At 43.2% G+C, this 144,179-nt stretch overlaps 1 protein-coding gene and 1 long non-coding RNA gene across 5 annotated transcripts in view; both read left to right on the top strand.

The window, feature by feature from the left end:
* The first annotated feature begins 36,501 nt into the window (after positions 1–36,501).
* PGM2L1 (phosphoglucomutase 2 like 1) lies at positions 36,502–130,711 on the top strand. Of its 3 annotated transcripts, XM_038403971.2 has the most exons (15): positions 36,503–36,862; positions 46,183–46,234; positions 73,590–73,757; positions 96,060–96,166; positions 103,011–103,095; positions 105,028–105,111; positions 108,596–108,789; positions 109,398–109,587; positions 109,766–109,863; positions 110,601–110,781; positions 114,687–114,780; positions 118,109–118,238; positions 120,842–121,031; positions 121,585–121,718; positions 124,786–130,711. In XM_038403971.2, the coding sequence occupies exons 1-15, from the start codon at positions 36,777–36,779 to the stop codon at positions 124,886–124,888; spliced, it is 1,896 nt and encodes a 631-aa protein (XP_038259899.1). In that variant the 5' UTR covers positions 36,503–36,776; the 3' UTR covers positions 124,889–130,711. The 3 variants fall into 3 exon arrangements, with proteins under 3 accessions (XP_038259910.1, XP_038259899.1, XP_038259935.1); XM_038403982.2 differs by lacking the exon at positions 46,183–46,234 and having other exon boundaries at positions 36,502–36,862; XM_038404007.2 differs by lacking the exon at positions 46,183–46,234 and having other exon boundaries at positions 36,554–36,724.
* A 7,467-nt stretch (positions 130,712–138,178) lies between these two features.
* The window catches only part of LOC119862543, an 8,090-nt gene continuing 2,089 nt past the window's right edge, over positions 138,179–144,179 (top strand). The window contains exons 1-2 of one of the 2 annotated variants that reach the window (XR_005295408.2): positions 138,179–140,892; positions 141,375–141,550. This is a non-coding gene — a long non-coding RNA (uncharacterized LOC119862543). Of the gene's footprint in view, positions 141,551–144,179 lie in introns of both variants that reach the window. The other variant, XR_005295335.2, reaches the window with a different exon arrangement.

Genomic DNA, 144,179 nt, shown 5'->3' with positions numbered 1-144,179 from the left:
TCTTTATGAGCATTTGTTGTCTTCACTGTTGTAGCCGTGTCGGTCCCAGGATATTAGAGACACAAGGCGGGTGAGGTAATATCTTTTATTGGACCAACTTCTGGTGGTGAGAGAGACCAGCTTTTGAGCTACACAGAGCTCTTCTGTCTCTGTCTGAAGAAAAGAGCTCTGCGTGGCTCAAAAGTTTCTCTTTCACTCACAGAAGTTGGTCCAACTTAAAAAAAAAAATGACCTCACCCATCTTGCTTGTTTATGAGCATGTCATTTCTAGCCATGAGTAAGGGAAGGAGCTATAATTCTTGGGTAAGCCATTCACAATAGAGATGGGCGATCGAGGGACAGGAAGTAGTCTGGAGCTGTGCAATACCGTATTGTACTGACACCGATGTAGAATGGTCATTAGTGCCAGGATGTGATTACCTCTGCAATCCTGGAGGGGCTGTTGCGAACCACAGTGGGGCTCCAAGCAGCGAGAAATTCCTTGTTCCTCTGTTCAGTGCATTCCACATTCTTTCTGTCCAACTGTGCAACTGAAATACTCATTAATAACACTCTTAACTTTCCATTCTGCTTCCTGGCTTCTGCTCTCGTCCCTCTTTACTGGACAAAGCCCTTTGTTTGGCCCTGATCTGGCAAAGCATTTAAGCACTTACGTTATTCTAAGGAGATGAATAATCCCAGGGACTTCCATGGGACTACTCGCCTGATGGAAGTTACAGATGTGCATAAATGCTGGGCTGGATCACAGCCTTGACCCACACCCCCAGAGAAAAATCAGTCACTTTCCTGCCACTATACGCAGAGTAAAGTGGATCTATCCAGTGGTGACTGGAATCTAGCTGAAACACTTCAGTGGCATAGAAGTGGATTAACCCAGTCATGAATCAAGCCCCAAATTTGGATCCAGATTTCCAACAGCCGCCAAAGTTCTGGGGTGTTCAGGGTACTGGCATCTCTAATTGGACTGATGGCATTCAATCCCCTATGATCGTGCCCTACTGACCGTTCCCATTCCCACTGATGCAATGAACTTTACCAGTCTCAGTTTGCGATAACATGTGTTGCCATTCTCTGTATTTCCTCCCCTCCCCCTTTCCTTTCTTTGAAAGTCAGGGCTAGATTTACAAGATAACTGTCAGATGCTTGTTTCTAGAGCCACAGAAAAAGCAGTGCTCTGTTCAAAGGAATGTAAGGAATAAATATTGAGCCAGATGCTCTACTCCTTACTCAGGCACTGTCCTGAATGGGAGCTTTGCCTGAGGAAAGCCTCTAGGATTTAGCTCCCGGAAGGGGGGTTCAGATGCTCATCATCTCTAGTGCTTCTCTTACTCTTTTGGCACCACGCAATAGAGATGAGGTGATGAACACCTTCTGCTGTCTTTGAGTTGACTGCCTTGACAGGATCACCACAGCGGATACCCAGCACTGCAACCAGGTGTTCAAGCCTGGTGAATGGAGATGCTTCCTAATTCGTACAAAAAAGGAGAGGAGGAATCCATTAATACCGCAGATAAAGCGGGCTGTGTCTCCTAGGCAAGGAATGGGGTGTGATCCTCAGCTCTCCCTCTTCAGAAGAGGCTTGGGAGCCAGAAGAAGAATATAGGGCTCGATCCTGCACCACAGACATCCACTGGAGTTTTGCCACAGACTTCAGTGGGAGCAAGATCAGGATCATAATGATCTGTAATGGCTGAGGTGGACTGGAATGGAGAGGCCTCTTCCCCCAGCTCCACAAGAGGAAAGTATCATATGGGACTAGGATGAGGAATGGAGGCAAACAGGTAACCAGCTGGGGATGAAAAGTCTTCCCCAAAATACTGCAATATAAATGAGCAGGAAGGAAGAAGCATGGTGCCCTTGAACTCTCTCTGATCGAGACCAAATCGGGCAGCTGTCTTCAAGCAGGGAAGAGTTACTGAAACAGTTCATTCAGTCTCTAGGATTTGAAATCTTTTTTTTCTTTGAAATTGATTTGATCCAACAAAAGAAAAACCAGTTTTTCCTGTGCCCCTTGTTAGCTGCCTTTCCTGCATTGGAAAGAGGTGGCCTATTCCCCCAGGGCACTGGATTTATTTTCCAAGTGTATCCGACACCAACCCATCTCGGTCAGGATGATGGAGGAGCAACGAGATTGGTTTTTCCTCTGCCTGTTAGGGAGCATTGCATTGTGGAGTGCATCAACATGCTTCTAAGCAGGAAGTTTCTCTGGCGTGGGAAACTGCCCTGTAGGTCTAGTTTGCAATCAGGTCACTAGAAGTCAAGAGTTACTCACATCCAGTTTGACACTCATGGCCATGAAGTTTAGGAGCAGTATGCTGCTCCATACAGCCCTCTCCCGCAGGCAATCTTCCCTGGACTGCATCCAGGAGTCCATGAGTTGCAGGAAAAACAAGAGGTTAAAAATAACAGGAAAAAATGGTGTATACACGTGATCCCCAAAAGCTTAATCTTTATTCTGGCTGAATCATCTCACTCTTACAGATACAGGCTGCCTCTGCTTTGTGCAGACTCCAAACACACACTGCTTTCATGCAAAGAGAAGAATTCCAAGTGCATTTCTCTCTAAGGGCCCAGTCACGCACCCGCTGAAGTCAGTGAAAGTTTTGACATTGATCTAGGGATGGATCCAATGCCCATTGAAGTCAACAGAAAGACCCCCATTTGATTTCAATGAACATTGGATCGAGCCCTTAGTGGGTGCAGGATTGGGTCCTGTGTAAGGAAGGGAAGGGCCAAGTCTTCTCTGGACAAGCCAAACAATCCAGCATTTCATTCAGTAAAATAAGAGCAGCTGGAGGAAAACTTCTATTCTTTCATGATTGCAGACTTTGGGCCAGCCCTCATGCTCAGCGGCAGTCTTGGTTCCCATTGCAGTCTCTCACCCTGGGACAGCTGGAGCTGGGAGTTCTGTGGAGGCTGGGTGCCAGCCCTCAGGGGGGACTAGAGTCCTAGCAGTGACCCATCCAATTGCGTCAGGAGTGGGCAATGATAGGCAGTAAAGGGAATAACGTCCTCATTTGGAAAGGCCACTGTGATGTAAGGGCCACCAGGAGACAGGAGAGAAACTGAGGGTAACAATGGAGGAGATTGTCAGACCTCACAGATGGAAATAGAAGACTCCCCCCATGCTACATGAATCTTGTCACATATGCCCTAAATAGCAGAACAGAGGGTTCCACCCAGGAGAACCCTGTGGAGATGGGGCACCGCTTTCCCTCACAAGCTCTTAACAAGATTTTTCCTGTACCTTTTCCCTACCTTCCCATCCTCCAACCTGCATCTCCAGATCCTGTTTACCTGCAAGATCCTCTCTAGCTCAGACAGAACTGGATTTTCTAAAATCAGACTCTGGAGCATCTCATTGAGGGTCTGCAATGTTCCAATGAAGACAGCCTGAAAGGAGCGGGAACCATCCTACTCAGTGCCACAGAGCTGGGGACTATACAAATAAATTCTCTTATGGGTTTGAGGCAGGAATCACAGGGTCAAATTCTTTGGCCTGTATTATACAAGAAATCAGGCTAGATGATCTAATGGTTCTTTTCTGGCTTCCAAGTCATAGACAAATAGAATGTATGGTTCAGACCTTGTCTTAGGACAATGCCTATAAAAATAAGAGCAGATCCTCAGTGAGTGCGTATTGACATAGCTCCATTAGCTGGCGTGAAGCTATGCTGATTCATACCAGCTAAGGGTCTGGCCCATACTTCTTGTACACAATGGTTGCTTAAATAATCAGCTACTTCACTTATTTAATAATGTGGGTGCCATGAGAACAAAAGAAACCATATGTAGATTTGTTCTGGGCAGTGAATCCTTCAGGAATCTGGAGAAAACTAGCCTCACGTTTCAACTGATATTGGCCTGACATGATTCAAAGCTGTGCTCTTGATGATCACCCAGAAAGCCAGATGCATCATGATATCCCTGCAGTAGCCTCATTTCCATTATAAACCAAAGGAAACTGATAAAGACATTTGTAGTATAAATGACCCTTTTCTTATAATCTTCCAAATCCCCCTCAAACCTGATGTAATTCATTCATCAATGCCTCCCTTGGGAAGATAACATGCAGCAAAGCCATTATCAGAAAGTAAGGAAAATCTTCTAGCAAAAGAAAGTCCTACATTGAAGTGAGGTTTTTTTTTTTTTTTTAACATTAATAAATATATCGCCTTGTCTTTGCCCTTTACTCTCTAGGTCTTAGATACTATTCGCTCCAATGGTTTGGTTTCAGAGAGCGTATATGAGGGTGCAGGATGTGAGGCCAATTAAGTGTTCTAAATTCTATTGACTTTGGTAGTGAATTTGGTCCAGTGTCTGTAATTTCTCTCCCCTCAACTTTAGGGCCATATGTAGCTTTTCAGAATTAAAGTGCAGACACTCAAAGCTTTAGCAGCTCAGACAGTACGGGTCAGATGTTTAAAGGTTTGCCACCATGTTTACACCCACAATTTGTAGGCACAGCTTTGCTCCTACTGTTCTTTTCACCGGTCAAGTTGATCACTTAGATGCCAAAGTACTGGATTTACTTGTGAAATCGGGTATTTCAGGTGCCCACGTGAGCTAAGGTATAATTGCAGGTCAAAAGTAGGAATCAAAGTTACGTTCGGACTGAAAATGTGGCTGTATCGAGTGCAGCCTGACTTCAACTTTATTCAGCCCCTTCATGCAAGAGGAACTAGCTGTGGGACGTGATTGTTGTGCCATGCACCAGAAATACCTGGTCAATGATCAGACAATAGCAAAACCCCATTTCTGGGGCAAGTACTAAGTATGTTTTCCTCATTCAACATGCCGCATTTTAGCTTCACCACCCAGATTGGGATCCCGAGTAGTTCCCTAGTTAATTGAAAATGGATGGATCGCTTTCATAATTGGGAATGTGGCATCTACTTGCTGTATGCATGGGATGAATGACCAGGGCCATGTCACCAGGGCTAAAGTCCCCAACTGATACTCCACAATGTCATTCCACGAGAAATTTCGCCGACAGTGTAGTCACATCACCAATATGGGCTCAAAGTAGGTAACAGGAAGCCATTCTTGAGTTACCTTTGTGTACTGGGCACTTGTAGCCCTGATTACTCCTTGTGCCTGCAGTGTCGTTAGAAGTGGCAGGGAAAACATGCTCTTGAGGAATGGTCTCAGCAGGACTCTTCTCTGGTGGGAGCCCATGGCCTTCACCACATGCTTTTTGCTGGTAAAAGGAAGAAGCCTGGATTGGACTTTGAGGTGCTGAAGTGTAACGGAGACATCAGATGGTGAGGACATGAACTGAGGGTTATGCTGAAGGAGCATGATGCTAAGAGACACCTGGACTATACAAGAGAACAAGACCATGCGAACAGTAACAATGTAGAAGAGTAAGACCCTGGCAAAGAGTAACAGGATACAGGAAAAGCATGGGAGGGCAGGAACAGGTGACCTAAAAGAGTAAAGGAAATGACTCAGCTGACACCTCCCGAAAGAAAATCATCTCAAAATGTCTACAGGAGCTCTTGGCTTTGATACACATGTGGAGTAAAGAGGATTACAATGTTACTGGGCAGAAAATCATCAGTCAGCTATGCAGTAGCCCCCCAGCTCTTCCCCCCCAAAGAGTCCTCAGTATCTAAAGAGAAAAAGGAACAAGGTGAGAGACTGCTATTGGCAACTCTGGTCCCACCAAGCATGGAGTGAGAAGCCAGGTGTAAGGGCTGGGCTGTTAAATGAGAAATCACATTACCTCAGGTTGATAATGGTGGCCATGGCCTGGAGACGTATGGTGCTGGAGAGAGAATCCCGGGGTTCGTTCTTAATCATCTCCTGTAAGTCACAAAGGGGGCAAACATAGTAAATGAGACTCAAGTGCTCCCAGGGTCAGTCCTACTCCCTCACACATTCATTGAGGAGGTTATACAAAGCCCTTGCATCACAGCTAACTCTGGAGACCTCAAATAAGGCTAAATTAGCCACAGGCTTCTCCAGAGTCTCCAATAAATCACCAGCTACAAGAACATCAGACATTCCAAAAGTAACAAGGAGCCCAGCCAAAATCCAGGATCTTCCTTTCTGATTGAGGAGCTCTCAGATCATGAAGCTGCTCAGCCAGTGTTTGGTGTCCAAAGGGATCTCGTCTGTTTCTACCCAACCACAAATTCACTCACTTATTTCCTCATCCATCTCTGTCCAGTCATCTCCTACTTCCCACCAACTAGCATTCTCTCTGTCCATTCACACTAATAATTCTAGTCAATCAGCATTAACCTCAATTTTACCCACTGAAATAATTGCTTCAGTGTGTACAACAAACTTCTTTACAACTCTCCAGATTCCATGGATCCTAGCATGGATTTAGCAACTAAGTATTCTCCACAGTTCATCAATCTTTTCCAACCAACAACAAGGACCCTGTGTATATTTACTCCCCACTATGGCTCCCGCAGTGTCTGATGCAAAGTTGTGAATAAAGTCAGGCATGTTATGCCAGTCAATACTCTTGCTGAGAACAGACAAGAGTCTTAAACTTTTTTTTTTCATGACATCCTAAACCAAAATGAGAAATATATATCAGGGTGAAAAGGATTTAGATAGAGAACATCATTGGATAGAATATTATACATTCATTCAAAACCCCTCCACACGGAACATCTGATAGATGAATTAACGAGGTTGTAGAGCAATTAATAGTCTTTCCCTTAAAATCAGTTTCCTGCATAGGTAGGATCAGAAATTGAGGTGAGTTGAGGATGATGATGATGTATCTGGGCAGCACCTACAATATACTAAGCTCCGTCTGCAAACAAAGGAAGACACATAGGCCCAGCTCCCAAGAATTGACAGTCTAAGAAGAGTTCTGATGGCTTCCAGCAGAATGAGGGATTGTGTAGGATCTGACAAGTGTGAGCTACTTGTTCAGAGAAGGGTTGGATCAAGGAGAGCAAGTAGAACAGCAATGGGACTGCATGTGGAAGATTCCACACAGGGCCTGTTTTCTGTAGGACAAGTAGCCAGATGTAGTGTGACCATGTGCATAAGAGACAAAGCTGGACTCATTTCTTTTGTCAGTGAAGGCCTAAGAGAGGAGCAGTCACAAGGTGGTGGGAAATCCCTGCAAATAAGGATACCACAGAAAAATGGGGCATGAGATCCACACAGTGTTTGTGGGATGTATCTGGAGAAGGCATCTAATATGCATAATAGGAGAAAAGCATCCAGAAGCTGGATTGTCTGGAGTAAGTGAAGAAGAAAGGATGAGTGCTGTAGGCAAAGGGTTTGAAGAGAAGTCAGACCCTATGCAACAAACGTTCTGGGATGTCCCAGGCTGGGTCAGGTGGGAAGGGCAGTGTGAGGTGACATGAGTTTACAGATTAGATGGAGAAGGTTTATACCTCTGTTACTATTGAAGTAGTCAATGGTGTTTTTCCATGACTCCAGCAAGAGCATGGTTCCCTCCATAGCACAGTCATGCTGCTCACATCCACTTTCATCCGCCTCCCAAATAGTCTCCATGCGTGAAATATCTGGGACTAATAAGAAAGAAGGAACCACAGAAAGGAAATTACTGTCATTGCTGGTTAAAGGGGAACGAACGCACCCTGAGGTGTCACTCATGGACAGTTTATTTAAACCAAAGAAAGGACATAGTCAGTCTGTCTGTCTTGGGGTTGTATACTGCTGCCCATCATCATAGTATCTGAGGCTCCTTCTAGCCAAAATCGATGAGCAATAGCGAAGTTCCTAGGAGAAAGCCTGGTGTCACTGCCATGTCTCCCTTTTTGGGGTAAGATATCTCTGCTCTGGATAGGGTTATCTTTTGTTTTGATTCCCACTGTTTATTTTGGGTAGGGATAGACATCTAGATCCTGCTTGATCAGGGGAGAATTGAAGGACACTGATGTTGGTAAAATAAGCTACTGACTTCAAAACAAGAGAGATTGGTGTGATCAAAATCAGAATCAAATCTGGGATTCCTTTTTTTAAAAAAAAAAAAAGACGAGAGACTCAGAATGAGACTCCTTTGCACTTCTATGGAGTTTTTCAGCGGAGGATCTCCAAATGACTTCTAAAGGTGGGCAAGTGTTACCGCCATTTTTATGGTTGGAGAAACCATGGCACAGGGAGGTGAAGTGACTGGCTCAAACAGCAGGTCACTGGCAAAGCTGGGAATAGAAGATAGTTCTCCTGACTCCAGTCACCTCCTCTACCCCCTTTATCTCTTAGATAAATGTTATTGATTTTCATTACACAATAAATATCTTGCGCTCTCTGATTGGACATGAATGAGCACAGACTTGAAGAAATACCAGGACTCACTGTGTTGTATAGGGCCAACCAAATAATAGTCCAAATGTCCACTAGCATGAACATCAGCCAGCCAAATATGGCTGAATAGGACTGGCTGATGCTCTATCAATTAGGATTCAGTTCACATATCCTGCTATGCTGCTGATGGCTGTAAAGCAGGATGGGAAAGCAGCTAGGATGTCATGATGGGTGTAACCGCCAGGATAATATCCTCCCAAGGGAAGTGTTGGAAGCCCCATTGCTTAAGTCTGTGGTTTTCACCATTTTCAGGCTGGCCACTTATTCAAAGGCAAAGATTTTTCACCTTTGCACTCACTATAAGAGATAGAAATGTGTCATTGCTAACAACGATAACCCTACAGAATTCATCTGCACGTGTGTTTTGAGAGGTTGGCCAAGAATCTTTGACCTTGAAGGGTAAGGGTGTGCAGGGAGTGGGGGAGCAAGATTATTTTTGCTTTAGGTTAGAATACATTAGGACTCTCATTCCATCCCAGTCAGTCATCTCTAGTGTTGTATTGTTCTGCCTGCTCTAAGCAATGCCTTCACTACAAGAATAAGAAAGAGAAGGGGGAGCAGCATGTCGTGGAGAGAAATAGAAGCTGCCCTTTCTCTTCCAGCAGCCAAAGATTCCCAGAGGAATACAGGCTCTGGGGGAGTCATCACCTCCACCTGTGCTGGAGAGCCTTAGATAGACAGGGGTCTGACAGTCACCCGGTTCTAGTGTTTATGGCAAGGCTTGTAAGTATTGTGTTCATACTGGAGACAGAGGGACCTTATGGAGATCCAGCATTTACCAAACTGGTCCGGATTCAAGAACCCTGTCTCCTGTCATTCCAGTCTCTAGGAGATTCCGGGATGATTAGTACTGGGATTGATTGCTGCTAGCTCATTATTTATTTGCCAAGTCCCAGCAGTGATCTCTGCCCCGTGCAGAACAGAGGGCTGCCCTCGAGCTGCGTGCAGTCTCAGCCAAGGAAGAGTGCTGTCCACCCACTAACAAGCTGTGTGGGCACAAGCATATAGCTGCTATACAGGGTGGACACCATCGATTTTGTTCTCCCCTCCTCCATGTTTTCCTTTAGTGGGTTTTTTCTTCCCCCCCCCCCCCATTCTCTGCACCTTGTCCTCAGTTTCCCCTAAGTAGAACACAAACCCAAGAGCCTTTGGGATCACTGCAAATCTTTGAGCACAGGGGGTTGAGATTGAGTTTACCTCCCTTCTTTCCCACCCCTTAGCGCTTCCTCCGAATGGGGCCCTTCCTTTTACCTGTAGTGACAGTTCGGAGATGCCTTGCCTTGCCTCTTTTCGCATTTTGGCAGATTCGCTTTCGATGCCTCAGGATGGGCCCACTCTGGTTAGGAATGACCTTGGCTGGGCCATCCTGAGTGTCTTCTTGAGCCAGCTCTGGCTCCCACTGGAATGTTCCTCTCCTCCCATAGTGGACATATCTTCCTTCTCCTCCCCTGGCAAGCTGTGCCCGTCCATTCTGCAACAAGTCAGGAAGGGTGGCCAGTTGTGTTTCAGTTGATCTTATTGTCCGCGGAACAACTTCCAGTCTGAAGCCAGTGAGAATGTGTGCGTCATCCTCCAGCTACAGATAGCAGAGCTCGAGAACTGGGGCCCAGATCCCCAAAGGTCTGGAGTTTCCTAACTTCCATGGAAATCAATGGCAGTTAGGAGCCTAAATACCTCTGAGGATATGGGCCTGGGACCCTGCACCTACTGCTAATCCCCCAACCAAGTGTGAGTTCCAGCTCGCATAGACATATTTGCACTGGCTTGCTAAAATAGCACTGTAGCAAGGATAGCATGGGCAGTGGTGAGAGGGGCTAGCCACCCAGAGTACAACCCCACCTGGACCCTATGGGTACATACTTCAGCTGCTAGCCCAAGCCCCTGCCTGTGCTGTTGCAGCCACGCTGCTATTTAACGCACTAGCTAGTGCAGGGATGTCTCCTTGAGCTTGAAATCGCACCCTACTTGGTCCTGCCTCAGCGCAGGGGCCTGGGCTAGGTGACTTCTTCAGGAGCTGTCCAGTCCAATAGTTCTGTGATTTTACAACAAGATACGAAGCAGCTGGGGCTAGATTAAAGGTTCGTGCCAGAACCTCAATTGAGAATTGCCTTACATTTTTAGCATGTAAATGCTCAACTGTGATGAATCTAGTTCTTTAAAATACAGAAATAAATCCTTGACTCAAATTGTATATTAGTAAAGGTTTGGGGTTTTCTTTTGGAACTTTGTTGTTTTAATAAAGTCAATAAATATACTCAAAACTATGCAAAGGATAAGCAGTGTGGTCTAATGGTTTGAGTATGGGACTGGAAACCAGAAACAGATTTCTCATCCTGGCTTTGCTACTCACTCACAGTGTGATGTTGGGCAACTCACTTCCCTGCCCTGTGCCTCAGTTTCCCTATGTACAAAAAAGGGATGATACTGACCCTCCTGTGCCTCCCAGGGATGAGGAAGGTTACTTAGGTAATCTTTGTAAAGAGAAAAAAGGTGACAAAACTAATCTGACACAATGACCGCACCAAGAGTGGAATTATAAAGCACCTAAATATCCAAAAAATTATATATGTATCACAATATTTGCCAACCCAAAATTCAGTTATGGTGCCTCTAAAAAAACAAAACCCCTATTGAGCACTGTCCATTGCATACGCGTTTCATATGAATAATACATTAGTTGAGTCAGATCTGCAGCTGCTGTAACTCAGAATACTTCACTGAAGTCAATGGAGCTGTCGATTTACAGCAGCTGAAGTTCTGGCTGTCACAGAGTGTGGGGGAGTCCGGAGCCTGCACCTCTCTTCCTGGGATTCACTGTGACTCTCAGCCAGCCAGTAAAATGGAAGGTTTATTGGACAATAGGAACACAGTCTAAAACAGAACAGGAACACTATAACTAAAACAGGTATAACCAGGACCCCCCGCTCAAGTCCTTCGGGGGGAGCAGGGAGCTTAGACCCCGGCCCTGGGGTTCCCTGCATTCCACCACCCAGTACCAAACTGAAACTAAAACCCCCCTCAACAGGCTCTCTCCTGCAGCCTTTTGTCCACATTCCCAGGGCAGAGGTGTTACCTCCCCTTCCCTGTCCTGGGTCAGGTTACAGGCTCTCAGGTATCCCATCTGCAGGGAGTGAAACTCCCCCGCCACATTCCCAGGTCAACACTCCCCCCTCCCTGCTGTGTCACACTGGTCCATAAAACCTAACACATTTTAAGCCTCAAGTTTACTTGCTTTAGAAGTTGGGACTCTTAACTAATTTAAAAACCATTGGTTTCTTCCAACACTTGAGCTATGAACAAAGATGGAGAAAGAAGTCCACAAAGCTAAGATTCCAGGCTTGATGGTCATCAATCAATAGCATAATATAGTTCTTAGTGTAGTGGGCAACACAAAGTTTAGCTGTATTCAAAATATCACATTGTGCGCCAATGTTACTTAAATCCTCTGTCAAAGATTTAAATCTTAATCTACATGCTTGTGCTCCACGGGAGACAGCAGGAAAAATTACAGCTCTTCACATTCATTGCAAAATTTCATTGCCTTCCCCAAGGCTCTGGGTTTAAGTGGGATGTAAGAGGTACATGACTCTTTACTGACCCTCAGCACAGGGTCAAATTGCATCCCTAAAAGAATTAAAGAGCATGTATATGTATCTCCCCATTCCTTCCTAATGCTGGAAAATTTTAAACATTGAAATGGACAGTGTGAAACCAAAATGATCTGCCATAGTGGGAAAGGAAATGTTATTCTTCATCCAAGATGGGGAATTATGGAGAATCAACTTGGAGGCAGATTTTAAGGGTCATGTCTCTAGCCCAATTGCTACCTCTCATGCCAGCTGTGAGGGTGAGGCCACTGAATGGGGATCAGCTTCCCTAAATCTCCAGGAACTGAAGTGGAAATCCCCTACTGTCCATTCTGCACCTGGAGGAAATAATGCCACAGCAAAGAGCCTCTCCTTTCCACACTCTGCTGAAGAGACAGCAGGAGCCATCCTTTTAGTGTGCCTACATCTGGGCCTGATCCAAGCCCATTGAAGTTAGTGGGAGACTACCCTGACGGTGTCCTCTGGGGTCTATGCGTATGGAGCTCGTCTACACCCTCAGATGAATGGTGGCCTGGATCAGATCCCACTTCCTTTCATTCCACACGTCAGGGACAAGGGCACTGAGTGAGATCCTAGAACAGGGTCACAGAAAGGGATCAGCGGAAGAGACTCCCAGAGGGGACAAGACTTTCTAGGTATCTCGGTGATCTCTGGAAATCCCTGCTGGGTTAACAAAATGTAACCTTAACATGCAGCCTTATCAGCTCTGCATATACCTTATCTGCCACGATTTTCACAGCTGAACTAAAGAATTGACTGGTTTCAGAGTAGCAGCCGTGTTAGTCTGTATTCGCAAAAAGAAAAGGAGTACTTGTGGCACCTTAGAGACTAACAAATTTATTAGAGCATAAGCTTTGCATCCGATGAAGTGAGCTGTAGCTCACGAAAGCTTATGCTCTAATAAATTTGTTAGTCTCTAAGGTGCCACAAGTATTCCTTTTCTTTTTAAAGAATTGACTGTGAGAGAGAGAGGTAGGGCACAAGTAGCCCCTGATCAGACAGCTGGATTCCCTCTTGAAACCTGCTGCCTATTCATTTCATTTGTTGTCCCCTAGTTCTTGTGTTATGACAAGGAGTAAATAACATTTCCTTATCTACTTTCTCTTCACTGGTCATGATTTTATAAACCTCAATCGTATCTCCCCTTAGCCATCTATTTTCCAAGCTGAAAAATCCCAGTCTTATTAATCTCTCCTCATATGGAAGCCATTCCAGACCCCTAATCATTTTTGTTGCCTTTTTCTGAATCTTTTCCGATTCCAATATATCTTTTTTGAGATGGGGTGACCACATCTGCACACAGTATTCAAGATGTGGGCATACCATGGATTTATATAGAGGCAACATGATATTTTCTATCCTATTATCTATCCCTTTCTTAATAATTCCCAGCATTCTGTTTGCTTTTTTGACTGCCACTGCACACTGAGTGGATATTTTCAGAGAACTATCCACAATGACTCCAAGATCTCTTTCTTGAGTGGTAACAGCTAAATTAGACCCCATCATTTTGTATGTATAGTTGGGATTATGTTTTCCAATGTGCATTACTTTGCATTTATCAACATTAAATTTCATCTGCCATTTTGTTGTCCAGTCACCCAGTTTTGGGAGATCCTTTTGTACTCTTCGCAGTCTGCTTGGGTGGTAACTATCTTTAGTAATTTTGTATCATCTGCAAACTTTGTCACCTCACTGTTTACCCCTTTTTCCAGATCATTTGTGAATATGTTGAATAGGACTGGGCCCAGTACAGATCACTGGGGACACAACTATTTACCCCTCTCCATTCTGAAAACTGACTATTTATTCCTACCCTTTGTTTTCTACCTTTTTAACCAGTTACCAATCCGTGAGAGCACCTTCCCTCTTATACCATGGCAGCTTACTTTGCATAAGAGCCTTTGGTGAGGGACGTTGTCAAAGGCTTTCTGAAAATCTAAGTACACTAGATCCACTGGATCCCCTTGGTCAACATGCTTGTTGACCCCCTCAAAGAATTCTAGTAGATTGGTGAGGCATGATTTCCCTTTACTAAAACCGTGTTGACTCTTCCTCAACAAATTATGTTCATCTATATGTCTGACAATATTGTTCTTTATTATAGTTTCAACCAGTTTTTCTGGTACTGAACTCAGGCTTACTGGCCACTAATTGCCGGGATCACCTCTGGAGCCTTTTTTAAAAAGTGGGGTCCATTAGCTATCCTCCAGTGATCTGGTACAGAAGATGATTTAAATGATAGGTTGCAGACTACAGTTAGTAGTTCTGCAATTTCACATTTGAATTCCTTTAGAACTCTTGGGTGAATCCCATCTGGTCCTGGTGACTTATTACTGTTTAGTTTATCAATTTGTTCCAAAACTTCCTCTAATGATACCTCAATCTGGGACAGTTCCTCAGATTTGTCACCTAAAAAGAATGGCTCAGGTTTGGGAATCTCCCTCACATCCTCAGCTGTGAAGACCGATGCAAAGAATTCTTTTAGTTTCTCCGCAATCACCTTATCGTCCTTCAGTGCTCCTTTAGCACCTCAATTGTACAGTGGCCCCACTGGTTGTTTAGCAGCCTTCCTGCTTCTGATGTACTTAAAAATTTCTTTGCTATTACTTTTTGAGTCTTTGGCTAACTGTTCCTCAAATTCTTTTTTGGCCTTCTTAATTGTATTTTTATACGTCATTTGCCAGCATTTATGCTCCTTTCTATTTTCCTCTCTAGGATTTAACTTCCACTTTTTAAAGGATGCGTTTTTGCCTCTTACTGCTTCTTTTACTTTGTTTTATAGCCATGGTGGCTCTTTTTTGGTTCTGTTTTTTGGTTCTCTTAGTATGTTTTTAATTAGGGTTATACATTTAAGTTGAGCCTCTATTATGGTGTCTTTACAAAGTTTTCATGCAGCTTGCAGGGATTTCACTTTTGGCTGTCGTATCATACTTTCTATTTAAGCAAAAGATACCACATACCACAAACTGGAGGCCAATGTTAAGTGCATTGTCACTTGTTAACCCTGAAGTTGGACACAAGTTCTGACCAAGACCAGCAAATGCTCACTATCTTTCTGCAAGAAACTCAATGGATTGGTTAGACTCATGTGGTGCAACAGTGAAAGACTCAGCAGCTGAAAAAGTGAAGAACTCTCTCATCACATTCAAAAAATGTGCATACATGGCTGATGAATGCACCGATGCAAATGGGCATCGAGTATTAAGTCATTGCGTGTATTATCTTGATGTCAGGGGTAGACCAGTAGATGCATTTCTAGATGTTCAGGTTATAGAAGACACATCAGCTGCATATGTGACAACCCATGTCTTAGAAGAGTTAAATGCTTGTAAATTGGACCCCAAGATGTCTGCTTGAGCATTTGATGTAGTTGCAAACTTCTCTGGAAAACATAGTGGAGTACAAGGTTTGCTCAGAAAAAAGTAAAGGAGTACTTGTGGCACCTTAGAGACTAACAAATTTATTAGAGCATAAGCTTTCGTGAGCTACAGCTCACTTCATCGGATGCATTTGGTGGAAAAAACAGAGGAGAGATTTATATACACACACACACACACACACAGAGAACATGAAACAATGGGTTTATCATACACACTGTAAGGAGAGTGATCACTTAAGATAAGCCATCACCAACAGCGGGGGGAGGGGGGGGAAGGAGGAAAACCTTTCATGGTGACAAGCAAGGTAGGTTTCAGAGTAGCAGCCGTGGTGTTGGAGAGCTGCCTAGTAGCCTCTTGTTCATACTCTGACCTCAAGGAATATTTCCAAGAGGCTACTAGGCAGCTCTCCAACACCACTTTCTACAAGCCATTACCCTCTGATCCCACTGAGAGTTACCAAAAGAAACTACAGCATTTGCTCAAGAAACTCCCTGAAAAAGCACAAGAACAAATCCGCACAGACACACCCCTGGAGCCCCGACCTGGGGTATTCTATCTGCTACCCAAGATCCATAAACCTGGAAATCCTGGACGCCCCATCATCTCAGGCATTGGCACCCTGACAGCAGGATTGTCTGGCTATGTAGACTCTCTCCTCAGGCCCTTCGTTACCAGCACTCCCAGCTATCTTCGAGACACCACCGATTTCCTGAGGAAACTACAGTCCATTGGTGATCTTCCTAAAAACATCATCCTAGCCACTATGGATGTAGAAGCCCTCTACACCAACATTCCACACAAAGATGGACTACAAGCCGTCAGGAACAGTATCCCCGATACTGTCACGGCTAACCTGGTGGCAGAACTTTGTGACTTTGTCCTGACCCATAACTATTTCACATTTGGTGACAATGTATACCTTCAAATCAGCGGCACTGCGATGGGTACCCGCATGGCCCCACAGTATGCCAACATTTTTATGGCTGACTTAGAACAACGCTTCCTCAGCTCTCGTCCCCTAATGCCCCTACTCTACTTGCGCTACATTGATGACATCTTCATCATCTGGACCCATGGAAAAGAAGCTCTTGAGGAATTCCACCATGATTTCAACAATTTCCATCCCACCATCAACCTCAGCCTGGACCAGTCCACACAAGAGATCCACTTCCTGGACACTACGGTGCTAATAAGCGATGGTCACATAAACACCACCCTATATCGGAAACCTACTGACCGCTATTCCTACCTACATGCCTCTAGCTTTCATCCAGATCATACCACTCGATCCATTGTCTACAGCCAAGCGCTACGATATAACCGCATTTGCTCCAACCCCTCAGACAGAGACAAACACCTACAAGATCTCTATCATGCATTCCTACAACTACAATACCCACCTGCTGAAGTGAAGAAACAGATTGACAGAGCCAGAAGAGTACCCAGAAGTCACCTACTACAGGACAGGCCCAACAAAGAAAACAACAGAACGCCACTAGCCATCACCTTCAGCCCCCAACTAAAACCTCTCCAACGCATCATCAAGGATCTACAACCTATCCTCAAGGACGAGCCATCGCTCTCACAGATCTTGGGAGACAGACCAGTCCTTGCTTACAGACAGCCCCCCAATCTGAAGCAAATACTCACCAGCAACCACACACCACACAACAGAACCACTAACCCAGGAACCTATCCTTGCAACAAAGCCCGTTGCCAACTCTGTCCACATATCTATTCAGGGGATACCATCATAGGGCCTAATCACATCAGCCACACTATCAGAGGCTCGTTCACCTGCGCATCTACCAATGTGATATATGCCATCATGTGCCAGCAATGCCCCTCTGCCATGTACATTGGCCAAACTGGACAGTCTCTACGTAAAAGAATGAATGGACACAAATCAGACGTCAAGAATTATAACATTCAAAAACCAGTTGGAGAACACTTCAATCTCTCTGGTCACTCGATCACAGACCTAAGAGTGGCTATCCTTCAACAAAAAAGCTTCAAAAACAGACTCCAACGAGAGACTGCTGAATTGGAATTAATTTGCAAACTGGATACAATTAACTTAGGCTTGAATAGAGACTGGGAATGGATGAGTCATTACACAAAGTAAAACTATTTCCCCATGGTATTTCTCCCCCCCCCCCCACCCCCCACTGTTCCTCTGATATTCTTGTTAACTGCTGGAATTAGCCTACCTGCTTGTCACCATGAAAGGTTTTCCTCCTTCCCCCCCCCCTGCTGTTGGTGATGGCTTATCTTAAGTGATCACTCTCCTTACAGTGTGTATGATAAACTCATTGTTTCATGTTCTCTGTGTGTGTGTGTATATAAATCTCTCCTCTGTTTTTTCCACCAAATGCATCCGATGAAGTGAGCTGTAGCTCACGAAAGCTTATGCTCTAATAAATTTGTTAGTCTCTAAGGTGCCACAAGTACTCCTTTTCTTTTTGCGAATACAGACTAACACGGCTGCTACTCTGAAACCTCAGAAAAAAGTGTAACCCTAATCTCTTCTATACACACTGAAGAGGGAATCTTAAGTTCACTACCCAGAAAGATAAACGGAGCAAATAATTAAGCATGTTGTATTGGGGGAGGTGGGAGAAGCAAAGCCAAGATTCCACCCATTTCCTACCCCTCTCTAGCTCCTCCCATCCACCTGCATGGGCTGGGGGGGGGGTGGAATGCCAGGTGTGCAACTCTTCTCCTTCTCCCATGCCTGCAACTGCAATGTGGAGAGGCAGCAGAGGGGAGTGGGAATGTGGCCAGGGTCTTGCTTCCCAGTACATCCCTGCATAGCCATGTAAGGGTGGGCTACAGTTTGGTCTGTAGTGATCAAATGAAACACTAAAGCTGCCCAAAGGCAGCATTTTCCAGTGGATGCAAAATTCTGTTTGCAGAGAATTTCAGGGTTCAGTTTTTGTCTTTCAGAAGCTCAGCTCCGTAGAGTACCTCTAGCTGGCACAACAAGCTGGAACGTGACACCAGGCACATCCCTGGTGCAAAAGAGCATTTCACCTTACAGTAATATCACTCTGTGCCCACAGTCTATATTGGCTGGGTTTCTCCGGCATGGCCAATGAGCTGAGCTCAACTCTTGACCAAAAACCACTAAAAAACCTCCTTGGGATAAGGGTGGTTTTATGGGAAAGCACATGCAGGAGTTAGGAGATGCAGCGTCTATTCCTGAGTCTGCCTCACATTTGCTAGGAGACCGTAGGTAAGTCACAAAGTGTTTCTGTGCCTTAGATGCCCCATCTGTGACTTAGGGATAATACTTTGCTATGTGACCTGGCTGGAGTGCTAAGTCACCAAGAGCAGGTGACTGCATTCCATGCTGTTTGTAAACCTGTTGGTGGAAGTTGCTATAGAAGTTCAAAAGAGTATTTGCATTATTCATGTATTATTTATTACCTTCCCCAGGAGCGAGGGAAGAGAGAACCCATCTCCAGGAGCAGCTCAGTCAGTACTTCTCTGAAATAATCAGATCGGCCAGTCACTTTCAATGCTTCTATGACGGGGCGCTCGACTCACCACTAGAATGGCGCCTCCTCTGGCCTTTCTGGGGATTAGCTTCACGAGGTCAATGCCCGCATGCGGTCTCTCCACCTCTCTCTGTGGGTCTCTGGCCCCTCTCTAGCTCCACAAGCTGCAGCCTCTCTTGGTGACTTAGCACTTCAGCCAGGTCACTCAGCAGTTTTCCCCTGCAAGGTACCAAAGTTCTTCCACACGAATGGTCTCAGGCAGTCTTCTCTGGCACTCCCCCGAGGGTGCTACTTTCCCCGTGGCTAGCAGGGGAACCCGGGCCTGCCCACGACTCCAGGTTCCAGTCCCGGAACCCTGCACTGGGCAACTGTGATCTGCTTTCCCTCAGACCCTGTTAATCCTCCCCTGGACTCCTTTCTACCGTTTCTGGTTCCTCCCACTGTGGGTGTAACAGCTCAAACTCCCTCCTCCCAGGGAGTAACTACAAACTACTGAACCCTCTGACCTCCAACAGACCTCCCTACTTCCAGGGACTCCTTCCCTGTATCCACTTTCTGCTGCCAACTTCCTGGCTTTATAAACCTGGTCCAGCTCCTCCTCCAGCTGGACTTTATCAGCAAATTAGGCCTCAGCACTCCTTGACTCTCCTCCAGATGTGACCTATTGGTTAATTGGCCTAATTTACCCCTTCAAGCCTTGTAGGGGGCAGACACTCTGTGACGCTCTATACCTCGGGGAACACTCTGCACCCCCATATTCATCCTTTATAATATGATTGTGTGGTATCCAGTGTAAAGTTTGTCATGTTGGGTGTCTTCGGAAGGCTCATGATGCATGGAGCATTGTTGTTATAATAATGTTATGGGTTGTAATTTCATGTGTATAGTTATGAGGCTGAAAATGTGTCCTCATCTCTTAAAAAAAGCCCAGGCAAAACTCCCCAGGCGCAGAGGCCCAGACAAAAACTCTCCAAAAGCAGAGGGGCAGTTCACACTTCATCAGGGCATGTATGGGACAAACCCAGCCCAACCTCACAGGAACAAAGGACACTGGCCTAGGCAGCAAGAAGGATCTGTTGGACTCTTGAGTGAGACACCCCACCTTCCGTTGGTCAGTTTGGGACTACGATGAGGTAATGCTCACCTGACTCTGAAGGGGGGATGTGGGGGGCAAAGCCAAGAGGGAAGAAAGAACATGATAAAAGAGAGAGACGTTTGCCATGCTCTCTCTCTCTTTCACCTCCATCTACAGACACCACCACCAAGCGACTGAAGCGCTGATCAAAGCGGAGAGCCTGGCTCACGGGCAACCAGCCAGCCTGTGGTGAGAAGCATCTAAGTTTGTAAGGGAACTGAAAGTGTTAAGATCAGCTTAGAATGCGTTTTTGCTTTTATTTCATTTGACTAGAACTGACTTATTGTGCTTTGACTTATCACTCAAAATCTATCTTTTGTAGTTAATAAATTTGTTTGTTCTACCTGAAGCAGTGCATATGGTTTGAAGTTTGTCAGAGACAAGCCTGGTACATATCAATTTCTTTGTTAAATTGACAAACTCATATAAGCTTGAAGTGTCCAGCGGGCATAACTGGACATTGCAAGACGGAGGTTCCTAGGGTTGTGTCTGAGACCGGAGATATTGGCTAGTGTCATTTGGTTGCACGATGCAAGCAGCGGCTGGCCAAAAGTGCTCATTCACATAGCTGGGAGCAGCTTACATGCCAGAGGCTGTGCACGAACAGTCCGGGAGTAGGGGTTCTCACAGTAGACCTGGGTAAGGCTGGCTCCCAGAGTTGAGGATAGGAGTGACGTAGCAGATCACTGGTCCAGATAACACCAGGGGAACGTCACACACCCCATCACAGCTTTTATAAAAACAGACATCACATAGAACTGAATAAGATCATTATTACAAAAGAAAGAGAGAAGACAAAACAGGACATCAAGCAAAGTTATTGCAATACTAGATTGTATCTTCATGTAATATTTATTATATAACAGATGCATGTGTGCTGTATGAGTGCCGCATACAAACATAAACAGCTCTATTCGTCTTTGATATAACTGGTAAGTTAATGGACTCACAGTGTTAAGCATCTCTGTATAGCTGGGTTTTCCTTGAAACTATAGAAGAGTCCCTCCACACACCTCTGGAGATATATGGCAATACAGGCAGTATATCAGAGAGGTGATTCAGGAGGGAGCTTAGTAGTGAAAATCCTAGCTGGTCTTCAGGCAGATGGTTTGGTTTTAAATCTGATCTTTCATTTTCCACCAGAAGTTTCCACCATCTGCTATAAGGAAAATTTGGCCTTAACTATGGTCTAACTGTACAACCTTCACTCACGCTAATTATCTAGCTAATGATTGGTTTTACACTGCTGCCCAACACCACAATATCTGAGTGGCTTCCATGTAAAATCAATAGCAACTGCAGAGTCCCTAGAAGACATGGAGTCTCTGGATTAGTACCTCACTACCCAGAGTCCCACTTGTTTCAACAAGACAAAATCAGTACAAAAACAAGGAGGAGTCCGGTGGCACCTTAAAGACTAACAGATTTATTTGAGCATGAGCTTTCGTGGGTAAAAAACCCACTTCTTCAGATGCATACGCATGGATGCATCTGAAGAAGTGTGTTTTTTACCCATGAAAGCTTATGCCCAAATAAATCTGTTAGTCTTCAAGGTGCCACTGGACTCCTCATTGCTTTTGTGGATACAAACTACCATGGCTACCCCTCTGATTCTTGTTTAGTACGACACTATCACTGTGAGTAAGGGCGGCACAACTGGTCTCCTTATAGCAGTTTTATTTGTCATTGGCTGAGAGCTCAGATTGTAGCTAAGTGCAATTGTTTCATATTTTTAACTCCTTGCTCAGACCCATCCTCACAGACCTCAGGTGGAGTCATGTTAATGGTCAAGATTAATATTTCTCATCAGTCATGGCCCTTGCTTCTCATCCTTCTCCCTGCCACGCACTCTTGCTGTTTTTCGGAAGTCTCCCAGGCCGATGTCCATTATCCATGATGTGCCTGCCCTCATGTTTCTTGATAATTTCTCATGTTGGCTGATACTTTGTCTTGGATAAACTGGTTATGATACCAGCTTCTCTGGCTGGCCCTTTAAATCAGCACTCCACCTCTAGAAAGCGCCAGGCACACAGATGGTGTAACAATATTAATAATATCCATTTTTCCTTTGTTGCGATGAATTCATCCCAACGTCCTGTCCTTTTATTTATTTATATAGGTTCATAAAAGGCACTCAGACTTCTGAGAGTACAAAATTTAAACATATTAGTGAAAGTAGCAAATAACAAGTCAATCCAATGTTAGTTAAAGGACTTTTCTAAAAACCTAGTAAATGTCTCAATAAAATCTGAATCCACAATAAAGATCCTTTCCTCACCATCACCATCACTTCCAGCAAATAGGTCTGCAATTAGAAAACAGATGGGGCTTGCAGTGTGCCTGGAAGGTCAACAAACTTGGGGTCTGTCAAACCGGCTGTGGGAGCATCAGCCTGTTCACCCAGTATGGGGTGGTTCTTAGTGAGGCAGCCTATTCCTGTTCACCAAGCAGAGGACTAGGAGCCACTGTGATCCATCTGCATGACCCAAGTGTTCTCCTACACATGGAGAACCCTCAAGTGGCTGGTTAAACCAGGTTTACAGCTGCTGTGTGTGGCTGGAATGGCACAACACTCAGGGCATATGGGTATGTCTGACATTACATGTCTAGTAGCCCCCTCAGTGTACCAGGCACTGTACCAACTGCTGCAAAAAAGGCATGCTCCTGCCTAAGAGATTATGACTCAGACCTTCAGATCAGTGCTGTTCCATTGAAGCTGAAGATGTGGCCCATTGTTGTTATTTTATTTCTGTTTCATATGTATTTTCCCGTGTATCATTTTCTGCTCATATCAGGGCTTTTATCATCTCCTGTCCTCACAAAGAGCCCAATTATGCCACGCTCTACTACATTTGTCACACTAATTTACTACATTAAGTGGTCAATTACTCTGCAAGAAGCCCTGAAGGGCCTGATTCAAAGCCCATTGAAGTAACTGGAAAGACTCCAAAATCATGTTGACTCTTCCCAACAAATTATGTTCATCTATGTGTCTGACAATTCTGTTCTTTACAATAGTTTTAACCAGTTTTCCCGGTACTGAACTCAGGCTTACCGGCCTCTAATTGCTGGGATCACCTCTGGAGCCCTTTTTAAAAATTGGCGTCCATTAGCTATCCTCCACTAATCTGGTAAAGAAGCTGATTTAAATGATAGGTTACAGACTACAGTTAGTAGTTCTGCAATTTCACATTTGAGTTCCTTCAGAACTCTTGGGTGAATCCCATCTGGTCCTGGTGAGTTATTGCTGTTTAATGTATCAATTTGTTCCAAAACCTCCTCTAATGATACCTCAATCTGGGACAGTTCCTCAGATTTGTCACCTGAAAAGAATGGCTCAGGTTTGGGAATCTCCCTCACATCCTCAGCTGTGAAGACCGATGCAAAGAATTAATTTAGTTTCTCCGTAATCGTCCTTATCGTCCTTGAGTGATCCTTTAGCATCTCAATCGTCCAGAGGTGCCACTGGTTGTTTAGCAAGCTTCATGCTTCTGATGTACTTAATTTTTTTTTGCTATTACTTTTTGAGTCTTTGGCTAACTGTTCTTCAATTCTTTTTTGGCCTTCCTAATTATATTTTTACACTTCACTTGCCAGAGTTTATGCTGCTTTCTATTTTCCTCACTAGGATTTAACTTCCACTTTTTAAAGGATTCCTTGTTGCCTCTCACTGCTTCTTTTACTTTGTTGTTTAGCCACTGCAGAACTTTTTTGGTTCTCTTACTATGTTTTTTAATTTGAGGTATACATTTAAGTTGAGACTCTATACTGGTGTCTTTAAAATGTTTCCATGCAGCTTGCAGTGATTTCACTTTTGGCACTGTACCTTTTAATTTCTCTTTAATTAACTTCTTCATTTTTGTGTAGTGCCCTTTTCTGAAATGAAATGCTACCATGTCGGGATGCTGTGGTGTTTTTCCCACCAAAGGGATGTTATATTTAATTATATTATGGTCATTACTACCAAGAGGTCCAGCTATATTCACCTCTTGGACCAGATCCTGTGCTCCACTTAGGACTAAATCAAGAATTGCCTCTCCTCTTCTGGGTTCCAGGACTAGCTGCTCCAAGAAGCAGTCATTTAAAGTGTCAAGAAACTTTATCTCTGCATCCAGTCCTGAGGTAACATATACCCAGTCAATATGGGATAGTTGAAATTCCCCATTATTATTGAGTTTTTAATTTTTATAGCCCCTCTAATCTCCCTGAGCATTTCAGTCACTATCACCATCCTGGTCAGGTGGGTGGTAATATATCTCTACCGCTAGATTCTTATTATTAGATCATGGGATTTCTATCCCAAAGAGATTCTATGGTACAGTTTGGTTCATTTTTTTTTTACTTCATTTGACTACGCTTTCTTTCACATATAGTGCCACACCCCAACCAGCACAACCTGTTCTGTCCTTCCAGTGTATTTTGTACCCTGGTACTACTCTGTCCTATTGATTAGCCTCATTCCACCAAGTTTCTGTAATGCTTATTATATCGCTATCCTCATACAATAGGCACTCTAGTTTGCCCATCTTATTATTTAGACTTCTAGCATTTGTACATAAGCACTTTAAAAAAATTGTCATTTTTTAGCTGTCTGCCATTACATAATGTCATTGAATGGGACTCTTTTTCATTTGAATTTTTCTCATCAGATCCTACCTGTATTTTATCATGTTCCATCCTCTCCTCCTTACTAGGACATAGAGAATCTCCACGAATAGATCCTACCCTAAGCAATGTCTCTGTCCGAACCACGTGCTCCTCCGCACCTGTCGGCTTTTCCCCAGCCCTTAAAATTAAAAAGGTCATAGAGCAGTTTTTAAACTAAGTGCCAGCAATCTGGTTCCATTTTGGTTTAGGTGGAGCCCATCCTTCCGGTATAGGCTCCCCCTTTCCCAAAAGTTTCTCCAGTTCCTAATAAATCTAAACCCCTCCTCCCTACACCATTGTCTCATCCACACATTGAGACCCTGCAGTTCTGCCTATTTAACTGGCCCTGCACATGGAACTGGAAGCATTTCAGAGAATGCTACCATGGAAGTCCTGGACTTCAATCTCTTACCTAGCAGCCTAAATTTGGCCTCCAGGACCTCTCTCTTATCCTTCCCTATGTCATTGGTACCTACTGTACCATGATCACCGACTCCTCCCCAGCACTACACATAAGTCTATAAATGCATCCGATGAAGTGAGCTGTAGCTCACGAAAGCTTATGCTCAAATAAATTTGTTAGTCTCTAAGGTGCCACAAGTACTCCTTTTCTTTTTGCGAATACAGACATGGCTGCTACTCTGAAACAAGTCTATCTAGATGTCTCGAGAGCTCTTCAACCTTCGCAGCAGGCAGGCAAGTCACCATATGGTTCTCCCGGTCATCGCAAACCCAGCTATCTATGTTCCTAATGATTGAATCCTGCATTACTATTACCTGTCTCTTCCTAATAACTGGAGTTCCCTTCCCCAGAGAGGTATCCTCAGTGCAAGAGGATACAACGACATCATCTGGAAGGAGGGTCCCAACTATGGGATTGTTTCCCTCTGCTCCAGTTGAATGTTCTCCTTCCCTGAGACTTTCATCTTCCTCAACAGCACAGAGGCTGTCAGACAGGGGGTGGGGGTGGGGGGGTGACTGTTCTACTGTGTCCTGGAAAGTCTCATCTATGTACTTCTCTGTCTCCCTTAGTTCCTCCAGTTCAGCCACTCTGGTCTCCAAAGCCTGTACATGGTCTCTGAGGGCCAGGAGCTCCTTGTGTGCTTTTACCCTATACTATACAGATTTCATGGGGGAGACCTGCATTTCTCAAACTGGGGTTCCTGTCAAAAAGGGAGTTGCGGGAGGGGGGTGTCACAAAGTTATTTTAGAGGGGTCGTGGTATTGCCACCACCCTTATTTCTGTGCTGCCTTTAGAGCTGGGTGGCCAGAGAGCAGCAGCTGTTGGGCAGGCGCCCAGCTCTGAAGGCAGTACCTCTGCTAGCAACAGCGCAGAAGTAAGGGTGGCAATACCATATATTGCCACACTTTCTTTTGAGCTGCTGCTGGCAGCAACTCTGCCTTCAGAGCTGGACTCATGGCCCGCAGCCACTACTCTCCAGCTGCCCAGCTCTGAAGGTAGCACCGCTGCCAGCAGCAATGCAAAAGTAAGAGTAGCAGTACCACAGCACCACTACAATAACCTTGCAAACCCAACCCCCCTTCCCCAACAAATCCTTTTTGGGTCAGGACCCCTACAATTACAACCCCATGAAATTTCAGATTTAAATAGCTGAAATCATGAAATTTACGATTTTTGAAATCCTAACCGTGAAATTGACCATAATGGCCTGTGAATTTGGTAGGGCCCTACCCAAATTAGGCCTTGTCTTAGTCTCTAATAGTTAGAGATTGCTTTAAACCCTGAATTGTGAAGTTTGCTATCCCCTCCAAAAATTATAAGTAATCAAGATAACTCTGGCTATTCTTCTTATCCATATAAATGTCTAATCCTTTTTTGAATCCTGTTAAATTCTTGGCTTCAATGACTTCCTGTGGCCAGGAGTTCCCCAGTCTAATTCCACAGTGTGTGCAAAACTGTTTCCTTTTATCAGCGTTAGATTTCCCATCTTTTAATGACAGGTTTCAGAGTAGCAGCCGTGTTAGTCTGTATTCGCAAAAAGAAAAGGAGTACTTGTGGCACCTTAGAGACTAACAAATTTATTAGAGCATAAGCTTTCGTGAGCTACAGCTCACTTCATCGGATGCATTTGGTGGAAAAAACAGAGGAGAGATTTATATACACACACAGAGCAGCTTACTTCATCGGATGCATTTGGTGGAAAAAACAGAGGAGAGATTTATATACACACGTTCTCTGTGCGTGTATATAAATCTCTCCTCTGTTTTTTCCACCAAATGCATCCAATGAAGTGAGCTGTAGCTCACGAAAGCTTATGCTCTAATAAATTTGTTAGTCTCCATCTTTTAATGTAATTGAATGTCCCCTTGTCCTTGTGTAATGGAGATAGGGGAAAGAAATTCCTGATCTACCTTCACTAGGCCATTCATTGTTTAATAGACTTTTATCATGCCCACCCATATTCGTCTCCTTTCTAAGGTACCAAGCCCAGTGTTTTCAATCTGTCTTCATATGAAAATTTTTCCAGGCCCTTGGTCATTCTCCTCACCCACTCTAATCTAGGACACACTCTTGCACTAATATGGTCAAGCCACATCACAGCAGGGCTGTCAAAGTATTTCTAAATGCATGATGGAAAATATAATTATAAAAACCAAGCTTTCTATGCCTGTATGTAAGTGGTGTCTCCCCCACCCCACGGTGTGTAATATTGTCAGAAGCTTGTCCATGCAATAGCCTGCACTGGGAAACCAGTGACGCTGGAAATGCCTGACAGAGCATTCCTACTGGCATCTAAAGCTGTCAAAGATACTCAGTGAAGCAGGCTTCCCCAGGGAGTCGATGCAAGGAGTGGCTACGCTGAAGCTGAGTGTGCTTTCTTAGAAGCATTTCTTGCCCCTCTTGACTTGGGCAGTGAGGTAAAGTATTTGGTTCCAAGCCATTATGCATTGCCACTATTCCAGCAGTGCGGCTTTGCTCCCTCATACACTCCTCTATGTGAATCTCTCCCCACCTGGGTGGTTTCTTTTCTCCTTTACATCATCTCCTCCAGTGACAAAAAGAGGAGCCTAGCTATGGTCCCCAGAACACTTCCCATAAATCGGGGATTGCAGAGAATCCCAGGAGGGAGTGCCGTCTGCCTCCCTACCCCGTCTGATTGCCCTGGGAGAGGGGAAGACATTGGACAACAATTCAGGTGAGGGAGGGTGTGAGGGTTATTGGTGATGACAAGGAGATGGGAGGGATTACGTGGAGAGCTAGGTTTTAAGGAGGAATTTGCAAAAGAAAAGAGACTTCTAGTCAGATGAATGCAAGGAGACTGCTCTGTGCACAGGGGCAGTCTGACAAAAGGCACACTGCCAAGAGTGAGGGGAAGGGAAAAAGTATTGTGTCACCTTTCCACGTCATTGTGCCATGGTCTGTAACAACCAGCTCTGAATCTCCACCTTGCTCTGTCTGTGCACTTCAGTCATACAACCTATGTTACCCCCCCGGCCATTCCACTTCTCGGCTTCTTCAGCAGAGACTAGGCCTCTCGCTGAACTGTGTGGTATTTGTGATGTGGACAAAACGGCCATTAAGAACTAGGTTGCTAGTAAGAGTGTGACTCATTTGTGACCTAAACTAAGTCTTCTTTCAGGTCTCCAGAGGTGAAAGGCTAGCACACTAGCCTACTGCACTATTGAACTCCCTGTAAATATTTCTAGTCCATGTATGCGGCCACTGATTAAAGCCTAGATTAAATACTCAGTCACACTAGCCTATAAATGCATTTACACTAATGGCTAGGTTTCAGAGTAGCAGCCGTGTTAGTCTGTATTTGCAAAAAGAAAAGGAGTACTTGTGGCACCTTAGAGACTAACAAATTTATTAGAGCATAAGCTTTCGTGAGCTACAGCTCACTTCATCGGATCCGATGAAGTGAGCTGTAGCTCACGAAAGCTTATGCTCTAATAAATTTGTTAGTCTTTAAGGTGCCACAAGTACTCCTTTTCTTTTTACTAATGGCTAGAGAACAGGACTAGGAGGCAGGGAGATCCTGAGTCCTAAATTCCTTTAACCTGATGAGTCAGGGTCACATTCTGTTGCTGGTAGGGTTGGAGGTCTGTACACGAGAGCAGAATGTAACTCACAGCTTCTTTTTTCTGGCAAATCACTTAACAGAAAAAGCAACAAACCCCAATTCTCCCGAGAAGAATTGGTATGAGCTGTCAGGAGACATCCTCTCTGGCAGGGTAATTACCAGTATCTAGAAAGTGGATGCAACTGACTCAGAGGCCGGGAAATCATCCCAACCCTCCTTGCAATCTGGTGGCAGAATATTAACTGGTGGATCCAAACAGGACCTCAGATAATCTGTTGGATCTGTGTATTTAGGGCCCAATCCCGCTTTCAGCAAAGTCAGTGGGTATTTTGTCATTAGCTGCAGTATGGGGGCAGGATTAGTTCTTTACTAGGCTGACATCAATAGCCCATCAGAATTAAGCTGCAGAATTCTAAAGCGGTTTCCTAATTCCTCTGCCCATTACTATAGAGTCCTTCACATTTCCCTGCCTCCTCCTTTTGTTTGCGATGCACCTTCTAGGCCTTTGCTGGTTCATTGAGACAAAGCACAGATGATCCCAAATCAGATTGGAAGCTTCATTCAGAAACTAAGTGACATCATTCCTCCCTGCAGCATGCTATTCATTTGGCTGAGATGCTGTTACAGCCTGGGTTTAAGGTTGCACTGGATTTCTGGAAATACATTACTGTTAGAGAGACAAAGAAAGGAACTGTGTTACCACAGTATCGTTACCGTGTAAACTGAGAGGCACAGAAAGAGCATGGGGCACACAGGTTAAATAAATAATGATGAGATAAAAGGAGCACTGCAGAACAAGGGCATGGATATGTACAGTACTGCTGACTCTGCTGGCATGTAATCTCTCGAGAGATGCACTGTGCTTATTTTGCATGATCTTGATTGCTAAGAAAATCTGAAGGTGGGAAGGGAAATAAATGGAAACATTATGGGAGACCAATAATGAATAGGATTTAAAGAATCTGGAATAAATGACTTGCAGAGTGATTATAATGAAAACACTGACCATACTAAAAAATAGTACCTAGTAAATTCAGGACCAGATTTTCAGTTGTAAATGTAAATCAGAGCAGCTTCACTAAAGTCAATGATGTTATCCCAATTTATACCAGATGATGTAGGGATCCAGCCCATAATAATGATTTGCGGGATTACACGAACTGATTTTGCATGTACAACTGAATTTTGACTAGTGACCATATCACTGGGTCGTTAATATGTATTACACTTATTGAAAAGTAAAATATATTTAAAAAAGTTAAAAAATGATGCATCACTATTCAGAATGTTTAGTTATAAGATACTGATACCTTTTGCCCTAATTGTAGTCCCACTGAAGTCATAATAAAATTTCCATTGAGTGAGGAACAGCAGCAGTAAGCTCTTGTTCACTAGATCATATACTTGCAAATCCTGAAGTTTACTATTTTAAACTTGTGTTAGCTTTCATTTTTCAAAGATATTATTTTCTCTGCATTTTAAAACAAACAAGTTTTTTTTGGCCTAAACAATGGTCACCTATCTCTTTACAGCTGTCATTATGCTTCACAGCATGGCCACTCCTAGCTTCATGACAACAAGGACAGACGTCACATCCTCCTATTCCAAAAATGCAAGCCGCTTGCTGCTCAAGTGGAAGGAGAAGCTTTAGAGGTGCTGAACATCCATACAAGGCCCTTTTCAGCCAGCCAGTCTCCCTTTTTATCAGAGTAGCTAGCAATAGGGTGCCTGGTACCAGTGATCCAAACCCACAGAAAGGAAGCTGTCACACACACACACTTTTTACAGTTCCTGTGGCTTTGCTCCTTTGCAATTACTGGTGAATGAGAGTAGGCATTCTGCTCTGGGACAGAGTCAATTAACCTTTACTTTCCCAACCACCAGGCAGGCTGTACATACCTTTTCACACCAATTAGTCTGTTCATGTTTGTCTCTAGTGATGTTGCTTCCTTGGCCTTTCTCAGCTAATTGTCCCATTGGACAATTGACTTTACTGTTACATTCTCCCCTTAGGGCTTGATTCAGCTCTACAAGTTTACAGTATTGACAATCTCAGACATTCAGAACCATGTGTCTGACTCCAAACATTGTAAGATTAGGTTAAAAATCATCAAATTTACAAAAATAAAAGCTGGGTTCTTTTTACTTGCCTTTTGGTTTTTGAGCATTTAGCGTTCACTTTTTCCGGCTAAAACCATGAGAGTTTGCAGCACTGGGTTAAAATGAGAGTCAGTTGCATCTCTCTAAAAAAGAAAAGGAGGACTTGGTCAGGCAGGGCATGTGGCTGAGGGGGGTAGGATTATGCTGCTTCAGTATATCTCTGCCATAGCCCCCACCAATGGAGCTTCAGCAATACAAACACTCCCTGCCCCTGCCCGTCCCCCAGTGTGGTGGGTGAGGTCAGTGGTGCAGAGAGAATTGGAATTAATTTGCAAACTGGATACAATTAACTTAGGCTTGAATAGAGACTGGGAGTGGATGGGTCATTACACAAAGTAAAACTATTTCCCCATGAAGAAAAGGAGTACTTGTGGCACCTTAGAGACTAACAAATTTATTTGAGCATAAGCTTTCGTGAGCTACAGCTCACTTCATTGGATGCATTCAGTGGAAAATACAGTGGGGAGATTTATATACACAGAGATATATGTGATATATGCCATCATGTGCCAGCAATGCCTCTCTGCCATGTACATTGGTCAAACTGGACAGTCTCTATGTAAAAGAATAAATGGACACAAATCAGACGTCAAGAATTATAACATTCAAAAACCAGTCGGAGAACACTTCAATCTCTCTGGTCACTCAATTACAGACCTAAGAGTGGCAATTCTACAAGAAAAAAACTTCAAAAACAGACTCCAATGAGAGACTCCTGAATTGGAATTAATTTGCAAACTGGATACAATTAACTTAGGCTTGAATAGAGACTGGGAGTGGATGGGTCAATACACAAAGTAAAACTATTTCCCCATGTTTATTTCCCCATCCCCCACTGTTCCTCAGATGTTCTTGTCAACTGCTGGAAATGGCCCACCTTGATTATCACTACAAAAGGTTTTCTTCCCCCCATCTCCTGCTGGTAATAGCTCAACTTAAGTGATCACTCTGGTTACAGTGTGTTTGATAATACCCATTGTTTCATGTTCTCTGTGTATATAAATCTTCCCACTGTATTTTCCACTGAATGCATCCAATGAAGTGAGCTGTAGCTCACAAAAGCTTATGCTCAAATAAATTTGTTAGTCTCTAAGGTGCCACAAGTACTCCTTTTCTTCATGAGGAAATAGTTTTACTTTGTGTAATGACCCGTCCACTCCCAGTCTCTATTCAAGCCTAAGTTAATTGTATCCAGTTTGCAAATTAATTCCAATTCTCTCTGCACCACTGACCTCACCCACCACACTGGGGGAGGGGCAGGGGGTGTTTCTATTGCTGAAGCTCCATTGGTGGGGGCTATGGCAGAGATATATTGAAGCAGCATAATCCTAGCCCCCTGAGCCACATGCCCTGCCTGACCAGCATCACCCTTTTTTGGGCAGCACTGGTCCCCTCTGATTGACCCCTCTCCCTCTTAAAGGAATAATTCTTTCAGGACTTCCAGGCTCCCTCTATTACACTTTTTGCAGGGTGCAGCATTTGCTCTGTCCTGAATGGGGTCAGTCCCTGGCTAGCGTGGAGAAGGATCAGGGGCCCTCTCTTCCCTGCTTGGGGAGGCTAATACCAATGTGATCACTAGCCTGAGGCAGCCCTTGTCCTGTTTGAGTGCAAGGACTATGATTGTGTCTGGCCCCTATGCAGGGCAAGCCAGACAGTGGGAATGCTACATCCTCTGCCTCTCTCACACATCTACACAGGGACAGATGCAATCTGGCCTTAGGTTAGCTTCTTTGCATTACTCCTCTTAACCAGCTTCAGCAATTCCTCCCCCTTTTGGTGCTATTAACCCTGACATATATCAGGCCAGTTGTCATATCCCACATTGTCTTCTTTTCTCTAGGATGAACATATAAAATCGCCTTAATCCCTTCCAAGCGCTACAGTCTGTAATCCTTTTATTTTATTGCCCTTCTTTGGAGTCCCTCCAGATGGCTTTCATCTGTTTTCTACCAACGAGCCTCAAACTGTGCACAGTACTTCACATCCAAAGCTCTCAAAAAAGAAACCATTGCTCTATTAACAATGCCAAGGGCCATATTCTAGTATCGGAGACACTTGCACGGCTCCCATGAGTTCCAAACATGACTCTAGATCCAGTGCTGCGGGTAAGTGCTGTGAGACCCAGATGTCCACAGAGCAAGTAAAAATAAATCGGAGTTTTCCTCTTCCATGGAGTCATTTTATTTATAAATGACATTCTGTTTTCCAGGTGATTGTCACATGCAGGTGTGTCACCCTAGGCTCTGTGAGCAAGGAATCAAGGGAAAGAGATGGTCTAGATTTCTGGAGTTTCCTACAGTGGTATGTTTTATTATTATTATTTATATTACTGTAGCACCTAGGAGTCCTAGTAATATACCAGGACCCCATTGTAGTACACAGAACAAAAAGACAGTCCCTGCCCCAAGGAGCTTACAGTCTAACTACAAGACAAGAGACAACAGATAGATATAAACAGATGAGGAGCACAAGAATTCAGAATGACAGACAATGTTCTCAGCACACCAGCAGCCTAACTGTTGTCAAGTTGGTTGTAGGGTGTGTGTTGTGGCTTCCCCTGGGATTTATGACTTCTGCTGACCAAAATCCTCAGGCCTGACTCTGTTGCCACAGGGTACCAACTCCCATTGCCTTGAATGAGAATTAATTGTATCCTGCAGCCAGAAAACAGGGTGTCTCAGGAAGCTGACTCAAAATCCTTGAGACTGGTCCAAACCACTGTAAAATTAGATCAACGTTTTTCATGGTATGGAGAGCTCCCTCCTATATCTTAAGCTTTTAAATAGCCTCTGTTGTTATCCTGGCACATATTATTTAACTGAAGCTGCTTGCTTCCCATTTGAGTTGTCTCCCACATTTCTTTAGTCCTGTTCCCTTCTTCTTCCACCCACACTGCATCCCTCCATTGTCTCTCCTCCCTGGTTCTCTCATTCTCTAGCCCCACCCCCCACACATGAATTTCTTACACCCACAACTATGATATCCCCGTTGTATTTTATCTCCCTTGATTTCAACCAGTCCCTAGATTGACATTACCAGGTCAGGCTTTTGTTTCCCTGCACAGCTCATAAACTGCAATCCCCGCCTTCTATACTGATGGTTTGGCCAGAGATTGAAACCATCCCCGCCTCCTATACTGATGGTTTGGCCAGAGATTGAAACCATCACATTTCTCTGCAGTCAGTGCCTCCTATCACTATGGAAACAGAAGCAAGGATGTGCTGCAGAGATGTGATCACTACAATGGCTTAGTGGGGAATTGATAGGGCAAGTGAACAAATTCAAACTGAGTGGCGGGGGATGGGGGGACATCAGTTAGTTATAATTTTCTTTTTGTGGTGGTTTAACTCCAGCTGAGGCACAGCTGGAAATGCTGCTGAACAAAGGGTTTATTAACCCTTAGATGAAGGGCTTTTTCCTCACTTGCTGGGAGGTGGATGAGAACAGTCTATTTGGATCACAGAGATGTTCTAGGGGTTTGCAAGTAGGACAGATGACAGTGTAGCTGGCAATAAATGCTCATTTTCCTTAGTTAGCAACTGGCTACTGAGTGTACTGAGCCAACATAAAAGGAAGGAATTATGAAGCAACTGGAGAGGATTTTCTTTGCTTAAGATGTGGCTTTTCCGGACATAAGAATGGCCTACTGGGTCAGACCCATGGTCCTGTATCCTGTCTTCCAACAGTAGCTGGTGCTGGATGGTCCAGAAGGAATGAATAGAACAGGGCAATTTATCAAGTGATCTAACCCCTATTATCCAGTCCTAGCTTCTGGCAGTTGAAGGTTTGGGAACACCCGGAGCATGGAGTTGCATCTCTGACTATTTTGGCTAATAGCCATTAAAGGCTCTATTCTCCAGGAACTTATCTAATTCTTGAACCTACAAGATCTCTATCAAGCATTCTTAAAACTACAATACCCACCTGCTGAAGTGAAGAAACAGATTGACAGAGCCAGAAGAGTACCCAGAACTCATCTACTACAGGACAGGCCCAACAAAGAAAATAACAGAACGCCACCAGCAATCACCTTCAGCCCCCAACTAAAACCTCTCCAACGCATCATCAAGGATCTACAACCTATCCTGAAGGACGACCCATCACTCTCACAGATCTTGGGAGACAGGTCAGTCCTTGCTTACAGACAGCCCCCCAACCGGAAGCAAATACTCACCAGCAACCACACACCACACAACAGAACCACTAACCCAGGAACCTATCCTTGCAACAAAGCCCGTTGCCAACTCTGTCCACATATCTATTCGGGGACACCATCATAGGGCCTAATCACATCAGCCACAATATCAAAGGCTCGTTCACCTGCACATCTACCAATGTGATATATGCCATCATGTGCCAGCAATGCCCCTCTGCCATGTACATTGGTCCAACTGGACAGTCTCTACGTAAAAGAATAAATGGACACAAATCAGACGTCAAGAATTCTAACATTCAAAAACCAGTCGGAGAACACTTCAATCTCTCTGGTCACTCGATTACAGACCTAAAAGTGGCAATAGTTCAACAAAAAAACAGACTCCAAGGAGAGACTGCTGAATTGGAATTAATTTGCAAACTGGATACAATTAACTTAGGCTTGAATAGAGACTGGGAGCGGATGGGTCATTACACAAAGTAAAACTATTTCCCCATGTTTATCCCCCACCCTCCTCCCCCCACTGCTCCTCAGACGTTCTTGTCAACTGCTGGAAATGGCCCATCTTGAGTATAACTACAAAAAGCTCCCCCCCGCCCCTCCCCTGCTGGTAATGGCTCACCTTAAGTGATCACTCTCTTTACAGTAAAAAGAAAGGGAGTACTTGTGGCACCTTAGAGACTAACAAATTTATTAGAGCGTAAGCTTTCGTGAGCTACAGCTCACTTTGTAGCTCACGAAAGCTTATGCTCTAATAAATTTGTTAGTCTCCAAGGTGCCACAAGTACTCCCTTTCTTTTTGCGAATACAGACTAACACGGCTGCTACTCTGAAACCTCTCTTTACAGTGTGTATGATAACACTCATTGTTTCATGTTCTCTGTGTATATAAATCTCCCCACTGTATTTTCCACTGAACGCATCCGATGAAGTGAGCTGTAGCTCACGAAAGCTTATGCTCAGATAAATTTGTTAGTCTCTAAGGTGCCACAAGTCCTCCTTTTCTTTTTGCGGATACAGACTAACACGGCTGCTACTCTGAAACCTGGTTATTCTTTTGGCTTTCACAACATACCCTGAGGGCGAGTTCCCCAGCTGGGCTCTTGGAATCCTGCCTGCCAAGCGCTGAGCCCACTCAGCTGCTCTGTGACCTACACTTCCTGTCCTAAACTCTTAGCTAGTGCTCAGCAGCTGCACTCGGATGGTCTCTGTCCGAGAGCGGAACACGTGGTGGGCACCCACACGGGCTCAGCCCTCGCCGCCTCCACACTGGCAGCGCCCAACCCCGGGAGAGAGCGAGCGCGAGCGCGAGCAGGCACTGCCGGGAACTGGAGTCCCTTACTCTCCCTATGCTCCTCCCACATCTCGGCCCACGGAGGGAGCGAGGGAGAACTACATTTCCCGTGGGGCATCGCGAGAGGGGCAGCACAGGGACGGGCACGCGGCCGCGCGAGCTGGAGTCGGAGGCGGGCGGGGCCAGGAGCGCGCGTGCCGGGGCGGTGTCGTTGCCTCGGGGTGGGCGTGGCCTGGAACGCGGCGGCGGCGGCGCCTGTTGGGGGCGGGGCGGCGGCGGCTGGTGGCGGCGGCGGTTCCCGGCTCGCGGCGGGCGCAGCGGAGGGACCGTTAGTCGGAGGCGCTTGAGGGCCGGTGGCTGCACTGGGTGGGGTCTGTCCCCGCGCCCGCACAGCCCCGCGCCATCGCCGCCTTGTCCCCGGCTGAGGCACCGAGCCGCGACTCCCCCCCCCCCCCGGCGATGCCCTTGGCCGTGCTGGGCGCCGGCAGGTGAGTCCCCAGCGTCCGCCGCTCGTGCGAGCCGCAGCCATGGGGGACGGGGATGTCAACTCCAACCGGCTCATCGCCCCCAGCACCGGGGACGCGCAGCTGGACGAGGCGGTCGGGCGGTGGCTCAGCTGGGACAAGGTGGGTACCCGCCCCGCCGGCCTCCGGGTGGCAGCCGGGCAGCCCCCTGAGGGGTGTGCGTGTGTGTCTGCGTGTGCCCTGCCCGGGCGCGGCCGGGGCTGAGCCGTGGTGTCTGCGCGCCTGGGAGCTGCTGGGGGGCGCGCGCGCGCGCGGGGGGGGCCTGGGAGCTGCTGGGGGGCGCGCGCGCGCGCGCGGGGGGCCTGGGAGCTGCTGGGGGGCGCGCGCGCGCGCGGGGGGCCTGGGAGCTGCTGGGGGGCGCGCGCGCGCGCGGGGGGCCTGGGAGCTGCTGGGGGGCGCGCGCGCGCGCGGGGGGCCTGGGAGCTGCTGGGGGGCGCGCGCGCGCGCGGGGGGCCTGGGAGCTGCTGGGGGGCGCGCGCGCGCGCGGGGGGCCTGGGAGCTGCTGGGGGGTGGGTTTCATGCCAGAAGGCTTCAGGGTAGCAGCCGTGTTAGTCTGTATTCGCAAAAAGAAAAGGGGGACTTGTGGCACCTTAGAGACTAACAAATTTATTTGAGCACAAGCTTTCCTGAGCTACAGCTCACTTCATCGGATGCATTCGGTGGAAAATACAGTGTCTCGCCTGACCCCTGTAAATCAAAAGCCACCGACCCCACCGAGCAGCCCCGCCCTAAACCCCGCCATCCCGGCTTAGACCCAAGCATCACAGCCTGCAGGAGCAGAGTTCTTGGGCGCTCTCGACAGCGTGTCTGCCTCCGGGAGCCACTGGATTGCGCAAAAGGGCATCAGGCAGTGTTGTCAGATAGCTCTCCGATGGAGGGTTACATCCCCCCACCCCGTGCAGATTTTATCCCACTAAGGTGCACTTTGCTGTTCCTTAAAAAGGGTATATTAGTCAGCCCTGGACACTGCTGTCTGAAGACATTTAAAAAACAAACAAATGTGACCACAGTATGTGTGTGGGGGTGGGGTGGGGGGATGTCTTTGTTCCCTCTGAGGACATACTAATTTGGCATTAGTTGGCTTTTCCCTTGGTTATGTTTCTCTTCCTCATCTCTCTTGTTTTTTTACCAATAAGTGTCAGATCTGGTCTCATGACATCTCATTCCAGTTCTCCCTCTCTCCCTTGCCCAGTAACTGATGCTCCTTCTGTGAGGTTGTCTGGCTGCTCAGTTGATGGTGAGCTGAGCTCTCATGCAACAAGGGGTCAGGGTGAGAGAAGTCATTTGAAAAATATATGGAAGGAGGAATGTGGCATGTGAAGGTCCTGAAATCACAGATGGGAGTAAACACTATGTTGTGTTGTAATCTGTTTAGCCCATAATGCAGCCTATAAGAAGATATTAAGGGGAAGATGCATTGATTGACTGATAAATTACTACAAAAGAAAAGCATAGGAGTACTTGTGGCACCTTAGAGACTAACAAATTTATTAGAGCATAAGCTTTCGTGAGCTACAGCTCACTTCAAAGTGAGCTGTAGCTCACGAAAGCTTATGCTCTAATAAATTTGTTAGTCTCTAAGGTGCCACAAGTACTCCTTTTCTTTTTGCGAATACAGACTAACACGGCTGCTACTCTGAAACCTGTGATAAATTACTGAATGCATTGCGTTATGTGGAGAAGCGAACACTTCAGTGGTTTCTCTTTTCAGTTAAATCCCAGATAGAATTAATTGAGCCCTAATGTAGAAGGGCAACATAAGAAACTGTTTGTGGTGATTGACCGGTTCTGAGGGGGGCATTCAGTATGAAAAAGGCAAAAATTTTAAACGGCAAACATATTTTTAATGCAATGTGTAACTAACCAGAGGAATACACTACTGTAGAATATTGTGTTGTAAAGAAAAAAAATAAAGGCTATAATACTTCATGGCACAAGCTCACCACCAGCTGAGGTTAATGGGCCAGAGTATCCAATGGTATCACATAATTAGATGCCTTACAGTGTACGAATGCTTTCATCTGAAGCATTGAGTATTCACTGTTTGTGATAACATTAATTTGTTTTGATATGAGAGTTCCATTGTTAGGCTTGATCTTGCAAAGACTTGTCTCCCGCTGAAGCCAAAATTACTTACATGAGAGAAGCTTTTGCAGGATTTGGCCGTTTTGGGATATCAAAGCTCTTACAAATTTCACTGATAGTAAGAACTCTTTGTAAAGAGAATATTTTGGCTAGTACTGAATGCAGTCACCTGAAACCTAGCAACGGCTTAATAGCACATTCACAGCTGCTTGGGACAAGAAGTGAAGAATATCAGAAGTGAAGAATATCTGTATTGTCATTAAAGGAGTTTAAAAACAATATAATTATCCATGTTCCTAAAGTATATTTACACTGCATTATGTGATGCCGTTGTAACTTCTTATTTGTCTTGACTTTCTGAATTGAGAAAACTAATGTGTAAACATAGACTTATGTCATTTCTTCAACATTAAACATAAAGATTGGAGTTCAGCATGCCATTTTAAAAATAGAACGAGGCACCAAAAGGGCTGCACAATTATCCCAGTTTTCACAAAACACTAACATTTAATTCTAAGATGTAGTCAGAATCCAGTGTTGTGGATTATCTGGCTAATAATTTTTCATATAAAGATTCGATTCTAAAACCAAAAGGGACAATTGTGATCATCTAATCTGACCTCCTGTATAACACAGGGCATAGAACTTCCATAAAGTAATTCCTAGATACATTGTCAGGTTAAAAATGTTTTGTTTGCTTTTTAAAAAGCTTCCTGACCTGTGTTACTAAACACCTTAGATTAATAATGAATTTTTAAAACATCTAATTTACGAAGTTTACACTTTTAATTTTAGACAGTGGAAATAAAGTGTCAAAATCACTTTTGTTTACACTTTCTGCTAGTGCCTGATTTCCAGAATTCTTATACAACTGCAGCCCAAAGTGCAACATCTTAAAATCCAAACATCAGGCCTTATTCAGCAAACATCTCATTGAATGAATTCATTTGAACAAAGCATGAAGGTAAAATGTGAAGGATTTTTGGTTCTTCTCTCCTGAAATGATGCCAGATAGAAGAACATTAAAAACAGGTTTCTTAAATACTAAATTTTAATGGAAAAATAAGAGCTGCAAAAGCAAAAAGCATGTAGTATGACATCTTTATCAAAATGAATATAATGAATTAGATTTTTTTAATTAACCAGAATCTTATATATTTGTGGTTTGTTGTGATTTTAAACTCCTTGATTATGATTGCTTTCCTTTGGCCAAAGACAAAGCAAAACATGCTTGCACATACGTGATTAATTTACTTCTGTGAAGCTGTTATCCCATAGCATTGTCATGGTAAACAGATACTTGCTGTCTCCATTTTAAAACCAGTTTCTTGGAGCCCTAATTAATACACAACCCTCAGCCTTTTGGACTGTTTATCATTTTAGGCTTTTTATTGTACCTGCAACTGCCTGTGGCTAACAAACACCCACCTTAGCCATGAATCTGCTGTGACCAAGAGGAACAATAGGCAACCATTTGACTCCAGGCTAAATAGCATTAGCTTGCTAATATCGTCTTTTCCTTTTTCCTCTCAGATTAAGAGCTGTAGGATGGGTTCCAAAGATAACGTAACACATAGGCATTTGTACAAAGGAAACTTTCACTAATCTAAATTCTGTTTCCATCATGTTTTTCCATGTGTTTCCTTTTCTGCTCATTTACTTTTTCTCAATTTCCTCTTTATCAGTTTTTTTTGTTGATCCCTGTCTCATTTTTCTACTGCTGAGAAATTGGCTCTTTCAAGTTTACAAGATACAACAGCATCCTGTTTTGTTTTTTTGTTTTGTCTTCACTCCTCCTCATCTGTAGACCACATGCTTGACCAAATAAAACACTAGCCTATTCTGCTATGGACATTTTCCCCCCTCTCCTTGTTCCCATTTTTAATTTCTGAATTCTTTTTATTTTCCCTTTAATCTCCTAAAATTGAGTTTGGGTATGTACAGACTTCTCAAAAAGGGGTCCCAGAACAGGATTTTTTTGAGCAGAACATCTCCCACATGGAGCTCACTATAGGGTCCCAACCTCAGTTGTGAGTAGGTGGGCTGCCTATTTTCATTAGGTGACTTTATATAGTGCCAGAATACGCTTCTCGAGTAGTATGAAAATAAGATTCTTTCACTGAAGATCTGATATCCTTTTATAAGGCCCCTGCCACCATAGTGTCTGAAAACCTGTTGTGGAGAGCAATGCAAAAGGCATTTAATATGAACCTGGAGGATCAAATACTGGCTTCGCACCTGAGGAATTTTCCAGGGCAACAGTACATCTAGTTCAGGTTTGAGCAACTAAATAAAAAAACGTGGGCCTAAAGGGAGGGATTTATATCTCTGTCTGGAAAGACGTAGTAATGTGCATAATGAGAGGGTATCTGTCTGGGAGGTAAATTCTCAATCAGCATTTAAAAATAAATGCTTACACTTCTATTGGCCAGCTGCAGGTTTGTTGCTAGTTAGCTCCTGCAAAGCCTACACCCTCTAATGCAGAGGTGGTCAAACTACGTCCTGAGGGCTGCATCCGGCCCTTCAGATATTTTAATCCAGCCATCAAGCTCAAGCTGGGGAGCGGGGTCTGGGGCCTGCCCCGCGCCAGCTGGGTAGTGGGGTTGGGGGCTTGCCCTGCTCCGTGCATGCCGGGGCTCTGTGTGGTTCCCGGAGACAGCGGCATGTCCTTTCTACATGTAGGGGCAGCCGGGGGCTCCACACACTGGCCTCACAGCTCCCATTGGCCAGCAACCACAGCCAATGGGAGCTGCAGGGGCAGTGCCAGTGGACTGGGCAGTGTGAGAGCCGCCTGGCTGTGCCTCCGCATAGGAGCTGGAGGAAGGACGTGCTGCTGTATCTGGGAGCAGCTTGAGGTAAGCGCTGCCCGGAGCCTGCACCCTTGATCCCCTCCTGCGCCCCTGCCCCAGCCCTGATCCCTCTCCCGCCCTCCAAACCCCTCAGTCCCAGCCCTCCTGCAACCTCATCCCCAGCCCCACCCCAGAACCCGCACCACCAGCCGCTCATTCATGGCCTGCCATATAATTTCCATACCCAGATGTGGCCCTCGGGCCAAAAAGTTTGCCCACCCCTGCTCTAATGGATGTCTGATTACTTGAGCATGCTCAGTGGAGGAGTCCTAACTTTATCAATGTTGGCTATATGTGATATTAAGTTCTGGGGGTGGGTAAGTGGAGAGTCTTCATAATGGGAATATGGATGTCATTCTGTGCCTGAGAAGAGGGATTATTATACTGGCGTCAAGCAGCAGAAGACTGCAAAGCTTCTATCTGAACAGCAAATGGAGAAAACTTGTTTGACTTGTGGTACCGCAATAATTCTGGATGTGCAGACCTCTTTGAGGAGTCCCGTTGACTTCAGTGGGGCTCTGCCAGCACAGTGGTGCCCTTGCACAGAGCTTATTGCAGAATTGGGTCTTGGTTGGTGGCTATGATCCTTGATGTGGACTGGTAGTGGAGGCTGTGTATACACGAAAGATTGACAGATGAGCTGTTTCACTTTGAAAAGATGCTGCAGTGCATCTGTACTCTGGTTTTCATATTGTTGTTGTAAAGTTGCATTTAAAGATAAAACTGAAATAGGTGCATTGATGAAATTGTCTTCTAAAGGCTGAAATTGTCTTCTAAAGTGTAAGTAATATAAAATCTTTCTCCTTACAAACCTTTAAAGCAAGCTTCTCCAAGCAACAATGACAAATTGAGCACAACTGATTGTCAGAAGCAAAAGAGAAGAAATATTCTGAAATCACTCCATGTGCACTTCAGTGGCCAAAGGGAGCTTATTATAAAGTTGAAGGACAAAAGTGAAAATCCTAGCCATAACTCACTGCAGGTGGATTTTGGGGACAGCGAAAGTATCTCCAAATGCAAATGAGGCCATAGGGAATTAGCAGCTCAATTAAATAAGAGGCTGTAAGGTAAGGCAGTACTTTTTGTATTTGTTTATTAAAACTGAACCCAAGATGTATTGGCAACCAATCTTCAGAAAATTAAAAACTGCTACACTGTTAGTATTTATTAATGAAGAATCCTTGGTGCTATGTTAGAGCCAGAGTTGTGGAGAGGCTTGAAAAGTGCATTACTATGTTCTGTTGCACACTGGAGTGTACAGATTTCAGAGTAGCAGCCGTGTTAGTCTGTATCCGCAAAAAGAAAAGGAGTACTTGTGGCACCTTAGCGACTAACAAATTTATTTGAGCGTAAGCTTTTGTGAGCTACAACTCACTTCATCGGATGCATTCGGTGGAAAATACAGTGGGGAGATTTATATACACACAGAGAACATGAAACAATGTGTTTTATCATACACACTGTAAGGAGAGTGATCACTTAAGATGAGCCATCACCAGCAGGAGGGGGGGGAAGGAGGAAAACCTTTCATGGTGACAAGCAAGGTGGGCCATTTCCAGCAGTTAACAAGAACGTCTGAGGAACAGTAGGGGGTGGGGTGGAGAAATAACATTAGTTAGTCTCTAAGGTGCCACAAGTACTCCTTTTCTTCATAGGGAAATAGTTTTACTTTGTGTAATGACTCATCCACTCCCAGTCTCTATTCAAGCCTAAGTTAATTGTATTCAGTTTGCAAATTAATTCCAATTCAGCAGTCTCTCGCTGGAGTCTGTTTTTGAAGTTTTTTTTTTTGTTGAAGGATAGCCACTCTCAGGTCTGTAATCGTGTGACCGGAGAGATTGAAGTGTTCTCCGACTGGTTTTTGAATGTTAGAATTCTTGACGTCAGATTTGTGTCCATTTATTATTTTACGTAGAGACTGTCCAGTTTGACCAATGTACATGGCAGAGGGGCATTGCTGGCACATGATGGTATATATCACATTGGTAGATCCGCAGGTGAATGAGCCTCTGATAGTGTGGCTGATGTGATTAGGCCCTATGATGGTGTCCCCTGAATAGATATGTGGACAGAGTTGGCAATGGGCTTTGTTGCAAGGATAGGTTCCTGGGTTAGTGGTTCTGTTGTGTGGTGTGTGGTTGCTGGTGAGTATTTGCTTCAGGTTGGGGGGCTGTCTGTAAGCAAGGACTGGCTTGTCTCCCAAGATCTGTGAGAGGGATGCCTCATCCTTCAGGATAGGTTGTAGATCCTTGATGCGTTGGAGAGGTTTTAGTTGGGGGCTGAAGGTGAACGCATCTAGTGGCGTTCTGTTATTTTCTTTGTTGGGCCTGTCCTGTAGTAGGTGAGTTCTGGGTACTCTTCTGGCTCTGTCAATCTGTTTCTTCACTTCAGCAGGTGGGTATTGTAGTTGTAAGAGTGCATGATAGAGATCTTGTAGGTGTTTGTCTCTGTCTGAGAGGTTGGAGCAAATGTGGTTATATCGTAGAGCTTGGCTGTAAAGCAGCATCACTTGCCCCATAACCTCAGCCGTGCAGAACACAATGCCATCCACAGCCTCAGAAACAACTCTGACATCATAATCAAAAAGGCTGACAAAGGAGGTGCTGTCGTCATCATGAATAGGTCGGAATATGAGCAAGAGGCTACTAGGCAGCTGTCCAACACCACTTTCTACAAGCCATTACCCTTTTATCCCACTGAGGGTTACCAAAAGAAACTACAGCATTTGCTCAAGAAACTCCCTGAAAAAGCACAAGAACAAATCCGCACGGACGCACCCCTAGAATCCCGATCTGGGGTATTCTATCTGCTACCCAAGATCCATAAACCTGGAAATCCTGGACGCCCAATCATCTCAGGCATTGGCACCCTGACAGCAGGATTGTCTGGCTATGTAGACTCCCTCCTCAGGCCCTACGTTACCAGCACTCCCAGCTATCTTCGAGACACCACTGACTTCCTGAGGAAACTACAATTCATCGGTGATCTTCCTAAAAACTCCATCCTAGCCGCTATGGATGTAGAAGCCCTCTACACCAATATTCCACACAAAGATGGACTACAAGCCGTCAGGAACAGTATCCCCGATAATGTCACGGCTAACCTGGTGGCTGACCTTTGTGACTTTGTCCTCACCCATAACTATTTCACATTTGGAGACAATGTATACCTTCAAATCAGCGGCACTGCGATGGGTACCCGCATGGCCCCACAGTATGCCAACATTTTTATGGCTGACTTAGAACAGCGCTTCCTCAGCTCTTGTCCCCTAATGCCCCTACTCTACTTGCACTACATTGATGACATCTTCATCATGTGGACCCATGGAAAAGAAGCCCTTGAGGAATTCCACCATGATTTCAACAATTTCCATCCCACCATCAACCTCAGCCTTGACCAGTCCACACAAGAGATCCACTTCTTGGACACTACGGTGCTAATATGCGATGGTCACACAAACCTATATTGGAAACCACCCTATATTGGAAATCTACTGACCGCTGTTCCTACCTATATGCCTCTGGCTTTCATCCAGATCACACCGCACGATCCATTGTCTATAGCCAAGTTCTACGATATAACCGCATTTGCTCCAACCCCTCAGACAGAGACAAACATCTACAAGTTCTCTATCATGCACTCTTACAACTACAGTACCCACCTGCTGAAGTGAAGAAACAGATTGACAGAGCCAGAAGTCACCTACTACAGGACAGGCCCAACAAAGAAAATAATATCCTTCAGGATAGGTTGTAGATCCTTGATGATGCGTTGGAGAGGTTTTAGTTGGGGGCTGAAGGTGATGGCTAGTGGAAGCCACTAACCACCAAATGCATCCGATGAACTGAGCTGTAGCTCACGAAAGCTTATGCTCTAATAAATTTGTTAGTCTCTAAGGTGCCACAAGTACTCCTCATCTTAAGTGATCACTCTCCTTACAGCTGCTACTCTGAAACCTCTCTTTACAGTGTGTATGATAAAACCCATTGTTTCATTTTCTCTAAAAGAAAAGGAGTATTTGTGGCACCTGTGTGTGTCTATAAATCTCCCCTCTGTATTTTCCACCAAATGCATCCGATGAAGTGATCTGTAGCTCACGAAAGCTTATGCTCAAATAAATTTGTTAATCTCTAAGGTGTCACAAGTCGTCCTTTTCTTTTTTAGAAATACACGAGATCTTTATAGATCTTTTCTACAAGGAGAAATTAAAAAGAGTAGAATAATTTAGCTTAAATGGAATAAGGAAGAGATGGAGGTATCAAACTGACTAGAATAATTTGAAGTAAATTTAGGAGTTTGGATACACAGTTTAAGTGGATCAAAACTGAAGTATTCTTTCTAACAGGTGAAAATACTAGAAAAAGCTAAACATTTTAAATATCTTAGTTGCATTTAAGTCTTTATGCAACTTATTTTTCATTTTCTTCAGCTCTTTCAGTGAAAATCAATTAAATCAATTTCCCTTTCATTTGTTAATTTCATTTCCAGGTTCTCAATACAGCAATGTTTAGGTTTTGCTGAGATCCAAAGAATCCCTCTGGTAAGTGATTCACTGTTCTGTAACAGTACCTCCTGGCAGGTCTGACAAACTCACTACACCCAACATATTGCTCTCATAGTATTTATCCAAAGAAGGTAAAGTGAGGCATCTAATAAATTGTGATATTGATTCTCATAATGATTGCAAGATGTATGTACCTGGGATATTTGAGTTGTGTGTATTGTTGAGGGAAAAGCTAATATGTGCAGAGCTGGCACCTTTTGGTGCCAGCCACTGTCTGTGCAACACAGACCGCAGCACATTTGGGGAATCGTTTCGTGCTTGTCCTTCCTGTCTTTGTGGTATGCGAGGCACGTTGTGTAACTGCATGTTCTGTTTTAATGATAAAGCTGTTGACATTCTCAGAACACGAGAAAGCACTCACCAGAGAGTGGCTGAGGATGGGGTGAGGATGGAATTCATTGGTTAAGGGTGCCGATGCACGAGGGCAGCACGCGATGTCAGATGGTATATAAGCTTTGCATAAACTGTATACGGAGTCCCCTCCTGACTAGCGGGGGGGGCACCACGTTCAAGCGTAATACATTAAACACAGACTGGAAACTCTGCAGATCTGGACCTGGTTTTTGGTGCCTCAGCCTAAAAACTTGAACTGTGCGTGACCGATCAGGTATAATTCGCAACAGTATATATACTAAAATTTTAAAATCTGCATTTCGGACAAACAGGTTTTGCCAGACAAATGGATATAGATTCACTCTTCTGCCTTGATTCATATGTAGATTAAGCATTGGCAGCTCTGTTTTGTAAATGGTGTCAACAGGAGGATGTGAAAACAATTTTGTCAGCACACCAGGAAGGGAATCACTGGGGAGTCATCCCGGCCATGTTTCAGAGTAGCAGCTGTGTTAGTCTGTATTCGCAAAAAGAAAAGGAGTACTTGTGGCACCTTAAGGACTAACACATTTATTTGAGCATAAGCTTTCGTGAGCTACAGCTCACTTCATCGGATGCATTTGGTGGAAAATACAGAGGGGAGATTTATAGACACACACAGAGAACATGAAACAATGGGTTTTATCGTACACACTGTAAGGAGAGTGATCACTTCAGATGAGCCATCACCAGCAGCAGGGGGGGGAAAGGAGGAAAACCTTTCATGGTGACAAGCAAGGTAGGCTATTCCAGCAGTTAACAAGAACATCTGAGGAACAGTGGGGGGTGGGGTAGGGGGGAGAAATAACATGGGGAAATAGTTTTACTTTGTGTAATGACTCATCCATTCCCAGCCTCTATTCAAGCCTAAGTTAATTGTATCCAGTTTGCAAATTAATTCCAATTCAGCAGTCTCTCGTTGGAGTCTGTTTTTGAAGCTTTTTTGTTGAAGGATAGCCACCCTCAGGTTTGTAATCGAGTGACCGGAGAGATTGAAGTATTTTCTGACTGGTTTTTGAATGTTATAGTTCTTGACGTCTGATTTGTGTCCATTTATTCTTTTACGTAGAAACTGTCCAGTCTGACCAATGTACATGGCAGAGGGGCATTGCTGGCACATGATGGCATAGATCACATTGGTAGATGCGCAGGTGAACGAGCCTCTGATAGTGTGGCTGATGTGATTAGGCCCTATGATGGGGTCCCCTGAATAGATATGTGGACAGAGTTGGCAATGGGCTTTGTTGCAAGGATAGGTTCCTGGGTTAGGTTTCAGAGTAGCAGCCGTGTTAGTCTGTATTCACAAAAAGAAAAGGAGTACTTGTGGCACCTTAGAGACTAACAAATTTATTTGAGCATAAGCTTTCGTGAGCTACAGCTGATGAAGTGCTCAAATAAATTTGTTAGTCTCTAAGGTGCCACAAGTACTCCTTTTTTAATATATCCTGACCATGGGGACACAAACAATGGGTTTTGGGAAATGCACATAATCATTTAGTTTTCATTCGCTGAGGAAGCAAAAAGAACAGTAATTTCTGCATTCATGAGATAAGCAGTTTTAAACAAAACTTTAATAGGCTAAAAACCTAACTTTAGATCTTGTATTACTGTGCAGGTTCACATGCTAGTAAGTTGAGATGACTAATAAAGAATAAAAAAAGTCTTTGGATTTTTTTCTACATTAGAATTTAAAAATCAAGATGTGGTATAGGTGGTACTGTCAGGGTAATAATGCTTCTAACTATGTGTTAGAGATGAATTGGTTGTGTCACAGAAAATTCTAAATTCCCTGTTGCTCAGGAACATTTATAAAATACTTTCCATACTACAGTCCTACTGGATTTTTAGGGGCTGATCCTGCTTCCATTTGAAACAGTTAATAAAACATCCATTAACCTGCAATAATTGCAGGAATTGGCTCTACCTTCGTAGCAGGAATTTTAAGTTTTGTATAGGCTGGTGGCCATGGATTTGTGTACTCTGCAATTCTGTGGCGGTGGAATTTATTGTAGAACTGTGTTCCAGAATGAGTATTTCTTTTTTAAAAAACAAAAAGCTTCTAGTTCTTATTGATGGGAAGAAAATATAAATGCGAACAGTGTATCTAATGGAATGTCTGCAGAAAGTTAGGCCGAATAGTTCTGAGGTGTGAACTGTCCTGTTATCTCGGTGGTTCTCAAACTATGGCCGCCGCTTGTTCAGGGAAAGGCCCTTGCAGGCCGGGCCGGTTTGTTTACCTGCCGCGTCCGCAGGTTCAGCCGATCGCGCCTTCCACTGGCCACGGTTTGCTGCTCCAGGCCAACGGGGGCTGCTGGAAGCAGTGCGGGCTGAGGGATGTTCTGGCCGCCCTTTCTGCAGCCCCCATTGGCCTGGAGCGCTGAACCGTGGCCAGTGGGAGGCATGATCGGCCAAATCTGTGGATGCTGCAGGTAAACAAACCGGCCCAGCCTGCCAGGGGCTTTCCCTGAACAAGTGATGGCCCTAGTTTGAGAACCCCTGTGTTATCTCAATGAGTGTTTTTTGTTTTGTAACCTAATTATGGCTGTTAAAAATGCAACTTTCACTGCTGATCATATTGGCATCACTCACTTTCTCAGGTGCCAAAAGTCCCAACTGTCTCCTCTGCTGCCAAAACTTCCAGCTTTGCCCTGGTTTTTATACTCAATCTGTTTGTCTTCAGTACAAATTGTACAGCACATTGAAAATTAAAAAATGGAGTAACAGAAAACTGAATTCAACTGAAGGTATATTATGATTGTACTATTCAATTTGATATTCAGTAAAATGTTAATTTGTTAATGTAGTTGAAGATGTCACAGAATTTCCAACCTGGAATGTCTCAGGGTTCTGTGATTTTGCCATGGAATATGTGACTCTGCTTGGGGGTTTTTTGTAAGTGGGCACTTAAACCTGATATGTGTGTTAGGAGGTAGATGGAATCTATACATCTACTGTCAATTCTAGAGTAACACTTCAAAAATTAGTTCCATAGTACCTACAGTGTAAGAAAAAGTAATTTTGTATTGAAGAATGAAAACAGTAAGTCTGCTCCTCTTGATCATTAGTCTTGGTGGAATAGTGCTTCAGAATGTCAGTCTAGAGCAGTAAGCTTTCTGCAAATGTTCTAACTTCCCTGGACAAAATCTGGATGTGTAGCGGATACAGAAGATTTAATATCTGCCTACAGAGAGGACACTTTCAGGTAATGCATCTCTTTCTTTTTGTAATACCTTCTTCAAATCCAGGTCAAGGTTGTATCCTGTCACTGATCCTCCTGCCCCATGTATGATCTCTCTCTCCCCCTCCCCCCATTTTGTGTGCTAATTCATTCCCCTGAGCTCTTCTCTTTACAACAGAGCTGAAATTAATGATGATCTGTTGAGAAGAAACGTCTGCAGCCTTTTTCACTCTGACAGGTAGCAAGCTTGTTGAAGATGCAAAATGCTTCTCTTTCCGCATGTTGGAAGATTTTTCTGAGCATCCTTAGCAGAGTCCACTTGAAATGAGATATTAAAAACACTATTGCTTACTCAGGGACGTGGAGTAGTAGGCCAGAATCATCAATTTGCAGACCTGGGGGAGATAATCTGATTAAATTTGCGATGGATCCTGATGTCAGTAGAAAAATTGTTTTGGAAGGGGTAAAACTTCGTAGAGTCTAACAATGGCTGAATTATTTTCTTTGTTTTTACTCTCGGAATACCTGCTCTTGTAACAACATTTTTTGTTTTTAATATTAAATATTTGTCTGTCTGATAAGACCAGTAACTTCATTTGAACTAAAAAAGTGCTATGCAAGCTGAATTTAATTTTAAAATAGGTTTAGTTAAAATGGGTTTAAGGCACCTTTATTATCTGTTTTGTCCAGTTAAACTCTCAAATCCGGTTTAGAAAACAATTTGAGACTAGATCCTTCTTTTAAAAAAAAATAAAAAATTCAGCTAGTTCAATGCAGCAGTGAAAGCAAACTATTATGGGACAATGACTTGAATGCCAATGTCTATGTAAATATGTTGGCAGGAACAATATTCAAACTTGGTGTTGCTTAGAGAGGAAATCACCTTTGTTGGCTCCTGTGGTGCTGTGTGTTACATTTTGCTCTAGTTTTTTTAGTTCAAGGCTAACAGTTCCCAGTGGCTTTTTATGTTACTATTGATTACATTTACCAAACAATTCAGTCTTATTCCTTTTGTCATGCTTCTTGTCTTCCAAATGGGATTTCCCTTCAGTTTCCAAAGAATATTCTTAGTGTGTGTGTGTGTATATTTTTTTTTATCATTTAGCTTTCTGAGATCTTGTTTGGAGGGCTTATTGAGAATACCTACAAGGTGAAAATGGTAGGAATTTTTATTACTAGTTTGTGCTTTTATAGATAAATATTATTGGATTTATACACCTCATAGGTTTTGAAACAAATCTTAACAATATGGCTAAAATAACTATGTAATAGAATGCTAGGTGGCTTCTCCATTAGTCCAAACCTTTGGTCTAACTGCAAACCTGGACAGAAAGAGCTACTTATCGAGGGAATATCTTTTCATAAGAATGGAGCACAAACCCCATTGGGAAGGGAACACTTGATACCGTGCAGGGATTTGATCTCTGCGACCAGGTAGGGTGTGGGAGTGCTGAGGGCAGCATGCTCATTTGCTTTGTGGGGGTGTCATATTTGCACTGCCTTTGAACCCTTATCCCCAACAATGTTTAGACAACAGACTGAACAGCACAGACTCTTCAAATAGCTGAATCAAAGCCCTTAGCAGAAAGAAGGTTGCTCTGTTGGGGCCTTTAAGGATGCTAGAGTGTCCCGGAGCATCTGTTTTATAAAACAAGGAAAACTTAAAAATCATTGAGGAGCAACTGCTATTTTATATCAAAACAACCCCTTAAAGGGTTTCAGTAAAGCCGCCTGTCATAGTAATTCTGGCAGCTGTCAAGATGAGGCATGTCAGTCTACATCTGTATTTGATTTACTTTAACTATTTTCTTCTGACCCTTCTATTTTTGTATGAATTGAATTTGGTTTGAATTCATGCCTGTGTCTGTTTCTACCATGCTTGTTTTCTGTAGCCTGAAGAGCATGATTCTATGTAGCAACATCCTCTATGCTTTTGGTTAGTTGAGTAAAAGGTATTGTCTAACTTACACTAAATGAACTTGATAAAGGTTGTTACCGAAAGAGGTCTGTTGTACAAAGGGTTTGGTTTTCATCCAGGCATCTCTCAGTTGTGTGTCTAGTCTGAGTTAAGATTTACTTGGACCCCAGAAATATAATGGAATGCTACATAGTTTTACTAATCCCCTGTATCTTTCCTGAGCCCTACATTCATTTTCAGCCAATGCTAAAGTTACTCTCAGTGGAAAGTGTAATGGTGCAGAGATGCTGAAAGCTTTCCTGCACAATACAGTGTATTTGAAATAGGGTGTGTCAGTTTTTTCCTTTACTTCATGCACTCCCAGTCTGCGGTGTTAAATCCATGCCATGCAAATCTTAATTTTCAGTGAGTATGCCGATTTCTGGTTCCTGTTTGTCTTATGGATCTAAGAACTGAACCTTTATAAGTAATCCACTGCACACCTGAAAATTTGATCACAGTAGAATTTATTTAATAAACATTTCTTTAAAAAAACAACAAACAAAAACCTGGTGGTCTCACTCCACCTCTCAGTGAAGCTTTAATAACAACAACTGTGATGAGAGATCAATAATGTAAGACTCTGCAACTACAAAATACACTTTGTGTGTATATTTTTTGGAATATCATGTAAGTACAGTATTTGAGTGTTGGGATGGTGCCAAATTGGTGTGGCCATACTGAATGAATGGTGAGAACATGGCTTGACATAACTGAACTGCTAAAGAGGATTCTGGGAGAAGAATCCTTCTCTTAGCATCAGGCAGATGCCAGAGGTGAAACGTACTGGCTCCATGCTGCTTGTATGATCAGTACTGATTTATGCGTCAGCAAATATGTCCACTTGAAAGTAAACAACACATCAAGAACATCTTGAGTGGAGCATCTTGACCCTGTAGAAGGACATCACGCAGGGGGCTGAAGTGAATGATTCATCAGGGAGCGAATGTGGGGTAATGTTCAGTTGGCACCACTGTGCAGTCTCCTAAAGTGTTTAATTAGGTAAAAATGAGTAACCTCATGCCCACTGGGTACGCTTTTAAGACATGTGACTCCTTTGAGGAGAAAGTATAAAAATCAAGCAAATTAAATTACTGTTGGGGATTCCTTAATTGACACTTGAAGAAGCTGCTTGACAGAGTAGCCAAAACTCTGCTCCATGGGCTCGAATAGGAACGTGACCAGAGGGGTTTCCAGGCAGCCAATGCCTTGCCCCGAGGGAATCCAAGACAGACCAGAGGGCTGAGGAGACATGACCTGGAGAGAAGTAGTAGTCCATAGAATTAGTAACCACCTTCTCTATTTACCAAGCTGGGACTGTGTGAAGCTAGCGCACGGCATGTTTGTGTATGTTTGTGAAAGAGTGGCTCGCTAAGAGGAATGTATAGTTCTTAATGCTTAACATAGGAATTATGTGCTTAATGTAACCCTTTACCGCTTGTATAATTCCTTCTCAATAAACTGCTGTGCATGCAAGATAATTACTGTGGACCTTTTTCACTGCTGTGACAGTAATCTGCTTCACAGGGAGCCATTAAAGATCCGTTTCAGGGGTACTAGTGCCCCCTGGAGCCAAGAAATTAGACATGGCTAACCAGATTTTGAGAAGTTCCAATCCCAGACCAAAATTTTATAGCAGTCAGAGATCCCTGAAAAAGATTCAGGGTTGGTCAACTTTAAGGGACATAGCTACACTGACCTGTCCCCCAATGTAGACAGAGTTAATTCTGTTGACCTAGCTACTGCCTCTTGGGGAGGTGGATTATCTATGCCTACTGGAGAACCTCTCCCATGGGCGTAGATAGTGTCTATGCTAACACACCACAGCGGCACAAGCCCTTAGAGTAAAAATGTTGCCAGATATGCTGGCATAATGGTAGCTGTGCAAACAGTGGTGTAATGATTTTTAGCTTCAAGGAATGTGTAATGAACATAAAATAATAATTTTAATTGCATTTGGATATTGATGTAGATGACTCATTAATATAACAAATCTATTTCCATCTTTAAACCACAATACACTGGTCTAGTGGATGGGAGAAAGCAATAGATGTGCTTATCTTGGTTTTAATAGGTTTTTGATGCATTCCCACATGACCTTCTCATAAGCAGACTGGGGAAATGTGATTGAGATGAAATTATTTAAGGTGGGTGCACAAGTCTTTGAAGAATCTTATTCCGAGTAGTTACCAATAGGACTTACCTAATGGGCTCCTGCGGGGGTCTGTCCTGTGTCTGATACTGTATTGGTCAGTATTTTCATTAATGACTTGAATAATGGAGCGGAGATTATGGTTATAATATTTGCATATGACACTAAGCTCTGAGGAGCTGCACTTTGAAGGACAGGATTAAAATTCAAAATGACCTTGACAAATTGGAGAACTGGTCTGAAATCAGCAAGATGAAATTCAATAAAGGCAAGCGCAAAGCACTATACGTAGGAAGGAAAAATCAAATGCACAACTACAAAATGGGGAATAACTGTCAAGGCAGTAGTACTGCAGAAAAGGATCTGGGACCTATAGTGGATCAGAAACTGAACATGAGCCAATGATGATGCAGTTGCAAAAAAGGTTAATATAATTCAAGAGAGTATTAACAGGAGTGTTGCAAGTGAGATATGGGAGGTAATGGTCCCCCTTGGCTAGGCATTGGTGCGATCTCAGCTGGAGTATTGTGTCCAGTTTGGAGCGCCACACTTCGAGAAAGATGTGGACAAAGTAGAGAGAGCCCAGAAGAGGAGATGATGTTAAAAGGTTTAGAAGACGTGACCTATGAGGAAAGTTTAAAAACAAACGAAAAAACACCTGGGCATGTTTAGTCTCAAGAAAAGAAGGCTGAGAGGGGACCTGATAAGTCTTCAAATATGTTATAAAGAGGACAGTGATCAATAGTACTTGTTCTACCTTCAGTGGACACGAACAAAGTCTTAATCTGCGATAAGGGAGGTTTAGATTAGATATTAGGAAAAACTGTGTAACTGTAAGGGTAGTTAAGCACTGGAATAGGTTACAAAGGGAGTCTGTGGAACCTCATTGGAGGTTTTAAAGAATAGTTTGGACAAACACCTGTCATGGATGGTCTAGAATGGTTTACTTGGCCCTGCTTCAGCACAAGGGGCTGGATTAGATAATCTCTTGAGGTCCCTTCCAGCCAGAGCCATCCTTACGGAATGGCAAATTGGGGCAACTGCCCCAGGCCTCACTCTTTTTGAGGGGCCCCATGCTTTGTGAGGAGGCAGTGGGCGGGGAGGTGAGGAGGAGCTCTCTTGCCCATCGGTGGTCCCGCCAATCAGCCTCTTCCCCCTCCCTCCCAGCGTCTACTGCAGATCAGCTGTTTCACTGTGTCTGGAGGCACTGTGGGGAGAGGGATGGGGGGGCAGAACTGGGCGGGGAAGGGGTGAGGTGGGGGTTGGGGCCTTGGGTGGAGCCGTGGAAGAGCATCTACCCCCCAGCAAATAGAAACTCGGGGCCTATGTCCTTGGCCCCACACCCCTTTAGGGACAGCCCTGCTTCCAGCTAAATATTTCTATGATAAACATCTGTTGAAAGCTTTGGGATTTACTAATTTTTACTCATAACTTTGGTAAATAAAAAAGATTCTAGTAATCACCTCGCTATTAAACGAGACCCTAACAAATTAGAAGTTTCAGAGTAGCAGCTGTGTTAGTCTGTATTGCAAAAAGAAAAGGAGTACTTGTGGCACCTTAGAGACTAACAAATTTATTTGAGCATAAGCTTTCGTGAGCTACAGCTCACTTCATCGGATGCATTCAGTGAAAAATACAGTGGGGAGATTTATATACATAGAGAACATGAAACAATGGGTGTTACCATACACACTGTAACCAGATCACTTAAGGTGAGCTATTACCAGCAGGAGATCCGGGGGTGGGGACCCTTTTGTAGTGATGATCAAGGTGGGCCATTTCCAGCAGTTCATAGATTCATAGATACTAAGGTCAGAAGGGACCATTCTGATCATCTAGTCCGACCTCCTGCACAGCGCAGGCCACAGAATCTCACCCACTCACTCCTATGAAAAACCTCACCCATGTCTGAGCTATTGAAGTCCTTAAATCATGGTTCAAAGACTTCAAGGAGCAGAGAAGCCTCCCTCAAGTCAACCATGCCCCATGCTACAGAGGAAGGCGAAAAACCTCCAGGGCCTCTCCAATCTGCCCTGGAGGAAAATTCCTTCCCGACCCCAAATATGGCAGTCAGCTAAACCCTGAGCATATGGGCAAGATTCACCAGCCCGATACCCAGGGAAGAATTTTCTATAGTAACTCAGATCCCATCCATCTAATATCCCATCTCAGGGGATTTGGCCTATTTACCCTGAATATTTAAAGATCAATTACTTACCAAAATCCCATTATCCCATCATACCATCTCCTCCATAAACTTATCGAGTAGAATCTTAAAGCCAGATAGATCTTTTGCCCCCACTGCTTCCCTTGGAAGGCTATTCCAAAACTTCACTCCTCTGATGGTTAAAAACCTTCGTCTGATTTCAAGTCTAAACTTCCTAGTGGCCAGTTTATACCCATTTGTTCTTGTGTCCACATTGGTGCTGAGCTGAAATAATTCCTCTCCCTCTCCGGTATTTATCCCTCTGATATATTTATAGAGAGCAATCATATCTCCCCTCAACCTTCTTTTAGTTAGGCTAAACAAGCCAAGCTCCTTAAGTCTCCTTTCATCAGACAAGTTTTCCATTCCTCGGATCATCCTAGTAGCCCTTCTCTGTACCTGCTCCAGTTTGAATTCATCCTTTTTAAACATGGGAGACCAGAACTGCACACAGTATTCTAGGTGAGGTCTCACCAGTGCCTTGTATAACGGTACTAAAACCTCCTTATCCCTACTGGAAATGCCTCTCCTGATGCATCCCAAAACCGCATTAGCTTTTTTCACAGCCATATCACATTGGCAGCTCATAGTCATCCTATGATCAACCAATACTCCAAGGTCCTTCTCCTCTTCCGTTATTTCTAATTGATGCGTCCCCAACTTATAGCTAAAATTCTTGTTATTAATCCCTAAATGCATAACCTTACACTTCTCACTATTAAATTTCATCCTATTACTATTACTCCAGTTTACAAGGTAATCCAGATCCTCCTGTATAATATCCCGATCCTTCTCCGAATTGGCAATACCTCCCAGCTTTGTATCATTTGCAAACTTTATTAGCACACTCCCACTTTTTGTGCCAAGGTCAGTAATAAAAAGATTGGTCCCAAAACCGATCCCTGAGGAACTCCACTGGTAACCTCCCTCCAACCTGACAGTTCTCCTTTCAGTAGGACCCGTTGCAGTCTCCCTTTTAACCAATTCCTTATCCACCTTTTGATGTTCATATTGATCCCCATCTTCTCCAATTTAACTAATAATTCCCCATGTGGCACGGTATCAAATGCCTTACTGAAATCTAGGTAAATTAGATCCACTGCATTTCCTTTAACTAAAAAATCTGTTACCTTTTCAAAAAAGGAGATTAGGTTGGTTTGGCACGATCTACCTTTTGTAAAACCATGTTGTATTTTGTCCCATTTACCATTGACTTCAATGTCCTTAACTAATTTCTCCTTCAAAATTTTTTCCAGGACCTTGCATACTACAGATGTCAAACTAACTGGCCTGTAGTTACCCGGATCACTTTTTTTTCCTTTCTTAAAAATAGGAACTATATTAGCAATTCTCCAATCATTCGGTACTATTCCTGAGTTTACAGATTCATTAAAAATTCTTACTAATGGGCTTGCAATTTCAGGTGCCAATTCCTTTAATATTCTTGGATGAAGATTATCTGGGCCCCCCGATTTAGTCCCATTAAGCTGTTTCAGTTTCGCTTCTACCTCTGATATGGTAATATCTACCTCTATATCCTCCTTCCCATTTGTCATGCTACCATTATCCCCAAGATCCTCTTTAGCCTTATTAAAGACTGAGGCAAAGTATTTGTTTAGATATTGGGCCATGCCTAGATTATCTTTAACCTCCACTCCGTCCTCAGTATTAAGCGGCCCCACTTCTTCTTTCTTAGTTTTCTTCTTATTTATATGGCTATAGAACCTTTTACTATTGGTTTTAATTCCCTTTGCAAGGTCCAACTCTACTCTACTTTTAGCCTGTCTCACTTGATCCCTACATGTTCTGACCTCAATTAGGTAGCTTTCCTTGCTGATCCCTCCCATCTTCCACTCCCTGTATGCTTTCTGCTTCTTCATAATCACCTCTCTAAGATGCTTGCTCATCCAGCTTGGTCTACAACTCCTGCCTATGAATTTTTTCCCCTTTCTTGGGATACAGGCTTCCGATAGCTTCTGCAGTTTTGATTTAAAGTAATCCCAGGCCTCCTCTACCTTTAGATCCATAAGTTCTTCAGTCCAATCCACTTCCCTAACTAATTTCCTTAATTTTTGAAAGTCAGCCCTTTTGAAATCAAAAACCCTAGTTGCAGATTTATTTTTGTTAATCCTTCCATTTAGTTTGAACTGAATTAGCTCATGATCACTTGAGCCAAGATTGTCCCCTACAACCATTTCTTCTATGAGGTCCTCGCTACTCACCAAAATTAAATCTAAAATGGCATCCCCTCTAGTCGGTTCAGCAACTACTTGATGAAGGAATCCATCAGCTATCGCATCTAGGAAAATCTGAGCCCTATTATTATTATTATTAGCACTGGTCCTCCAGTCTATATCTGGGAAGTTAAAGTCTCCCATGATCACAGAGTTTCCATTAGTATTTACTTTATTAAAGACATTAAAAAGAGCTTTATCCATATCCAAATTAGATCCCGGAGGTCTATAGTTGACAGTTGACAAGTTGACAAGAACGTCTGAGGAACGGGGGCGGGGGGGCGAGTTAAGTCTGTAATCGAGTGACCAGAGAGATTGAAGTGTTATCCAACTGGTTTTTGAATGTTATAATTCTTGTCACACTGGATTTTTGTCCATTTATTCTTTTACATAGAGACTGTCCAGTTTGACCAATGTACGTGGCAGAGGGCATTGCTGGCACATGATCCACTTCCTGGACACTGCGGTGTTAATAAGCAATAGTCACATAAACACCACCCTATACCGGAAACCTACTGACTGCTATTCCTACCTACATGCCTCCAGCTTTCATCCAGACCACACCACACGATCCATTGTCTACAGCCAAGCTGTACGATACAGCCGCATTTGCTCCAACCCCTCAGACAGAGACAAACACCTACAAAATCTCTATCAAGCATTCTTACAACTACAATACCCACCTGCTGAAGTGAAGAAACAGATTGACAGAGCCAGAAGAGTACCCAGAAGTCACCTACTACAGGACAGGCCCAACAAAGAAAATAACAGAACACCACTAGCCTTCAGCCCCCAACTAAAACCTCTCCAATGCATCATCAAGGATCTACAACCTATCCTGAAGGACGACCCATCACTCTCACAGATCTTGGAGACAGGCCAGTCCTTGCTTACAGACAACCCCCCCCCAACCTGAAGCAAATACTCACCAGCAACCACACACCACACAACAGAACCATTAACCCAGGAACCTATCCTTGTTACAAAGCCCGTTGCCAACTCTGTCCACATAACTATTCAGGGGACACCATCATAAGGCCTAATCACATCAGCCACACTCTCAGAGGCTCGTTCACCTGTGCATCCAGCAATGTGATATATGCCATCATTTGCCAGCAATGCCCCTCTGCCACGTACATTGGTCAAACTGGATAGTAGTATTGTTTCATGTTCTCTATATAAATCTCCCCACTGTATTTTCCACTGAATGCATCAGATGAAGTGAGCTGTAGCTCACGAAAGCTTATGCTCAAATAAATTTGTTAGCCTCTAAGGTGCCGCAAGTACTCCTTTTCTTTTTGCAGGAAGATCAATTGCATTGTAAGCCACAGGAGACTGCGGTAGTGTCTGCTCCCTAGTGGATATGGAAGCTGAGCCTTCAGGAGGGCTTTCTGACTTTGAAGACATAAACTTTGGGGATATAAAGATCTGCTTGAAAGACTTTGGGGGAATCTACCAACTGAGAGAAGAAAACTGCTACCTTCTTTGACCTATGAAAGATGGGTTCTCCTGCTAATCCAGCTGGAGAATGCTGACTCCTTGATATGAGTAAGAAACTAGGTTAGGCAAAGATGTATCTTGCTAGAGTTAAGTTTTAGATACTAGAAACGTTGTTTTGTTTATAATCCTTTCATATCTCTTGCACTTTTTTTTTAAATTACTTAAATATGTTTGTTAAACTTATTCTTAGTTTTACCACTAACCGTATCAGTGCTGTGTATTGGTGTGGAGTGTATAACTCCAGCTGAGCTAACAAATTGGTGTGTGTGTGTGTGTACTGGCTTTTTGGAGGCAGTGAAATTGGTGTTACTGAGCACTTGGAGGTAAGAGAGACTAGATGCTGCAGGGGAGACTGTTTTGGGGAGACTTGGGACCGGAGGAGGTGTTGGGGTCATCCTGCAAGGAGTAGCTGGCCTGGTGAAAGCAGGGGTGAAACCATTGTGCTGTGAGCATGCTGCTTGTGTTGGGACTCTAAGCCAAAGCTGTGCAGTGCAGAGGCACCTAGGATTAGAGGGCAGGTGAGACAGAACCTCTTACTGGTCTGGGTGAACTCCCAGACTGTCTCAGTACTCCAGTAAATTTACTAGTATACTGTAAAGTTTTATCACAAAACTAAACTCTTTATCAGAATAAATGATTAAATAGTATTCTGTGATGTAGTGTCTTTCATCTTCTTAGGCTGGCTGGCTTGCAGAACCTTAAGCAAGCAAAAATGTGGTAATCTGCAATGAGTCTTTCAGTTAGTGTGAAATGAAATTCTCTTTGAAACCCTCTTCTTCGGTACACCTGCTCTTTGGCCAGTATTGGCTCTGTCCCAGTAACCAGTTCAAATAGGAAAAATGAATCTAAACTAGATTAAATTCCTTTTTGATGCACCAGCATTATTGGTTAGCACACTTTTGAGGGAAACTAGCTGTTGCTGCACAGTCAGCTGAGAGAACTCGCAAACTGTGGGGTATTGGTCTTTTTGTGCATTTAAACTAAACATTGCATTATTCTCTACCATTCAGGGCTTATTTCCCATTGGTTGAACAGTTTTAAAGTAGGTCAGACTTTTGTGCCTAAATTGCTTATATTTTTCCTTTTCTAATGAAGGGTCATTGGTTTTGATTGGAGAAAAATGATGTTAGGCTATTATTTTAATCCTCTCTACTGCGTTTCTCTTAAGTGTAGCAGAAGCTGAGCAGTGCCAGGCAGTGCTAGCTCTAGGAACTGGCTGACCTTTGTGTGGTAAATGTCAGTGGTACTCACTCAGTCTTTCAGATTCCAGTTGCCTTTTTTAACCTGTGCTTAAGACACTGCCTTAAGCTACTCTCTGAAGAACCGCTTCTCTAGTCTAAGCCATACTGTACCCTGTGTTTATATACAGTTGCGCTATCTGATTATCACAAAAGTTAATTGTTATAGCTGTGTATTAATTGTATTACAGATCCATCTGCATTGTTGGTGAGTCAGCTTTGAGTCTTGGGTTGGGTGTATGCTACAAGTGCTGCAATGGTGCACTATGCTGCTGTATTGCTGAATGCATCCGATGAAGTGAGCTGTAGCTCACGAAAGCTTATGCTCTAATAAATTTGTTAGTCTCTAAGATGCCACAAGTACTCCTTTTCTTATTGCTGTAGTGTAGAACTTTACTACAGCGATGGGAAAACCCCTGCCATTGCAATAGTAATGAATACCCTCAAGTACGTCTTGAGAAGTGGTAGCTAGATTGATGGAAAAATTCTTCCATCAACCTAGCAGTGTCTGCACCCTGACTAAGGTTCGCTTAACTATGTGTCTCGGGAGTGAATTTTTCACACCCCCTAAGCAATATAGCTAGGTTGACAGAAGTTTTAGGTAAACCAGACCTTGGTTACAGCTTTCATAGATTGATCGATTCCAAGGCAAGAATGGACCACTGTAATCATCTAGTCTGAAATGTATAATACAGACCATAGAACTTCCCCAAAATGATTCCTAGAGCAGATCTTTTAAAAAAACATCCAATTGTGATTTAAAAATAGTCAGTGATGGAGAATCCACCACAATCCTTAGTAAGTTGTTCCAATGGTTAATTGCTCCATCCACTAAAAGGTATGCCTTATTTCCAGTCTGTATTTATCTTCAACTTCTAGCCATTGGATCATGTTATACCTTTCTCTGATAGATTGAGGAGCCTTTATTAAATATTTATTCCTCATGTAGATTCTTATAGTCTGTAATCAAGTCTCTGAACCCTCTCCAGTGTATCAACATCCTTCTTGAATAGCGGTTATCAGAACTGGACACTGTGTTGCAGGAGTGGTTGCACTGTTGCTGGCTATAGAGATAAAATAACCTCTCTACTTCTACTTGAGATTCCCGTTTGTGCATTTCAGGATTCCATTAGCCCTTTTGGCCACAGCATCACAGTGGGAGCTCATGTTCAGCTGTTTGAAAAATGATTTGGAGGTTGTGGGAGACAGTCACTGCGTCCCAAAATAGAATTCCCCATTCTGTAAGTTTTTTGGCTCACTTTTGTGTTTTGTTTCTAGATGTACACGTTTACATTTAGCCATATTAAAAACACTGTTTGCTTGCACCCAGTTTACAAAGCAATCCAGATGACTCTGTATCAGTGACCTGTCCTCTTCATTGTTTACCATCTGCAAATACTCAGTGACTGTTGTTTTCTTCCAGCTTGAGAGAAACAGCTATCAAAAGTTACACTACCACCCCTAGTTCAGGGTGTTCTCTGCTCAACTGTGTTGAAAAGGCTTCATTACTCCATGATCTCTTTACAAGATGCCTGGAAGGAACTTTCATTTCTATCTCTTAAACTGGTTCTCCCCTGTATTTGAGGGCTAAAAAGCTTTGCAAGGTGCCTCATAAAATAGAAGGATCCTCACAACACTGTATAAACTAGTAAGTCTGAACAGTGCCATAAAAGTAAGAAGACCAGTGTTCTGCTTTAAGTATTTTATAATCTAAGGGTCTGATGATCTGTAATTTTTGTTTGGGTAAATGCTAGACTCCATGGAGTAGAACCTTTTCTAGGTAGTATCATACAAATTGATGGTGCTATAATAAATATAACTTTATAAGCTCTTAAACAGTATATAATTAGTAATAGCAAGCTAGGAGTTCTCCAGTGTGATGTGAGGCACTGCTACTGAGTGGATGTTTAGCAATAATAAGGCCACTTTGGTGGCATGGCTCCTGTAGTGAGCTCTAGGAGGCAGTGCACAGGTACTGAGCCTCCTTGCTGCCAATCTGCAGATTAAAGGACTGAGCCCCATTCCAGACTCTCAGGGAGGACAGTCCTGCTCTCTCCTTGCCATGGCATATGAGTAGGTGAAAACCGGAAGTACAGACGCAGTTTCCTATAGTTTATGGAGGTTATTCTTGTGTATGGGGCAATTCTGCCCTAAGTAAATAGGCTGGTGTTCTTTTCAGAGTCTCATCTTCTTGCTCCACGGATATGCTTCCTGTGTTGTCACTATATCCACGTTTACAATAGTAGGAAACACAGAATTTTGATCAGTTAATTAAAAAAATGTTTTCAACTTTCTTTCTGCCTTGACTCTCCATATCGTATTATCTAAGGACATGCTGGGTGAGAATGCTCTGTGATCATTTTGTCCTTCTCTTCAGCATATTTCTCTAACTGAGCCTTTACTTTTTTCAGATAGCTTTGTCCCCCCTGATGTAAAAGAGGGAGTGCCACCTAGGGAAATGGCAGATTTTGCCTCTTGCTGCTGCTGCTGAATATGAGTTTTGTGGGACAGGGCTCTTAACACATACGCATGTACATGTCGTCCCGCCTTCTGCCAGCATAAGATGTGGGGGAGGAGTGCTTGAGGATCATATCCTTTACCTCTTCTTTGATCATCTGCCTCAATGCTGTCCTTGTGCTGAGTTTCTGAATGGATGGGGCTCCCCCAACAGCCTTGACCATCCCTTCTTACCTGCAGAGTTATTTGCAGAGGGCTGGAGAAGGAGCATTTAAAAAAAATTCCCCCTCCCCCGCCTATTTTCTGTAATAACTGAAATAACAAACCACAAGCAAACACACTTCCATATTTCAGGCAAAAGGCCCCCTGAAGTAGACTTCTGGCCATCCTGCCAACATATTCTATACAGTACCTCAATTTATCGAACAGAATGTGTCACTGGACTTTTAAATACAGTAGAACCTCAAAGATGCAAACACCAGAGTTACAGACTGACCGGTCAACCGGACACCAGATGAAGTCATAAGTAATCAATCGGGCAGCAGCAGAGACGACACCCGCTTCAAAAAAAAAAAAAAAAAAAAAAAAAGGTACTGTACCTGTATTGCATCTTAAAGGTAGGCACATTTAGGCTGCCTGTCTCCACCCCACTCCCATCCCTGCGAATGGGGCAGCCACTTACAGCAAGACACTGGGGTTGCCAGCCCAAGGCAGCTGGAGCCAGGTAGCAGAGCAGGAACAGCCTTGAGGTCTGCATTGCTTTCACCCCTCGCTTCCCCCCTCCCATTGCTTTCACACACACCTCTGCAGATAGGGGGACAAGCTTGCAAACTCATGCAGGGGCTGAGTAGGGAGCAGCTCAGCTGCTGCTGAAGTGTGGCCTGGAGTGTCGGCTGCTGGATCTGAAGCCTGAAGTGTGCTTTATTCAGAGTTACAAACATTTCAGATTTCAGAGTAGCAGCCGTGTTAGTCTGTATTCGCAAAAATAAAAGGAATACTTGTGGCACCTTAGAGACTAACAAATTTATTAGAGCATAAGGTTTCGTGAGCTACAGCTCACTTCATGCATCCGATGAAGTGAGCTGTAGCTCACGAAAGCTTATGCTCTAATAAATTTTAGTCTCTAAGGTGCCACAAGTACTCCCTTTTATTTTTGCAAACATTTCAGAGTTATGGACAACCTCCATTCCCCAGGTGTCCGTAACTCTGAGGTTCTACTGTTGGTATTCTGAGCAAGTTGAGGACTTTCCATAGCATCTGCCCCCCCCCATTCACATACCCTTTCTATACCCAAAAACTTGCAGAGACTCCTCCACATATCAAATTAAGATTCAGCCTTAAACAGTGTTCAACTCTCTCTCCTTTCAAGGTACTTGTCCACTGATCTCAGTGTGGGGGCCACAGTGGATGGACAGCCAGAGGGAAAGAATTCTTAACAGTGATCAGTGAAATAACAAGAGGGTTTAGATTGCCTAGTTTAATGTAATCAAGGGAGGGTAGGGGAGGGCTGTTGTATTTCATTTAAACTGGTCAATGTAATTGCAACAAATTAAAATTTTTTTACATTTAAAAATGTACTCTGCACTGCATGCATACCCAGATATCTCAAATTCTTAAATACATGTGACATTCTATATCTTGAGGGATCACCCTGCACCCCCATTTTCATCCTTATAATATGATTGTGTGGTATCCAATTCAAAGTTTGTCATGTTGGGTCATGATGACCTGAGCATTGTTGTTAAAGTGATGTGATAGTAATTGTTATAGTAATGATTTAGGTTATAATTTCATGTGTATAGTTATGAGGCTGAAAATGTGTCTTCATGGCTTAAAATAAGCCCAGGCAAAAACTCTCCAAGAGCAGAGAGGCAGTTCACACCTTACCAGGGCATGTATGGGACAAACCCAGCCCAGCCTCACAGGAACAAAGGACAGGCCAGGCAACAACAAAGGATCTGTTGGACTCTGTCACCCCCCCCCCCCCTTCTTTGGTCAGTTTGGGACTGCGGTGAGGTAATGCTCACCTGACTCTGAAGGGGGGTGGGGGGCAAAACCAAGAGGGAAGAAAGAACATGATAAAAGGGAGAGACGTTTGCCATGCTCTTCCTCTCTCTTCCACCTCCATCTACAGACATCACACCAAGCGACTGAAGCGCTGATCAAAGGGGAGAGCCTGGCTGAAGGGCAACCAGCCAGCCTGTGGTGAGAAGCATCTAAGTTTGTAAGGACACTGAAAGTGTTAAGATCAGCTTAGAATGCGTTTTGCTTTTATTTCATTTGACCAAATCCAACTTATGTTTTGACTTCTCACTTAAATTTGATCTTTGTAGTTAATAAATTAATTTGTTTGTTCTACCTAAAGTTGTGCGTTTGGTTTGAAGCATGTCATAGGCTCCCCTTGGGATAACAAGCCTGGTGCATATCAATTTCTTTGTTAAATTGACGAACTCGTATAAGCTTTCAGTGTCCAGCGGGCATAACTGGACACTGCAAGATGGAGGTTTTTAGGGTTGTCTGGGACCAGAGATATTGGCTAGTGTCATTCAGTTACACAATCCAAGGAGCAGCTTACATGCTGGAGGCTGTGCGTGAGTGGGGGTCTCCCAGCAGAGCTGGATAAGGCTGCCTCCCAGAGTCGAAGATTGGAGGGACCTAGCAGATCACCAGTCCGGATAACACCAGGGGAACGTCACACATGTGCTGGCTTTGCAATAGTACAGCTTGGGTGAGCACTAACCACAGGTTAGTTAAAACCAGTGTTTGAGTTATGCCAGGTCTTGTCTGCCAACTGGTGTCTAGAGTTAAACATCAGCAATTAAGGCATCACACATGGTGGCTGGACTCACTGATCGTTTAGCTGACATTTAATACTGAGATTCATTGTGGTGTGTTGACCGCAGCCATACTAAGTGAGACAAAATGGAACCTCTTTCTAGCCATCGGCTCTGTCTCCACTAGAAGCTGGTCTTTGTATATGTTACACCCTGCAGGCCTGAACCGTGACAGTTCAGCACTCTGGTCTCTCTCATATGGGTGATTTATCTGGTATTCTGAAAGATGGTGGTAAAGAGGATGAGACTAGTGCTGGCAAGTGAAATCCAATACTGGTGTAACATTATTCATGGAATTCAGGGGTAAGCCCAGAAGCTCCTTGGTGTGAATTCATCCTTGTACCAGCACTACTGATTTCAGTGTACTTACAACTGAGATTAATTTAACCCTGTTGTCCAAAAATCAGAAATAGATGCACGGTATTGCATTTCCTGATACTCTCACTCTCTATAGAACCTTCAGTATAGGTGGGCTCTGAAGCACATCAGTTATTTTTATCCAGCCAGTTCTCCCAAAATAACCTACTGTACTTAGATCACTTCCAGTCTGACTTCCACCCTTTCACAGCACTGGAACTGCCCTTCTAGTAGTGTTCATTCAGCTCTTTTGTTTTGACCATGGCTCCTTGCTGTTTTTTCCCTTTTAACCCATTTTATTCACCTGTTTCCTTCACTTTGTGTTTGTAATACTTTATCTGCAGTCTGTCCAAGATAGCATGATGGGAATGAATGTGACTATCTTCTCTTTGTTTGTCTGATATAGATAACAAAGCTGAAACTGTCCAGTCCTCACCCGCTTTCATACATATATTTTGACTGTACCAAATGTAAGATGTACTGTAAGCACACTGATCCTGATTAAGAATTCCAGAGGACGTGTACTTAAGCACTGTTCACATACTACTATATCATAGTGACCTAGAGGAAATCAACCCGGACAAGATCCTGATGATCTTGTAGAGCGTATGACCTTGTGGGGAGAGGTTTAAACTCTTCTCTGAGAGAGAGAGAGAGAAAGAAAGAGACAGAGAGAGGCAACCCCAAAGAATTTTTCCTATTCACCAATCATGGTATTTCTTCAGTATCTTTGCTGCCAAACCTCAGGAGATGGGGAGAAGTCTTTAAGAAAGTCTTGGGGAATGTCAAGGAAATAGAGCAGCTAGTTTTTCAGCTGAAGTCTATTCAGAATGCCGTATTGACATTCTTGAAAAGTCTGTTAAAGGGGCCCAAATTTTACATCAAGGCAGTAGCTTCTTGGCGTAAGTTTAAAGGTGTTCCAAGAACCTGCAGCTCCCATTTAAGTCAGTTGTAGCAGTTCTGAAAATGGGGCCATCCATATTTATCTTGTGCATAGAATAACTTTCAAGAACAAATGGTGTATGTGTGTGGCAGGGGAGAAATGAAGGCCAAGAAGGACTGCTGTAAGGCTGAGATGAAAACTGCAGGGGTGAGGGTGGGGGAAGCATTGGAACAAATAGCAAGTTAGCACGGAGTGGAGAAGGTCCAGTCAAAACTAGAAAATTCAGATATCAGTGTCTGTGGGTCCCTTCTTTAGTTGCTTTTACTAGCTAGAGTCTCTGGCTGGCTCCTCCCTGTAGTTTGTTTAAAGTATAATGTACCCAGATCACTGCATCCACTTTAATTTGTATTTAATGTTTCTGACCTTTTAACATCTTTCTGAATTGTTTTCAATTTATAATGGAGGTAGGGGGGAAAATTCAGTCTTAACTTGAAAATTCACTTAAAAATTGTACCGAGTGTTAACAAAATTGTACTCTTGGTTGACAACTAATAAAAATGGAAGTCTCCAGTTAATTAATACCACCCTACTACTTATTGTCGGAGTGCTTAGTCTGAACAGCTGCTCCAGGCAGAACATCAGTTTTTGAGAAAGATGTTGCTGTCTGCGTGAGTCACAGTGTGCTCTGTAGTAAACATGCTGTGTATCAAATGCTTAAAGGCAGCTAAGCTCAATATAATTACTTGTAGAATTTTTTCATGTTCAGTGTTATGGTTGGGATCTTGTATCATCCCACAGCATCAATAATTTAGTCCCCTTGCATACATGTGTATAACATCCATTGTTTGACTACAGTGCAGGACAGTGAATCTAATTTTTGAATAATAGAAGGAATGGTCAATATTATAGGGTCATGCCGTATGATATCTATTTCAGAAAGAAGCATTTTGGGTAATCTTGGTAGCATTGCATTTGTATAGCTTGTGTGCAATGCGGCTGAGTTATTGTTGACATTGGAACCATAACTTTGACTTTCCTAACTTCAGTTCTACCGCAGCCATAATGTTGCACAAGCATAACTTATTTGTCTTAAACCTTGGCTTGAAGACAAAACAAACATAACTTGAGTCAAACCTAATTGTGTAGTAAGTGACAGTTGGTCTCTGAGACTATGTGGATTTTCTCAGTGAAAGTCATGAGCTTCCTCATTCTGGAGAATGAAACAAGAGGTTGCTCTTTAACTGGGTATCCTGAACCACAAATCGCAAAGCTGCTATGAAGCTATTTAGGCAGGTTGCATGGCCTACTTGAGAATGTAGCAGATTTCTTCAAACTTCCCGCTGCCATCAAGTTCCATCATCCTGTAATTTAAGTCTTCCATTACTGTTGCCTTGCTCTAATGTGCACAAAACAGAAAGCTTCTTGAGTAACAATTATATTGGCTAAAGCTAACAAATAGATCTGCTATCAGATCACTTTTAGAGTCAATTGAACTATAGAGCTCCATGTGGGTAAAAAGGCCTGCCTGTGAGGGTACAACTGCAGGTTAGGTACAGTACTTAAATGATGCTCTTGATAACTCCAAATTAATGCCTTTTTAAGAAAGAGGCTTTTGTTGTTGACTTGCCATAGTAAGGCAAGAAACCTACTTCTGTGTCATCAAATTCACTTGTAATCATAGACTCATAGAAGATTAGGACGGAAGCGACCTCAAGAGGTCAGCTAGATCAACCCCCTGCTCAAAGCAGGACCAACCCCAACTGAATCAAACTTAAATTTAAAATAATTAGTTGCAAAACATGCTCAGCAGCTGACTTCATCCAACTACTGTTTGTTTAAAAGTCAGTTGTTTCTGCATTCTGGTGATATCTGTAGAAGTATGCTACCAGAGAGAGTCACACACTGACTCGCCATCCACATACAACTCATGGATACTTGGACTCTAGACCATTAAAAAATAAACTTTTAGTCTGATTTGCCATTAATTTTACTGCAAGCCTTTCTAGTTGACATAGACCTCTGAGGGTGTGTCTACACAGCTGCTGGGGCCAAGTCTTGTAGCCCACAGGGACAGACTTGTTTTAGTGGGGCTTACATTAGCATGCTTAAAAATAGCAGTGTGGATGTTTGGGTTTGGCCTGTGGTGCCTAGGGAGTCCAAATGTCAAAGCGGTGCCTACACAGCTTTTAGCACACCAGCCTAAGCCCTACAAGTGTGAGTCTGTCGAGACTCGCTCCCGGCAGCTGTAGACATACCATAGAGTCCTTGGTAAAATGCGCTTCATTTAATTTCACTCATATCCCCAGTCACTCCAGGATTTGCGTCTATCTAATTCCATAATAAAGAAGCAACAAACTAGACAGAATTATTTGAATGGCAATTAAAAATAAAAATAGCAGAGGCAGAAACAGGTACTGCCAGAAGTTTAAAAACAGCAGTGCAGACCTTGACCAAATAAAAGCAGTTTCAGCTTTCCTGGGGTAGATTTGTACTGGGTTTGAGGGATCAGGTAGGGAACATATCTAAGACCAGTTAAATTAATTAGATCTAACTGGATTTTTCTGTCATGGAAAGACAGTATTTTGAAGGAAATATCCTCTCGGAATGTATATTCAATGAGGCATGTCATTTATTGTTCAATAGCCCTATTGAACATCAACATGAATCTTTGAAATAATGGACCACTTGTTGGTAGGCATAATGATGAGTCAGTTCAACCTCAATCAAATGGGATTTTTCCAAATAATAGGTTGGATAATGGATTGGAGGCTTTTGACCATGAGAGAGAGTTTGATACTGTCTTCAGTTGTATGATGGTTATACACAAGGACATCTGAGCCATTCTTCTGGTTAAGTGTCAGTGCCGATCCTAGAGAGACCAGGTGCATGAGGTAATCGGACCAACTTCTGTGAGAGAAGTTTCAAGCTTACACAGAGCTCTCCCGCCTTGTGTCTCTTGTATTATAAATGGTAGCTATTTGCATACAGTCTCTAATTCTGACTTGGATTTTCTGACCTGATATTTAAAAAATCTTAAGCTATTGTCTGGGTACTGTGTGTATCTATTATAGTTCACTGGATTCATGGCCAGTGAGGATTGCTAATTCTTATTTATTTTTTCGATCTCTGAATTAAAAAAAAAAAAGACAATACTTCAGCACAATGATTTGGAGCTATTAAATTGTGCATATGGTTAGTCTGTGACCATATACCCCTGTCATTGTTATCCAGTTGATTCCTTTCTTATATGCCGACTTGTTGCATCTTTTCTTAAGATAGTTTATAAGCTCCTCATTGTGGGAACCACCTTTTTCTATATGTTCAGATAGCATCCTGATTGTTGTTGTAGCCTCTGGATGCTACTATCATACAAACAATGGCTATGGGCCCAATTCTGCAAACACTTGAAGTTTGGTGGGACTACTCATTGGAAAAGTTACTCATGTGCGTAAGTGTGTGACTGGACCCTAAGGTTATATGCTAGTTTCAATTGCATCTTTTTTTACATAGAATTTTCTAATTGTAGGCTTAAAGGGACATGATTTGAAAGATCATTTGTCTGAATGTTGTACCTACTATAGTGACAAGTCACACCTAAAAGTACTGTGGTTTAAAAGCTAGCAAAAAATTCTGAATCTTTATTTTGTGTCTAGTCAGTTTCATCGTTCTCTGCAAATCTTTTCTGAAAGGGAGAAGTTTTGCATAAATGTAAATGGTGGAGAAGAAATGCCCTATAAAAGGAACTGGAGACAAAATCAGAGCATATTGTTTAAGTCTGTTTTAGAGAATTTAAATTGGCAGCATTCTTTGTAAACTTCCCATACTGGTCTCTATCCAAAGGCAAATTGTATTTGACAGTCTGACTGTTGGGTGAGAGTGAAGCATTCCTCCCCATTCCCCAGTTATAAAAAGAAACAGCTGAGCTCTGAAGCGTAAAAGTTAATATGGACCTTGTGTTTACCGAGGATGACTTCCATCGCTGAGGTTGAAGAAAATCTGTTTTGATTTGATCATTCAAAATTGTATGTTGGATATGTACAGTAGAAAAATAAAGTTTACACACGCACACTTGACTATAGCTATGTATACAAGTGCAATACAAATATGGAAGTGCACATGTATTGGTTTGTGGAATTCAGCAGTAGTGAAGGCAGAATTTGTAAGGTTTGCAAATAGAATAGCTATGGAGTAATGAGCCTCTAAGTTCCACAAGGAGAAATGTTTTCTAAAACCAGCCTCCACGCTTACAGCTTCCCCCGAAAACACTAGGAAATTCAGTGCAGAAAACATACTGAGGTTGCACAATTGGAACCTTTTTATTTTTAACTTCAATGTTAATCAGCAGTTGTGCAGCATAAGACATCAAGATGTGCCTTTTGTAATAAGCAGGAATACTTTATCCCAAAGAGGAATAGAAAATGGTTCATATGTACCATGTAGTGCAAATACAGTTTACACACACTGGTATTCTTCTGGATAAACCTCTAATTTATATAATTCAGCCTTGCTTCACATCAAGCAATAAAAGTTGCTGTTGGAACTGCAGTTTCTGCTTTGCATTGCCAGACTTTATAATTATCTGTGCAGTCTTCATATTGCATGAATCCTGGGTTTTATATATTAAAATATTTTTTACAATTCTGTTAAATTATTGGTACACCACAGTAATATATTTGTCCCTGCTTAGAGACACTGAAGCTGCTTGTGCATTCATATTTACATTCTCCTACATTAAAACAAATCTTGCCGTAACCTTTTTTTTTTTTTTTTTTTTTTAAACTACTGTGGGTACTCACAGATCCAAACACATTTCTGCGGCTGAATGTAACTTGAATATCCCTCACACGTCCTGACTGTGACACAACTTACTTGTTGCTTGACTCCTCTGCTTGTCTCTCTCACCAACAGAAGTTGATCCAATAAACAATATCTCACCCACCTTGTCTCTCTAATATCCTGGGACAAACACCGCTTCAACAACAGCATATCATCTGTTTGAGTAACTTAAAGCTAAACTGGACAAAGCACTAGGGAATGGTTCTGCATTAGCTGCTAGAAACAAGATTACATAATACTGTATGGGGTAGATTTTTTTGAAAGGCACCCGTGGAGCCCAACTCCCACTGACTAATGGTGCCTTTGAAAATTTACCCGTAAGCCTTTTAAAATCCCCAATTCCTAGTGCAGCTGACAAGCAATTTTGTTGCAACGTTTACATTGCAAAGCTACTCCAAGATATCTGATTCTAGGTCTTAACTTTGGAAAGGAACATCTTCTGGAGTACAAGTCACTTCTTTATTTATTGAGTCTTGCATAATTAGGCTTGGCAGAGTTTGACTTGATCAGTTTGGATAATATAAAAAGTTGGTTTTTAAGGTTTTTGCTGATTTTTATCTATTTAACTTTTTACAGTTGCAGGAAATTGTGGGGTATTTCAGACAAGAGGAAGGTCAGAGAATAATTATTTAATCACAGTAGATGTGGAGATTTAGAAAGTTAAAGCTTTGTAACCGCAAAAACACAAATAGTGAACATCACTTGTCAAAATATGCAAAATAAATTTGAGCCTTAACTCAAATTCTAGCAAGTTCTCAAGCAGCATTTTTCTTTCTTTGCCTATATGTAAACTTTGATTATTATAGATGGGAATGTTTGTGTTGATTTGTGTGTATATGATGAAATTGACATTTACCATTAAAAATCTACTACTTCCAAGCCTATGCATAATTAAATATGTTTGAGTAGAGAACATGCTAGAAATGACAAAGGTTAGAGCAAAGAGTGATCCTTTCTTACACCAACATAGAACTCGTATTATAAAAGAGCTAGTGGATATGGAGACCACTTCTTCCTATCCTGTGAATTTGTTAAAATAATTCTCTCACTAACTGCACTGCAGCAGTAATTGTTCCATCAGATCCTCCTTGAGCAATGGGAATAGAACCTTTGTTTTTCTTTTGCAGAACCCTAAAACAAAAGAGCAGATTGAAAACCTGGTACGGAATGGGATGAATAAAGAGCTGCGGGATCGTCTCTGTTGCAGGCTGACCTTTGGGACTGCTGGACTTCGTTCTGCCATGGGGGCAGGCTTTTGCTACATTAATGATCTTACAGTGATCCAGTCAACACAGGTAACTTGGGTAGCATTATACAGGCAGACTTCTTGTTTATGATTTTGTAGTAATCATCTTGATCACTTAAAACTGTGCCTTTCATCTTCAAAATTCACAACACATTTAAACTTATTTGAAGCTATATATAGGAATTGTGTCACCCATCACTGAAATCCAGCCTCAGGGGTGGAATGTGGCAACTGTTCAACAGTACCCAGCAATACCAAAAGGACAGGAAGTGTAAAAATACTCATCCAGCTAAACCTGCGCAAGGCATCTTAGGTAGGCCGGATGTAATTACCTAAAGTGGAATTTTGCCAGCGAGTTAAAGCTTTTTGTGTTAACTTCAGGGGACTCATCTGACATTACATGAGCAAACAAAATGCTCTTGTTTGCAAGTATTTGAAGGATGTAAATACTGAGAGTAATTTTCTATATTCTCTATTTTCAGGGTTTCTATCCCCTCCCCCCATGTGAGTGGCAATCTGGTGTGTGTGTGGGGCGGTGCTTGCCTTTTTGAGAGGGTCTGAGTGTGATGAAGTGGGAATGTTTCTTAATATTTTGTATGATTACTGTGCATACCTCAGTTTCCCCTATGTGCTGCATGTTGAACTAGGTGGTGGGAAGGATTGTTTACTCTGCCAAAGTCGCAGCAGAATATGGCCACTCCGATGGCTGGGCATGATGCCTGGCAACTAATGACCCTGGACGGCCCCCACCCCCTGCAGGAAGCCAGCAGTTTTTGTCCAGCTAGGGGACAGAGAGGTAAGATAGATAGCCAGGTGATCTTGTTCAGACCAGGAAGAGGAACAAACGATGGAGGAAAGACCCTTAAGATTGTATAGTGTGGGCTGTTGGAAGTAGGAAACATGCTTCTGGACTGAGGACAAAGGAGGAGGGGCAGGACTGACCCAGGTGGACCATGCTTTAATTTTTTCTATTCTCAATGCTAATTAAGAAGTTTCTATGCTGTTCCAGACATCTAATACACCCTTCTTTTACAATGCTGTCTGAGTCACTGAGGTTGGGGGTACGTTGCTTCCTTTGCGTGTGCAAGTCTCCCCCAGGTGGCCAATTCGAGTGGGCTCACTGAGTGAAATGGGTGCTGAAGGCTCTAAAGTTTGGAGCCAGGAGGCAGTGAAGCTAAGGGGCTTACCCCAGTGAGAGAGTGTGACCCTAAGGGGTTAACACTATAAAGGGCTCCTCCCAGAAACTGTTCCAGAGCTGTGCAAGAGCACCAGACCTGTGGCTCTGTAACATTGAGGCTCTCTCTGCCCCTCATTTGAGCCAGCATCTGGAAAAGTCCTGCCCCTTTGGATGGGGTGCTGAGAACATGCAAACTTCATGTACATCAGACTGTGAACACACATTGAGATGCATGGAGCAGTTCACTTGTCTCAGATCTAGTGTTTTAGATTGAGTACTTGTGGCACCTTAGAGACTAACAAATTTATTTGAGCATAAGCTTTCGTGAGCTACAGCTCACTTCATCGGATGAGCTCACTTCATCGGTAAGGTGAGCTATTAACAGCAGGAGGGGGGAAGGGGGGACCTTTTGTAGTGATGATCAAGGTGGGCCATTTCCAGAAGTTGACAAGAACATGTGAGGAACAGTGTGGGGGGGGGGGGGGGGAGAGGGAGAGGAATAAACATGGGGAAATAGTTTTACTTTGTGTAATGACCCATCCACTCCCAGTCTTTATTCAAGCCAAAGTTAATTTCCCGTTTGGCCAATGTACGTGATGACATCAGCCACACTATCAGAGGCTCGTTCACCTGCACATCTACCAATGTGATATGTCATCATGTGCCAGCAATGCCCCTCTGCCATGTACATTGGTCAAACTGGACAGTCTCTACATAAAAAAATAAATGGACACAAATCAGACGTCAAGAATTATAACATTCAAAAACCAGTCGGAGAACACTTCAATCTCTCTGGTCACTTGATTACAGACCTAAGAGTGGCAATTCTTCAACAAAAAAACTTCAAAAACAGACTCCAACGAGAGACTGCTGAATTGGAATTAATTTGCAAACTGGATACAATTAACTTTGGCTTGAATAAAGACTGGGAGTGGATGGGTCATTACACAAAGTAAAACTATTTCCCTATGTTTATTCCCCCCCTCCCCCCACACTGTTCTCACACATTCTTGTCAACTGCTGGAAATGACCCACCTTGATTATCACTACAAAAGGTTCCCCCCCCACCCCCGCTCACCTGCTGGTAATAGCTCATCTTACTTGAGTGATCACTCTTGTTACAGTCTGTATAGTAACACCCATTGTTTCATGTTCTCTCTGTATATAAAATCTCCCTGCTGTATTTTCCATTACATGCATCCGATGAAGTGAGCTGTAGCTCACGAAGCTTATGCTCAAATACATTTGTTAGTCTCTAAGGTGCCACAAGTACTCCTTTTCTTTTTGCGAATACAGACTAACACGGCTGCTACTCTGAAACCTGTTTTAGATTATGTTAATCTTCATGGGGTGCTTGCACGCTGAGAACATCACATTGAAATGAATAGATCACTTCACATCTTCTCAGACCCTCCTGTGCTGTCAGTGGATGTGTAAAGGAGTCCTTCCCATCCTCACTTCCTGTTTAAAGGACACTTCTGACTGCTCTAAAATCTGCATGCTTGCCTTGATTTTCTTGAAATTAGCTATGACTCATGGGAGTGCAGAGCAGAGTAGGGTTGGTGATTCAAACTTGGGGTCATTTGAGCTAGGGTTTCCAGAGATATAATCTGGGAGGGAAAAAATAGCCATTTTTCAAAAAATTGGTGGTTTTTGTTTTTTGGGTTTTTTGGTTATATTTGGGTTTTTTGCCCTGAGGTAGAGATCAAACTGTTTTGATACAGGTCAAAATGGTCTGTCAGTTTTGATCTCAGGTTTTGCATGGCACCTGCTAATTCTCTGGGGGACTCGGGAAAAATTGCTGCCCCAACAGACCCACTCCTTGGCTGTATTTGGCTCTGCAGCAACTTCTGTCTTAATTTCCCCCACCTTCTTTTTGCCTTTCTTCTGGGGAGAGGATGAGCGAACAAACACATGACCAATAAATAGTCATGTTGCTTAACACACTTACTGGAAGGTGCTCAGATACTATGGCAATGAGTGCAGTATAAAAACTTCTGTAGTACAGAATCAGTGTTGGCACTTGGTTTAGCTATAGTAGTGATAGGGATGATGGAACTTCTGAAGGAAAAAAGTCTTGTGGCCTTGTTTGTTAATAAATGTCTTGCTGCAAAGAAAGTTAATTAGTCACTTCACTTTTTGACCTGTCTGGTGTTGAGTTTGGAGCTGTTCACGCTCCAAAGGGCTGAAAACCGCATGCTGCCTTTGTGTTTTGAGTCTGCTGAAAGTGTGAGTGAGCTTGGATTGGCTGACAGAATAAACGTTCTTGGCAGGAAGTGTAAAGTTTCATTTTATGCACTAGGGAATCAGTCTTTCCTAGTGCTGTATCGTGTGAATTATTTTTTGTGTGTGGGTTATTGAAAGTCAAACTGGTTCGTATTTACTCTGTAAAGGCTCTATTTTTGGTTACTTTCTACGGTTAGGCATGCTACTGTGATGATCTCGAGGAGCCAGCTAAAACTTACTTCTGAAGCAGAAAGGCTTTTGATTTAATCTCTGTTCATTGAGTACTTTCAGTCTTCTTTGTTTTAGGATTTTAACTACATTAGAGATAAGGTATAGTGGGAGTATGTTAAATGGGTAATCCTGATTTACTAAAAAATGTTAACTGCTTCATTCCCAAAGCAGTACTTTAAATGGCCTTTAGTGTAATTTTAAATTTGTTCCTTTTAAGGTGTTCCATTGAAGTATTTGTTTTAAGTATACCTTGTACTCCTTGGCACCAAAGTTTTGTGATTGAACTGGAGGTCATACAAAGTCACAAAGGCCTGATCCAGAGAAGTGCCCAGCAGCCACTAATATTCACTCTCTTGGAGGATTGTGAATGCTTAGCACTTTTCTGGATTAGGCCCAGGAATGCAGTATAAATCTGCAACAAGCATTAGTTTCTAGGCATTAGGATTACATTTAGTATGTTACTGAAATCTACCTCCAAAGATTTTTCTAACAGTGCTAGAAACACTATTGCTCTTTTAAAATTAATATCAGAAACACAAAATCCTGAGCCAAATCAGGGTTGGGTCAGAGTAGGAGAAAATTCTAGCCTGTGTATGTCTGGATAAACATTAGATATTCAGCAAATTGATATTTTTCTAAAGCTACCTGCCTCGTGTATGATCAAGTGGCTTTGGTACTCTAAGGGTTTCGGTGTCTGATCTTTCTAAAGTTCTCAGTGTACCACAAAGTGGTGTAGAATAACTAAATGGTTAATGGTCCATATAATTATTATGGAAGTGTTTGAAAGCTGTTAGTGGTGATGCTGGGAATGGAAAGCAGAGAAGTTCCAAAAGGGAATGGGATTTCAAATAATTCTTGTAGTTTAAATATTGGCGATATTCTGGGTTCTCCCTGTCAGCTTTCTCCTGTAGCACTGGCACAAAGTACAAATGTTGACAAGCTGGGAGCAATTCAGCCCACTCGCATCTCAGATTTGGGGTCTCTTGCTAGCTAAATGATATTTAAATGAGGTGGTGAAAAGAATTCCCTTATAGTGGATATTGTAACATGTCATAAGTGCCAGGTAAAACTCCCACATGACTTTTAAAGATATAAAACAACTGTTGTTTTCCCACACAGTGAATATGCTCCATATACAAAATTTTCGTAGGTAAACATTTTTTGTAGGTTGAATCCCTAGTCTGTAGAAGTAGGTGCACTATGAAAAACCTGCCACACTTCGGAGGAGAGTATTATCATTTAGATTGTGGTAGCATCCAACCGTGCAAGGGACTTTCTAAACACAGACAGAGATGAGCTCTCTGCCCTAGAGAGCTCACATTCCGCAAAGACTAAGGCCTAGTTTACACTGCCAAGTTTTTTTCACTAAAAGGTAGCTTTTGGCGATGAAACAGCAGAGGTGTACACACTGCAAAGCCACTTTTTGCGACGAAACTCCTCAGTTGCAGTGCTGTAATAAAAGCACCTCCACGAGAGTGATAGGACTTTTTATGCAAACGTTTTATCGCCAAAGTGCCAGTGTAAACACCTTGCTTGCTTTTATCGCTGTCATTGGCCTCAGGAGATGTCCAACAGTGCCTGCTATAACAGCGCTGCTCATTGTTTTGAACTCAGCAGCCTTGCAGGCTTGTGCTTCTTCCCATTCAAAGCTCCTAACACAGCTTCTGACAGCTGGCGTTGTGCTCTTTGCTGGGAAACGGAGCAAATCTTTAACCTGGAATGTTCCTGCTGTCTCCCACACTACGAACGTGCAGGCAGGCAGGGGTGGAGGGGTGTGTGTGTGTGTGTGTGAGTGAGTGTGAGAGAGAGAGAGAGACTCTGTGCTGTGCAGAGCCAGAGAGGCAGCTGCGGGCTGATGTCGGGGTTTCCTCCTCCCCCTGCTTCAGGACATGTTGCTTTCCGCCGCTGTCTGAACTTAGGACACAGCTTGCCAACACACTCACTCTCTGCCAACACACTCATTCTGTCTCTCCCCTTTCATACACGCACACTCCCTGTCACACACACACACACTTCAGTTGAAAAGCAGCTGACAATCTAGTAGGATGCCCATGGAACAATGGGATTGAGAAACCTGCCCCATGAGGCATTGATAGAATCATAGAATATCCGGGTTGGAAGGGACCTCAGGAGGTCATCTAGTCCAACCCCCTGATCAAAGCAGGACCAATCCCCAACAATTGTAAACCCTTCCCAAAGCACCCTGCAGCCAGTTGCACAGTGGGATAGCTACCACAGTGCACTGCTTTTTGTCATTGCAAGAGCTGCTAGTGTGGATGCGCTGCAGCCAGGGTTGTCCCTAGGGGGTGTGGGGCCTAGGACAATCAGCCTCCTTGCCGGAGCCCGGTGGCCGCTTTCCTCCTTGCTGTCTGCCCACTCGCCTCCTCACCCGCCTGCCTGCCGCTCACCTCCCCGCTAGTCTCCTCACCGTCCGCCCGGCATGCCACCCGTCCGCCGCTCTCCTCGCAGTCCGTCCGCCCACTCGCCGCCTTGTCCCCCTCCCACTTGCCTGTCTGCCACTCGCCTCCACACTCACCTCCTCACCCTGCTCTCCCTGCCTGCCTCTTCACCTGAATATCGGGACAAATGGCGTCCTGATCACACATTGGTTGGGACGCAGGACAAAGGGCTAAATATCGGGACAATCCCTATTTTATCAAAGCACGGGGGCCACACAAAGTGCAGGACCCAGGGCAGTCACCCTGATTCGTCCTACTCAAGGGACAGCTCTGGCTCCAGTGACACGAGGAGCACAGTGTGAGCATGCAACGGCAGCTTGTTTTAAAGCGGTTTAATAAAAGTGGTCTAACTTTTGGCGAAAAAACTTGGCAGTGTAGACATAGCCTCAGGCAGTTGTGGGAGAGAGGAGAGGGGATATAACACATTAACAATGTGACCAGGCTAGAGGTAGGCCCCCATCATTCTGCCCCAATGAGTTAACTGCTCATTTATGTGCAAAGGATGATTTGAAAGCTGGGAGTGGCCTAAGGATGCTGGAACTGGGCATTGCTGTGGGGAAGGAAGCAAAAGGGATAAATGGTGGCATGAAGGACAGGGAGGGGAATTTAGGCCATGTCTAGGCTACTGCTTATGTCAGCAAAACGTACGTCACTCAGGAGTGTGGGGGAAAAAAACCACCTCCCTGAATGACAAGTTTCACCAGTATAAGCGGTAGCATGCATAGCGCTATGTCAGCAGGAGAACTTCTCCGAAGTGGTTAATTTAAATCACACAAACAACATTGATCAAACTAACTAACTAACAAGTCACATTTGGGGGAAGGAGGGAATCCGAGATGAAGATGGAGGAGAGGAACTCAGGACAACTGTTAATGGTAAATTCAGTTAATTTAGAGATTACCGAAATGGAAGTGAGCAGTTACATCACTTCTGCTAGTGGCCAAGAAATTGCCTAATATACATTCTCTCACTACTATAGAGTAGCAGCACTGTCAATCCCAAGCATTCAAAAATGAATCAGTCCCCAAAATCATAAGAAAAAAATTGCCTTATGGGCTTTTGCACCTGTAGAGTTCACTTTTTAAAACTGTTACTTGCATGGAAGCTGAGATTGTCACAATCCTGTGACTCCAGGAGCTGGGGCTTTAAGAAAACCTAGAACGTAGAGGCTCATGATAAAATCACAAGAGTTGGCAGCACAGAAATAGATGAATGGAATTGTCCCTTAACCAAAGCAATTTAAAAAATGAAATCATCTTTGTGAGAGAACATGGATATTGTTAAGGAAAAGTTAGTATATGTGACTCCATTTTGGTTTGGGGCCCACCATTGTCTAAAAGCAAGCCCATCATGCACCAGGAGGAGTGTTCCTTAGATACTGCATTTTCTCCCCTTTGTTTCCAGCCTGTCTCAACTCCCGATTTCTGTTCTTTGTTCCTAACTCCCTGCCTCCTGGCCTTGTGATGTGGGCCTCCCATCCTGATAATAAAGGTTACTGATGCATTGCTTTAGGACCACGTTGTGTAGTTGAAGTAATAGTTTAGCAGGGGGAATGTACCTAGCAGGGATAGGTGGTAGATAAGGAAAGGGTTTGTCTATTGGCTACGGTTTCCGATGTACGAGGGCAACATGCTTTGCTAAAAGATTAATCTTTGTATAACCTGCATTTGGGGTCCCCTTCTGACTGACACCATGCTAGAGCGTAATAAACTTAATATCTTTGGGAACTCTGCAGTTGTGGACTTTGTTCGTGTGCCTCAGCCTAGACTCGAACTGAGCGTGACCTATCAGGTATAATTCGCAACAGTTCTTGGCGACCCAGATGGGACTCTAGGCTAGCCTCGACGAGCGAGACCGCATTCCTCCTCACGGACAGCTCCAGCCGGCACAGGGTGAGTTCACCTTTGAGAACTCTGAGCAGTGGGAGTGTGAGCCGTCACTTAGGTGATAAGATGGCACATTTGATGTCCTTTTTGGTAGCCCATTATGGGTTCTGGGCAGAGTGTAAGTAAGGGGACCCCTTTGGCTGAAATTCTTGAGAATTGGAAGAATATTTCTGGTACCCATGGGTTAGGTAAAAAGAAAGCTGTAATCTTGTGCAAGGTTGAGTGGCCAACACTAACAACTCAATCACCTCTCGAATGGCCACCTGATGTGTCCTTTGCTGGGGAAAAATTAACAGCACTTAGGAAAAGGCTGGAGGACAAAGCTCCAGCCCAGATGGATTATTGGTATGTATGGGACAACTGGGCTTATGCGCATGCGAAAAGATGTCCTCTTTCCTCCTCCTTTTCTTATTTATCTCAGGTGTCTCCAGCCCTGCTCTGTGCTATGCCTGCTTCTGCCCCTCCTCTGGCTTACCCTCAGCTTTCTGACTTATGCCCGTCACTTCCTTGCTTGCTACCCCCCAACCCGTACAGGCCCACTATTGACCTGCTGGTTGCTCTGCAAGCTCCCCTCATTCAACAACCCCTTGTTAGCCATGGTACGGACGGTGGTGAACAGATAGTCTTCCCCCATGTTCACCGCCCCTTCGGCCCAGGCGATTTCGTAGTATGGCAACATCAGATGCCCCGCCTGCGTGACAATCCAGAGAAGGTTCTGCAAACCATTCAGTCTGTATTTACTGCTTTCAGTCCTACATGGGGAGATGTTCAGGTAATCCTGGACACACTTTTCACCCCGACGAGAAATATTCCATTCTGGATGCCAATTGGCGCTGGGCAGGGGAGGATAATACCCGGACTCCTTCGCCCCTGACTGATCCTGATTGGAATCCCAATATGACCGACCAAATGGGCCTTTTGAAGGCTGGTAAAAACAGCTTTTTGGAGGCTATACGCAAAGCTGGTAGTAAATTGGTCTAAAATTCGTGAATGCCAGCATGATCTTAATGAGCACCCCTCCGCCTTTTTGGCTCGGTTGTCCAAACAGGTTTGCGCATATGGGGGTGGTATAAACCCTGAGGCAGAGGAAAACCGTCCTATGATGATTTCTTTTTATGTCGATCAAGCAACATCAGATACAAAAAAAGTATTTCTCTAAACATGTTCCCAATTGGCCGGGAAAGCCCTTACACGAAGTAGTGCGCCTGACCACTTTTGTGTTCAATAGTAGAGATGAGGAAAAGGCAAAAGAAAAGCGTAAACAGAAGAAGGAAGAGGTTAGTATGCTGGCAGCAGCATTGCAGGTACCCTTTGGCAACCAGCCCTGGCAGGGTCGGAACGGTTCAGGAGGGAGGGGTCGTGGGCGAGGAATGGGTCTGGGAGGAGCATGGAACGGGAAGGAACGGGAACTGCAACTACTGCAAACAACTTGGATGTTGGAAAAGAGTGCCCCCTGCTTCCCCGAGAGGCTCCTTGGAAAAGTCAGGTAGAGCCTAATTCTTCCTTTCCCCCTAACGCTCCTCAAGACCTTGTTGACCCCCAGTGACTAGAGGCGGAGATTTTGGGAACCTTGGGAGAGTTGGAATGGGATTTCGGGTTACAGATGCAAATTTATCTAAAAATTGGGGAACAGCTTGTGCCTTTTTAATAGATACTGGTGCCACCCTCTCCACTTTAACTTTTGTTCTGGGCTCTCTTTCTGATACCAAAGTTTGGGTGCAGGGTATAGAGGGCAATCCATGCCCGGCTCCCCTATCCTACCCTGTCCCTAGAATCATAGAATCATAGAATATCAGGGTTGGAAGGGACCCCAGAAGGTCATCTAGTCCAACCCCCTGCTCAAAGCAGGACCAAGTCCCAGTTAAATCATCCCAGCCAGGGCTTTGTCAAGCCTGACCTTAAAAACCTCTAAGGAAGGAGATTCTACCACCTCCCTAGGTAACGCATTCCAGTGTTTCACCACCCTCTTAGTGAAAAAGTTTTTCCTAATATCCAATCTAAACCTCCCCCATTGCAACTTGAGACCATTACTCCTCGTTCTGTCATCTGCTACCATTGAGAACAGTCTAGAGCCATCCTCTTTGAAACCCCCTTTCAGGTAGTTGAAAGCAGCTATCAAATCCCCCCTCATTCTTCTCTTCTGCAGACTAAACAATCCCAGCTCCCTCAGCCTCTCCTCATAAGTCATGTGCTCTAGACCCCTAATCATTTTTGTTGCCCTTCGCTGTACTCTTTCCAATTTATCCACATCCTTCCTGTAGTGTGGGGCCCAAAACTGGACACAGTACTCCAGATGAGGCCTCACCAGTGCCGAATAGAGGGGAACGATCACGTCCCTCGATCTGCTCGCTATGCCCCTACTTATACATCCCAAAATGCCATTGGCCTTCTTGGCAACAAGGGCACACTGCTGACTCATATCCAGCTTCTCGTCCACTGTCACCCCTAGGTCCTTTTCCGCAGAACTGCTGCCGAGCCATTCGGTCCCTAGTCTGTAGCGGTGCATTGGATTCTTCCATCCTAAGTGCAGGACCCTGCATTTATCCTTATTGAACCTCATTAGATTTCTTTTGGCCCAATCCTCCAATTTGTCTAGGTCCTTCTGTATCCTATCCCTCCCCTCCAGCGTATCTACCACTCCTCCCAGTTTAGTATCATCCGCAAATTTGCTGAGAGTGCAATCCACACCATCCTCCAGGTCATTTATGAAGATATTGAACAAAACGGGCCCCAGGACCGACCCCTGGGGCACTCCACTTGACACCGGCTGCCAACTAGACATGGAGCCATTGATCACTACCCGTTGAGCCCGACAATCTAGCCAGCTTTCTACCCACCTTATAGTGCATTCATCCAGCCCATACTTCCTTAACTTGCTGACAAGAATGCTGTGGGAGACCGTGTCAAAAGCTTTGCTAAAGTCAAGAAACAATACATCCACTGTTGAGCTTGATTCTTTAAACCATGTCCCTGTTGAGCTTGATTCTTTAAAGTTGTCACATAGATTTTTTTTTTTTTTTTTTTTGTAATGCTAGAGGGCCCCGCGAACCTTCTCGGGCGGGATGTGCTGAGCAGACATATATTGCACACATGTCCGTCCCGGACTCGGCTGTTGCTTATCTTATGGCATCGGTTACCCCTGTTCCTGATGTCCCCTCTGAATTATCCAGTGTTCTCCACGGTTTGTGGAGCACGACTTCTACCAATGTAGGCCTTCTTAAATCAGCGTTCCAGTTATTCTGGAAACAAGGGATGGACTGCCTCCCTCTGTAAAACAATACTCCTTGCCGAGGGAGGCGGAAGAGGACATTTCACTTATTATTGACGGCTATTTGACTCGGGGTTCTAGTCCCCTGCAGTTCGCCCTGTAATACTCCCATTCTTCCTGTAAGGAAGCCTAAACCGGGACCGGATGGGCGTCCAGTCTATCGGTTTGTTCAGGATTTACGGGCTATAAATGGTTATGTTATAGCCCCCCATCCAGTTGTCCCTGATCCGAGCACCATTCTAACACTGATTCCTCAGTCGGCCACTTGTTTTACTGTCGTAGATTTGTGTGCGGCATTTTTCAGTATCCGTTTGCACCCCGATTCTCAATATTTGTTTGCGTTCACCTGGAAGGGCCAGCAGCTAATGTGGACGCGTCTTCCCCAAGGGTTTTCAGGATCCCCCACTATTTTTTCCCGGATTCTCACCGAGGATTTAAAAGATATTGTCTTGCCTAGTTTGTCTATCCTAGTTCAATATGTGGATGATTTAATTGCTGTCTCTGGTTATAATGCATGTTTAATTGACTCTGTTGTTTTGCTTACTGCCCTAGCTGATAAGGGTCATCGTGCATCTCCATCCAAATTGCAGCTGTGCAAAGATCAGGTAATTTATTTAGGCTTTGTGATTCAGCCCGGAGAGCGTTTGCTCTCTCCTGACAGGGTGCAGGTAATTCGGGATTGCCCATGCCCGGTTACAAAAAAGCAGTTACAGGCTTTCCTGGGGGCTGCTGGGTTCTGTCGACCCTGGATAGTGGCCTTTGGGGAACTGGTCAAACCCCTAGTCCAAGCCACCACAACATCAACCCCCGATCCGGTCTCCTGGATGTGGAAGCCACTTTTGAATCCACCAAGAAGGCTCTGATCTCTGTGCCCGCCTTGGGATTCCCGGATTACGGTAAACCATTTTCTCTTTTCACTCACAAACACCATGGGGTGGCCAGCGGCGTCCTTTTGCAATACTTGGGGGATCACCCACACCCCATAGCCTATTACTCAGTGAGCTGGACTGTCATTTGGGGCTCTGTCTCCTGTGTACGATCCATTGCCATTGTCATGGTTGAACAGTCACGATCTATTGTTTTGGGGCACCCTCTGACTGTCTGGGTCCCTCACCAAGTTGAAGTTCTCTTAAAACAACATTCTACACAGGCATTGTCTCCACAGTGGGCTCATAAATATGAACTAATCCTGTTGGCTGTTGACGACGTTACTTTACGCCACGGCAAGTCCTCAATCCACGATGCTACCCCTCCCGGAAAATGGTACCCCTCACCATGTATGTATGGATGTCATCGCGCAAGATGGTAAGCCTCGCCCGGATTTAGCTGACTCTCCTTTAACCAAGTCCGATTTACTCCTTTTCACCAATGGGTCCTCGTACTATTTAGATGGCCACCGGGTCTCGGACTATTCAGTTACCTCTCAGGCAGACGTTGTCGAGGCTGCCCCCCACCATCTTCCTTCAGTGCCCAGGGTGCAGTTATACGCGCTTACCAGGGCTTGTTTGTTGTCTTCGGGAAGGACTGTTACTATTTACACAGACTTCGGTGTTTGTCATGCTACGGGCCAGCTATGGAAACAGCGAGGATTTTTAACCTCCTCAGGCACAAAAATTGCTAATGGCCCTCTAATTTCTGCCCTTTTGGATGCCATTCAGGCCCCTTGCCAGGTGGCGGTGGTTCACTGTTACGCGCATAGGCAGCTCAACACTTTTTTGTATCCCAGGGCAACGCATTAACTGATTCAGCCGCAAAGGCTGCAGCTCTACAGCCCCTCCTGGTTTCGGCTTCCCTCTCCCTGGATACGCCCTTCCCGCCTGCTGACTGGACGCTGTTGTATGCTGACGTATCTTCGGAGGAGCTTCGAGACTGGAAATGCTGGGAGGGATCTGAGGGCCCCGATAAGGTTTGGCGAATTGGGAACAAACTTATTCTCCCCCGTCATTATCTACTTCCAGCTGCTTATTATTTTAATTCCTTGAGTCACGCTGGTATCCAGGGCACAGCGGCTGCTATACTAAAATCTTGGGCGGCGCCCCAAGTTTATCCAGCGGTGAAGTGGGCTCTTGGCTCCTGCCCTACTTGCCTGGCCTTCTCTGCTAAGACTCGGCTTGATGCCAACTCGAAGCAGGGGAGACCCTGGGCAAACTTCCTGTTTCAACGCTTGCAGATGGACTATGCAGAAATGCCTAAAAGCTCAGGGTTTCACCACCTCCTTGTTATAGTGGATCAACTTTCCGGATGGCCTGAAGCAATACCAACCAGAAAGGCAGACGCAAGATCTGTGGTAAAGTTTTTAATGAAAGACATTGTACCCAGGTTTGGTGTCCCTGAAGTCATTGATTCCGATCGGGACTCACACTTTATTGCAAAGATTTTGGAGGAATTGTACCAGTGCTTGGGGATTATCCAACAATTACATACTCCGTACCACCCCCAGTCTGCAGGTCAGGTGGAACGCATGAACCGAACAATAAAGACAATGGTAGCGAAGTTCTATAAGGAGACCGGACTTAAGTGGCCAGATGCCTTGCCTATAGTCTTATGGCACATAAGATGAACCCCATGCATGCCCGTAGGCCTGTCCCCGTTTGAGGTGGTGTTTGGGAGACTGTTTTAGTCCCAGGAACTTATGTTCCTGCACATTCTAGCCTCTTGAATGGAGATGAAACTTTGGCCAGATATGTTGCCAGACTGCAAAAGGAGCTGACTGACAACCATTCTGAAGCTCAGTTGTTTCAAACCGCACCCTTAGGATTACAGGTTCATTCTTTTAACCCAGGGGACTGGGTAATGGTAAAAAAGATCCCCCGCACCGAACCCCTGGAGCCCCAATGGGAGGGGCCGTACCAGGTTCTGTTATGTACTTATTGTGCTTTAAAAGTTGCAGGTGAAGGTTCCTGGATCCATCATAGCTACGTTAAGTTGGCGCTGGGACCCCCACCTGACCTCAATAAGCCATCGGACGAGCCACTTCACGAATGAACGCCACTACCAACCCATGGACTGAGCTTTCCAGCTATTGGGACCTTTACAGCCCACCAGGACTTCTTGTGTTCCTGTTGATTGGACTTACATTGGTGGTGGTGTTTTTTTGTACGGTACAGAGGAGGATACCGACATTGGTATGGTTTGCCTGGGGGGATCCTCTCCCTATTCCCAAGTCCAGTACAAGGATGGGAGGGCAATAGCTTCTTGAATTTAACCCACGCTATAAAACAGGGTGTGAATCGAACGCAGTGTTTGGATTTGTATTCATACTCCCACATGTTTGGGTCAGGCGTCCTGTTGGTAGGGGTACCTATCCCTTTTAATCGAACACTCCAAGCTAAGCTGTGGGCAAACACTACATTTAACTGGGATGTTACGATTCAAAGATGGTCTATTGATATGGTGGCCCAGGGTAATTATGCTTTATGTGCATCACGACATAAGAGCTTGGAAAATACAGTTTTTGTGGGAAATTTTGTGGGGTGCAAGGGCACCACCCAGATCAGCTCTGGTGCGGCAGGCCCCTCCACCTACTCCGTGGCCCCGTGGCCAGTTCCTGAGGGGTCTGGCTGGTATTAGTTATGCAATCACACAGGTTCTCCTGGCAGAATGGTGTGGTACATGTACCTTAGGGGTTATAGTACCCGCAGTGACAGTACACCAGACCCTGACCCAGGGAGAGATCCACAATCTAGTATGGAGAAACCAACGAAGTATTCCTTTAAACCCTCTTTCACAATGGCCCACAAGCTTTCACTTCTTTGTGCATTGGTTTCTGCCATGGTTAGGAGTAAGCGAGCTAGAAAAAGCTATAGTTAACATTTCAGCTGCTTTGGAATTAATGGCAAATGCTATTGCAAACGCCTTATCTGCCCTTCAAATTGAAGTAACTCAGTTATCCCAAATTACATTGCAAAACCGCCAAGCACTGGACTGTCTCCTTGCAAACCAGGGTGGGGTTTGTGCTCTGGTTAACTCAAGCAGTTGTGTATTTGTAAATCAGCACCACAGGGTGGAAACTGACATCCCTACATCCTCATGCAGCAGGCAGCCCCATTCCACCATGTCAGCCTCGACAATATCAGCGCTGGATTCCAGGAGGTCTGGAACTGGCTCACCTCATGGCTACAAGATGTGTGTGCTTGGGGATGGTGTATTTTGTATTTAATTCTTTTGGCTGTTGTTGCTTTTGTGGTGTTTTTTGTATGCCTACAATGTTGTAGTATGTGCTGTCGGCAACTGCTAACCCAGCCCCGATATAACTTACTGACATACAAAAGAAAAGGCGGGCTGTTAAGGAAAAGTTAGTATATGTGACTCCATTTTGGTTTGGGGCCCACCATTGTCTAAAAACAAGCACATCATGCACCAGGAGGAGTGTTCCTTAGATACTGCCTTGACTCCCGGTTTCTGTTCTTTGTTCCTAACTCCCTGCCTCCTGGCCTTGTGATATGGGCCTCCCATCCTGATAAGAAAGGTTACTGATGCATTGCTTTAGGACCATGTTGTGTAGTTGAAGTAACAGTTTAGTACGGGGAATGTACCTAGCAGGGATAGGTGGTAGATAAGGAAAGGGTTTGTCTATTGGCTAAGATTTCTGATGCACAAGGGCAACATGCTTTGCTAAAAGATGTACAGTCTTGGTATAACCTGCATTTGGGATCCCCTTCTGACTAGCAGGGGGGTACCATGCTCGAACGTAATAAACTTAGTATCTTTGGGAGCTCTGCAGTTGTAGACTTTGTTCGTGTGCCTCAGCCTAGACTTGAGCTGCGCGTGACCTATCCGGTATAATGCGCAACAATACTCCACATAAATTCACACTGCAGTCAAGAGGATGAGAAAGATAAAAGCTGTGTGAACAGAACATACTGAGCATCAGATAAGCATGTTAACTAGCCAGTCAGAAATCCTGTGCCTGAAATTTGTGCTGGCTTGAACTATCCTGAGCTTGTTAGCATCTGTGCTGTGCCAGTTTTTGCATGGGGGAGGGAGGGAAGCTGATATACAGAACCCTGAACATATCAGAGTTTTTGAAAAGTTCAAGGGAAATCTCAGTCCAAAGACTGCAGAGGCAAGAATCTCAGGATTTATAAGTGTGAAATGGAAATTATGCGTCATTGTGTCAGTTATGCAAAGATGGGCATTTTACCTCTCAGTTTGACTAAAATAAATGTTAGACTTTGTCTCTGCATTAGTCTTCCAATCTGTTGGGGCCTGTAGGAGCTATTTTAATATAATGCAAGCAATAATACATGGTGTTGCTGACCTGCCTATGTGATCTAGCTTGGGTGGATGGAGTCAGGTTTAAATAAGCTTTGCTCATTTCTCTTTGACATTTTCCAGTGGTTCATGATCACCCTATTCACAGCTAAGTGCAAATCTTTAACGGAAGTCGAATGAGGCTCAATCTTGACATTGCTTCTGTTCAGCATTTGAGAAGCTTCAGAGGGTGACTGAGATGCCATGGCCTATGATTCCATCAGTATGCAGAAAGAACGTAACTTTCTTCTTAGGGTATGTGTTTGTGTGAATCCCACTCTGGATGCACATGCACATTGTGTGCACAGGATTGGGATCTGTGAATAGCAGTGTCAATTGGGCCATGCCTGGCAGTGAATGTTACTTAAAGGGCAAAGCAGCTGTAACCATCCCTCTCTTCTCTTACCACCAGTGGTGGTAAGATGGAACAAGCTGTGTCAGCCCAAAACCCCTTAGCAGAACTACTCTGATAAATTGGGATTAATTCCCTTCAAATAGCCCCCCCCCTTTGATTTGAGTTACCAAAAACCCACAAAAGATTTAAATTTAAAACTTTTCCTCAGCTCTTTGCATCCTTGTCTGGGCCTAAAATGGTAGATTCAAAATCCTTTGGTTTCAAACAGTGTCTGTTCTGCCAAGGGACTCATTCCTGTTACAGACTGCCACAGCAACTGTCTTTATCTTGGTGAGATCCATGTGCCAGATTGTCCTGGTTGAAAAGGAACTGCGTTATACCGAGCAGCAAAGTCCAGAGACGCTCGGCTTAAGCTATGCTTTCTCAAACAATCAGTAAGGGAATTCAGACACAATCAAGGATCCACCTCCAAATGGATCTAATCTCTTCTATGTCCCAGTCTACTGGTGCCCCTGATATGGGACCTCTGAAGACCACCTTAGTACCAACAGCCACTTAGGCATAGAGGACTAGTACCACCACCTCACTGAGGCAAGGGAAATCTGAACATCGGGATAGATATGGCTCCTTGCACTGACCCCCCTTCTTCCCACAAGAAGTTCAAACCCTTGCTCTCCTCCCAGAAATGGAGCACTAATCCCGCTTGTTCAATAGAGCCAGCATCATCTGCCCCTATCTCCAGCTCACCATTGAAGAGGCATAAGTCACTTGGTGCCTACACCTGACAATATTAGTGGCAATCGGCCATTGGCACCTGCATAGACACTCTACTGTCACCAGTACAGACAATGGAAGCGTTAATGGTACTGGAATGTTAGAGGAAGATATGTCATGTCTCTGACATCACCCTCAGCACCGAAGACACTACACTTGGCTCTCCAGCATTAGGGTACAGAAGTCACCTCAAAGATTGGCACCACCTCTGGAGGAGGCTTATCGCTCATATCCATCACCAGGGACATACCTTCTCTCCGCTGTCTAGCAGGGAGTCTTCTCTTTAGTCCTAAAGCACAAAGGAAGGTCTCTGCCTAAATACAGAGACACTCACTTCAGAGCCTGGACTCATCTGTCTTAGCCATGGTAATGGTCTGGTCAGCCTTACCAGACAGAACCAGCTTTATCGCTACAATGCTCCACCTTAGCAATAGGAATATACTGGGGATCTAAATCTAGAGCAGCCAGGAGCCAATCTCCCTCCTACCACTTAAGCAAATATAGGTCACATTCCCAGAACAGGCAGGTCTAAAGCATCTTGAGCAACACCCTCCTTAATCTTCTCCCAGAGACACATCGCTGTCCTCTCCTGACGAGTTTCTTCAACTCCTGGACTGATTTCTGATGACTTTAGAGCATTCCATGAAGCTGCTACTCTCCTATTGCAGAGACACTCAAAATAGAGACCCAATAATTGAAGCAAAAGCTTGTGAGCTTTTTGAAACACTCCTTGAAGAATTGCACTGTGAATTAATGAAGGCATCTTAGAACCAACCTAGACCCCTGTGGCAGATATCAGCAACTTTACCACCAACAGCTAAGAGCAGAAATGAAGTATCAAGTACCACAAAATGGCTGGAGCATCTTTGCATCTGTCCAACACTGGATTCTTTAGAGGTCTCTGCAGTCCAGGAAAAGACCAGTGTGCAAGCACACAAGTAAATTAGCTGCCATTGAAAGAGAGGCTTATTTGTCAGCAATACTCAATTTGCTCATTGCAGTTATCAAGCCTTATTTACAAAATACCCTTTCCTAAATCAGATAATTGTACCCCCTTCTTGGCTGAACTTCAGGAATCCAGAGTTAAAAGCCATCATTGCTGAAGGCCAGCTTGTGGCAAAAGCATCTTTACAGGCAGTCATAGATCCCTGGCCATGGTGGAGACTCTGCAGAGAATCATGATTACAGGCCTCTGGAATCCCTTGGGAGCTGCAAAACAAAGTTGAGGACTTACTTAAGGGTACAGACCCTTATGTATGCACATACAGATGATGCAGTTACATTCCCTAAAAGGCATCTAGGCTACGCTTTGCTCATTGGGTCTCTGCATCTCTACCCCAAATTGCAATCTTTAATACCAAGGGCAATCCATACAGAAGACACCTGCATACCCTCAGCAATGGTTTTCTGCATACTCACCTGGAAAGAAGTAGAGCTTCTCTTGGAGGAGACCATCTTTCTCATTTCTGGTTAACTTTCATCTGCTTTTCAGACAGCAGGTTTGATACCCATCAGACAAGCAATCCCCAAATCCTACCTTTTAGATGCTGGCTTGCTTTCTTCCATCAGGCTTGGTCTGCTGTAAAAGAAGTGCTGAAAGTTGTCGCATAAGGCTATTCCATCCAGTTTGTCCTTTCCTCCTACCCATCCCTCTTCAGAGACCTTTCTGATGAAAATAAACTAAAAGTGGCTTCTCTGATTCCTTTAGGAGAGGTACCTTTTTGGAATTCAGTGGAAGTTTTTTGTTCTTGATATCTCCTTATTCCAAAGAAGAAAGGGGGGCCTTGTCCAATCCAGTTTTGAGATTCAGAATGGTAATTGTTGCTGCCATATGTTCTCTTCATGCTCAAGATTGGTTTGTGGCTCTGCCTTCACAGCACTCAATTTCATATCTCAATCCATCCAACCTACGGTGGGTCATCTAGAATTCACAGTAGGGCCCAGTCATTACCAATATGAAGTGCTGCTGTTTGGTCTCTCCACAGCAAAAATATTTTATAAAATGCCTAATTGTTGTGGCAGCACATCTAAGGAGACACAACATTCACATTTTCCAATCTGGATGATTGGCTGAATTCAGACAGCTGAGAGGCATGGTAAACTATGAAAAATCTACCTACGTATCAGAGTTTTCAGAAACATTAATCTATTCAAAATCAGCAAAAATATATTTTCCCAAGTACAGATTTTGCTCTATCGAGGCGATTGACATCACAGAAAAAACCTGCTACAAATTTGCACATATGTGACATTACGAATCAGACTTCACCTACATGCATTAAAGGCTGTCTAAGGTCAATGTATCTCACTGCAAAACATCAAATAAGCATGCCAGTTCTACTCCGAGCTCCCAGTCTGTCAGTACCAAACAGGTGGTTAGACCAGCTGGTCACCTTCTCCACACTACTGCTACAAAGACATTGATCGCAGATGCATCAGGAACAGGGTGCAGTGCATACCTGGACCACCTCCATATACAAGGACCTTGGTCCCAAAAGGGCATGAGGCTACGCATAAAAAATTGTCATGATCTACCCCTTTCTGGGCACACCCCATATTTATCAGGGTCTGTGGATCACTAGTGCAGCCTTTTTACCTTCCTAGTCATTTTAACCTAATATTTATAGGCACGTATCCTGCCTTGGCTGCTTTTCCTAATTCTGTTTTCGAGGGCCCTGCAGCTCCCTTCCAAAACCCACCAACTGACTATACTTCCAATTGCTTGGTTTGATAAACAGTACATTTTATTTAACCGAGCAGACATAACACAAACAAAACGATGGTCAGTATCCTTTCTAGTTCTTACACTGAAAGGGACATCCTAAGCTTCTGAGAACCTAGTGGAGATTTCTCTCCTCACCCAGAACCCAAAGACTCTTCTCTCCCTCTCTCCAGGAGTCAACTGCTAATCCTACAAATTAACCCCCCCCCCTTCCGGCCAACAAATTACAAGATGTCATGGCTGATCCTTCCCACAATATTCCGTAAAGATAAGGTGGTGGTTGAGACCTCATCCCAAATTTATTCCTGAACTTGTCACACTTATTTGAACCAATCTACCTGTCTTCATTCCAAAACCCATTCCTCTCCAGTGGAGTAGAAATTCCCCCGCTTTAGATGTTTTTCGGACTGGGATAGGACGGAGCCCTTCAGACACTTCCAGTCTTTTTTTTTTTTTTTTGGGGGGGGGAGGGTTTGCCATTTCTCATGCTTCTAAGGGACATGTAGTTTCCCAGATAACTGAACCTAAACGGATTACAGTGCATTTCAGGCTGCTATCACATGGCTGGTATCAAAGCTTATTCCACTAGAGGGCAGACTGCCTCTTTTGTGTGCTTTAGAAACTGCCACATAGCTGAATTTTGTAAGGCAGTTAGTGGCAAGCAGGACTCCTCAATCCCACCTTCCAGATGAGACTCTGCTTATCGGTCATTTAGAATTGGAGATGCATCTTAGCTGACATCTTGAAGAATCACAGTTACTATAAGTTTCAGAGTAGCAGCCGTGTTAGTCTGTATTCGCAAAAAGAAAAGGAGTACTTGTGGCACCTTATAGACTAACAAATTTATTATAGCATAAGCTTTCGTGAGCTACAGCTCACTTCATCGGATGCATCCAATGAAGTGAGCTGTAGCTCACGAAAGCTTATGCTCTAATAAATTTGTTAGTCTCTAAGGTGCCACAAGTACTCCTTTTCTAGTTACAATAAGTAAGTAACCATTCTGTCTTCTAGTGCAGGCAGTGCCATCTCCCATATCTTCCACTGTCTGAAGGAAATCGGAAGCTTTGAGAAAAGTAGTTGGTTCAAGCATGATCCATTAAGATGGTGACGTTATAGGAAAACACTTTGGAATCGGCAGCTTTACATTCTCATTCTAAGAGAGGGCCACTCACCACTGGGGATCAAAATAGTGATTACTGAATACATCAGTGCTCCTAGATATAGTTGCTACACAGCAACAATTGCCATAAACAACTTCTAATATCTAAATGATAAATAACTCAATATTCAGACCGTCCTAGACCTACTTTTAATTTTAGCATTATCAGTAGTAAATATCCTATTAAAGATAAACGGTGAACTAAAAACACTTATAGGATAACTGCTTCACCATTGGGAGTAGGTGTGTAAATCCACTTGTAATGAAAGACTGTTGTGTACGGAGTCACATTTTCTAAAGTAATTTGCAGTGTTGAAAGGATAATTTGCTTTAGGTAAGAAGTGAGAACTAGTACATATTCTGTTCTGTAGATTGTGCTCTGAAGACTTAAGTGAACCACTTATATAACAGTCTGTGTGAATTATTCCGATTTTTCTTTTATGAATTGGTTCATTATTTACAATTAATGTTGTATCCTGTGGATTAATCTCAAGTGTTTGCTGCTTCAAGAATTTGTTACCTAATTTTGTATCCATTCTGTCTGGTTATCTGTTTCTGCTCCCTGAGTAGATTCTCATGGGTATTTGCAACCTTTCTCTTCCTGTGAACACTCTAGGAACAAAAATGTACTCGTACTTCAAACGCCATTAAAGCAGATTTTCTGTCTATTTGAACCAGTGTTTATTCATACTTATTTTTTATCATTAAAATTTTATTACCAACTCTAGTGAAGCAAAAGTCTTTTCCCCATTATTGTGGCATAATGAATTCTAAACAGTCATCTTTGAGCTGTGTGTGCAGTATAATGGAGCTAACTCTTCATGCTTCTGTTTTGCTGCAGGGAATGTACAAATACCTTGAGAGGTGTTTTTCAGACTTCAGGCAGAGAGGCTTCGTTGTTGGATATGACACACGAGGTCAGGTGACCAGCAGCTGCAGCAGTAAGAGGTATGAGGATTGATTCCATTTGAAAGACTAGAATTTGAAGTGTGGCTTGGAATGTTTCTCTTCATATGGGGAATTTATCAGGAATTTAGTGTATTATCTATTTATATTTCTGTAGTGCCTAAGTATCTTAGTCATGGACCCCTCGTGCTAGGCGCTGTACAGACCCATAACAAAGACAGTCCTTGCCCCCAAAAGAGTATACTGTCTAAATGCACAAGCACTCTAAACATTAAGACAGTCCCATGATGCAGAAATCACAATATCTGCGTGGGACTTAAGTGTGAAAGCAGACTTAAAATGCTAAGCCCTTAGCTTGAATACATCAAAAAAGTGCATGACTGATTATCAATGTGTCTGTACTGAGTTTTATTGCAAAACTGTAGTCCCAATTCTGTCAAACTGCACATGTGATTTAAACTTTCATGGTGGAAAAGGAGTAATTCCTCCTTCAATCCTATGTAACTATTGTGATACCTCTTGTAGCCTCATACGCTGATTTGTCTCAGCAGTATTCAGGCATTAACACACACTCTCACAAATTAGGAGTCTTTTCTAATTTCATGCTTAAAAAAATCCAAACTTCTCCAAATATAAAGGTGCTTGATGCTGCTGATTTTACTATAAAATAGCTCAGCCAGGCTGGTATAATACTTTAAAAAAAACATTTTAGTATCTTTGCCCGTTTTTTGGGTGTGTGTTTTTTGTTTTGTTATTTTTACCCCCCCTTGGGTAATATATGGTTTGAAATGCAGAGAAAGCATTCCTGTAACCTCATTAATTCTCACTTGATCATATTACTGCAACTCCTGCTTTACAGTATGTTACAGTACACTTACTATTATACTATCATGTGATTAAAAAATTAAATTCCACTTCACTGTTAAAAAATGAACAAAATAAACATGGTATGGATCCTTAATTTTCATAGCCTGCTTGTTCACTTACAATGACCACCCCCCTTCCCATCAGTTTTAATGATCAAAGTGCAAATAATTTTCTGGTTATAAATACCTGTGAAGTTGTAGTTTTAGAGACAAGAAACTGTCGATGAAATTGAACTAAAGTTCCCCCAGCCCTAATGAAAAGATTATTTTAAAATAAGTTGTCTGTCTGTCTGGCAGTAAAGCTAATGACTGTGTGAATTTCTGTAGCTGTTTTTAGACTGATTGGAATAAGGGAGATTGTTGGCCTACTGAAGTTTATTTTAGGAGTAGTATTTTGATCTACTTTATCAGAATCATCTGAAACTGCTGAACAGCATTAAAAACCGCCAATCTCTGTTGGTTACCAAGATCTATTTTTACTCCTTGAAAGGCTTTTTTTGTAGGAATTTGGCATTTTTGAAACCTGTACCATGGAGCTTAGATTTTTGCTTCTGTGATCAGATGTGTTTCTCAAACAACCAGAGGCTTTGAACCTTTGTATGGCTTTTGACTGTGACGTTGATTGCAAGGTGCTTTACAAGCAAATAAAATGACAAAACGCTGCTTCCAAGAGTTTACAATCTAATTATAGGCCTGTTGCAGTTAGTGAAAGGGTCAAACAGTGGACGGAAGTGGGAGACCAGTGAAATGAAGGTTACAATAATGTCATATGACTACTTAGGTTTGTTATGTGGACTTACTGATGGTTTTGTTATGTGTTACGTTCATGTTCATGTTCTATGTTAGATTCAAAGCTGAACATATAAATGGGGTCGATTTAATGAATGCTGTATGTATGTTTGTTATAATACACACACGAATGAGATTAAAGAGAGAATTAAAAATCAACATGCATGGAAAACACTTTATCCATTCCAAGATGATGTAAATTATGTATGCTGTATATCACAATTCTTTCACAATATGAAGAAAAAAGAAACCAAACTTCCCAGTGACATTGAATTCTTGAGTAAATGCAAGAAACGAAACATCATCCCTAGCGGAGTCACCATCTATAACCCTCTGATCCCTACATACAACTTCAAATATGCTGAACAGCTCTGCAGAAGGACTTCAGAAAAATCAAGGAACCATCTCCTGTACCTCACATCTCCAGAAGGAACTACCTCAAACAAGAAATCATCATATGCTTCCCACACACTGGAAGAAAGACCAAGGAAACCTGCCTGGAGATCATGCAAGAAACCTAAAATATCAAAAAACCTGATGACAGCTATCCAACACAAAAACAAAAAGGGGGAACCAACTACAACAACTCCACCACCCACGGAACACCATCTCCGAGAGAAACCAGGATTCACCACACGGATGCTAAGCGACACCTGTTACACATATAAAACTACACAGGATAGTTTCAGGGGACAAGACAAGATGTCACGTTTATTATAATAACACAATTTGATTTATGACCAATAACTAATACCTGTGTGTGTGTGTGTGTACACACACACAAATGTTCTGCAGCTGCTAGATAGTTACCAGTCCTGAATGTAGCTTGAGTTCGTGGCTTGGGTTAGTAGCTTGTGGCAGCTAACTGGCCAGGAAAGCCAGTCACAAGGAAAGGCTGGGTCTCTGTTGGGCATGCACCGATGCCCTTTCATGTTGGCAGCAGAATGTTACCCTCCAAAGTCTTCCATCTCATCCATGCTTTTTTGTAGGCTTTAGTTTGAATCAAGAGTCTATAGGTCTTGCTGTGTCATGCTGCCTCTGGGTTTGGTGTAATTGATTACCCGTCAATTGCAGACATGACTTTCAGCCTAGGACCTGGCTTCGATGTTTCTTCAATTGTACTTTTGTTCTTTTCTTTTTAGGGTGGACCCTTCTTGCTTTGTCAGGGCTGTTGTCTGCATCTTCAGCCGTTGGTGTTTACAGCTTATTTCATCAGGGCAGGCTGGGGCGGGAGGTTGATTCCATCATCCATACATACCTCATTCACACACCTAAACTAAACTAATAAGATTACAGCAGGGTTTTGCAAAAATGAAGTGAGCATTTTAAAATGGAGTTTGGGTTACAACATGGACAAGTGTAAGGAATGGCAAACAGTGAGCAGAAGTTACAATGTTGAAGCAGTGCAAGTTTTCAGTGATTTAAGCAGCAGTTGGATTGAAAGTGAAACTCAATTAGCCGGTTATTGGGGTACCTGGTTTTATGAATGAATGTAGTTTCATTCATAAAATTTTACTTATGAAGTTGTATTAATAAAAAGAACAATTAAAAACAATTTCATTGATCAGTTCTACACACCCTATCATTATCAACTTATCAAGAAAACCCTTAACTAGAGCCACATTCTCTGTACTTGCCAAGGAACTGATCTTCTGCTCCACCACAGAACCTGATACCATACTAATGTGGAGAACTAGAAGAATTCTTTCACAACGAAGACTACACCACCCGCAACTATCATGTTTCCACCAATTAGTCATAAGAAAAAAGAAACATCTGGCTGGACTCCTCATAGAGAACGAAACCACACACTGGATCATTACGTTGATTGCTTCAGGGAAAAAAAAATTGACTCTGAAATCGTTAACATCATGTCCACCACAATCTTGCCACTGCCGAGAGGATAGCTACACAGTCCATGAAATCCAACCACAAGATAGTGATCAAACCAGTAGATAAGAGGTGCTATCGTAGTTCTCAACCTCAGTGACTACATCAACAAGGCCAACCAACAACTCTGACATCACCTGCCATAAAGAAATCAAAGAAGATTGCACACTACAATTCACCCAGGAGTTTAAGGATATCATCAAATCCTTCCTTCCCCAAACAACTCCAAGAAAAACTACAACTTCACCCTTCATGAACCCTCTCCCCCCTCCCCCCAGGGACCTATTACATGCTTCCCAAGATACACAAATAAGATTAAGCTGCCTGGGTTTCCTTATCTAGCTACAACACTCCTACTGAAGGAATATCAGGACTCTCAGAAAACATCCTCAAACAGTTCACCACACAAAGGGCTGGTTTTCTGCAGGATATGCTGACTTCCACCAGAAACTCCATAACATTAACAGCCTCCTTCAGAACACTGCCCTTGTCACCATACATGTCACCTCCCTATCCATCAGCATCTGTCACTGCTGCCTGCCTCAAATATCTACAAGACTAATGAACAACTCTCCGATACCCACCTCAAACACATTCCCAAACTTATCCATTTCATCCTCACCTATAGTCATTTTACATTCAACAGACACTTTGCCCAAACCATGGGTGCTGGGATGGCTCCCAAATATGCCAGCTACTTAATGGGTCACCTTGAGGAAGAATTTCTGGACAACTGCACCATGAAATATATACTTGATGTGTTCATCTTCTGGACAGATGACCTAAATTTCCACCATAACTTCAACAACCATCTGTCAAACTCTCTACAAAACTCCCAAAGCAGTGTCAACTTCCTGGACCCCATGATCAACTTCAGCAACGGAACCCTACAAACACTATATACAAGAAACCTATGGATCACCACACTTAGGTTCACAGATCTAATAACCATCCCCCCACACCAAGAAATGTTATCTACAGCCAGGTAGTTAAGTATCCCAGAATATGCTCCAAGGAGAAAGTCCAAGACACGCCCTTAAACCACCTTCTCCAAACAAGGTATGACACTCTGTACCTCAAAGTATCACCCTGGAACCCCCATATTCACCACTGTGATGATGATATGGTATGTTTTGTACAAAGTATGCTTTGTGAGGTATCGTTTTGTAAGTCTTGATCTGCTGAACAATATCTGCTGAACCCAACTATTGGGTTGTATGTATTATCATTGTATGTGAATTTATGAAGTATTACTATATATGTTACTGACATATGTTGTGAGGTTGGGAACACCCACAGCCAGACTTCGTTATAACGAAGGGGAAGCCATCAATAGCCAGATGGCATTAATGGCTTATCAATACACAATCCAGTATCCTAAGACTTCTCGGAGAAGACACGTATGCCATGAGGGTGGACTAACCCATGTCACAACAAAGATCATTCCAGCAAGCTGGAAGAAAGTATAAAAGAGAGACAGTGACATCATCACTCGGCCTCTCTCTCTCCCCTCCCCCTCCCCAACTCAACACCTAGAAGAAGGTCTGAAGGACACAGACTTTGAACTGGGGAAATTTGGCTCCAGGCTGGAAGGTAGTCCCAGCCTGGGTACTGAGGAACTGTAACCTGCTTGTACCATCTGTCAGGGTGAGAAAAGCTGTTTGCTTCAACACTTGCTTAGACTAAAAGTTGAGGGTTTAGAAAGCATGTTTATTTTTTATTTTCTTGAGGTAACTATTTCTGATCTTTATGTCTACCGCTTATTATCACTTAAAATCTATCTTTCTGTAGTTAATAAACTTATTTTAATGTTTTATCCTTAACAATGAGTTTGTGTAAAGTGCTTGGGAAATCTCCTCAGGTTACAAAGGTGCATATCCACTTCCCTATGAAGAAGTGGTGAACTAATTGCAAGATGGTATGGTTCTGGAGTGTAGGACTGGAGCTGAGAGGAATTGGCTGGCGCCTCTCTATTGGTTCATTAGTGGTTGTGAGATCATTCATGTATCACTGTAGTTGGGTGTGTTCCTGCCTGTGGATGTCTCTGTAAGTGCAGTGCCTTTCAGAAGTTTGTAGCTTGACATCAGCATCACAATGTGAGGGGCAACTCAGCTTGGTGGGTATGGAGGACATCAGTAGTCCTGCAGTCCAGGTTGCACCCTGGGACTCCGTCACACAAGGACACTCCACCAGAGAAGTAGATAACATCATGGAAAAGGCCACCCAAATAGTCTATGGGAACTTAATTCGGTATGGGAAAAACCCTTCAGACCACATCCCTCTGTCTTGAGTTGTCACCCGCACAGGAAGACATACGGGTGTCGTCAGAGTTGCAGCCCATACTTGATGATGACCACATCATGAAAGAAATCTTTCTCAAACCCCCTTTTGTGTCCTTCAGTCAACCCCCACAACCTTTCTAAGCTCATCAGAAGGAAGCTCTCCACAGACCGAGACACACCATCTCAAAGTGGCATTAGACACTGACAGATGCAAAACCTGTAGACAGATTTCCATTCCTACAACAATCAGTTCTGCGCGCGCCCCCCACCACCACCAACGCACCTTTCAAGATCCATGAGTCCTTCACATGTCTTTCACAACATGGTATATCTCATCTAGTGCACTAAATGCCCCAATAGCAACTATGTTGGTGAAACCAGATGAGACTTTTTCAAATAAACTCACACTGAAAAATGTTAAGAAAAAAACACCATATCACCTGTGGGTGAACAATTGTCACAAAATGAATACTCTATATCTGACCTATCAGTCCTCATCCTCAAAGTAAACCTTCACAACACCTTCAAAATTTAATCCTGGGAGCTTAAATTCATAACTTAACTACAATGTGTAACCTACTAACCCTCTTTTGTCTTTTTTTTGGGGTGTTAACTGCCCACTTCACCCTAACTCTTATGTGAAACAATCTGTTCTACCTTGTGTTTAGCTGTGACAGTACCTTTCCCAGACCTGAAGAAGAGCTCTGTATAAGCTCAAAAGCTGGTATCTTTCACCAACAGAAGTTGGTCTGATAAAAGATATATTACTCCATCTCCTTGTCTCTCTAGCAGCTCCTTAAACACTCACTGTCATTCGAGCTTTTTAAGAACAGGTTAGACAAAGCACCTCTCAGGGTTGGCTAGATATACTTGGTCCTGCCCCAGTGCAGGGGGCTGGACTAGATGACCTTTCAAGGTCCCTTCCAGCCCTACATTTCTGTGATTCTAGAATAAGAATATCTTGAAAGAAGGCAGAAAAAGAACTTGTTCTTTGGATTGGGGCTTTTAGAGCAGTATTGCGGATAATAGGATTCACTGAATGTTTTTCCTGTTCAATAGACTTGCAAAGCTTACTGCAGCAGTCCTGCTTGCGAAAGGCATACCTGTGTACTTGTTTTCAAAATACGTTCCTACGCCCTTTGTGGTAAGTCTTTTACACTTCATTCTATCACAGCTAATGTTTTTAGCATTTCATCAAGGCTGTCATCTTAATTTTAGCTAAATATTTTTCTTGTCAGAAGGCCAGAACGTAAATGGAAAAATAGACTAGAGGTGGAACATTTGACTCCTTAGGAAGACTTAAGAAATCATAGGGCTGAGTTTGGTTTTGTTACGCTAGTATTAAATCCATAGTAACTCTATTGATTTAAGCATAGTAACTGCAGTGAGAAATGTATAACTTAGCAAAATTTGGCCCATAATCCAAGATGGAAAACCGGTCCCTTATAATTTTATTGTACAAATTATTAAACACATAAGTAGTTCTGTTGAGTTCAATGGTCTACTTGTGTTTGAGCATTCGCTGGACTGGGACCTGTAGACGCTTCCCAGGGGTAGGTAGAGGAAATGAAGGATTGTTCTCTGTAGTGTATTTTTAATTTTAAACTTCTAAATATCTCCAGCACTGGGGCTTCCACTTGGATCAGCATTTGTATTATGCCAGTTGTTTTAGTGACTTGGCCCCAGTTATGGGTATGACTGGTACTATGGGAAGAAATAACCTCATTAGGTTTCTCAGTTTCCTGAATTTTGCTAGTGTGTTTTTTATGAACTCCATTCCTTGTATATTGAATTTAGGTTGTTTGTGGTTGCTACCACCTGTGTATCTATAACCTTGGTATTCTCAATTTATTTAGTGGTTCTCAAACTTCTTTTTTTCCATGGACCACTTGAAAATTGCTGAGGGTCTCAGCAGACCACTTAGTGATCTTTCCAAATGTTGTTTGTACCATTAGCTAACTATTATAAAGCGCTTTGGATAAAAGCACTATATAAAAAAACTTAATAATTAACGTTTTTGTTCTACAAATAAATGCACACAACTCATATTTTAAAATCAGTAGTCTTACCTTTCTAATGTGATAGATGTGCCGTCTCTCCCCCTCCGTGGCACCCCCAAGCTGGGGCTGGGAAGGAGGGGGGTCTCTCCCCGATCACAGGAGCCCCTGAGCTGGAGCTGGGAAGGAGGGGGTCTCTCCCTGGCAGCCACAGCCCTGGAGCTGGGGAAAGTTGCCTCTTTCTCTGGCTGCTGCCGCCCTGCATGTCCCAAATTCCCCCCACCCCCTCTTCTCAACCCACTACCCCCTCCCACCTACCCCCTATTCCCCCAAGGCCACCACCTCACCTTACATGTGCATCTTCTCCAGGGTGCAGGCATCTAATTAGTGGAGCTACGCCTGTGCGGCTCCACTAATTAGATGGGTGGCCCTTCACTCTCTCAGATGGCTACCTTAGAGGAAACTATCCGCAGACCACCTGAATGGAGCTCATGGACTACTGGTGTTCTGCGGACTACAGTTTGAGAACCTCTGAATTCATTCCTCCATATTGAAGAACAAAATTACTATCGATCCATGATGGATGGCTTCTCTGCCTTCTGGATTGTGATTTTTATTTCTATAACTTTTTTTAAAATCTATTTTTAGCTGTATTTATTAGCTTACCAAGTGTTTTGGTGAAATCCTTCATGGATACAAATCGTTTTTGACTTCTTGATAATTGCGCCAGTCTTTTCTGTCCTCCTCCAATATGTGTAATCTAAAGTGAAGGCTGTTCTTCACCATAAGACATTAAAAAGTTGTGTGCCTGGGAGTACTTGCAGGAGATTATCTGTTTTGGAAGTTTATTATGGGAATGTTAATTTAGCAGAGTAACTCTGATCATGCTTTCTCTCACACAACCCATTCCTGATCACAAGAGACACAGTGTGCTGGTTGTCCGACTGTTCAAATGATATCTTTGAAATAGGCCTGTGAAATTTTAAGAACCTGTAATACTTACCCCTTAACTGACTTTATACCTTTATGTATTTATGTCAGCTCAGAAATAGTGAACTTAAATTGCTTTTGTCTTTCAGCCCTATGCTGTTCAGCAGCTCAAAGCTGCAGCTGGTGTAATGATCACAGCATCGCATAACCGTAAGGAGGACAATGGATACAAGGTAAGCCCTGTGCTTTTATTTTTGCAAATTTGTGACAGAAGTTTATTTACCAAGTATACAGTCTGTCACCTAGATGAAGGGATCTCACAACACAAATCTTTTGGCCTCAGAGTGTGGCCAACTCTTGCAGGTGGCTGTGCTGACAATTTTTCCTATAATACTTAATTAACTTTAGGAAAAACAAATAAATATGCACATATCCAAATTATTGTAATTTATTCATGTAGGGTTTTTTCAGACTCAGTAGTAAAAATAATATACAGTTGTCTCTGTTCTTTACTAGATATAAATAAAATAGAAACACATAGAAAGTGCTTTGGATGTTCTTGTCTTTGTTTCTTTTGCTTTTTAGGTTGCACTTTTTTTAATTCTAAGACTTGCTAGCTGGTAAGTCTTCTGCTGTGAAAAGTGATCTTTGTATGTTTAATATCGCTTTTCACAGCTGACTTACTCAGCCCCAGCAAGCCCTGGGACAAATTAAGCCCTGGATTGGGAGGGAGGCAGCGGGGCCCAGGAACAATGATGGGCGTGGTGAGCCTGGGGCCAGAGCCTGGAACCAGAGTCTGCCAGCGCATGGAGGGAGCCTGGAGCCCCTGGACGAAGCCTGCCTCCCCTACCCCCAGGAAGGTGTGGAATTCACCAGCTGCCTGTACCTCCAGCATTTGTGTCTCTGGAGGGGGGACAGGGCCCAACCCGCTGCTGGTGGCCCTGGGACTGGGGCCACTGCTTTGTGCCACACTCAGCCCAGGAGGCTGTGGCTGCAAGAAAAGGCCCTGGTGGCCACATTTGAGAAATACTGAGATGCTACAGCAACTGGCACTTTGTGAACATCTGATATACATGATTTCTTCTGGAGTTTTTCTATCTATACCCATTAGAAGGAAACATAGTTTCACATAATTGTTTGATCTATTTTATTGGCTTCTGAATTATACCCCCAGTTTTCTGAGAACAGAAGCAAGGAAGTTTCCACTTCAAGTCCACTATAGGTCTTGAATACAGATGAGGGGAAAGTTTGCAACACTGTTCCTCTGCCATTCATTACACATAGACTACGCAAGCATCTGAAGTAATGTCTGAAGTAAAGTACTTTCCCTCCCCAAGCTGATAGTCTGAAAATGAGGTTAGAACTGAGCCCAACCTTTCTGGAGAATTTTGTCTAGAATGTAGTCTAAAAAAAATCAGTACTGGGAGGACTTACTTAAAATACCTTTTATACTGGAGTTACTTTGAGATTCTGTTCTGTTTAATTGGTGGCTCCATTTGTCACTTCCATCTTTGATTAATTTGGAGCACTGTATTCAGCCACAATATTACATATTGCTTAAACAATGCATGTTGTATTTCCTCTTTTTGTAATTCTTTGTGGAAGCCTGTCCAACGTGTCAGGGTTTGAACTTGACTGTACATTTAAAAATATGCATTTAACCTTTGAAAACTTAATACACAAGATTATGAGCAGGGATTACATGGAGCAATTCAAAATAAGAGTTGAAGTCAGCATTTGAGGTGTTGGCCTCAGTGCTGCTGTCCATATGAAGTACTTGATTTCCCTTTTTTCCAAAAGAAGTAGACCTGCATTGTATTTATCTCATCACCCAGGCTCCTTGTCCTTGGGTTTCCCAGTTGCTTTGTTTTCTAAGCTCCCACTGCATTCACATGTGTGGTACAAAGAGCAGCTACTTGTGTTAGTAATTTTTGAAAAAAGAAAAGGAGTACTTGTGGCACCTTAGAGACTAACAAATTTATTAGAGCATAAGCTTTCATGAGCTACAGCTCACTTCATCGGATGCATTTGGTGGAAAAAAACTTTTGGTGGAAAAAATGCTCTAATAAATTTGTTAGTCTCTAAGGTGCCACAAGTACTCCTTTTCTTTTTGCGAATACAGACTAACACGGCTGCTACTCTGAAACCAGTAATTTTTGAGGATTTGGCTTGGTTGGATGACAGTGTATCTCTTCAACTGGATGCAGTTATGGAACAAAGCATCACATCTTGGATATTGCTTGTCTATCTTGATCTCATTCATTTCTAATCTAAAAATGTTGCCTGGGGTGGGAGTGGTGCTTTTTTTAAGGAAGTAGAATTTTATAAAAGTGGTGGCTGATTTTCTTCATGTAGGTCTTTGAGGTTAATATTTTAAATAGGGCTGTCGATTTAATCACAGTTAACTCACGCGATTAACTCAAAAATTAATCACAATTAAAAAAATGAATTGCGTTTAATCAGTTTTAATCTCACTGTTAAACAATAGAATACCAATTGAAATTTATTAAATAGTTTGTGTTTCTACATTTTCATATATATTGTATTCTGTATTGTAATTGAAATCAAAGTGCATATTTTTTTGATTACAAACATTTGCTCTGTAAAAATGATAAACAAAAGAAATAGTAATTTTCAATTCACCTCATACAAGTACTGTAGCACAATCTCCTTGTCTTGAAAGTACAGCTTACAAATATAGGGTGTTTTTTTTGTTTGTTACATAACTATACTCAAAAACAAAACAGTGTAAAACTTTAGAGCCTACAAGTCCACTTAGTCCTACTTCTTGTTCAGCCAATTGCTAAGACAAACAAACTTGTTTACATTTACAGGATATAATGCTTCCCTCTTATTTACAATGTCAGCAGAAAGTGAGTATAGGCATTTGCATGGCACTTCTGTAGTCAGCATTGCAAGGTATTTACGTGACAGATATGCTAAACACTCGCATGCCCCTTCATGCTTCGGCCACCATTCCAGAGGACATGCTTTTATATTGATGATGCTCGTTTAAAAAATTGCATTAATAAATTTGTGATTAAACTCCTTTGGAGAGAATTATATGTCCACTGCTCTGTTTTACTCACATTCTGCCATATATTTCATGTTATAGCAGTCTCGGGTGATGACCCAGCACATGTTAATTTTAAGAATACTTTCACTGCAGATTTCACTTGAGAGCAACACTCCCATGTGGAAACTACAGAACCCAAATCACCAAAAAAAGAAAATCAATCTTTTTGTTTGTCCGAGCAATTGGCTGAACAAGTAGGACTGAGTCAACTTTCAAGCTCTAAAATTTTACATTGTTTTATTTTTGAATGCAGGGGTTTTTGTACATAATTTACATTTGTAAATTCAACTTACATGATAGAGATGCACTACAGTACTTTTATTAGAGTTTAACAGCACGATTAATCATGTGATTAATCACGATTAAGTTTTTTAATAGCTTGACAGCCCTAATTTAAAAACATAGGTACCTGATTTTAGGCATCCGTAGTCTGATTTCAATGAGGGGCCTGGGTGCTCAAGAACTCTGAAATCAGGTCACCTAATTATGAATTTACATATCTAAAATTAGATACTTGAAACCTTTTGGCCTGAGTGATCCCAAAAAAGTTCTGGAGAACTAAACCAGTCTGATACTGTGCTTTGCTACAAGTTTCTTGCCCATGTAACACACAGTTCTAAGTGTCAATTTTTTTATGCCAGGTTTATTGGGAAAATGGAGCTCAAATCACATCGCCGCATGACAAAGAGATCCTGAAATGTATAGAAGAATGTGTTGAACCATGGAATGGTTCCTGGAATGAGAATCTAGTAGACACCAGTCCTCTTACACGAGATCCTCTGGAGGAAATTTCTAAAAGCTATATGGAAGATCTGAAAAAGATCTGCTATCACAGGTGCTGTATGAGAAGAATATAACAACTCCCACACTCTAATGCAGGGTTCACTTCAGAAACTTGTCAAAATGTAATGGTTTCTGACCAGCAATGACAAATGTAGGTCAAACTTTAAAAAATAAGGGTTGGAAAAGTACTATATGCAATCAGCTTGGAGTGTGGGTAAGGGATGGACTAAATTAAGGGGATTTTGTACATCTTTTGTGATATATTTTTGTGCCCCATATGTAGGTGATTTCATTACCTTAAACTAGGTGATTTAGCCCTTGCCTTCTGCTTTTGCCATGCACAGCAGGCTGATCACTCTTTCTGATAGAGCATGAGTCAGAGGGAAGTAAGTGACTCATTTTTAAGGGATTTTCAACCAGCTAAGCAGCAGAGATCCCAGTTTCCAGAGTGAGGAAGAATTGAGCCAGCAATCTTTATTGAATGCCTATAGTTGAAACTTTCCTTTTCCACATTTTTTTGAAGACACATTAGACATCTGCAGAAAGAGCAGCTTTACCATAAACCTCAATCATGTTGTCTTGGCATTTCACCGTGGTTCATGATGTAGCATTTTGTGAAATAACCTATAATGTTAATTGAAGGCTGCTTTTCTTTTTCAGGGAACTGAACACAAAGACCAACTTGAAGTTCATTCATACATCTTTCCATGGCGTTGGACATGACTATGTCCAGTTGGCTTTTAAAGCATTTGGCTTTAAGCCTCCCATTCCAGTACCTGAACAAAAAGATCCAGATCCAGATTTTTCTACCGTTAAATGTCCAAATCCTGAAGAAGGAGAATCTGTGCTGGTAATTTAGTTCTTTAGTTCAGTCACTTTGTTTTTCGGTTGGGTTTCCACTTGTTTTGAAATGGTAATGCAATAAAGTCAGAGACCTGGGTGTGTGTGAATTTCAGCAGAGTTAATACACTTGAGGACCGCAAATGAATTTGACTATCTGCATATAATGGCTAAATCGCCTTTTTCAGGAGTTGTCTCTGAGGCTTGCAGAGAAAGAAAGTGCCAGGGTGGTTGTGGCCACTGATCCTGATGCAGACAGATTGGCGGTGGCAGAACTACAAGAGAAGTAAGAAATGGGACCTTTCTTTTTAACCTTGCCTTTGAGAGAAAAGGGGGAAGGGAAACTAACTGCTCCATCCTCTGATGTTGATTGTCACTTAGATTTCCCACTTTATTCCACCATCCCTAACAACGTGACGTTTGAACATACTGAGATTTTTTTTTTAGTCTTCATTTTTTTTCTTATATTTTATCTAAATGATGCATTTTAAGCAAGATTAGTTAAATCCTTTCACTAAAGATCTGTTATGAAAAGTGATTGTAAACATAGCACCTTTGATGACCATGTACTTTTACGACCTTTTGACTCCTGTACACCGTGCTGAATTCTCAACAGAATTGTTAACTTTGTTCCAACAGCAGGGCCAAATCCTGGGCTATCCCTTCGCTTGTGGAACCCCATTGAAGACAAAGGGGTTGCACAGGTGTAATTGAGGGTGGAGTGTGAATTGCCGATATATTATTATTGGTGATAGGTTCTTTCTGGTTCATTTATCTTGCTTGAAGGGTTGGTAACAGGGAGACCACACTTGTAAACAGAAAATGTGGTCTGGAAACATTGAGACAAGATAACAGAGCCCTGTTAGTGTGCTGTTTGTGGAGCTACTTTTCAAGGTAGAATGACACATTCAATTGTTCATTGTTCCAGTGGTTGCAGAATATGTTGTACAGACTTTGACTCTTAATGCATGTTCCTGAGAAACTTGAAGGAACTGTTTGATGTTGTTTCCATCCTGTTTGCAGTGGTTATTGGAAGGTGTTTACTGGCAACGAGCTGGCAGCTTTGTTTGGGTGGTGGATGTTCAGGAGCTGGAAGGCGAACAGTTCCAAAGAAGCTGATGTGAAGAACATTTACATGTTAGCAACCACAGTCTCCTCTAAAATTCTGAAGGCGATTGCACTTAAAGAAGGATTTCACTTTGAAGTAAGGGTGGCTTGTGTGTCTTATAATCCCCAGGTGTTATATTCAGGAAGAATACAATAGCCATTGCTATCATAACTGATTACCACAGGTTTTTGTGGTAGCCTGATTACACCTCCAAAAAGTCCAGACACAAATAACTCTTTTGCTGCTGTTGACTGAGGATTTTTACTCAGTGTTTCTTTTGGCACTGCAAGTTTACCCATTAGATCTCATTTGTCTACCTTGCAGATTAGCTTGTGTATTATCTGCTAATCCATGTTGCAGAGAATGCAGACTGTAAAATCTCTGTCTGTGAAGAGTTGGGAGGTGGTCTTGTGAGGCAGTGTGATGCCCCCCTACCCTTAAAGAATTGCAAGGTTAATTTTTAGGTCCAGTATCCTCAGATGGGTCTAATTACTGAAAACTTTGTCTTGAGGAGGGGAATCCCTTTTGATGAGGGGGGGGGGGAGGGGAGGAGAGAAGCTGTGGGATTTCCAGAGTGCATAATGCAAAAACTGTTGCTCTCTTAGATCTATGACATGAAAATTAATCAGTGGGGTTTAAATTGACTTGAACAGTACTTGTATTTTAATTTGGCACGTAAGGTTTTTGAACTAGATTTTAGTTAAAAATTGGCATAACTTGATCAGAAATCTTCTACACCTTAAATACCTTTTACTTTGTGCCCTTCCTCAAGTTCTAAATAAAAAAATGTGGGGGTGCCATGAAGGGAACAACTTTTCTTGTTGATCCTACACCAATAGTGGATCTTGCTCAGTTTCCTAGAGCTCTGTGAATATCTGCAGCTGATACAAGAACATAAAAAACATGTTTGACATAATATACTAAATAAGATTCAGGTCTCGTTTAATATAGTTGTCAGTTCAGACCAGATGAGAACTCTAGAAGGTTTTTTCTATCTATTTTGCCAAACAATGAAGAGCAAAAAAAATCCTAAAAAATGTATAAAATGACTGTACTATTGTGCTATTAATCGACTTAAGTGTTACCCTCTAGTGAAAATTCTGGTGTCTGCTACTAAATACTGTATTTTTGAGTTGGAAAATATTGATTATAGAAATATATATGACCAGCCTTTATAATTTCTTTCGAGAGTTTAAAAATACTAATCTGGTTTGAAATTTTTATCCTTAAATATCAGTCATGATACAGAATTTCCCCGTTTTGTAGGTAGAGAGTAATAATTCTCTCACCCAGGACTGCTACTATATCATTACCACTTGTCCTTCTGTTAATCTTGTACTTCTGTCAGATCTCTTAAAAGGAGATTTTAGCTTTCTGCTGTGCATGTTTGCCAGCTCCTGTTCCATCAGGCTCCTCATAAGAGCTAAATCTTTTTTTGGGAGACTATAACAAGTATTTATTTTTGTGTTTGTTTACATATGCAGTAGTGAATGCTATTCTGAAACACTGTGCCTTAGATTCGTAGTCTAAACTGAGTGTGTTGGCCTCTTTGTTTGCTGGCCTTAAACAGATTTTGCTGGATTTAAGCATGGTTAATTGACATAGCAGCTTGGATTGGGGTCTCTTATTGATCTTACTCTTAGCTTTAGAAAGGAGCATAAACTCTGGCAAGTCAAGTATAAAAGTATAATAAAGCAGGCCAAGAGAGAATTTGAAGAGCAACTAGCTAAGGGCGAAAACTAACAGCAAAAACTTTAAGTACATCAGAAGCAGGAATCTTGCCAGTCAGTGGGGCCACTGGATGATGGAGGTGCTAAAGGAGAGCACTCAAAGAAAACAAGGCTGTTACGGAGAAGCTAAATGAATTCTTTGCATCTGCAGTTAAGGCCAAAGATATGCAGGAGATTCCCACACTTCAGCCATTCTTTTTAGGTGACAAATCTGAGGACCTGTTCCAGATTAAGGGGTCAGTAGAGTGGGTTTTGGAACAAATTGATAAATTAAACAATCATCAGGACCAGATGACTTACCCAAGAGTTCTGAAGGAACTCGGATATGAAATTGCAGAACTACTAACTATATGTAACCTATTGCTTAAATCAACCTATGTACCAGATGCTGAGGGGATAGCTAATGTAACACTGAATTTAAAAAAAGCTCCAAAGGTGATCCTGGCAATTACAGGCCAATAAACCTAAGTTCAGTACCAGGCAAATTGGTTGAAACTATAGTAAAGAACAAATTATCTGATACATAGGTGAACACAATATGTTGGAAGAGTCAGCGCAGCTTTTGTAAAGGGAAATCCTGCCTCACCAGTCTATTAGGATTCTTTGAAGGGGTCAACAAACATGGACAAGGGTGATCGAGTGGATATAGTGTATTGGACTTCCAGAAAGCATTTGACAGGGTCCTTCACCAAGGCTCTTAAGCAAAGTAGGCAGTGCTGGGATAAAAGAGGTCTTCTCATGGATCGGTAACTGGTTAAAAGATAGGAAATAAATGGGTAGGTGAGAATAAATAGTCAGGTTTCACAATGAAGAGAGGTAAACAGCAGGGTCCCCCAACGATCTATACTGGGACCTGTGCCAGTCAATATATTCATAATTATGATCTGAAAAAAGGGATAAACAGTGAGTTGGCAAAGCTTGCAGAATATACAAAATTATTCAAGAGAATTAAGTCCAGTGCTGACTGCCAAGGGTTACGAAGGAATCTCACTAACATGGGTGACTAGGTGATAAAATGACAGATGAAATTCAATATTGATAAATGAAATGTAATGCATATTGGAAAACATAATCCCAACTATACATACAAAATGATGGGGTCTGGATTAGCTGTTACCACTCAAGAAAGAGATCTAGAAGTCACTGTGCATAGCTTCAGAGGGGTAGCCGTGTTAGTCTAGATCTGTAAAAGCAGCAAAGAGTCCTCTGGCACCTTATAGACTAACAGACATATTGGATCATAAGCTTTCGTGGGTGAATACTCGTGCATAGTTCTCTGAAAACATCTACTCAATTTGCAGCAGCAGTCAAAAAAGCAAACAGAACATTGGGAATCATTAGGAAAGGGGTAGATAATAAGACAAAATATCATATTGCCTCTATATAAATCCATGGTACACCCACACTTTGAATACTGCATGCAGTTCTGGTCAGCCCATCTCAAAAAAGATATGAGAATTGGAAAAGTGAGAGAGAGAGAGAGAGAGAGAGAGAGGCAACCAAAATGATGAGGTGTATTGAAGAGCTGTGTGAGGAAAGGTTAAAAAGACTGGGACTGTTCATCTTCTAAAAGTGATGACTAAGGGGGCGGGTATGATCGAGGTCTATAAACTCATGACTGATCTGGAGAAAGTGAATAAGGAAGTGTTAGTAGCATATAACACAAGAACCCAGGGGTCACCCAGTGGAAATTAATTGGCAGCAGGTTTAAAACAAACAGATGGAAGTACTTCTTCACATAACGCACAGCCAACTGTGGAACTTGTTGCCAAGAGATTTTGTGAAGGCCAAAAGTATAACTGGGTTCAAAAAAGTATTGCGTTCCTGGTGGATAGGTCCATTAATGGCTATTAGCCAAGATGGTCAGGGATGCAACCCCATGCTCTGGTTGTCCCTAAACCTCTGATAGCCAGAAGCTGGGACTGGTCAATGGGATGGGTCACTTGATAAATTGCCCTGTTCTGTTCATTCCCTCTGAAGCCTCTTGCACTGGGCAATAAGGACCATTGGTCTGACCCAGTATGGCCATTCTTATGTTTGTTTGGTTTATCAGCATTCTTTGGTCCTGTTGATCATGAAGTTCTTTTGCATCTTTTTATTTTTTCCGGTTTTCTGACATTCCAGGCCTTGTACTTAAGATTTCATACAAGAAAGCACCTGGGGGTGAAAGATGTTGTTTTTATGTGAAAGCAGCAAATGTTCCCCTTGTTCCATGATACTGTTGTATTGAAAAAAAAATAGCTCTTACTGGGTGGCCTCTTCATTTTTCAGGAAACACTGCCTGGTTTTAAATGGATTGGAAGTAAAGTAAAAGATCTCCTAGACAATGGGAAAGAAGTTCTTTTTGCGTTTGAAGAGTCTATTGGTATGTACAATAATATATTCTAAAATATCTTAATGTGGAAAGCTAGTAAACAATATTTTCTGTGCTAATGTACCTTGGTCGTGACAAGGAATCCTGTAGGATTTGTTTCTCTTTAGTTTTCCTCTTTGCATTTTGTTGAACTCCTTGTTAACGTTAGTTAACAGAACGGCAGTCACTGTCCTATCAAATGCTGTGTGGATGCTACTGGTTGAGTCACAGTGGAGGACTGTGACACTGTTTGAACTTCTAACAAGACAATAAGAAGATCTGTAGCATCCATACACAATCCTGATGGACCAGACTGAGCTAATATCCAGTCTTCAGTTCAGTTGATAACATTCTCTGTAATGGATGTTGAATTTTTGTTTTGCTTTGCTTTTTTTTTTGCTTACCAAACCACATAATGACTCTATTTTTGATCACCTTACTGAAAAGTAAATTAATCTACTTGCCAGATATGTTCAGATACTGTCACTTAACACAGTCTTCTAAGAGAACTTTAGAAATTTGTAGTGTTTGACAGTTGATGTATCCTCCCAGAACTAACTGTACCCAACAGTACATAACCAACTGCCAGCTCAACTAAAGCTCCATACTGGTGCATCCTTGTGTTAAGTTCCTGTCTCCATTGCAAGGTCCACTTTACTTTGTACATCATGGACATAGGAATTTCCACACTGGCTCATGTTAGTGATCCATGCAGTCTAGTATCCCATCTCCAGCAGTGGCCAGACCAAATGCTTCAGAGCAAGGTGCAAGAAATCCAGTAGAGTAAAGTTACGAAGTAGCCTGCTTTTGGTATTCGGGTGGGGTTTTTTTTCTACACAACAATTGTTTAGTGTTTGGTTAATGCCTCATATTTTCAAATAAGTTGAAGGGAGTATTCCTTCCAAAAACCGCTTGTCTTATCTAAGGTTCCAATGAATAGTAGAGTGCAGAGTAACAGGTGTTTGTAAAGCACTCTTTAAATCATAAGAATATAAGGATGGCCATACTGGGTCAACCAAAGGTCCATCTAGCCCAGTATTCTGTCTTCTGACAGATGTCCCAGAGGGAATGAACAGAACAGGTAATCATCAAGTGATCCATCCCGTTGGCCATTCCCAGCTTCTGGCAAACAGAGGTTGGAACACCATCCCTACCCATCCTGGCTAATAGCCATTGATGGACCTATACTCCATGGAAATACTAGAGACACAAGATGGGTGAGATATCTTTTATTGGACCTACTTCTGTTGGTGAAAGAGAAAAGCTTTCAAGCTACTTGGAGTCAGACCTGAAGAAAACTCTGTGTGTCGAATGCTTCTCTTTCATCTTGTCTCTCTAATATCCTGGGGACAACAGAGCTACATCATCTCTAAAACACTGTTAATTTTCTGTTTGGTAATTTATAATACCTTTATAGTTAGCAATTCTTCTACAGTACCTTTCATCTGAGGCTCTCTGAGCACTTCACAAACAAAGCCTCTTGACATCCCTTAGGGTAGATAAGGACTACATAGAGTACACTTCAGCTATGGAAATTGATTCACCTCTTAGATGGAACTGTGACAGGTTGGATCACAGAAACCCCCTTGGGAACTGCCAACTGATGTGCTGAGACTACTTCTAACCTGTTTTCCCTGTAAGCTTGGGATTTCAGTGCCTTGCCTGGTTTGAGCCAGACACGCTAGCCTGCTACAAACCCAGAACCAGGTCTGAACCACATCCCTCAACAACTGCAGGCTTAACTGAAAACAGGTTAAGAGTTCCTGTCTCTAAACTCAAGTGCCCAGCTCCCAGTGGGGTCCAAACCCTAAATAAATCCGTTTTTACCCTGTGTAAAGCTTATACAGGATAAACTCATAAATTGTTCGCCCTCTATAACACTGATAGAGAGAGATGCACAGCTGTTTGCCCCCCCAGGTATTAATGCATATTCTGTGTTAATTAATAAGTAAAAAGTGATTTCATTAAATACAAAAAGTAGGATTTAAGTGGTTCCAAGTGATAACAGACAGAACAAAATGAATTACCAAGCAAAATAAAATAAAACACGCAAGTCTAAGCCTAATACAGTAAGAAAATGGAATACAGATAAAATCTCACTCTGAGATGTTTCAATAAGCTTCTATCACAGACTGGACGCCTTCCTAGTCTGGGCACAATCCTTTCCCCTGGTACAGCCCTTGTTTCAGCTTAGGTGGTAGCTAGGGGATTTCTCATGATTGCTGCCCCCTTTGTTCTATTCCACCCACTTACATATCTTTTACATAAAGTGGGAATTCTTTGTCCCTCTCTGGGGTCCCACCCCCTCCTTCTAAATGGAAAAGCACCAGGTTAAAGGAGGATTCCAGTTCAGGTGACATGATCACATGGCACTGCAAGACTTCATTACCCACTTGCCAGCACACACGTATACAGGAAGACTTGCAAGTAAAACAAAGCCATCTACAGACAATTGTCCTGGTTAATGGGAGCCATCAAGATTCCAAACCACCATTAATGGCCCACACGTTGCATAATTACAATAGGCCCTCAGAGTTATATTTCATATTTCTAGTTTCAGATGCAAGAATGATACATTTATACAAAAAGGATGACCACACTCAGTAGATTATAAGCTTTGTAATGATACCTTACAAGAGAACTTTTGAATGAAGCATATTCCAGTTACATTATATTCGCATTCATTAGCATATTTTATAAAATCATATAGGGTGCAACATCACAGGAACATGGCAGCTGATTAGCAGCACATAGAAACGTATCAGTTTAGCACAGGAAGTATATCCAATTAAAAGTGAAAGTGGACTTTAGGGAAGCAGATTGCAATTATCCAAGTTGGATTGAACATCCCTGAGTTTACATAAAATGTAGAAGGATCTTTAACAACTGCAAGGAGTCAAGACCTTGATTTTAGATGTCCTCCAAAAGGCTACACATCTGGCAGCAGGGTGGGGCATTGATTCATGATTGACTTGTGGGACTAGTGCTGCTTACCAAATCACTGGCAACACTCCTGCAGCATACAAGTGTACTTGCTCAAACCAGCCCTGCTTAGTGTGTGAGATTTGAGGGGAACTGTACCATAGCATGGTAGGGCTGTAGGCTTCTGTCTACCTGAAACTGATAGGTTGTTCAGTATATCTTTCCACTCCCATAACTCCTAGGCTGGCTGGCTTTCTGGGTAGATGGGTGTAGCATATGCATAGATAGAATGGCAGCAGTTGGACATGTGTTTAGTTTTGTGTGTACAAAGGGCATCTGAAGTTTAACACTTCACCTGAGTAAAACAAATGGAAATCTTGGATAGAACTGCTCTGAACACTAGTCTTGTGATTGTCAGGTTTCATGTGTGGCACATCAGTGTTGGATAAGGATGGCGTGAGTGCAGCTGTGGTTATAGCTGAAATGGCATCTTATCTGGAAACCAAGAACCTAACATTGGCACAGCAACTAACTGAAATATATGAAATGTAAGTTCTGTTTTTTAACATGCTCTACTTTCCTTTTTGATTTTTTTTCCTGAGTTTTGCATAATCCAACAATTTCCTCAGCACTGTCACTTGCTAATAGGACACACATTCTTCTGTACAAAATACGTGCAATATAAAACATTAATACCATATAAATGTAAACTGGATTAATATACATTAAATGTGTATGTATTGTTCAGAGAAATATGATGCCTGTCAACTGTGTTTGATACAGATAACATGGTGATTAGGAGATGGGGAAGAGGGGAGGATATTAAAAACTTGGCTGCTAGAATAAATATCAGAAAGAGTCCTACTAGCAAAGGTTGTGTTTTTAGTTAATTGTCATCTTAATCAATCTACTATTAGATGAGTTACATTATACACTTCTATCTACTAATTTTTGCTTGTTTAAACATCTTGCAAGAGAAGTTCTGACCTCTTGTTGAGGTTCTTTTCATGTTGTGTTTAAGGAAGGAGGGCAAGTGAAGCATAGAAGTCCAGGCAGAATCAAGAGGTGTGGAGGAACTAAAGACAATAGCATATTTAGGTTATATTCGTGATTTCCAAAAAATCACAAGTTTTTTTTAATTAACAATGAGCTCTGCATCTGAAAAACTTATTCTTAAAATAAGTGGTTTTGGGACACGCTTTTTTTAATTTATTTATTTTTTTAAGTTAACTACTTCTAATTAGACCTGATTAGTCTTTACAGTGTGCGTTCCTTTAACCTTACTGGAGGATGATTCTAGTGAAAAGCATTAGATATAAAATGCCTTGACTTGCTGGAAACACAGTTTAAAAACCTCTGGGTCATTTCAACTCTTCTTCTCCTTGAGGTAGATACAGGTCACGTTGGAGGATAGTCCTTAAGAATGGAGGAGGCCTAGTCAGTTCTGAATTGGCATCTTAAAAGGTTGTGTAAGAATAGAGGTTTGCCCTGGATCTGTCCCTAGAAAAAATGATTTCTCATCCCACTGTTAGGTTGTGTTGGTTATGCTCCCTTCTGTATTTTAGTGGTGCTCTGCGTATATCTTTGTAAAGTGCTTGGAGTGTAAACTAATTTGACTTATGCCTCTTTATTCCATGCAGACCACAGGGCCTTCATCGCTGCCTTCCATCTTTGACAGTCTCTTGCTGGAGGCGTAGCTTCTGCCTATGTCACTTTAATAGCTTTCGGTTCCTCTTCAGTTGTGCTTTTCTAAGTTGTCCTTGTCTTTTTGCCCTTGGGATTCCAGTTCATCATCTGTCTTGCTATGCTGTTTGATTCTTTCCTCCCTGTGTATCCTCTCCATCTCCATTTTGTTCCATAATTCCCCATCCTATCAGGGTTTAAAGATGCTATAGAAATATAAAAAAAAATACTCTGGGGGTGCTAAGAAAATAACTCTTTATGTGAAGTGTTTGCTAGTTAACAGATTGAAACAGCTTGATTTGGATTAGTTAGGCTCTACCCTATGATGAGCTAGGTTTATCACATACAATGGCCACTTAATTGGAATAATTAAGGAATAATTGAAAACCTTGAAATTTGCAGTTAAATTGCAGGGAATCTGATACAAACCCAAAATTTCAGATCTTGAAACAAAACTGTCAGTCTTTGGTTCACTGCTATTTTTCATGAGTATCTTACTTTTTCTATATACCCAATTCTGCTTGAGGCTTTATTATGCTAGGTCCTATATATAAACACAGATCCCCAGAGAGCATAGCTTCTAAAAAGGAAGTAGTAGTCAACTGTTTAGTTTGAAAATAAATTTGCTGTCTTTGTTATGGTCTGTGGATTAGCCTTTGCTTTTAAATATCTCCCATCAGAGTGCTGCTTGTGGCCACTGTTCTGACTGCTGCTGAACTGAGTTCACTCTGTCACATGTAGATTGTAGCAGGTTGAACTCAGCGCAGAGCAGGACTGGAGAACTAATACTGGCAAGGGGCAACACAGAGACAGGAAATTTACAATATCTTTCCAAAGGCACAGTGGGGAAAATGGAGGAGAATGTAGTAGAAGGCAAGGAAGGATGGGTGTGGCAAGAATTAGGCTGCTCTGTGCATCCAGAAAGGAGCAGTTAGAGGAGTGTGTGGAGGCTGGGGGCCCAAGGAAGAATAGAGAAGGCTTATGGATCAGACCAGGGGTAGAGACATGGAGGTAGGCATTGGATCAGCTCTCCACTCCAAGCACAATTTTCCAGGCTCCAAACAGGGATCTTATATTTTTAGTGGCATGAATTTAAAGTTCTTCTCTCAACTGGATTCAGTCCATTTCTGTGACTATGGAGGGTTACTGTACATTATTGTCCTTCATTACTGACCCTCACTTTAGGGTAAATTGGTGAAGTTCAGTGGTTTTGGCTCTGCAAACAGGCATCGTGCATCATTTTACATTATCTAGGCTATCTTTTAAAATCAGCAGTAAGTAAAAGTAAGCTTGGGTTCTGAAAAATGCAGTGAAATATGCTTGAAAGATCCAGTGTCTGCATAATACTGTGTGGATGCTCGTGAATATGGAGAATCATGGTCACTGTTCTGGATAACTGATCACTCTGTAGACTTAGTGTGCAGAAGACTGAGACTCTTGTAATTTAAAATAATATTTTTCCTTGTAGGTATGGATATCACATTTCAAAGACCTCCTATTTCTTGTGCTATGAACCTCCTACTATCAAAAGAGTATTCGAAAAGCTTCGGAATTTTGATTCCCCAAAATCTTATCCAAAGTCTTGTGGCACGTATGGTGTATTACACGTACGGGACGTTACCACTGGCTATGATAGCAGCCAGCTTAATAAGAAATCGGTGAGTTACTTGGAGAAAATATTAGTATAGTGGCTAATGTTTTAACCCTTTGACAAGGTGTTTTCTGAGCCTGCGAATGAGTACATTAAGTTGATTTTATGATACAGAAAGATGCCAAACATCCAGTATTTGGGATATAAATGTAGGGCTTATCTACGTTTAAAAAACCACAGCAGCACGGCTTAGCACTTCTATGTAGACACTACCATGCTGACAGGAGGGGTTGTCCCATCAGTAGAGGTAATTCACCTCCCCACAAGGTAGTAGCTATGTCTCTGGAAGAATTCTTATGTACTGTATATTTTCTTGAAAATACAGTGACGCAGACGATTTAAATCTATCACATTAATTAAAGTCTGTCCTATGTCCTTTCCACATAAATAAAAAAACTTGAACAACTTTAAACAATTTTTGGAATAATGCTAATATCTATCAGCATTAGCAGAAGGTCACTAGCTGAAAGTACTGACTTCATTATGATTATACTTAGGATATCAGGGAGGGGAGATGCATGTTGATTGTACAGATTAAAATGATGATGATGTTCCATTAGGTGTTGCCTGCAAGTAAAAAGAGTCAAATGATCACCTTCACTTTTCAAAATGGGTGTGTTGCCACCCTCCGGACAAGTGGAACTGAGCCAAAGATCAAGTACTATGCAGAGATGTGTGCACGGCCTGATCAGAGGTGAGGGTTTTTACTTTCCACATTGTGTCAACACTAGGTTGGCTGAATCTGTGTCTTTTCTGTACAATCTTTACTCCTTTTGCTTGATCGGCCAATACTTTTGAATGGTGAGTATTGGAGCTACACCCTCATCATTCAAAATATTTCCACAGACCTGTAGGTGAACATGCATTAGGCGAGACACATTCCCACAGATAAGAGCTTTCCCACCCTAGTTGCTGGGTGTAATGCACATGACTTGATGGACAGGTGTTGAGGGTTTCGGGCTGTTTAAACTGCCTCCCCAGCCACTGGCCTGCATGGATCTGCTCATGAGGCTTAATGCTAGAACTGTTAGCAGTGGATAAAATGGACAAGAGTTGAATTTCACGAGTCTGCTGCTGCAACCTATTTCCCCTTACCCCCCTCCCACCTTCGTCCTGGAGCAAAGGCTTTTCTTTCACTCTTCGTCAAGCTCTGCTCATACGGCGAGGTCCATGAACTGTAGTAGACACCCACCCACTCGCCTTTTAGGGATCACACTATTGCACCCTAGGTTATCTGGCGATGAAATCTTTGTGTCGGTGAGTTGCATATATGAAACTCTCCTCCCTCTGATCTTTTAAAAAAAACAAAAAACAAAAACAAAAAAAAAAACACCACTCCTCTTTAGTGTACCAAGTGCCTTTTTTGGGGAGAAGCGTTTTATACCACCACATACCATCTGTATCATCAGTGTTTATTGCTCTTGGAAGGAAGGGCTTTAGGGTGGCCACACTACTCCCAAGTGAGAGAGTCACTCTCAGCACCTAGATTTTACTTTTCAAACTTGGGAGGGTCTTAAAGACTGACACTTCAACTGGCCTTATTTTCATGGTGCCAAACATGCTCATTCCACACAGTCAATCAGAGCAATTGGTGCTCTGCTCTTGGGAAAGTTGGGTCAGTTACTTAGGCAGCTTTGTTCATATTTATGCAGCTATTTGTTGGTCCCCAAGTTTGAGTATATTTAACTTCCAGTTTACACATTGCAGTTAGTAGCTGTTTACTATATTGAGGACCTTGAATAGATTTTCTGTTTGACTGGCGCCTGGGCAATTGCAACTCGAAGTGGCAGGCATTGTGAACACTAATTTTCTAAATGTCAGCTCTTGCCAGCAGTTCTTTATTTGACTGGTGCATGTGATCTCTTTGTACGCACTCGTGTGGATGCTTTCTCTTAATGAATGTCAGTTTGGGAGTTCATAATCCATGTAAGACTTTTTTTTCTTTAAATCTGGAACTGGGCCAACAGGCTGACTTGCTTTATATTTCTGATCTCTTTTAACTGCTCAAGAGAGGAAGGTGCAGAAAAAAACTCAGGCAAACTATCTTTGTATGCCCAGTAATCTGCCAGCAAAGGCACTGTCCTTGCCCTGGAGAGCATGCTGCCATACATGAAGGTCGTAAATGGACAAGAACAGCGTAGAGAGGAACGACAATAAACCAGTTCCTTAGGCCTGGTCTACATTGGGGGGGGAGGGGGATCGATCTAAGTTACGCAACTTCAGCTATGTGAATAATGTAGCTGAAGTCGAGGTACTTAGATCTATTCACTGCGATGTCTTCACTGTGGTGAGTCGACTGCTGCAGCTCCTCCCCCGTCGATTCTGCCTGCGCCTCTCGAGGCGGTGGAGTACAGGAGTTGACGAGAGAGTGCTCAGGGGTTGATTTATCATGTTGAGACTGGACGCAATAACTCGACACTCTCTCCCCCCCCCCCCCCCCGGATCAATCGCTGCCCACCAATACGGCGGGTAGTATAGACATACTCAGTAAAGGCCTGATTCAAACTCACTGCAGTTAATGGCAAGACTCCATTGGCTTGTTTGGGCTTTGGCTCAGACCCAAAGCGTGTGCACGTCTTGCTGGTTTGTTTTATTTTAGTAACCAATACAAAGAAATAGTTTTATTTTCTCTAAAGGATTAGACATTCAAATGGATAAGAAGAATAGCAGCATTTACTCTCCAGGATAGAAATTAGAAGGACTATCAAGCCCTTCTACTCCAGAGCATAAGATGATCAGCAGTTGCATATCAGAAAGGCACTTCCTCCCCTGATGTAATAGCACTGCTCAGCTAGGTGAATGATAGAGGTTGAATGCCTCCTTCTGAAGCATTATTCTTTGGTCTCTATCAGGAGCGGAGTTCTATACTATGCTAGATGAGGTACTCTTCTGTTTCAATGTTAGTTTATATTTTAAGTCTTCATGGGTTAAAGAGCAACGAACTTCTTGCCAGGTCCTGGGCACAGTCAAAATGGCTAAAACTGGTCTAAACAGGACATAGGTCAAATGAGTTTATTTCTACTTAATATCAGATTGAGTGAGTCAGTTCCTCTTGCATCCAGTGGAAATATACTGTACAACAGGGAGTAGCAGGAGAGAGGGGTATGTGTCTTTAGAGACATGTTGTTCTGTTTAATGGTTTTGGTCTTGATTTTCTTCCCTTGCTGCGTTCATTAATTAGATTTCATAGGAGTTAAGGCCAGAAGGAGATCATTACATCATCTAGTCCGACCATCTGTGTATCACAGGCCCTTAAATTTCACCCAGTTACTACTATGTTGAGCCCAGTAATTTGTTGGACTAACTAAAGCATATCTTCCAGAAGGTCTTCTTGATTTGAAGATTCCAAGAGACTTCCCTGGTAGTTTGTTCCAGTGGTTAATACCTCTGTGTTTCAGATGTGTGCTTAATTTGAATTTGATTAGCTTCAGCTTCCAGCCATTAGTTCTTATTATGCCTTTCCTTGCTAGATTAAAGAGCCCTTTAGCACACACTATTTTCTCCCCATGAAGGTACTTGTATACGGTAATCAAGGTCACCTCTCAGTTATCTTTTTCCTAAAGTAAACAGATTGAGCTCTAAGTCTAGAAGCTCAGCAAGTACGAACATTACAATTAGCTGTATGGGAAGAAAAAGTCTAAGGATCTTCTGAGGTTCTTGAAATCTAATCAAATTTAGTTTATTAAAGTGTTGGAGCTGCCTTTTCTGGGATAGATCATTTGATATTACTGTAACTTCAGCCATTTGATTTCTCCCTCTAGTGACAAAACCTTTCTGGAAGAACAACTACAGAAAGTCATTGAAGCTTTGATTGAGAATTTTTTGGAGCCCAGTAAGAATGGACTGATCTGGCGTTCCGTGTAGATCTCCTCCAGCAGTTTGTTATAGAAGTGACTTTCCTTGCGCTGTGTCACGTGGAACAAAGGAACCAAGATCAGAACTCCATTTAGCATTAATTGTGTGTGTGTCAGTTACCTAACTGGTTAAATTCATAAAACCAATAAAGAGTCTGCATCTTTTTGTCAGTTTTCCAGCAAAAAGCTATGGCTGGCAAATTGATTTGGGGGAGTTAATATCTACAATTTCATGTTCTTTTGACCAGAAGACACATGTACATTAGCATAATAAAGTCAACTCCCATAGTTCAAAATGTAGCACTCCAAAGGGTTAAGACTGCTAAACTCTGCTGTAGTGTAAGTCACTGAGTTTCATGTTGAATGAACGAATACCTAGCACCTTTGATTTGAAAAGACTTGAATTCAAAAAGTTCTGTTAGTCATAAGTGTATTTGAAGGGAATTAGTGATCACATAAGACTGACAAAATGAGCCGGCTTCTTAATTGCTGTGGAGTGTGTAGGTATCATTTACTGTTACAAGTCTTAATTTACAAGTAGGATAAAGTAGAGTTTAGTATTTAAAATGTCTAGTTTAGACAAGTTGTTGCAGTATATAGTTTTCAGCCATTTAAATATCCTAGTATTAGAGGGGCTCTTGGTGCATTGTATTTTTTCCTGTGTATCTTAAAATACTGATGTTTACTTAACAATGAAACAATAGTGGCAACTCCTTGCAATTCGATTCGCAGCTTGGTTTTTGACTGATCAAACAGTGCCTTTCCAGGATGTCCTAATCAGGGGAAATAATCTGTCTGTGTCTTGTTTAAATTAGTGATTCTAACCACAGGAGGACCATTGAGCATAGTTTAATCAGTTGCCTTTCTTTCACTTTATAAAATTCTCCCAAAATATTCTGGATCTCATTCTACATTATCTCAAATTCAGACATCTAAAAGCAGGCTGTTCTAAAATATAGATGCCTTGTGAATGCAGGAAGGACTATGTGGAAATCCAGTTAATATTTCTCTAATCTCTTGAAATGACAGTGTCTGTTTTCTGCTCACTTATGAGAGAGGAAGCTAACGGAGGTGAGACATGGGCTCTGGGTATTCATCCCTTTACTTTCACTTTTCTTCACTTACAGTTGCATCTACAAATTAGCTCCTGATGTTCCCTGCCTGCAAATATTCAATCCTTCATCTAAACTCACTTTAATTATCTGTTCGTGTAAGTTTTTAGCTGCTATTCCTAATGATATAATTCCTAACTAGTACCTTACTCTCTTTGACTCGAACCTGGTTTTCTTAATGTGGAAAGTCTTTGGAAGGTTGCTATTAGCACCTGTTCTGGGAAAACTGTATTTTAAAAAGCATACTGCTTCCCTGTTCAGCGTCCTCTGGATGCTCATGTCCCTGGGTGCAGAATAATGCTTGACACTTTGTCTTTTAAACTGGTGATAGAAATCTCTAAAATGGGAACTGTGATGCTCTGGACATCTAGCCACTATGGTACTAAAATAATTAAGTAGGACAGTTGAACACACAAGTACATACTATGGTGTCTGATGCCTAAACATGGTTATATGACTCTAGTAGTATCTTTTTTGATTAATCTGCTCTAAATCAGTATATAGCTGAGTTCCTAAAACCCAAGAGGCACTTGTTTAAACCATTGTTTGCCACTATTGTTAAACCTTTGAATTTGTCCTCTATTATATCCTTATAGCTAGGTTCTGTAGGACAGTGCAGAATGATGCTGTACATATCTCAGCTAGGCAGATATAAAGGACAACATGTTTTCAGTTTCTGTGCAGATATTGGATATGTCATGCTGACAGAGGCTTTGCACTTTGACCATAAATACGTGTATTAGCTATATATGAATGTACATGTACTGCAGGAAATTGTCACACAGATCCTTATTTACAAGCAATGTTTATTTATTTTTTTTATTTTAAGTGAGATTTCCAAGTTGTCCACGCAATTGAGTGAAATTTCTCTTATGCCAAAAGGGGTTCTTTCCTTTGATTATTATATATTTTTGAGTGCGATGTTGGCAGGGAGGGGGAAATGGGTGAAAGCAATGAAGCTTGACTGCTTTCACAATATTGCACGAATTGGAAGGTATCCAAAGATATGCGGAGCAAGTCTTTTTAAGTTGCTGCTGGGACTTTGCATATTTTTTCATGATGGAAGTTAAACTTCAGATTCTGGTCCCACTAAAGTGAGTGGAAGCATTGCCATTAATTTCATTGGCAGCAGGATCAAGTCCTTGGGGTTTTGAATCTTTTTTTATAATTCAGAAGAGAACAATTCATTTTTTGTGTGCGTGGTTTGAACAAAGCTAAACATCGTAAAAGGCGTATGGAGTTGTGTATGTGGATAGGTATGGTGTAGCACATAGAATTGTGTAAGGCTTTCAGATCTGCTTTCCTAGTAGCTGGTTAGCTGAGCCTGGTCTGAATTAGGGATGTAAAAGTTTAACCGATTAACCGAGAAGCTTGATTCTTATCAATTCAGTTAACGATTAAACACTGCTGCCAGCTCAGGGTCCCAGCTGCCATCCCGCATGCCCGAATGCCGTGCACCAGCGGTAGTTGGGACCCCAGGCGCAAAGCTAGCAGCTGGGACCCCGCGTAAAACATGGGGTTGCTACATCACTCCCCACATCCTTAGTTCCCCAGTTAAACGTTTAACTGATTACTTTTTTTTACACACTATTTACATACCTAGTCTGAATCTAATCCAGTATTAGATAAATCTTAACATGCGCACCAGGCCGTTGAACACTTAAAAGATGCGGGTTTCAAAGTGCTTTTGAGACTTGACAAATCTGGCGGAGCTGAGTATCAGTGGTTTTCTTAAACTGATGATTAAGCCCTTAGTTCTTAAGCAGTACATCATGGATTAAGTGCTTTTGGAAGGTGGGCAAGTGGGGCATCAGAATTACTGTATTCTAAGGGTATAATAATTACTGCTGTTTAATCTGCTGCTACCGTTGTTTTCCATTGATGATGTGTGTAATGCTTGAAGTATCCCTACGATTCCATTTGGAGAAGTTATTTTCTTTCCTCTCTCCATTCCCTCCCCTACTTTTGTTACTGTGAAAGATGATCATCTTGTTACCTCACTGCTGAGTACCTTTTTGCTGTACCTACTGCCTCAGCACTTTGAACGTGTGCACAATCTGGTTTCAGTTATGGGCGTTTTTAATAGTTTTGTTTGCATTGTAGAAATATTTAAACTGTGTATGGGGAGGTGACTAATTCTAAACCGAACCAGTTTTTTTTTCGTCTGGATGTTTACTGACTTACGGCGCTTCCTGTTTATAAAATGCATTTCTAAAGGTTGGTGTGGAGCGATTCATCGGGTATGATAGAGCCAGTGATTATTTGTGTCTAGCATTTGAGTAGTTTCATTCGTTATTTTTTTTTTTTTGTACTGCTGCATACAGAGGCCTAATCTCTATCCCATTCAAGTCTGTGGCAGAACTTCCACGAGACTAGGATATGATCCTTTAAAGCATAATAAATTTGCCAGGCAAGTTGACACTATTTATAATACACCTTTTCTATTTTTGTTTTGCATAAGCACCATCATCTTCAGAATGTGAAGTGCTTGCTGTTCAGTTAGTAAAAGGAAATCAACAGCTGTTATCCACCTCCCTCAGTGGCAATATCACGGCTCGTCATAACTCTGGATGAGACTTAGAGCTGCAGCAGGAGTGGATAGCAAAAGCTGTTAATGCATGCTTCCCCTCTTTCCTGGCAGTGCAGCACTGAATGACTACAGGTATGTCCTAAAGCAAAACTTAAGTGAACCTCTTACTGTAGTTAGAAGTACAATTACTTCCTTTTCTGTCTTTGGGGTCAGGATGTTTTCCCATTAAAATGGGACTGAATAAATGGAACACACTAAAATGATCTTTCTGAGCTGACTACTGAACCTGATACAGTTCACCTGCAGGATTCACTGCTCATGTTTTGATTCAATAAGACTTGGGGTTTTGGCAGAGGGAAGCCTACAAGAGAAGGCATGCACTAATGCGCCCTTACAATGCAAGCCCAATTGTGGACTCCCAGGGCTTTTTGTCTTTGTGTTTATGACCGAGGACTTCAGTGAAGGGAAGCGACCTGAGGGGGAGCCAGTCTTCTACTGGGTTGATCTTGTAACCCATTAGCGACAAGATTGCTCTGCATTTGTATGTAGTGAAATATCCAGTTTCCCTTGTGGGTTGAGAAGAGGACACCTCCCTCAGTGTAGTTGGCGCAGGTTGGTTAAATGCTGGCTAACTTTGGTTTGCAGTCTGGGGTAGTCTATGATAACACGCAGCAGCAACATCCCCTTACAGGCAACATGCAGCTCTGGACTGGGCTTTAAGCTTTGCATTCCTCCGTTCACAGGGTGCCTGCCCACGGGTGCCAGCGATAATGCTACCCCTGGTACTGCAATGCTCAGGTAGCACCTTTATCCCCCACTGTCACATAGACCAGGCTTCCAGGTTACTAGCAATTTCAGTTCTCTTTTTTTAATAAAAGGGAAAAAAATAAGGCCAAAGAGATTGGAAATGTTGAAGCAAACAGCCAGTTGTCTACCTGGGTGTCAGAACATGCCCTCTCCTTCTCTGAAATTCTTCTGTTCTCAGCCAGTGCCCCCATAGTATTCCTGAACTCTGCCCCTCCAGCGGTGTTAGCTTTTGCTCCCTATAGCTGGGGGCAAGGGATGTTTCATGAAGCACCCTGAGTTCTAGGAACTTCCTTGAAACTTTTGCATGGAAAGTAAGAGGGTGGTCACTGCTAGCTTCAAGCAGGGCAAAGCCCCTAGTGCTAAGGAATAACAAAGTAACCTGCTGAGTATAGATACGGGCCTGCCCCTAAAACTGGCTGTGTTGTGGGCATACCTCTGCTCCCCCCCAACAGCTCCGTTAAAGTGAGATGAGCCCCCACACACTCATTGTAGGATCAGGGCCCTATGGGTTTATGGCTTCTTGCTTTGAGACTTATTTGAGACTCCATCTAGGCAATGTCGGACCTGAAGTGGCAGAGGCATATGCCAAGACACTGCTCTTCTACCACAGCAGCAATTTCTTTCATTTAGATCAAGGGCCAAATCCTGTCTCCATTGAAGGCCCCAAACTCAGTGTTGTTTCGTGGCAGGGAGGGAGGTCTTGTCTGGAGCCTGTGAGTGGGGTCTCCGCTCCCCACACCAGAGTGTAGCACAGAAGCAGTGATGGCTACTGCGAAGTCTGGGTTGCAGGGAGTCTCCTGTCACTCCACAGCCTGAGGGACAGAAGGATTCCAGTCCCTCACGCTGAGCCCGGCTACTTGGCCTCATCACAAGGGGGAAGATTTTTGCCATTGTTCAGGAAACTATTGATCCTAAAAGATCAAGCAAAGAGTTGAATCAGCACTCCTGGTGGATATTTCTTTCATGATTTTTACCTAGAACGTCTAAAAGGCACAAACATTTGTAAGCATGTCTTACCACACCCAAGAGAAGAGAGGGGTGCTGTTTGCATGGGGAAGCCCAGGCATTCCGAGCCCAATTCTGATCTGATTCCCAGTGAATATAGCAGCTATGTCCCACGAATGCTCGATGGCTGATTCTTCCGAGATGATAGCACCCACAATACCTGAAGTCATTGCTCTCGATTTAGAACCCAGGAACGTTTTAGATCTGTTACCTATTCTTCCATTTGTTACTTCAAATGCCTTTTCTTTTAAGAAATTGGGGTGTATTATAAATACAGACTGAGAATTTGCACTTTTTTCTGAAGTATTTCTGTATGGATTACTATGTGGATTTAGCTGAATGAAGCGTTGTAACTAATAAAACATTCTCTTCGCAGTAGCAAATCTCCGTGTGATCCTTTGGTGTTTATTGGAGCGTTTCTTTAACACTCGTGTGAATCAGTGTAGAGCTGGTTGAAGAATGTGTGGTGGTTACAAATGTTTTTAATTGATAGAGGGGGGAAATTGTAATGTAAACAATTCCTAAATATTTGACCAGCTCCAATCCGAGATACAATACACAAGATTATTTACAGTGGTGGAGACATAGAATTTATTCTTGATGCATCTGTTTTGTAACAGTGGAGGTAATTTTAAAAGCTTTGTTTTCTTGGTAACAAGTACGAAACATACGTAACAGACATAGTTGACCTTTTTTTAGAAATAGGTGGGCTGAAAGGAAGAGCACATACTCTGATTATCATTTCCTGGTTCAGTTCTAAGACTGAAATAGCTTGTAATGTGAAGTGGTGGAAACCCCTATCATTTGAGTCATTTTCCAGTAGGCTGGACAAAGCCCTGCAAAAGCATAGGGAACAGGGAGCTGGATTAGATAGCATGATGGGTGAAATTGTGTGCAACTCCCATTGGAAATTCAGTGAGACTTAGGCATGTTTGAAAATTTTTCCCAGCAGGTCTCTTCCATTTCTGCCTTCTGATTTGAGTTTAAACGGGAAGACTGTGGAAAATTGACATGATGTCTTATTCTCAACCCAAGGGGAGGGTTTAGTGATCTTAAGCATCAGGTTTGAAATATTTAGATTCCTAGGATCAACTGGTTCAAATCCCAACAGTATCTAATCAACACATCTTCCCCTCTGATCAAGGTAAAAACTTGTTCTGTGAATCTTAATATAGCAGGATATTTCATAAGAGACTGTAAACTGAGGTCTTGGGACAGTAGTTTGTTATGGCACTTCTTGCAAAAGTGTTTTCATTTGGGGCTTCTGGACACTACCGCAATACAGTCAAGAATCAGGGGGTTTCATTGTTCTAAGCACTGCATGCACCCAATGAAGACAGTCCCTGCCCCAAAGAGCTTACATACCAAATAGGAAAAGTATTTGTGTAGTGTTCTCAATTGAGTCTTCCTCTCTTACACTGCTGTGTAGCACATACTGACTCAGACGTAGCCAGTTGTTCGATTATACTCACAGTTCACTCGTTAAAACGTTGAAGAGACCAAATCAAATTTATTGTGCTGTTTTGTCTTGAGCTAATACAAAAAGGGAACATAAATACTCTCCTTCCGGGAAGCAGATTCTTGCAGTGAGTTTCTTACACGGAAGGTGTACTTTGGAAATATGCATTTAAACTAGCTATATTTATGGTATGGTTTTACAAGTTACGAAATTCCTGATACCACACTAAAATCCAACCCACTAGTTCATAACAGTCCCTTGTCTTGTTTTGTTCTGCACTTTTCTAATCTCTTATGGATACTACATTCCGGATACTGGTCTGCAAATATACCTCCCTAGCTTGTACTGGGGCAGAGCACTAATGTGTTTTGCCTTGGACAAGTTTCCTGTTTTCTAATGCCAAAGCTGACTTCAGCTTTTGCACAGTATTGAGGGATACTTGACATGGGTGAACAGAATTGCAGGGAGAGCATAACACATTGTTAGCATAACTTCCCAACGCTTGTATATTAATGTGGCATATACTACACCTAATATATGTATTAGCTAATGCACATAGTATGTTAGTGCTAGAAGTATTTTAATTTTTCATGATGACATGATTCTTGTGTCACCCTTTGGGATGAGCAAAATGCTGTAATAATTATAGGACTATCAGATACAAAGCTTACCACCTTGACCTAAAGCAAATCGGCGATCCAGGAATATCGTCACATCTGAGCATCGTCTAGTGAGAATCCTTCTGCATGTGATCTGCATTCTCCTTTACTTCTCTCTCTCTCTCTCACACCAGTTGTAATTCGCTGAATTTGAATTAGCAGGAAGCATTTCGTTCAACACCAGAGAGACATTGAGAAATGGAGGGCATTTAAAGAGCAAAGACAAGTGCTTTAGGGGCTGACCGGCTGGAATTAGCAAGAAAGAGCAGAACTACTGTATGTCCACAGATGTTTGTTTCTTCCCAGTCAGATGCAATCATATGTGAGGGCAGGGGGAGGGAGAAAACTGATCGATTGATTATGGGATCCTCTGCCCTGAGTTCCTAAATGTAAATTGTAAAGTCTCATGTTAGCAGGTTAGCAGCTGTTTGTTGGGGGATGGATGGAAGGAAGGAAGGATAATGTTATGGTCAGGGCACTGGGATTGGGAGCTCCGAGTTCAATTCCTATTGCCCTAAGATTTCCTTCATGACCATGGGAGAGTCGCTTAATCTTTCTGTGCCTCAATTCCCCTTCTGTGAAGTGAGGCTGTTCTTTTTTTTGTGGGGGAGGGAAGGAGGAGGAATGCCTAAAAGCAGAAACATTTCTTTGAGAAGCTGGATGTTTAATTTCTTTTATGGCAATTGCTTGAAGCTGCTCCAGGAGCTGGAATGTTCAAACAAGGCCCTGTGGGTGGGGCTGGCTGGGTGGGCTGAGTGCAGGCGAGGCAGATGCAGACGTGTAATGAATACAATTTGTCACATAGTTCCACCAATGATCCCATAGATCATAACCTACAATGCATGTGCTAGCCTCAATAACATTGGTATGAGTGGGCCCCAACCTCTGGGGCTTTGGAGTTTGAAAACCCTCCAGATGTGGTACTTGGAGAGGCTTTGATGGAAGCAAACAGAAGAGCAGGGTAAAAATGAAACAAACTCTGTCCTGCCAGGGATGAAAGCTACATACATAAGGTGATGCAGTTACTAGAGCTTGTATTTTATGCTTCTCTTCACTGCTTGGAGCTTTTTTGACTCTGGTGAGAGGCGATTTGCTTTACAGCCAGGCTGGCCTCCAGAGTCATAGCTAGGCTGCGCTCATGCCCCCTGTACTGCACGCTCTGCGGGCTGATTGTGTGGTTGCCCAGCGGGGCTGCCTCCTGCTTTGGCAGAGGTGATAGGAACGTAGTTTGGTTGGAATGCTGGGACAACTCAATAGCTCTTGCAGTCACCCATCCTCTGAGCAAGCCCATACCCTTATTCCGTGGGCTTGACCTCTGGCTCAGGGTTAGGCTCCTGTTCAAAGATGGGCTGCTCATCTCTGCCACCCCATAATCCAACCCACCCTGAAAGGCTGGTCAGATATATCTGCTTGCTTCATTGTGGCAACATGCTGTTCTGGGCTGCGAGGCCCTACGTGACCTAGCTAGTCAACCTCTCGGCTCTTCTCTCCGTCCTCCTATCCCCACACGCCACCCTTCTCTGGCCTGCTACATCTGGAAGCCCCTACTGGCCCCCGTCTGCTAGGCCTCCATCAAATCCTTCCTTAAACACTGCTCTGGTGGGGAAGGAGGCCTGCTTCTCTCCTCAGAGTAGTGGTCTCAACAAAGAGGAGACACTGTTCCCACAAATACGTGCAGAATTGCTTATACACCTGCTCCATCCCACCATCAGCCATGCATGTTCTCCTGGGCCCCTGCCCTGCCATTTGTCCATTTAAAATGCAAGTGCCTCAGGACAAGGACACTTGGCACTTTCAGTGGTGAAATGCCTTTTACAGCTTGAGAGAAGTATTACAATAACAATGGAACACCGCCAGACGGATTCTGGTTTCATTGTTACCAGGGTAAAATAGGGCAATTCCAGTAAGTTTAACTCACCAGTGCCAACGAAATCCGAATGCAACTCTGTGCGTTGCACTAATGTTACAGTAGGGTTTAGGGTAATAACTAATGCTGATGTGCTTTCAAAGGGTAAGACACAATTGCAAGGCTTCTTTAGAGACAACTGCTGGCTATTCATAGCTTCCAAGGCCATGAGGGATCATTGTGATTGTCTAGACTGACCTCCTGTATACCACAGGCCAGAGACTTCCCCCAAAGAATGTCTAGAGCAAATCTTTTAGAAAAACATGAAGTCTTGATTTAAAAGCTGTTAGTGATGGGGAATCCATTGTGACCCTTGCTACATTGTTCCAAGGGCTAGTTACCCTCGCTTAAAAATGTACACCTTATTTTCAGTCTGAAACTTAAGTGTATATTACAGCTGTTAGCTCAGTCCGTGGCAGGGTTGGCTCACTCCCCCATTGTCAGATAAATTGACTTTTAAGCCCCTCCCTTAACATCCTCACAATTTCACTGTTTAAGGATCCCATGTTGGCAAAAGTCTCTTTATGCCAATGGTGTATGTTGTTTGCATTAAAGCTGCATCTGGAAACCCTGATGCAGATTGGGCTCCTATTGTGTTAGATGCTTTAGTGTGACAGTCCCTGCCCCAGGAGCTTACAGTCTTAATAGGCAAGACAGAACAGGGTGGGTCCCCAGGGAGGCAAGTGGTAGAGCCAGACATAGAACCCAGGTCTGCTGAGCCCCGGTCCAGTTCTCTACCCACTGGATAACACTGCCTATGCCAAAGTCTTAGGTGGATAAACTGGCCACTTTGCTCAAAAAGGTCATGAACTACTGAAAGTTACAGAGCAGCCAGAGGTGGATTAAAACCTTTGTTGGTCTTTTCGTAACTCATTTGAAAATATAAGGCAGCAAAAGTAAGTGTTCTGTTTTTTAATTAGCATAGGAATAAGGTACACTTTAAGACGGGAGGACAAGCCTGCTTAGTCTGGTAATTTGTTAGAAGAACAGGTGTCTCCTCTATCAGTCTGCCAATTACCTGCATCACTCCTTTTTCTTGTTTTGTTATTAGTAGGTTGCTCCTACCGCCAGGTGTCACACAGTCTTAAAACACAATCCGAGATTCAGTAAATGAGTGGAATTCAGCAAATTGTTCCACCCTGCTGCTGCAGTGTGAACAGAGGCTTGTCAATTTCCAGCTGATCAAACATCTGTACATGCCCCATGAAAATCCAACCTGGCGCAAAAGAATGAAGGACCCCCAAGGAAGAACAAAAGCTTGTATCTTTGGCCTTTACTGGGGCACCTTTTGCATTTCCTCAACTTTTAGTGTGACAAAGAGCAATGTCTTATTCCCAGAGGAAGGAAGAGTCCAAAAAAGCCCCCTGAGAAATGGAGGGATTTATGTAAAGGCCCAAACACTGTCTGTATTACTAGATCTTTCCTCTAATCAAAGCTTTACAGCTTTTTCCAGCGGGATTTTTAAAAATTTATCTAATGTCCCCAACCTGGTGGCAAAGAAGACAGGAGAAAGTGAAGGATTAGGGATGGCAAACATTTAATTACACAGTAACAGCTAACACAAGGATTAGTTTCTTGCAACCCTGAATATAAGTAAACTAAAGTTCAATAAATGCCAGTGACACAATCAAGGGCATTCTTTTTAAAAGGGGACTGCTAGTATAAATAGGAAGGGGAAGGGTGGCTTTTTGTTGTTGTTTGTTGTCATGGCTAATTTCCACTGGAGCCAGTTAGTTAAACATCCCTTTGTGGTACAATGAATGCAAACTTTTAAGCTCTGGCAGGAGGAGATAGGCCAGCTCAATACACCCCCTCAAGAAGCGGGACACTCACCGGGTTCAGGGTTTGCAGGAAACTGTAGCCCAAAGTTTCTCTGGGGTTGAGATAAATGCTCTTATTTTGTGCATTTCACCTGCTCTCTCAGGATGATCCCAGCTGTGTCTGCACAGGAGATGGGAGCGTGCATCCTAGACACCCGCTAGCGCTGCTGGAGCAGATGCGCTCAAAATCACGTGGCCCCAGTAGGATGGGTGACAGCCTAGGCTAGCCACCCCGTGCATGCCCAGGGGGTCAGGCGGGATTGTACTCGAACACCTTGCCTGAACTGCCACCTGTGCTGCCATGGCGACGCTGAGCGAGTGTCTGTCTGCCTGTGCTGGGTGGATGTAGCCTAAGTGTAACAGACCCTGCTGTGTGAGGAGGGATGACGCAGTGATTTCCATATGCCCTGTTTTCACCTGTATGTGGACTTCAGCCCCCACCTCCCTGCAGGCAGAGCTGGAGTTAACTCATAGTTTCTGTGGTCACTCTTCCTCCAGGGAAGTGCTATTAGCGAAGAGAGACTTGCTGATTTGTCAAAGTGCGATTTCACTTCCTGTTAACCATATTACCTAACCCAAGATGGAAGAGAGCTGGGGTAAAGAATTTACTCTCTAGTCCCTCTGGCCTGACAAAAGACTGGTGGGGGGTGGTGGAGGGGTCCTGCACATTCGAAGGCCAGAAGCAAGGGGGAGGGATGAGGTGGAGACATGGAATTCTCATCTCCCCATAGGACCCAAGATGGTCATTTCTTAAGCCTATGAGGGAGGAGGAAGAACGGGGTCCCGAGGACCCATAGCACAGGGACGGTCAAATTCACAAGCATTTACAGTCTCCTTGGAAAGCCAGATCTGTTGCAATCAATCATTTGAAGTGGGATCAGGAGAGAGAGATGGGCAGGGACAGTTTTCGATGAGTAACTGGAAGGCTTCAGCATAGCCAGGGAGGCTCGGTTTGACAGGCAAGGCCGGGGGGAGGTTTCAGAGAGGCATGAGAATACTTAGGTAGCTTTGGCATACACTGAGCACAGAATGGGCCCTGACCTGTTAAGGAGGATCAGAAGCAAGAGGACAGGAGAAGGTTTCAAGGGTCAGGAGGCCAAGATTGAAGGATAAGGCCAAGGCTCACTGAAGGCAGGGGGGCTGGGGCACAATAGCCTTGGATCTTGTCACCCATTGGTAGTAGTAGATCTGCCACCCTTTCCTGTGCACCCTCGCTATCCAACCCAACCTCTGCTTTCTCTGCCTGTAGGGAACCAGGTATGATTTTATCGGCTGCAAGGTGGCTTCAGCTGGCAGGAGAACTAGCTGGTAGTAGGCCTGCTGTCCCACCTGGTCCTGCACACCAGGCAGAAATACAGCAATTACCGGACAGGCCTGTTTCAAGCCCCCCTCACCCCCATCAGCTCCCTGGGCCAGGCCCTGCCCCTGCCCCTCGGAGGGGAGCAGCCTCCTGAGTCTGAATGCCTGGTTCTAAGGGATTGGAAGTAAATCAACAGCTGCCGTAGGGAGAGAGAGTCCAGCCACCTGGCCAAGTCCTCCTGCTCGGCTGCGGAGGAGCTCGTGGGCATTAGGAGCAATCACAGGCCTCGTGGCAGGTTGGAGAAGCTTTCTATAGAGCACAGTGGTGTTGGTATGTAACGACAGCCAGGCGTTTGGGGGGTGTCTGCCCAAAGGGCTCGCTAGTCTCCATGGATTTGTCAATGGTTCTCACCATAGCATCGGGCCACATTGTACTCAGCTCACTGTACAGAGGAGCAAGGCGAACAACTCCCCTCATGCGCTCTGAAAGCAGGTCTGAGTGTTAGTGCCTAGAGTCGCTGCCAGGGCCACATTCAGGGGACTGGTTTCAAAGTAGCAGCCGTGTTAGTCTGTATTCGCAAAAAGAAAAGGAGTACTTGTGGCACCTTAGAGACTAACAAATTTATTAGAGCATAAGCTTTCGTGAGCTACAGCTCACTTCATCGGATGCATTTGCATCCGATGAAGTGAGCTGTAGCTCACGAAAGCTTATGCTCTAATAAATTTGTTAGTCTCTAAGGTGCCACAAGTACTCCTTTTCTTTTTTCATTCAGGGGACTGCTGCTGTTCCTGACATGACAACTACAGGTGATGAAGTCTCACATGTAAACTCCTGGGCCAAAATGTGCAGAAGTGACTTTATGATCATGTTTATTATGGTAGTGCCTAGCGACCAGCCAAGATCAGAGCCCTGTTGTGCCAGGTGCTGTAAAACCAAAGAGTAGGAGACAGTCCCTGCCCCGACAAGTTTACAGTCTAAATAGATGGGATAGATGAAGGGCGGGAAAAGGGTTAGAGCTCCCGCAGCCGCATGAACAAAGCAATGATGGCAAATACTTGAGCGCCATGGAGGTGGGGATGCAAGTGAGGAGGGGAGTAGCTCAATGGGAAGACGAGGAACTGGAGTGGGTGAGGGGCTCAGAGCAGGGCAGAAGAGGTGTGAGAGGACGGTATCGGGGTCAGGTGTGGCATGAGGCTGAGAGTATGAGATAAAGGCCTAAAGGGCATTGCAGCAAACAGCCAATCAGTCCAGGGGAGAGGAAGTCCAGTCAAAACTGCGGAAGGTATGATCAGGGTCCGTCAGTTCCTGCCTAAGCTGCTCTGCCGCTTCTCTGCAGATTCAGGACTCGTCTGCGCTCATAGAGCTGCCCCGGCACACCTGTAGCACTGCGTGAAGACGCTACCTATGCCAACCAGAGAGCTTGTCTTGTCAGCGTAGGGACTCCACCTCCCCCAGAGACAGTAGGTCCGTTGGCAGGAGATGCTCTCCCAGTTCCATGGACGTTGCGCTGTCTATACTGGGGGTTAGGTCCGTAGTTATACCCACGTAAGTAGGGGGTGTAGACCAGGGCTCAGTCTCTGGCTGGCTCCTCCCCACAGTTCCTAATGACTAACGTAATAACGTTATTAATGCCTCGCTTTCAAAGGGCGCAGCTCAAAGCAGCTAAGTCATTATTGTCATAGACATTCCCAAATGGAAACGTCCCAGAATGGTGTTCTGCACGCTCAGAGAGCCAGAGCTCACCTAACCCATGCACTTTGTGTGGAGTCTCCTTGTGAGCATGTTGTACCTGGGTTCAGGAAAAAAGTGAGACCCGAGGAAGCCAATTTCCAAAACCATCTGATTTGTTTTTCCAAAATATTTGTAAGTGCCTGACTCCCACACAGCTCCCCACAATGCAGGAAATGCAAAGCCCTCCTACACTTTAGTTTGGATCGTCTGGTGTTTTTACTGAAGCTAAATATTTAGCAGATGTTTTTCTTCCTCATTAAACACAAGTCTCTGACACCACCTTAACTATGGCACAAGCTTAGAAGGGTTCAGCCAAGGAACTGGGAGATGTGAAAGGAGAGGAGTTGTCCAAGAGACAATGAGAGATTCAGAATAAGTCAAGCCCAGAAGGCTTGAGGACCTGAGCTGGGTGCATGGGTAGCTCCATGAAAGATGCAGTTCAGTGCTGATCCATGAAAAGGAATGCACGTTGGAAGGGAAAGTTTGAACTATTCAAACACCTTCCTGGGCTCTAAATTAACTGCAGCTGCTCAGGGAAGAGATCTGGCATTACTGGCAGCAGCTCAATGACGACTCTTCATAGCATGTAACCATGATCCTAAAAGCCAACACAATGGGATGGAGACTAACATGGAGAATGTTCTAATGTTACAGGCATTGATGGTGCAGGCTCTTCTGTATATGATATTCAGATTTGGTCACTCAGTCTCGAAGAGGAGACACAGAACTAGGGGGGGTTCAGACATGGGCCTCAAGAATGATTAGGGGCATGGAAAGAAAGCTTGATCAGACCTGAAATGTTTAGTGGGGAGAGGATATGCCACTCGCAACCAGCCTGTGGGTCATACCCTGAGTATCTGTGTGCTAGACAGCCCTGGTTCAGCAACTCTGACCCCAGCAGCCTGTCTACAGCCCCACTCTGGCTTCCACCTGTCTTCGTTACTATTTGGTGACCCCAACATATTCCCAGTTCCAGATTTTCCCATTGAAGCGTGTTCTGCCCTAGCCAGCCCTCTCCTGGACAAGTCAGCTAGTAAGGTTCGTTGCCCCTGTAGAGTGTCAATATTCAACAATTGGTTACTTGAAACTGAACTGTTTGGTAACTCCAGTTATGCACAGCACTGGATTAGTTTTTGTTTAAAAATAAAACACATTTATTAACACAAGATGATAGGATTGTAAGTGAATTCAAGTATAAGAGATGAAGTTAGAAAGGGTTACAAGGGTAAGCAGAGTCTGAATGAGCTCTCCCCAGACTCTAGTGGTGAGCTGTGGAAAAGGACTTCAGGAGCTGATCTCGTTTGCATGGGGTGCTCAGCATGATGGGATTGATTGCCCAAATGGTCACTTTTGGCTGGTGTGAGATCCCCAGTCTCCTTGCTGTTGGGGCAGGAGTAATATAGGGTTGTTATCTTTGTTATGTGAACCAAGGGCAGCAGAACTGTACTTGGTGTTTCCTGATTGAGGGACTCACCCTCAACTAAATGGCACTTGCTAGGTAGGGGACATGGGTTCTGAAACCCAGTGAGGTGAGAGACAGGTGTGTGTATTTAGCTCTTGTGGCTGCTAACTCTGAGTAGCAGAATGGTTACACAAGTAAATAAAAGTGATGGCCTTTCTCTCTCACAGTCTTCTAACAAGATGGTGACCCTCTTCTCAGCCAGGATCTCTGCCAGAGGCCCAAGGTATCATCCTGGGTGAAAGAGTTGACTTGTGATTCTCTGTTCCTTTTTTTTTATAGTTCAGTGAACCTTTGAAGTGGATTCTTCTGAGGGTGACCTTCAAAGCCAAGTTTATTCAAGCAGTGAAGAAGGCACATGGAATCTCAGGGTGAAAGAGGCTCGGTGCACACAAGTTTCTAAATTTGGGATAGGCCTGTTTAATAACTTTTGCCTAGGCAGGGCTGGGTGGGTTTTGAACATGTGCTAATATCATACAGGGGGAATTCATAACTTTACGCATACTGTTGCTATGCACATATCACCACGATGTCATTGTCCAGGGAATTATTCATTTTCAGATGCTCTCTCATAAGGCATATTTTGTACAAAGATGATTACACTAGCGTGCAGGGTATGAAGACGGGGGAGCTTTGGGCCACACCCTCAGTTCTTGCTGTCCCAGGATTACATTAGACTCTCTAGTTTTCGCTTCTTTTTCAAAACAGGATTCTCCTGCCCTAACCCTGTGTCCTTGCTGCAGTGATGACTCCCTGGGTCTCAAGACAGCTTGAAACAACCATTCGGAGGGGACTGATATGCCTCAGGCTCTTCAGCAGGGTGTTAACGCCAAGGCCTATCACTCTGGATGTGCCGCATAAGCAGGCACAGCCCAGTTGTTAAAGTAAGTATAGAGAGCCTGTCTGTTACTGTCCATCCAGCTCTGGAGGCAGGTGAGTGAAGGGACCCGTGTTGCTGCCCTGTCTCTCTGGTGGGGAAAGAGAACCTCTGCTGCTCATTTCTGAGGAATGGGGACCCCATTCTGATCCTGCACTTGCCCCTCAGAGTCCTTGGGCAGGGGAGACCATTTGCTAATGTCAGTCATGTGTAGCCTGGGACCAAGGCTCGGGGACGAGCCACAGGCGCAGCTTTGGTGGCCCTCAATCAAGTCACAGCATATCCAGGGCCCTGTATTGCCTGAATCTGGCCCTGCCCACACCTGGAAACTCAGCTCTGGGTGAGAACCAAATTTCAAACCAATATTAATTTACCATTGACAAAGTAAAGAAGGCAACTAATAGATGATTAGGGTGTTGGAGCACATGACTTATAAGGAGAGGATCTAGACTGTTCTCAGTGGTAGCGGATGACAGAACGCGGAGTAATGGTCTCAAGTTGCAGTGGGGGAGGTTTAGGTTTGGATATTAAGAAAATCTTTTTCACTAGGAGGGTGGTGAAGCACTGGAATTGGTTACCTAGGGAGGTGGTGGAATCTCCTTCCTTAGAGGTTTTTAAGGCCCAGCTTGACAAAGTCCTGGCTGGGATGATTTAGTTGGGGACTGGTCCTGCTTTGAGCAGGGGGTTGGACTAGATGACCTCTTGAGGTCCCTTCCAACCCTGATATTCTATGTGAGAGGGTGAGTGCTCACCCCACCCCAGTGCAAAGCATCTATTTATCCTGAACAGATACACAAGCAGCCAGAGGGGGACTGTATGATCTAGTCAGAGAGGGGGCTGAGCTACAGGCCAATGTCCCAGACTTTGAGGTGAAAGCTAAAAATCAGGATCTGGCTCCTAATTATGCCTGCATCCATCTCTAGGCTAATTGGCTAGGGAGAGGGACCTGTTCTATAATCAGTGGGATCTAAAGCATACCCTGAAAGATTAGGAGGTTTATGATGATGATAAATATTAATGGTAGTAATAAACATGATGATTTTGGTAGAGCCTAAGGGCAACCAAGAATGGGGCCCCATTCTGCTAGGGACCTTAATGATCCATGTTAGGGGGCTTATTCCTTCACCCACTTACTTCCCTGGTCCTTCTTGCATGAACAGACAGCAACAATACCCAAAGTCCAAAGGTGCAAACAATTCAATGTTTATTGGGGTGAACTTCCAGCAAGCATGATTCCAGTTTCCTTCCTTAGTGTCCCCCTTCCCAGATCTGACATCACAGAGCCTTACCTGTGTCCCTGTTCCCATTCCTGCCCTTAGCTAAACATGATTCCAATTTCCCCCCCATTCCCTGTTCCCATTCCCCTCCCCCCACACTTCCTGATTGACTGTAGACTATATAGTAAAATTTGAGTTCAGCTTAGCTATACCTTAACCAATCATTTTACTGAAATTTAACTGACCAATCCTAACATATAGTAACATGATTATGTAACCAATTATATCCCATCACCTTAATTAGTTTACACCCAGCAAAATTAATTATACGGCAGACAGAAACAATCACAGAACCAGACAGAGACCATGCAATAGCAAAGTGGGAAACAATAGCAAAGTGGGAACTATAATGACAAAACAATACAGAAGTGAGGATTTCACATCCCAGCTATTGATAAGTGAGTTCTTGCCAGACAGGATGCTAACAAACTAAGTTTCCTTTTACATTTTCTAGGTACTTCCCTTTCTCTGGAGGCGATAGGCACGATCAGGACAGGACTGTATCCTAACAGCCCAATAGCACCTTATTTCAGTGTGACTAGTTTGGGATGTGAGGATCTGACCATTCGCTTCCCAGCTTATGGCTGCCTCTGTTACTTAGCCAAAGGCCTTAGCCTAAGCACAGGGCCTCAGACGGTCGCAGTGAGAGAAGGCCCTTACGCCGGCAGACAGCGATTTTGATTCTTTTATATCTCTATAACTAGCTAAGTGATAAGAATACTCCTACGTTCTTAGAGTCTAGGCCTTTACAGACAGGCCTGAATATCTATATCCTAACAATCCAGAGGCAGCAAGATGGCTAGAAATTACTCTGTGCTGAGTGACTTCTTACTTAGAATGACTAATGGGGGATGTGTCAGAATGGAAATGTGTAAAAAAAACAAAAACAACAAAAAAACAAAAACAAAAAAAACTCCAAACACCTGCAGGCTTTCTTGTCTTCAGAAACATTTTCACTGAACGTTATCACCTGAGCAAAAAGGAAGACGATACAAAGGTCATGCGGTCCCGAGGTCTCTCGAAATAGGTGACTCTGATACACCTGGGCTAATGTGGGAGAGGCAGGGGGGACCAAGAGAGTCAGTACCGGCAGAGGCAGCAATCTGTAGGAAAGGATGTGGGAACAGATCCTCTATGGGCCATATTTACCTGTAATTACCTAACGTGGTCACTGGGTGTCACTACAACCCCATAAAAATCACAAGTGTAACTGCTGTAGCCTGTAGGCCCTGTGCTCTTTGTTTGATTTCTACATTCAATTCATTTTATGCCATTCCCAAACTTGCAGTTAGCTGCAGGTTTTTAGATAGCACCAATGCACAGCTCCTCATAGAACAGTGGTTCTCAAACTTTTTGTAT

Source organism: Dermochelys coriacea, chromosome 1 (genome assembly GCF_009764565.3).
Source record: "Dermochelys coriacea isolate rDerCor1 chromosome 1, rDerCor1.pri.v4, whole genome shotgun sequence".
NCBI lineage: Eukaryota > Metazoa > Chordata > Testudines > Dermochelyidae > Dermochelys > Dermochelys coriacea.
This window is presented reverse-complemented; position numbering and strand designations above follow the sequence as displayed.

Excerpts from the sequence above, each read along its gene's own strand:
- PGM2L1 (XM_038403971.2), top strand. The coding sequence starts at position 36,777 with ATGTCAACTCCAACCGGCTCATCGCCCCCAGCACCGGGGACGCGCAGC. Across the intron at positions 46,235-73,589 it reads AGATCCAAAGAATCCCTCTG|AACCCTAAAACAAAAGAGCA; the intron begins GTAAGTGATTCA and ends TTTCTTTTGCAG. Across the intron at positions 103,096-105,027 it reads ACGTTCCTACGCCCTTTGTG|CCCTATGCTGTTCAGCAGCT; the intron begins GTAAGTCTTTTA and ends TTTGTCTTTCAG.